The following is a 138,260-nucleotide window of genomic DNA, read 5'->3' as shown; positions in this document are numbered from 1 at the left end:
GAAAGATGTTTTGACCTAGTTCACTCTGATGTATGGACTGCTCCATGTGTGTCCAGAGAGAACCACAAATACTTTGTCACCTTCATTGATGAGAAATCCAAATACACTTGGGTGACACTGATTCCGTCTAAGGACAGGGTGTTGGATGCTTTCAAGAATTTCCAGACCTATATCTGCAACCATTTCAATGCCAAGATGAAAATTCTAAGGTCAGATAATGGTGGAGAGTATACAAGTCATGCATTTAAGCAATATCTTGCTCAACATGGGATAACTCATCAGACAAGCTGTCCTTACACTCCTCAACAGAATGGAGTTGCTGAGAGAAAGAACAGACATTTGATGGAAGTAGCAAGATCAATGATGTTCCACACCAATGTTCCAAAAAGATTCTGGAGTGATGCTGTGATGTCTGCTACTTATCTGATCAATAGAACTCCAACTAAAGTCCTCAACGACATGTCTCCTTTTGAGGTTCTAAATAAGACCAAACCATCTTTGGACCATTTGCATGTGTTTGGATGCCTCTGTTTTGTGATGATACCTGGGGAGCTGAGGAACAAGCTTGATGCTAAAAGCTCAAAAGCTATGTTCATTGGTTACTCTCCAACTCAGAAGGGGTATAAGTGTTATGATCCAGAGTCAAGAAGGGTTCTTGTCTCGAGGGATGTGAAGTTTGCAGAATCTAGAGGCTATTATGATGAAAAGAGTTGGGATGAGCTCAAAGATCTTTCTCAATCAACCTCAGATAGAGCAAATAACCTTAGGGGAGTAATGGAGAGCCTGGGAATCAGTATGCCCTCTTTACCAAGTGTGGAACCTGTCCCTGAAAATTTATCATCTACTGCAGCTGATAGTGTTGAGAGCACTCATCCTAATCATGAGGGGGGCAGTAGAAATGTTGAGCAGTCTACACAAGCTCAACCTGAAGAGAGCTCTGTAGCTCATGATCAAGATGAGATGCCATCAGAATCAGATGTTGAGACTCAAGTAGAGGCGCCAAGTGAAGGAAATGAAGCAGAACCTGAGCAGATACAACTTTTGAGAAGAAGTACAAGGATCAGGAAACCCTCACAGTGGATCAACACAGAAGTTTACTTCAATGCTGAAGCTGTAGCTCACCCAATAAGTGCAGTATGCTCCCTTGCTCAATATCCAGAAGATCATCAAGTCTTCATCAGTGAATTGGATCAGGAATACATTCCAAGAACATATGAAGAAGCTATGCAACACAAGGAGTGGAGGGAATCTGTTGGAGATGAGATGAGAGCCATGATCAAGAATGATACATGGTTTGAGACTGAACTTCCAAAAGGAAAGAAGGCAGTGACAAGCCGACTTCTCTACACTATCAAGTATGGAGCCAATGGAAAACCAGAAAGAAAGAAGACAAGACTGGTTGCAAGGGGATATACTCAAGTGTATGGTGAAGATTATCTAGACACTTTTGCACCAGTGGCCAAGCTTCACACTATAAGGATTCTCTTATCTCTTGCTGTCAATCTTGAGTGGGATTTATGGCAGATGGATGTGAAAAATGCCTTTCTTCAAGGAGAATTGGAGGATGAAGTCTACATGAGACCACCTCCTGGTCTTGAGAACATGGTGAAGTCAGGAAATGTTCTCAGATTAAAGAAGGCAATTTATGGCTTGAAGCAATCTCCAAGGGCTTGGTACCATAAGTTGAGCACCACCCTCAATGGAAGAGGCTTTGTCAAGTCTGAAGCTGATCATACCCTATTCACCCTCACTAGCCAGCAAGGAATCATTGTCATTCTCATTTATGTTGATGACATTATCATCACAGGCAGTGACAAAGAAGGGATCATCTCGACCAAAGCGTTCCTTAAGGCTTCATTTGATATCAAGGACTTGGGAGAGCTCAAATACTTCCTAGGGATCGAGATGTGTAGGTCTAAGGAAGGGTTGTTTCTATCTCAAAGGAAATACACCCTTGACTTACTAAATGAGGCTGGAGATCTTGGTGGAAGAGCTGCCAAAACACCTCTAGAGGAAGGATACAAAGTGATGCGTGAGGGGGAGATTGAAGACAAGTCATATGAAGATGTAAAGCACTATAGGAGAATGGTGGGAAAACTCATTTATCTTACCATTACCCGACCAGATGTATGCTTTGCAGTAAACCAAGTAAGCCAACACATGCAAGCTCCCAAGGTACACCACTGGAACATGGTTGAGAGGATTCTCAGGTACCTAAGAGAGGCACCAGGCCAAGGAGTATGGATGGGATGCAATAGAAGCACTGAGATTGTTGGGTACTGTGATGCGGATTGGGCAGGAGATCGAGTTGATAGGAGATCAACTACTGGATATTGTACCTTCATTGGAGGCAATTTGGTAACATGGAAGAGCAAGAAGCAGAAGGTGGTGTCTTGTTCAAGTGCTGAGACAGAATATAGAGCTATGAGGAAGCTCACAAGCGAGTTGATTTGGATCAAGGGACTTCTTAAGGACTTGGGAATTGAAGTTACAACGCCAATCACGATGCATTGTGATAACCAGGCTGCTATACACATTGCTAGCAACTCAGTCTTCCATGAAAGGACCAAACATATAGAGGTAGATTGCCACAAAGTGAGACAAGCCGTGGAGCAGAAGATCATATTGCCGTGCTACACAAGGAGTGAAGATCAGCTAGCTGATATCTTCACCAAGGCAGCAAGCACTAAGGTATGTGAGTCCATTCATCCAAAATTGGGACTCATAGACCTATCATGTCAATGATCTCTCCTTCATGAAGTGTTCTACTCTTTTTCCTTGACTTGGATTTTCTTCCAAAGGGTTTTACCTAGTTGAGGTTTTAATGAGGGAATACTTCATGGCTTCCAAGCTTGACTTGTTCCACATGGTCAAGCTTGAGGGGGAGTGTTGACATGAAGCAGAATTAAGCAGCTAGACTTGAGAATTAAGCAGCCAGACTTGAGAATTAAGCTGCCAGACTTGAGAATTAAGCTGTTAGACTTTATAAGGTTTTATAAGGCTTTATAAGGGTTTTATAAGCTCGATTTTATTGAAGAGAAGAAGAAGAGAGAAAAAGATATTTTATTATATTGTGTACTGAGGTCACTTGTTTTTAAATACTTGTACCCAGATCCACAATTAAATTAAGGAAACTATTCTCTACTTCTTTTTCTTACATCTTGAGATCTACTTTCTCTCTCTCTATGTTCTTCATGTTCTTCATTCTCCATAAATAAACTCTAAATAATTCTATCATTCTAACAAATATGTTAGAGCTGAGCTTTGGACAAACCGGTATTTACCAACACTACAAAAAAAAAGATGTGAATTGTATCACAACTGAATGATACAATTTTCAATAATTTATTTTTAAATGATACATTCATCCAACAAGTATTTGGTACTTCAACTAGGGAACACGTAATAATATGGTTTATTTGTTAATTGTACTTTTTATACTTTGATATAAGAGATTTGACGATTGTAGCGAGGAGCAAGAAAATAGTCCAGTGACAAAGTAATTTCCATGAAAATAAACATTTAATCATGAGCAAATGTTAACTTACAATAAACTGTTTTGAATTTATGTGAGATATAAAAATAGATTTATAACGACTGTAGAAAGGAATAGTGACAAATATTTTCCATGAAAAGAAACATTTACTCAAACTTAATCATGAATATATAAGGTTAATTGATTTATATATATATATATATATAATAAATTGATAAGAGATTTATAACGATTGTAGAAAGGAACAAGAAGAATAGTCCAATAACAAAATATTTTCCATGAAAATAAACATTTATTCAAGACACTAAACAAAACTTTAAAACTTAAGTTCCTTTATCTCATCAGTTTTCCATTGCTCATTGGACAACATACAGTAGTTGCAGTGAAAATCCCAACGGCCTCGCATACGTCCCCGCAACTCGTTGCATGTCTCGCAATGATTTGAACACACGATAAATGTGTCAAGCTTTTGAGTGGCAGTTTGTACGATATTTTCGGTCTCTAAACCTGACGCCTTTATGTAGTTATTGTAGTATACATTAGCAAATCCTTTACAATCTATGTATAAGCAATGTGAAAGATTTAGGTTCCCGAGGTTTTGGTGATCAGTGACAAGCGACAATAGTGCATCTATGTATAAAGCTGCACCTCGGAAGCTTAAACTCTCCAGGTTTGAGAAGTAACTCACAATTTGATAGGCTAAGTCATTGTCTAAAAGCCGGATAAGCTTTAGGCTGGTGAGGTTCTTGCAGTTCTCTCCAATGGCGCGAAAGTTAGCATTTCTAATGGGTAAACCAGGTTGAGTAATGACTAACGTTTGGAGATTCTTCCACTGGCTGAATGTAAACATTAGTGAATTCTCATTTAGATTATGATAGAGCGGCAGTGACAATTTTTTTACGTTTGGCATCCTGAAAAAAAAAACAAGAAAAAGTAAATAAACACACAAGATTGCACGATACCACGCTTATACATAAATTTTTCTATCATATAATGTGCAAATCTGTTTAAGGGATATAACTTACGTTGGAGCAATGATCGCGAGTTCCTCCTCTTGTATATAGTAACAGTTATCAAAAACTAGATTTGTCGTGACTGAGCTGTTAAATTTAGTTATCTCAGCCAATATATTTCTGAGCTCATATTGGTGTTCTTCGTCATTAGACAGAGGGTCTGCCTTATCAGGAATTTTTGAAATAATTGACTTGAGATTACTTAAGTCTATAGTCTTCCATAAAGATTTGTTGTGAGAAGCAAGGAACCAAGAGATACAGACGCGAGATGTCCCCTTGATTATATCAACAACGTTGAGCATCCCAAATATCTTGGCTAATATGTTTTTCTCCATATTTTCCCACCTTGAGATTTTTTCTAAGCTATTTGGTGTTTCCATCTTAGTGCAGCTAAAAACAATGAAAATTGCAAAGTAATAGAGTTTTCTAATGATTAAAGTTCAGAAATTTTAAAGAAAACAACAATAGATTCAACAGTATTGAATAACCGATTTGTTAGAACAATCAAAAGAGGCAAACAAAAACGTTGAGGAAATGATACAATTTATAGAGAAGTCACTGGACACATATAGGGGATTTACTTCTGGGGATTGTAAGTTTGTAACCATTTCTGAATTGTGAAACTTTGGCTACTAGATTAACTGAGCACAGATATTTTATGATGAGGCAATAATGAAATACTATTACAAAATTAATTTTTTTTAAGAAGACTTGTATGGCCTATAAGTAACCCATAATGAGATATTTTTCCAAAAAGTTATATATACACAATTTAATAAAATGGATATATTTGATATGAAATCAATTTACATAATAAAATTATTTATAAATAGTAGTATATTTCTGTAAAATTAAGTAAGATATGTAAGTAAATAGTAATTGATCTTTTTGTGAAGATATTTATGCCATTAATGATAATTAATCTTTGCATGTTCAAAGATTGAAAATAAAATCTATCTATATTATTAAGGTAGAAGAAGCATATGCGGAAATTCATTGATTCCTCTGAAGATAACAAAACCACCCCTCCCCGTCGAACACCTTACGAACCAACATGATCATTCTTACCCTAACTATTATATTTTTCAAATCCCCCATCAACAAATATTAGTATTACCAAAGGCTGTACCAAATAAAAATATACTAGTCCCTGATCCGCGCAGATATGAATTTTCAGTTTTTAATTATTTATTTTATTAAATGATGTATTTGTAATATTTGTTCATATTATATTCATTAAGTAAATATTTTTTTTGCATCTTAAACTATCTATTTTTTTACGAATGTGTGATATCATATAAAAATATAAAAAAATGAGTATAGAGTTAATTAGATAATTTTAAAAACAGAAATTTTTCTTTCGTGTGCGATATCATATAAATAATGATCCACCCAGTTAACAAAAATCATGATTATTTTATGTGTAATTTTTTTTATTTTGACCATTTCCTTAAAACTATATTTAATTTTACATATTTTAATTAGAATATTTTAAATATCTTTACCTTTTTATTTGAAATGCAACTCAATATTTTTTTAACAATTATAACAAAATATTTTAAAAATATTTTTAGAATTTGTTTGAAAAATATGAAAATTACATTTTAAATTAAAATTATCCTAAAATATGATAAGTTTTGATGTAAACGAAAACTCAAATTATGTCAAAAATAATGATATTCAATGATAATAACAATTTTAATTGATTATTTTAAAAAAATATATATATTTACAAAAATATTGTTTGAAAGAAAATTCATTTATCTTTCAAATATAAAATGAAAATATTATAATTAAATAATAAAAAATATAAATAAAAACCATAAATTTAGCAAATGACAACTGAGTTATATTATGCTAAAATTTTCTTTCTAATAATTTATCAAATGACAAATGAGTTATAAACAAATAATACCATATAATTTTTAAAAACATAGCCATTCTTAAATATTTTTTGAATAAATAATTATTTTTAAATTTAATCAACTGAAAATAATATCCGTACAATTGTGTGAGTCAAATTATAGTTTTATTGATGCATGTTATATATTAGTGCTGCATGTTTTAGGTAACATTTTAATGATGCACGTTTTTAAAAATTTCCATTATTAAAATTATGCACGTAAGGATAACTCATGAGTTTTTTTTGTTGATTAAATGACATTATGTCCAAATTTATTTAAGGATATTTCATTAAGGTAACTGAAAAAGACAAACAATAAAATAGGAAGTTTAAATTCATTTAAGCATATTTCATTAATGTAACTGAAAAGACAAGCAATAAATTAGGCAGTTTTATTCGTTTTAGGATATTTCATAAATGCAACTGAAAAAGACAAGCAAAAAAAAGAGTTTAATTAATGAAGTAAGAACATTTTCAAATGGGTACTTCTCTTTTAATAATATAGATTCATTAATGTAACTGAAAAGACAAGTAATAAATTAGGCAGTTTTATTCGTTTTAAGATATTTCATAAATGAAACTGAAAAAGACAAGAAAAAAAAAGGGAGTTTAATTAATGAAGTAAGAACATTTTCAAATGGGTACTTCTCTTTTAATAATATAGATGGTCGAGTTAATGTAACTGAAAAGACAAGTAATAAATTAGGCAGTTTTATTCGTTTTAAGAAATTTTATAAATGTAACTGAAAAAGACAAGCAAAAAAGAGAGTTTAATTAATGAAGTAAGAATATTTTCAAATGGGTACTTCTCTTTTAGTAATATAGATATAAGAATATACAATCATAGGTCATGCTCAAATATGAATAAGAGCTAATGGAAAACATATTACACGGTCTAATAAATAACATATTTCACATTCCCGAGCCTATTACAAACCATATATATGTCAATTCATGCATACATATATATATTAAGTCGTCGTTTTCAATCACAAGGGTGGTTTGTTTAAGAGTCGGAGAGCATTATAATCCTCTAGTTTGAGACTCGAAATTATGCTTAAGGGTCTTTATCTTGGCAGATAATTGCATCCAGACCATTCACCACATTAGACAACTTTCTATTTGAGCCACTGAATGAGCTAGGTTCATGCGAAAAGAAAGCCACCACAGTTACTCGTGCTGGTTGGTAACTAAGATTCGTTCAGACCTTTCTATAAGACTACATGTATGGTGTGTTGATTGTATCTTGAGGGGTCATTTCTTAAAACTCAGCTTGGACCGTTTGTGGATTCTGAGCATCCAGAGATTAAGAAAGGAGCTGTTGAAACCCGGGGACTTTTGAGGCAAACCAGGTACAAAAATCTCTTCCGATAAGCCATATTCTCTCAAGTCTCAAAGTCCTTAAACCATAAACATTCAGGTGAAGGTAGGTTGCTGCACGTTGGATGTACTTAAAGCATCTGAGTGGGGATGGGATGTCTAGAAACCCAAGTGGAGTCCCCACAGATCGCATATCCAGACTCGCAACTCATCTCCTTCGTCAGAGAAGGTATAAAACACTCTAACTTTCTCCAAAATTGAAGAGTTAAGGGGCATATATTTTCATATAAATCATATGGATGTATCCAAAGAGCTATAATATATAAAAACTACCGAAATATAACACTTTATTAATTAATTTCAGTTTATTATCATAATTCACTCATTACTAGTATCAAAAAAACATTTAACTTCATGATCCCACAGACAGATCTCACATGCAGAAGAAGTATTCATGTCGTTATCCTCGCCGTATCGATGCCAAGCACAATTATATGCTAAGAAATCACTAGTTCGACCATCACACCCGCACTTATCTGGAGCGTACGCTCTTTTGAGCTCTTTCATCACCGGTGTGCCAAGCCACCGAATGCTGCCTCCAATCTTCTCCCTCATATCCACCAGCTCCTCCAACGTTTTTGACATTAACGATTTTATTAAAGAAGACAAGATCTTGAAACCCTCTTGTTTTGTTTCGCCTCCATGCAAAACCGGTCCTGGTATATAGATAGACTCAAAACATATCAAAATTTGTTTGGCTCAAAACGCTTAAATTGCTAAACATGAAGATAAACGCAAAGATACACAACATGCATCGAGCCTATATAATAACACAAAAGATAAAAAAAAAGAGAAACTCAGTGGTTAACAATTAATATATCTTGCTTACCCTCCTCGTAGATGTCTCTGCCTCCACCACAGATTAGGATCAGTCCATAAACATAGGTTGCTTCTTTGTTTCCTTTTTTCGCAGCTTGAGACAAAAGTTTGAGTCCTTTGTGTTTCTGGTTTCTTCGAAAGTAGTTGATGATTCCTTTGCGATACAAGGCTTCAGGATTCCCGTTCCTTCGACATCTCTTGTAGAAGTTAGATAATCTTTCGGTCCTTACCTTCCTTTCAAGTTCTTTTTTTCTGTTAAGTACCTTCCTTTCATGTTCAGTCCTTACCTTCCTTTCAAGTTCAGGGTCTTGATAATGATACCAAGTCAGAAGAGTGAGTTCGTGGAGGGAAAGTCGAGAGATTACGTATTTTTCATCGCATGTTCTTTTAAACGTTTTGGAAACTAATCTGAGATTACGAACCGCTGACAAGGAAGAAGCAGCGGTACGTGAAGAAATCTCCACAAGAAGATCATCAGGCAAAGAATCGAGAGAAACTCTTCTTTTGTTAGAGTTCTTGAATAAGCAAGACGCGTGCAAAGAGGAGGATCTCATGTTACCTAAGGATACTATTTACATTCTAATTAAGTTGGTCAATTGTTGTTATATAGAGAGGCCTACATTCGTTTTCCATTTTTCAGTAGGAATAGGAAAAAAAAAACAAGTGGACGAATGAAAACACAAATTAGTTCTTTTTTCCAGATTTAAAAAGGATAAATAAGATAGAAATCAAATTAAAGAAAAAAAATGTCAAGTCTTATTGTTTTATTAGTTCATATATATCTTGTGTTAACTTTACTTTTATCCAATTTTCCATATTTGCGCTCTTATTTCTCTCGTTTGAATTTATTTATGGGGATATTACTATTTATACAGGTTTTATATGTTTAATAGATTTAGAAAAAAATCGTAGCTTTCACCGGATTCCATTGTTTCATCAGTTCCAACTTTAGTGTTGTTTTCTCTCTAATTTGTATCCAATTTCATATGTTGGGACTCTTGACTGCCTCGTTTAGAATTTGTTTGTAGAACACTCTCCACCGGTTTTTGAATTACACACCATGTATTCTCCATCAAATATTTTATAAAATTGAGAAGAAAAAAAAAAACCCATCGAGGATAATATCCTTACTAGGGAATATGTTTATTACAAACTGTTTGTCAAGCGAACAGTTGGCATTTTTTCTGGATCAAGAACTCACTTGAACCGGTTTCTTCTTTTTGGAGTTGTTAATTAGTCGGACCTTTACAAAAGCGTTTTGCAAATCCTGCAAAACAAAAAAAACAAAAAAGAAGGGTTTCGTTTGGAAACTGAACAAAGGAGCAACAACAGGAATCTATGAAGACATTAATAACCTAGCCTTTGAAGACTACTCAATCGTTTTGTCAACGGATCAATGATATCAGATGAACACATAAACAGAACAAATGCCCATTGTGAAAAGATCAACAAAGATATGATCACAAACTTTTAATAGATCCTAAATGAGATTCTCAGAATAAATGCAAACACAAGCTTATAGAGAGTTCGGAGTGTCTTTTGATAAATGCAAATAGAATCCCAAACGAGAGCAAGAGAAGCATTGTAGTGATATGGTAAAGAACTAGTAACAGGTTAGTTCAATGAATCAACTACTTGTCCTAAGCCATAGTAGACACACTTTCTAATACAATAGCTAACCTCTAATTGTTGAATGATGATGTCTAAACACAAACCCAAAGCTAAATGACCTGACTGATATTAGCAGTAAGCAATATACACTACTACTAATCTACGCCAAATCTGAGTGAGGTGAATTGTTTTTACCTTGTCTGAGTTATCATTAGCTGATGATGGTTCACCAGTCCAAAGACTCTCCAAATTGAAGTAAACCCTGGCCTTGTCATCAAGCGCATGTACTACAAACTTCCCTACACACATACGAAAATTACAGCAACAAAAAAAAAAAAAAAATCAAAACTTTGAAGTGAAAAAAAAAACACGAACCGTAGTCAATGACAATCCACTTGGTATCGTACCCTTGCACACAAGGAAGCATTACATGTTTCTCTCCTCTCTGCTTCTGCTTTGCCTGTTCAGTGAACAAATGATCAATAAAGTAGATTCTGAAGAACCGGATTCGAAGGTGAAAGGAGTTATATACATACCCTGTAGACGAGAGCCTGAGCGATGTTCTTCAAGTGCCAATCTGATCTTCCGGTGGCGATGATCGTGACATCGGCCCAGCAGGACTGGTTCTCCGTCGGGATCACAATCACGTTGTCTGCTTTCACGTCGGAGAGAATCTTCTCCACTTCGGCGACGGTTAGGACCTCTGAGATATCACGGGCGCCGCCGGCGGAAGAAGAGAAGGAGGGAGCGGAGAGACCTAGTAGCTTCCATGACTGGTCTAGAAGCGACGGCGACGGTGGCGATTTGAGAAGAAGAGAGGGGAGAGAAGAGCAGCGAGATCGGAGAGCAGCCAACATTAGGTTTTAGCGTGGTTGTGAAACGGCTACGATTGGGGGCCAAACCCTGATACCTAGGTGTTCCAGGAGGATTGAAAATTTTAAATTTTTTTAATTTTGAAATCCTATCTCCCCAAACTCGGACACCTCGACTCAGACTCTCAACCATCAACTCTAAACCCTAAACTCGCCCCTTAACTCTAACCATAATATCTAGATTAATCAACCCTAGAGCGCATAAGTGTATATTTATATCTTTTGATAAAATATTTAAGTCTATTTTGGTTATTTTTATTTTAAGGTCTATATTTATAACAAAAACTTTTATACGTCTAAAATTTTTCTCCGATTCGTATAATATTAATCATGATCACCGTATTAGCGAACGCATATTAATAGAAAAGGCAAATAGGTTCTCTCGTTCCATCCCAGATCTGCCGCAGACCGCGGTCTCTGAAATAGATGTTCAAATCCGTCCCGTTATATGTATAAGTCTTTGCGGATTGGTCCGCATGATAGATGATAATACACGTAATATGACAGAAAATAATACACGCAATAGGATGCCTCAGGCCACTCTAAAACGGTTTAAGTCACTGTAAAACATGATTCTGGTCGTCGACTGAATTGGATTCATCAGTCATTGATTTACTTATTTGTTATTCAAAACAATAGTTGTAGTTAATTTTATCACACTCCAAACATATTAACATACATGTTAAAGATAATTGGAGAAGATGTTTTTCATTAGCTTATAACTCATAAGTTCATAACTAATGTTTTAGTTTGACGAATTCAAAAATTAAATAAAATCAAACACTAAATCAAAAGCTGCCAATCCCAAAATAAATAAAAAAGAACACCAAATTAAAACACCATTAGAGTTCAATTCGTCATCGTCGGTGCTCAAATCACAATCGCGGGAGCTCGAACCGTAATCGCCGGAGCTCCTTTCATTTTCTCTGGCGAAGTCACGAATCACTTTTTTTTCTCTCTCTCTCATTTTTTTTCAGGTAAAACAAAAAATAAAGAAAAAAATGTGGGTCCTTGTACACTTGCGTGGTCCGTTTCGGCTCATCTTAAAAAAAAACAGTCCCGTAACAATCCGTCATGCGAAGTTCGTTAATTTGCAGGCATAGAAAATTCTGGTTCAATACTATTTTGCGAGAGTCTTTTACAGACCAGGCCGGCGATACAAGTCTATAATTGTCATCTCGTATTAGGCTACATGATCACATTTTAGAACACATGTTAAAATCATCTCTTATATATTAAAAGAAGAACATTGTAGTTAATGCTTTCACACCAAGTTGGACACGTGTCAATTGGAGAGACACTCTCCCAATATATTTCCTTATTCACCCTTTTTTGGCCTGATTTCGTAAAGAATTTTCGTAAAGAGTTTTCACGTGATCTTTTCACGTAACGTTGTTCTTGTAGATTTTTATTACTTTCGACTGAAGATGTAGAGATCATTTGTGTCGGCTTTCCGCGGAAGAAGAAGAGTAACAGTGTTAAGAACCAAGATTCAATATGTTACAAGAAGAAGAAGTCCCAAGAAGAGATAAGAAAAGATAAGTCGGGGAGAAACACTAACCCGAAAGTACAAACCTCTTCTATACTCTTTAATCTCTCAATATCCTAATCTTTCTCTCTGGATCGCTCAAGGAGTTCTCTGTTACTCGCAAGAACATAACAGAGATAGAATGCCCTTTTTCAAAAAAAAAAAGAACAGAACCGAAAAGATGATCACGATCTGATATCGCGAAGGCAAGTAAAGCTAATGATGACGAACGTAAAGGCAAGAGCAAGATGCAAAAGATGAACCAACTACATGTATCTATAGCTTTTTCAGGTATCTTTTGCTATGCTTCAGAGTTCTAATGCTTCGGAGTTCTCACGTAACCAACTAATGCTTCGGAGTTCTCACGTAACGTTGTTCTTGAATGTGTCAAACCATGAGCATGGTTGAACTATAAATATGTTACAAGAAGAAGAAGTCCCAAGAAGAGATAAAAAAAAGAGAAGTCCGAGAGAAACACTAACCAGAAAGTACAAACCTCTTCTATACTCTCGAATCTCTCAATCTCCTAATCTTTCTATCTGAATCGCTCAAGGAGTTCTCTGTTACTCGCAAGAACAGAACGGAGAAGATGATGACGTCTCTTCATCCTAAAGTTGTTCTTGAACGTGACTTCTTCTTCTCACATAATGTTGTTCTTCAATGTGTCAAACTATGAGCATGCTTGAACTATAAAGAGTATAGAAGAAGTTTGTACTTCCGGGGTAGTGATAAGATTTGAGAGTATAGAGAGTCCCAAGAAGAGATAAGAAAAGAGAAGATGATGATGTCCCAAGAAGAGATAAGGAGTTCTCTGTTACTCGCATGAACATAACGAAGAAGATGATGACGTCTCTTCTTTTTCTCTTATAAAGGATTTGTGACACTATAATTTATTCAACGTACCAAAGGATACAAAAAGTAGTAAACATTGGAATATTAGTCATTAATCAGGACTAGAAGAGTCTTTTTTTTTTCCTTGTGTTGTGTAGTTTCTTGTATGACTAATGGCTATGAGAGTCACATAGAAACAAAAAAAAAGTTATATTCATACGTGACTGTTATTAGTTCTGAGTTGGAACTTCTGATTTTGGGTTTACCAAAGCGAACCGGTCGGTTCCGAGTTAGAAAGTCTATTGAAATCAACGAAGATAACCAATTCGTATAACGCTTGCCAAAGCAAAAAATATATGATAATCAACGAAGATAACCATTTTATGACAATATAATTAAATCGTATTATGCTGGCCAAAACAAAAATATATGATAATCAATTCATTTTTAACGGGGAAACTAAGTTACAAGCCTTAGGGTTTTATTCTTATATAAGACACATCCCCAACCATTCTTACTCATCTCGATCACGCAAAACCTAATTACTCTTCCCTCATTCTTCTATAATGAGGATTTACATTTATTCTATTTACATTTATATTTTTGTTTTGGCTTTCAACATCTTGTTTAAGAACTATTACGATAAGTTTTATAATTATGCATCTTAATAAAAATGAGCTTTTTAGTTATAAGAGAGTTCTTCTATTGTTTAAATATGCTTTTACCATTCTTGGGGAAATGTATACGATGAAGTCGTATTTCATCAATCATACATTTTTGAAGTTTTCCTTCGTTCTTTTCTTCCTTTTTCCGACAGGGAACGATTATATAAAAGGCAATGTTGTACGTCCAGCCCATTAAACTTAATATTGGGTCTCCTTCCCTTTTAAACATAATTTTGGGTCTCCTTCCCTTTTAAACATAATTAAATTGGGCTACGTGTATTACAAGATTGAGTCTCCTTTCCTTTGTTTTATTATATTATATTTTTAGAGCCTTCAAAAATCTCAAAGTTCTTCTATACAATAAAACAAAATTAATTTAACAAAAAAAACTACATAATAGTAAAATAAAAACTAGAAAATACTTTACGTCATTTTGTATTATATCCACGTTTAATACGTTTGCAACACGTTCTAATAAATAAAGGACAAAAATTGCAAATACATACTCTATTTTTGATTTCAAACATTAAATCACCGAGTATATTCACCCCACGCAGGTCACGGATTATCACCTAGTATTCATTTAAATAATTATATTGTTTGGTTATACTTCTATTTCTAAATATGTTTTTTTTTAAATTATGTATAATTTAATATATATTGTTTTGAAAAAGTAATAAACTAAAAAGTGGTGCGTAATGAGAGTTGACAAATATAACTTGTAATGTTTTAGAAGTTCGTGTCCTATTGAGTCATGTCCGTTAAGTTATGGATAACCAATCCATTTGGACATAAAAGGTCATTTGACACATACTGTAATTTATTTAAAATATGGTCATAATCATATTTGCGTTTGGCTATTTATGCATTATCTTATGGGTTCTTATTTGAGTTTGGACCGCTAATGTGACAAAAGAAAAAAATGTTTATCTGAACGAGAATATTTAGATGTGGATAGTCCGTCCATTTGAGACTCTAAACTCATGATCATTAATAAATCATCGTTGAAACCGACTCTGATGGAAGAGTTAAATCAATGGTAAAAGTTATCCAAAGTTTTAGAATTCAGTTTTTTTTCTCTAGTTATTTTATGTTGAACAAGATCATGTTTTCCATCTTTATAAATCTATCATACATATATAACTTCGTATAATGTTTGGAAAATTAAGTCCACGCTAGTTCTTTTTGAGTAAAGCCTAAAAGGCATATTCCTTGGCAAACTTGCAAACAAAGAAGCATATTCCGGTCAACCACAAATTAGCCAATATATAAAATTAAGTTAACGTGTATCTAAATTATCTTCTCACATGGTATATTTTTGTGAATATACACTCAATTTGCTGGATTTTAAACAAGTAGCCGACTTTTTTTATTTTCTCGGGGATAAGTTATAGTACAATAAAAACTCTATAAAAGTACTAAGAAAAAATGTAATTAAATAAAGTCTTTGGAAACAGAATTTATAAGATAATTCTGGATAAATTACATTTTTCTACTTCCTTAAAAATATTAAAATAGAAGTAGAAACGTTGGTTGTTGCCGAAGCAAAAGCGAGAAAACAAACGAAAGAAATATTTTGAGGAAGAATAAGAAAAGAGAACCTGAGGATTTGAACGGTAGCTGTACGCGAGATTTTTCCACGTCTTATGGTAGAAGAGGAACCGTTGGTTGTCGTGTCTTCTTGTCGGCTTTACGTGAACGGTAGAAGTAGAACCGTTGGTTGTCGTGATTGATTTAAAGCCCTAATGAGATCCATCGATCATCGTCTAATGGAGGAATCAGCTGATACGTCTTCCTCTTCCTCTTCCCGTTATTTCTCTATTTTCACGAATTATCCTCTGATCTCCGCCGTCTTAGCTTTCACCATCGCACAACTCATCAAGTTCTTTACCACCTGGTACGTTTACGGCTTTACGTGCGCGTATCACTCATATATATTTGTTCTCCATCGTATCTTCTTGTTTAGAGATTATTTGACCAAACTACTCATAGCTTCTGAGAATGTTTTAAATAAAAGATTTATTCTAAGATTGTTGAGTTGCAAGCATCAGGTATAATTGAGCTTTGAAAGATAGTGAATTAAACAATGTTTGTAAGTTTTGTGAAGGTATAAGGAAAAGAGATGGGATCTGAAACGGCTTGTTGGGTCAGGAGGGATGCCTTCTTCACATTCAGCAACAGTTACAGCTCTAGCTATGGCTGTTGGTTTACAAGAAGGCTTTGGAGGATCTCATTTCGCTATCGCTTTCATTCTCACTTCCATTGTACCTTTTTGGTCCCTCACTTAATCACCTTCCTTGTCACATTTTGATGGTTAAATAGTGATGGGTCTTGTGTTTTGTGTTGTGTGGCAGGTGATGTATGATGCAACTGGTGTAAGATTACATGCTGGACGTCAAGCCGAGGTTTTAATCTCCTCGTTTTCATTTTGTGTTACAAGTTCTGTTTTTTTTTATATTTTTTTCATACTCATTTTGGCTCTGTTTCATTTTTCAGGTTCTCAATCAGATTGTGTATGAACTTCCAGCAGAGCATCCCCTCGCTGAAAGCATGCCATTGCGTGAACTTCTCGGTCATACCCCTCCACAGGTAAGATCAGACCAATAGGGACTTTTTTTTTTAAATGGCTTTCATGAATTGTGGTCAGTACCTGAAGCATAACTATTTGGTGTCATGTCATTAGGTCGTTGCGGGTGGAGTGCTTGGAACTGGTACTGCATGTTTTGGATACTTAGTCACCTTGATAGTCAAATAGCTATTTATGGTGCAGTAAAAGCTCGCATTTTCTATTCCAATATCGTGTGTGGGTGCCACTGGTGCATAGCTTCTGAAACAGCCATATTTGTGTTTTTGCTAGTTAGCATTTATCTTTGTCATTGACAGCATAGTATATAAGGTTTGATCATGTAAGGAAAACATGAAAATGTCATTACACAGATCGATGAAGCTGTAAAAAAGAACATGATCTATTTGGATGTAGTCACGTAGCAGAAGCCATACTTTGATAATCAGCTTTATGAAAAGTTCTATCTATCTCTCGTTCTCGTAATTGTAGAGTAGCATGCAATGCAAAACAAATCCAAGCAATGAATCCTCTCTCCCAAATCTGAGATTATCCCACCTCGAAGTTTCATCACATTTCCTTTTAACTTCCACTAGACCCTGAGCGCGGATATGAATTTTCAGTTTTTAATTATTTATTTTATTAAATGATGTATTTGTAATATTCGTTCATATTATATTCATTAAGTAAATATTTTGTTTTTGCATCTTAATCTATCTATTTTTTTACGAATGTGTGATATCATATAAAAAATATAAAAAAAATGAGTATAGAGTTAATTAGATAATTTTAAAAACAGAAATTTTTCTTTCGTGTACGATATCATATAAATAATAATCCGCCCAGTTAACAAAAATCATGATTATTTTATGTGTAATTTTTTTTTATTTTGACCATTTCCTTAAAACTATATTAAATTTTACATATTTTAATTAGAATATTTTTAATATCTTTACCTTTTTATTTGAAATGCAACTCAATATTTTTTTTAACAATTATAACAAAATATTTAAATTTTTTTTTTTAGAATTTGTTTGAAAAATATGAAAATTACATTTTAAATTAAAATTATCCTAAAATATGATAAGTTTTGATGTAAACGAAAATTCAAATTATGTCAAAAATAATGATATTCAATGATAATAACAATTTTAATTGATTATTTTTAAAAAAATACATTTACAAAAATATTATTTGAAAGAAAATTCATTTATCTTTCAAATATAAAATGGAAATATTATAATTGAATAATAGAAAATATAAATAAAAACCATAAATTTAGCAAATGACAACTGAGTTATATTATGATAAAAAAAATTTTCTAACAATTTATCAAATGACAAATGAGTTATGAGCAAATAATACCATATAATTTTTAAAAACGTAGTCATTCTTAATATTTTTTGAATAAATAATTATTTTTAAATTTAATCAACTGAAAATAATATCCGTACAATTGTGTGAGTCAAATTCTAGTTTTATTGATGCATGTTATATATTAGTGCTGCATGTTTTAGGTAAAATTTTAATGCACGTTTTTAAAAATCTCCATTATTAAAATTATGCACGTAAGGATAATTCATGAGTTTTTTTTGTTGATTAAATGACATTATCTCGAAATTTATTTAAGGATATTTCATTAAGGTAACTGAAAAAGACAAAAAATAAAATAGGAAGTTTAAATTCATTTAAGCATATTTCATTAATGTAACTGAAAAGACAAGTAATAAATTAGACAGTTTTATTCGTTTTAGGATATTTCATAAATGTAACTGAAAAATACAAGCAAAAAAAAAAAGAGTTTAATTAATGAAGTAAGAACATTTTCAAATGGGTACTTCTCTTTTAATAATATAGATGAAATGGACATAGGACATAGTTTTTTTCATGTGGAGCTAATGCTGATTTTCTCTAATTTATTTTGGCTCATTAATCACATATCTTAGCGTTACCTTATGTCTCCTATGCCACTTGGTGGATATAGATTCCTTTAATGTTGATTCAACCTCCTGAGAAGAATCCGTAGATTTATAGTATAAATAAATACGTCAAGATGGACATGGGAACATACTTGTCTTCTCCGACTAGTCGCCGCTCCGAGATCACCAGTTCAAGACTCATCATCAGGAGTATAAGAGGTTGTGACTTTAAATGGTTCTACTCATAAATTCCATGAAGCGTATATAATGTGGTGAGGATGAAGAAGGATTACAACAGAAAGGTTTAGTCTATGTCCCCATGAAAGAGATTGTGGATGAGCATTCTGGATGCAGGGGGACATTTATAGAGGAAAGAACAAACGGAAATGTCAAAGAACGGTCTTGTCGATTTGATACACCATGATCTATGCCCGGACTTTAACATTCCACTAACATCACTTCTAAAGTAATAATTTCAAAACTCAATTTGATACAGTAACTTTTAAAATTTCTCTGTAAATAAAATTCTACACAAAACTGCACAAACCATGTTTCTATCTATGATATTTCTAAGCACATGAACCAATAAAAACTGCTTTAAGTAATGTTATATTGTTCAGCATTATTTTTGTTTTCTTATACATTAATCCATCCCAATTTACATCTACTGAATACACTCTTTCATCAATAATTAGAAACTTAGCAGAAACAGAAAATGTGAGTTAAAAGAAGTACCATAATAATGAATCCATAAGAAACCAAAGACGGTCCACAAGCAGTAGAGGGGACTGTCAGGAGGACCACGTGAGTTTGTCAGTCAAACACGGACCCGCCTTTCTTCCCAGCCCGGACCGACAAAACCCATCTCTCGCCGCTCCTTCCAAGATCTCTACCCGTACACGTGCCATAGTCTTCACCAAACTGCCTTCTTTTAAAATCTTAATCAAAGATTCTAAAGTTACCGTTAAAAAGTACAAGTGTATCTTTAAAAAACACCACTCTCGGGAACTACATTAGAAGTTTTAACTTTTTTCATAAACTCTTTGCTTCATCCGAGATTCCTCCTAATTGTTTGTGATTGTTCCCATTGCATTTGCATTTGCATTTGCATTATTACCATCGCTTTATATTATTAACACTGTATTTAGTAGTATTATAATGGTGATTGTTTAGTCACTTTCTCCCCACGTACACATGATTATTAATAATACTATTTTCTAACAGTGTTCGCAGCATTTTCACGAACGACCCAGATCTGAACATTATTATAAAAACCATTACCACTATTAAATCTGAAAAGAAAACAAATAAAAACTCTGGGCCTATATGACTCTGTGTTAACTGATGTTTAAGAGACTTACAGTCAGATTAATGATACGTAGAAGAAGTATTCAAGCGATTTAAAAGAATGGTACGTAGTTGCCTAATTATGCAAATACTAGAGAAAAAAATATAAGAGATTTTTAAAGATGGATGTAACGTTTTTCAATACTGTTTTGTGATTGATACCGTTTTGGGCTAAGTGAGGTGTTCTATCTATTATTAGACAAATATTGTTTTGTGATTGATATTAAAACGACACAATCATTTTCGTTACACCAATCAAATCTACATAAATCCAAGTGATGTAATGTATGATTATCTAAAATAGAAATCAATGAGTGGCATAATAATGCGGATACGAAATCAGCAATTGAACAAAAATTGATACTCGATTATAGGAGACTAGAAGGTCTAATATCTGAAAGCAACAGAAGCTAAAATCATCTCTAACCAACCAAGTTGCTTTGTTCTAGTGGTACAGGAACTCCACCTGGAGTGCTCGCCCCTGGGTTCGAGCCTTGGCCACTGCGGAATTTACATATGGGCTGCAGCAGCCGAGACCGAAGACCGTTACACGGTGAGCCACATGGTGACGCCCTGGCAGCGTCCATGCTCACTTCGGTCTCTAGTCTTCGGTCTCTAGTCTGGACCACCTCGGTGGGGCCAGGATACTCGGTTAGCAAAAAAAAAAAAAAATCATCTCTAACCTTATTTCATTTTTTTAGTTCACACTTCACTTAAAAATATTTTTATTTACTTTTACTTTAATAATTAAATAAAAAGAAAACTATTACAAAAATAAAAACTAATCATATATATTATTTTATCTTTTGCTGATTACTATATTGTGGAGTACAAACTACAAAGTTGAATAAAAACGTAACTTTACTCTTGAAATACTTCATTTTGCCTTTTTCAAAAAAAAAAAAAACTTAATTTTATAGTAGAAAATGGTGTAGTACGTTGAAAATGCTCTATTCATATAAAAAATATCAATACCACAGCGTTATCACGAACCAGATCTGAGTATTATTACAAAACCAACATTACACTATTTTCTTAAAACAAAAACAGAGAAAACGTTGGGGCTATGTATATTAATATTTGCCATTCCAATAGAAAAAGACAGAACTAATTGGAGTTATAAAGACTATCATTCTCTATACACAACAACCCATCTGGCATTAATGGTCTCTCTCTGCTAAATCTCTCACATCATCAAGTTAGGTGTACGAGAGTGACGACTCTTTGATTGCTTCGCCACATCTTCCTCACTTCCTCAAAGTCATCTCTCTTTCTCTGTCCATAACTTTTTAAATGGATGTATAAAACCTTATAGTACTGTATTTTTATAAGAGTTTGAATATATAAGATCTCTCTGTTTTATTTTCTTTCATTTATTTATCTCGAGGAGAATGAGATCTCAAGGAGTGGAAGATAACAAAGGGTGGCTAGGACCAGCCACGCCGGAGATTTCTAACGGAAATGGGAATACCGGTTTTGAGTTTCAGAAAGGTGCAAACCGGACGCCAAACCACCACCGGTCCACCATTGGAAAACCAGCACCGTCAAAATGGGACGACGCTCAGAAATGGCTCTCCGGCGTTGGTTTAGCTCGCGGCGGTGGAGAGAAGAACCACCACAGCTCGAGGAACTGTAAACCGAGAAACTCGAACGCCGATGATCTCAGACTCATAGCTTCAGCTTCTCAGAGAGAACGCGAAGGAGAGGATCAGTACGTTGAGTACGACGAAGAAGACGGAGCGGCGGGAAGGCCCGAGGTGGAGACTAAGAACGTGGACTGCGGAGAGCCAGCAGGTGGTTCGGTTTGGAGGAAAGAGAGTATTATTAATCCGACGGCTGTGATTCGATCGGTGTGTGTGAGGGACATGGGGACTGAGATGACTCCGATCGGTAGCCAAGAGCCTTCTAGAACGGGTACGCCTGTTCGAGCCACGACGCCGGTTGGGAGAAGCCCTGTGACGTCACCGGTGAGAGCTTCTCACGGCGTCGAGGCGGTGAGGACGGCGGAGACGGTGGTGGCGGAGGGTAGAAGCGTAGCTAGTAATGATAATGAGAAGATTAGATATGGAGAAAATAATAATGATAATAAGGCGATGAATGCTATGGAAGCTCGAGCCATGGCTTGGGATGAAGCAGAACGCGCTAAGTTCATGGCTAGGTGATTAACATTGATTACGTTAATAGACGTTTTAATTAGTGTTAACGTGGCTTCACTATATAGACCAGTGTTTGAGGATTGATTTTTGTTGGAATGTGATTAGGTATAAGAGAGAGGAAGTGAAGATACAAGCTTGGGAGAATCATGAGAAGAGAAAGGCTGAGATGGAGATGAAAAAAATGGAGGTAATATTATCATCCAATGGTAAAACTACACGTGTTCAATCCGAGTTTCGGTTCTGTTTATAAAACCAAAAACATTGTTGATCGGTTTAAACACAATTCAAAATGTTTGAGAAAATGTGTGAACGTTGTGTAGGTGAAGGCGGAGAGGATGAAAGCTAGGGCGGAGGAGAAGTTGGCGAACAAGCTGGCCGCGACAAAGAGGATAGCGGAGGAGAGGAGGGCAAACGCGGAGGCGAAGTTGAACGAGAAGGCGGTGAGGACATCAGAGAGGGCTGATTATATTAGGAGAAGTGGACATTTGCCTTCTTCTTTCTCCTTTAAGATTCCATCTTTCTCTCTATGTTGGTAGGCACTAGTTTGTGTTTACTTATTGATCTCATTATTGTCTTTAGAATGTAACCGTGTATGGATTTAGTGATGCAATAACTAACGGCTTTGTTTGGGGAAGTAGATATAATGGAAGAGAAAGTTTGGAGAGATGGATAACGGTGTTAGCAAAACTAACATTTGTAGATTATTATTAGAAAGGTAGTAACAAGTCTTGTCAACTTGGAAGCTCCAACTCTTAACCCTCCAAGTGTCCCTTCTTGTGAGCCACTTAAAACTGTAGAATCCTTCTAGCTAATGCTTCTCATCCAGACCTAAAACTTTGCTAGCACATAAATTATCTTAGGTGGAAAGTTCCCTCAAGCCTTTTGTCAGTTCTAACTTTTCTTAATGAACCATAATATCCTTGGAAAACGTCTTTTAGGATAGAATACAAATGAACAGAAATAAAAACACATGCTAAGGTTTAGCTGAGCAAGTTTTGAATTTTGCGTTTTGAATTTTACAGTTAACTAAGGATTGGTCCGTAAATAAGGATTTTAAGGACGTGGCGGCTTGGCATTGGATGGGGAGAGTATTGTGTTTCGTTTGGAGAGAAAAACATTTCATTTCGATTCAACACGAGAAAAAAAAATTTGCTCTCGGCCACAAAGAGGCGATTGTGCAGTTCTTGATTTATCTTGGCGAGAAAGGCGATGAAGGCGAGAAAAAAGCTTTCCTCTCGGCGAGAAAGGCGATTGTGCTCTTGTTGATTTCTCTTGGCGACAAATCCGACAAAGGCGAGAAAAAAAAATTGTTCGTTTATACGAACTTGGAGTTTCGTTTCCTCAAATTCTATTCTTATTTGGTATAATAGTTGGTGAGAATTTGACTGGATCCTCTTCTGTGAATTAGATGTTCTTGTTTGTGTTTGCAATTCTATAAATTTTCGTGGAGTTTTGGACTTTAGTTGTATGTCTGCTGTTAAGTTTCTTCTTTTGATTGTCTAAGGAGGTTGTTTTAGATACAATTTAATCGGTTTTGTTTTAAAAGTTTTTTTTTATTGCTTCTTTAGCATATTTTTCAATGAAGCTTTTGTTTGCTAATGTTAGATATTGAATGCTGATAAGTGAATATCCTCACTAGTTTGATTTTCTGGAGAGAAAGTTTGGTTCTTTTTTCTTTTATACAGATCTACACTGTCTATGAATCATCTTGTTGCATTCCCTTTAATATGTGGTTGTTTTAGAGTCAATTTAATCGGTTTTGTGTAAACGTTTTGGTTTTCTATTTCTTCTTTAGCATAGTTTTCAATGAAGCTTGTGTTTAATGTTTGGTTTCCTAGAGAAATTTGGTTCTTTTTTTCCTTAAATCAAATTGCACTGTTTATAAAATCTTCTCGACAGTTCTCAAAGTTTGTGTCTTTAGCCCTTATCTTGACTCATTCTCTTTTGTTTTTGGCACTGCTAATCACTTTCATGTATTCCTTTTAATGTGTTTGTACTATAAAGGTGTTAGTTTCCATTCCCTGCGATGGTAGATAAAGGTCAAGTCATCAGACTCTGTCGTTCCCTGCTTCGGGCAGGGCGTCAGTTGCCTGACTACAACATCAGGGAGTACGCTAAGCGAAGGACCTTCGATGGGTTCCGCATGAACAAGAATCTCACTGATCATTCTAAGGTGGAGAAGGCTTATGCTGAAGGTAAGAAGCAGCTGGAGGTTGTAGAGAGGGTGGTGAAGGTTTACTTGGCATATCCTCCCAAGACCAAGAACATCATGGAACTCAAGCTTCACTAGTGGATATGTATGTTTGTCACTTTTAATACACTCCCAAAGCTATTTGTTATTGTTATTGGTCATGTTTCTTAGTTCTTTCCCAACTATGAGACATTTGCTTTGTGTGATTCTCATGTAATCTTTGTGGCATCAGACCTTTATTAAGTGAAGAGAATAATCTTGTATTAGAGCGAAGAGATAAAGAGTCCTTTTTGCTGATTGTTCTTAATAATAAAATCTCACACAGTTCTGCAGTTGTTTGTATTGAAATGTTTCCAGTTTTTCTGTAGTTTATGTCTATCTTTAACACTGGTGCTGTTAGATTATAAATCTCTGGATTCAAATACATTATTGATCTCTTGTCAGAATTTTTGGGAGAAGAATATTATGTAAAGAACAACATCAATATTGTTGCTTATGTTGGTTTTCCATAATAAGAACCGTTTTGAGTTTTAAGCAACAATATCACAGAAGATCAAAACAAAAGAGAGTATGTAATGAACATATATAACTCTTGTTCATATACATGAACAATTGAAAAATGATTTAATTGAAAACATTTGGAACAAATTTGGTGATAAAGATTAATAATTATTGTATCTTAATATTTAATCATGTAATAAATAAAATTTTAAATTTTACATGTTTTTTAATTTAATATTTTTTTATTGCTAAGGACTCCAAATTGGAGAACACCATTAGACATACTATTTTGATTAGAGTCCTTAACTGTTCTAAAAAAAAAATTAGTTTAATAATCATAAAGACTTCAAACAAGTCTTGTCAACTTGGAAGCTCCAACTCTTAACCCTCCAAGTGTCTCTTCTTGTGAGCCACTTAAAACTGTAGAATCCTTCTAGCTAATGCTTCTCATCCAGACCTAAAACTTTGCTAGCACATAAATTATCTTAGGTGGAAAGTTCCCTCAAGCCTTTTGTCAGTTCTAACTTTTCTTAATGAACGATAATATCCTTGGAAAACGTCTTTTAGGATAGAATACAAATGAACAGAAAAAAAACACATGCTAAGGTTTAGCTGAGCACGTTTTGAATTTTGCGTTTTGAATTTTGCACACTAAAACAAAAAGATCTACATAGATAATGATTGTTGCACAACCAACTTAGTCCAGTGGTTAACAAGCTCAGAGAAAGTTGAAGGGATTAAGATTTGTGATTTTTTTTTTTGCATATTGGTTTCAGTTGTTTTTGGTTATTAATTTTATATGTGTTCAAGCAGCTGATCTAAATATTTTCACCAATTTGGGTGTTCTTGCAGAAAGAACATATTTAATGGAGAAGAGTGCATCTCTCATTTTTCTAGGTATGGGTGTTGTGGAGAATTGCTAAAATGAAAGAGACAAAGAAAACCATTACCATTTGAAAAGAAAACCATTACCGATAATTTGAAATGATATTAAATGTTGAATTTAAAGAGGTCAAAGTTAAAGTCAAACACTGAAATATTTAACCAAGAACTCTTGGTCTAGTGGTAATAGAACTCCAGCTGGAGTGTCCGGCCACTTTCCCGCCTATAACTATACGTGCCCGGATGAAAAGCCTCGTGAGGATTTGTCTGGGCTTACCGTCTGGATCCTCCACGGATATCAAAAAAAAAAAAATCATTACCAATAATTTGAAATGATATTAAATGTTGAATTTAAAGAGGTCAAAGTTAAAGTCAAACACTGATATAAGAACCTAGACACATAATTCATTAGTATGATATGTGAAATTATATTTTTTAGGCAAAGTTGCAAACCAAACATACAATTAGTATCGTAAGAAATCTAACCATTGAGAAAGAAAATAATGTATTTAATCTTCGGTTAGCATATAATATTTAAATTAAATTATTATCAGATTTTATTTTTATATTGTATTATTTTCAGTATATAACCCATATATCTATTTATTGTTTTTTCAAAATAAATTATTACTTAGAGGCAAATTTCCATAAAACAACCTCATTAAATTTTGTTAAGGTTTTTAATATGCAAACTTTTTTGCTATCTAATTTAATAATTTAATTAATTATTTTGTTCATTTAATACACTAATTTGTTTTTTTGAAACCCGGCCTACTGTCTTTTAAAATTGTGTTAACTTTACTATTCAAACTATGCTCATTTAATTTCAAATATATTTATAATTAAAAAATGTTAAAAGTTTCTATTTTTTGTCTGTTTCGAATTTTATTATAAATTTTAGGAATTAAAAAACTAAATTGTGGATAACCGACTACAATAAAAAAATCGAGGACAATTTTCTCAAATAGTCATTTTAAAATTTTTGTGTATGACCAAAATAACTTTTTTTTTATTTTAATTTTTTTAATATTTTTTTTTAATTTTTTTAAATTTGAAACTTTATCCCAAAATTCTATCCCTTAACTCTAAACCCTAAGTTGATTAGTTAACTCTAGGGTAAAAATTTTTACCCTTTAAAAAAAAATATTTTAGTTATTTTATTCATTGAAAACTATTTTTACGAAGAAAACTTAAATTAGAGAATTTCTCAAAAATCTATCAGACATAAGAGAAACAAGGTTTAGGGGCATGTTTTAGCAATGCAAATAAAATAGAGGTGTACAATACTAAAAACTGATGCAAGAGAGCTAAAAATCGATAACTAATTTACGATCACGTCCTTAAGCTCCCGACTCGAGAGACGCCTCTTTTGTCTCCTCTCCGCCATTGCTCGTCCCCTCTCGACGGTATCCACCCGTACTACATCCTCAACCGGAGCTTTGCATCCATCTCTACTTCACATATATCTTCCCTTTTCCTCCTCTCTTCCTCGCTATCTTCTCGCTTTCAATTTCTAGGGTTTCGCGGTTCAGATCACAAGCTCTGCTTTCAATTCAAACCGATTCAATCACACGAGTGGCTGCTTCTTCCGGCGAAACCTCGAGATTCAGTCTCTGCGATTCTGAATTTGAGCGCGGTTAGTCACTTTAGCTTTGATTTCGTCGAATTGAAACTGTCTATATGACGGCTGGGAGGAATATTAGGTATCCTGATCATGAACTGAGAGGCCGCCAAGAGTCGAATTCTAGATTTTCGAGGCGTGATAGTGTTTACTCAAACGAGAGTTGTGAACGTGCGAGGAACGGTGCTGTTGATAGTGAAAAGGGACGGGTTAGTAATTTAAGACACGAGGATAGCGGTAAAGATAGAGGTATGATTAGGTCCGGAGCTGTTAACAGTAGGGAAGCTTTTGTTGATCGTGGACCTAAAAGATGTGGGCTTTCAGTTTCAGCTAGCTCTGTTGATAGGGAACCGGGTGAGCTCTCTAGTGAGAGTGGCTCTGATGAGTCTGAATCTGTGGTGAAAGGTAATGGAGATGTGAAGCAGGTGGATAATAGAGCTCAAAGCCCTGTAGAAAAGAAGAGAAAGTTTTCACCAATAGTATGGGACAGAGATGAAAAACCTTTGGAGGCCACCCCTCTTCCTCCCCCACCTCCACTTGTTAAGAGGTCAAGCCAGTCACCTAGTGTCAATACTGTTGGCAACTCTCCTTTTCCTCCTAAACAGAGTAGCATGCATGAAGATCCTAAGCAAGTTGGTCTTCTTGAGGTTTCTGCTCCTACTTTGCCATCTCCGGTAGAGATATCTTCTTCGTGTGTGGTGGAACAATCATCAAATGCTGGGAAGGATGGAAAACAAGAGGATGCAACGCACCAGGATGAGGAGGAAAACATGCCAACGAGGCATATATCATCCTCTAGGTGGGCTGCTGGTAATAGTTCTCCAACTGACGAGGGTGAAATAGTAGAATTGGAAATAGATAAAAGGAGGAAGAAACTACTTCAGGGCAGATTGCCCAATAAGTCTTTAACGCCTGAGGCTGGGGAGTCTGTGAGGGAAGGTTGTACATCATCTGATTCCGATGAAAGGAGACACCATTCTTTGCCGGGAAGCAGAGATGATTTTGAGGAAAAAACTGCTGTTAAGGGTGACTATATGGAAATAGATGAGGGGGAACGCAGAAGAGGAAATACTAGCGACAGTCTTACTGAAACAGATTCTGATGACGAATATGTTCGCCATGAGACACCTGAACCTGCTGGTCCTCCATTGAGAAGTATAAACATGCTCCAGGGTTGTCGAAGTGTTGATGAGTTTGAGAGATTAAATAAGATAGATGAAGGCACTTATGGTGTTGTTTATAGAGCGAAGGATAAGAAGACAGGTGAAATTGTGGCATTGAAGAAGGTGAAGATGGAAAAAGAAAGAGAAGGCTTTCCGTTGACTGCTCTTCGGGAAATTAACATACTTCTTTCTTTTCATCACCCATCAATAGTCGATGTTAAAGAGGTGGTTGTGGGTAGTAGTCTTGATAGCATTTTTATGGTGATGGAATATATGGAACATGATCTTAAAGCATTGATGGAGACAATGAAGCAGCGTTTCAGTCAAAGTGAAGTTAAATGCTTAATGCTTCAACTTTTAGAAGGCGTCAAGTATCTTCATGACAATTGGGTGCTTCATCGAGATTTGAAAACATCTAACCTGCTTTTAAACAATCGGGGTGAGTTGAAGATATGTGACTTTGGTTTGGCTCGGCAATACGGCAGCCCGCTGAAGCCATATACTCATCTGGTTGTTACGCTTTGGTACAGGTAAACCCCGTTTACCCTTTTCTAGTTAAACATGGAGGTTTCTTGATTTGGTAATTTAGTTCCAGTGACTTTGCCGTAAATTTTTGCCATCATTAGTATAGCCTCAAGAGAGTCTTGAGGTTGACTTAAATCTTTATGTTTCCACTTTTGAGTATAGTTTCATTATATGCTAGCCTAGCTGTTGAATGCTAATGCTTTTGCGGTATTACCTTGGACATCACATATAATGGCCCATTCATAACTAGACACATTAGGAAATATTCATCCTTCAGCTTTATTTTCTTGTTTTGTTCCTTGTGTTGACTCTCCCTTTTTTATAGAAAATAATCACTTCCTCCAGGACCGAGCTCAATGACTGCATTTATTTTCCCAGGGCACCTGAACTTCTCTTGGGAGCGAAACAATATTCTACAGCGATTGACATGTGGTCACTGGGTTGTATCATGGCAGAACTATTAGCAAAAGCGCCATTATTCAATGGTAAAACTGAATTTGATCAACTTGACAAGGTATTTCAAACACAGGCTTTGACGTGGATTTCCAGCAATCCAAGCACATTCAGCTTATAAAGAATTGCTTCTTTTAATTTACAGATTTTCAGAGTCCTGGGTACTCCCAATGAATCAATTTGGCCTGGATTCTCCAAGCTGCCTGGAGTCAAGGTCAACTTCGTCAAGCATCAGTAAGTGTTTGTAATATTCAGCTGTTATGCAAGCATACCCTTCGTATAAATTTGCTGAAACTCTCTATTGTTCTCAGGCTTTCTAGCTTTGGGTGATGTGGTCTGGCATTCTTGTTCATTAGTGATTTCTTTTGTTTTTCCGGCTTTGCATAGTTGTTATGTCGTGCTTCTTACCACTAGCTTGTTCTTTCAGGTACAACCTATTACGTAAGAAATTTCCAGCCACTTCATTTACTGGTTCACCAACTCTGTCCGACGCTGGCTTTGACTTGCTGAACAAGCTCCTGACATACGATCCTGAGAGGGTAATAAAATATATATGAAACCAATTGCATGTATGCTCATCCAATATGCACCTTGATAGTTTTTTATTTATTTTTGAATCTGTGGGGATTTTTTTTTCTATAGAGAATAACTGTTGATGACGCTCTTAAGCATGAATGGTTTAGTGAAGTCCCTCTGCCAAAATCCAAAGATTTCATGCCTACTTTCCCTGCTCAAAATTCCCAGGACAGGTGCGTAGATCTATATCTTGTTTAAACTGAAACGATCACTGGTCAACTTGACTCTAATTCTATCTTTTATTTTATGTGCCAAGGCGTGGGAGGAGGATGATAAAGAGCCCAGATCCTTTGCAAGAGCAACATAGGAAGGATCTATCACAAACCGAACTTGGGTCTGGTGGTCTGTTTGGCTGAAGTATGACTCACCCATTGATGCTCTCAGATGCTTTGGAATTACCACATTAAGGCGAGGGCTGCTGGCTTAGACGGAGGTTGGAACGTTTGTATCTCAGACTATCATTTGTACTTTCTTTACTCTTTTCGAGGGTCCATGGTGATTTGTGAAGATGATTTTCCTCCTATCGCCAGCTGGATTCCTTGCAGGTTTAATAGAGCTGCAGCTTTCTGACAGTGCTTGTTCTACAAGGTGTGAAATGACAATAAAAACTAATTCCCTACTGAAACTTATGTATGTAGCAGTGTTATTGAACCGTTTATTATTATTTTTATCGCTGTTGAGGGAGAAAACATATTCTTTTCACCTACAATCCTCGTAATCAACTCGGTGTTTCTTTTATTATGTATTATTGACATTGCGATTGCAAGAAACACTGGTGTTGCAGTTGAGGTGACAGTCTTGTCTTTGAAGAAGAAAGATGGTTGCCGATGAATCTCTACAAGGTACTACATAGTCTTTAATGTTTGTAGGGTTATAATTTGCCTTTTGATTTTGTTTCCCTCCCAAAGTGTATAAATAGTTCCTCAAGATCAGGTGGTTGCTTTGAAACTTCAGAAATGTTATTGTCTTTGAATTCCTTTTATACTTTAATCGCCTAGGAGCCCAACCCTGCAAATAAAGTAAATCCTGGGTTCTCGTAACACCGTTTAGTAAACCATCCTAAGTCCTTGAAACGCTTTGTTAGGCTCTCATTGGTAAAACTAAATTGTCATTGTTTGTTCAGCCTTTAAAAGAAGCTTTTGCTAGCAAGTTAGGCCTCTTCGTTTTGTGCATTATAATGCTACATCCAGATGGATCACCCAACTGAATTTTAAAAAACGCATCTCAAATTTTCACCCAAATGAAGGTGAGTCTTGATGGTGCATCTAGATGTAGGTGCATCTAGCTCAGTCCAAAATGAGAAATGACAAAATGACCTTTTAAAATCAAAATATTATTTTCAAACCCTAAGTTCTATTTTTTTGCATATACATTTTCCTACTATAACCAAAAAATGCATTTTCTCGCAAAAACTGAAAAACACACTTTCCCGCCAAAACCGCGAGATGCGTTTTTTACTTTCCCGCCAAAACCGCGAGATGCGTTTTTTAAAACACACATTTCCACAAAAACACATTTTTCGGCCAAACTAGTAAAACCGCACTTTTCGACCAAAACCGGAAAATCGCATTTTCCCGCCAAAACCCAAAAAACGCATTTTCCCGCCAAAACCCAAAAAACGCATTTTCCCGCCAAAACCCAAAAAACGCATTTTCCCGCCAAACTCCAAAAAGCATTTTTCGGCCAAAACCACAAAAAAAAACATTTTCTCGCCAAAACCAGAAAACACAATTTTTTCGCTAAAACCGGAAAAACGCAATTTTTCCGCCAAAACCAGAAAAATGCATTTTCTCGCCAAAACCGGAAAACACAATTTTGCCGCCAAAACCGGAAAGCGGAATTTTTCCGCCAAAACCGGAAAAACGCAATTTTTCCGCTAAAACCGGAAAAACGCATTTTCTCGCCAAAACTTGAAAACAAAATTTTCCATCCAAAACCGGAAAACAGAATTTTCCCGCCAAAACCGGAAAAATGCATTTTCCCGCCAAAACCGGAAAAATGCATTTTCCCGCCAAAACTGGAAAACACATTTTCCCGCCAAAACTGGAAAACACATTTTCTCGCCAAAATCGGAAAAAACATATTTTCCCGCCAAAATCGAAAAAATGTTTTTCCCGCCAAAATCACGAAAAAACTTTTCCCGCAAAAATCGAAAAAAAAACGCATTTTCCCGCCAAAATCGTGAAAAAAAAACTTTTCCCGTCAAAAACGTTTTTCCCGCCAAAACCGCAAAACACACTTTTCTCGTCCAAACCGCAAAACATATTTTTCCGCCGAACCCATAAAAACGTATTTTTCCTTCAAAACAACAAAAATGCACTTTTTCGCCAAAAACACATTTTCCTCAAAAACCGCAAAAATATTTTTTGCCAAAACTGTAAAAATGCTATTTTTCCGCCGAAACGTAAAAACTTATATTTTAATCATTTTATTAACAAGTCCACCTGGAATGAAAAGCAAACGAACATAATTGCATTCAGATGATTCATCTGGATGCATGGACAAAATGAAGAAACGAACAACACCCAGATGGAGCATCTGGAAGATGCATCCAGATGTACAATAGAACGGGGCCTTATTATAAGTTTTTTTTAATAAACCAGCCAGCTCTTCTTGAATCCTTGAAAGCTGTATCTTGCATTTGTACATGTGCTCATTCCACGATTTTGACATTTTACCATGATTCTAGCCGGGAATGGCAGTATTCAAGCTGTAACTCTTGCCCAGAGACATATCATGACACTTACTAATGGTGCTCCAAGCGGGTCATTTTCAAAAGAGTTAAAACCTATCCCAGATTTTGTACATATACCAATAATTTCACATGCAACTTGCTGGAGTGCTTTGGTAATCTATAGCCAAGTGTTTAAAGAAAGAACACACGAGAAGTGCATTGTGGTGGCGATCCATATTCGAGATGCTAAAAACAACAGTTTATAAGACCGTGTAACAAGGTTCCTACGAGTATGTAGTAGTGCTAAAAACCTCATAAAAAAAAAGCTTATTATACACTAGACGTAAACAAATTAAAGAGAAGCCTGTTGTGTCCAGTTTTCTTCTCATATCAATTGAAAAATTTACTATATGGCTAAAAAGGGTAAACTTGTTTTATGATACACCTATGTCATTCAGGACTGAAAACTATAGTCTTCCCAAGTACAAAGGTAACGAGAGAGAGCTCAATGAAGAATATTGTGTTTATCAAATGCCTGTCTACTGTCCACCCGAATATCGTTATCCCTCCTGGATTCATCTGCAAATACAGCACTGCAACAACATTCATCTATAATCAGCCATCATGCCTTGTTTGGATGCAAACATCGTGAAAAAGAGTCAACACAATCATCTCACCAAAAGCTTGTCTCTTGTGGTATGCGGACATGGACATGTAAGAAGGAAAGTGGTTGTTATTATTAGCAGGCATCCTCATGTAGTGATCCATTGACTCCACATCGCTCTCTGAATGTGAAATCTGAAAGGAGATGGGGGGATTCGTGGTGGCCTCCAAGTGAACTCCACTAGGAGAAGTCCTTATCTGAGTTGCATCTGTAGATGAGCAAGACATTATCGCATGCCATTTACTTGCAACTGATGCTATCGCTTGAGCTCTGTGAGATATCTTCGTTGCTGCGTGCAGACACAAAATTATCCCAACAACTTGGACCACCGCCGAGACCTGAACACATAAAACCATTCCAAGCTTTTAACCTCACCGTATAACAAGAAACCAAAGAAGAAGAAACAAAAGCTTGACTCACCGCGAAATCACCACCGTTTATATACGTGATACGTCCGCTATACGCAGTGGTCTGGAAAAGCGTGGTAAACTGACTAACCGTGACGACCAGAAACTGTAGAAGCAGAAATATGCGGAACCTGTGGCTTATCTTAGAGAGGTAATGGCGCAAACGGATGTGCTCGTAGATGAAAAGAGAGATCTCAGACTCGCCGTCCAAGAGCTTTGCGTAGTCTTCGAAGTGAATGACTTGCAAGTTGCAGACCAGATGAAACATGGCACTTGCAGCTAGAAAGATAGTGCTTAAGTAAGTCCATGACATGATCATAGACAAGAGAATCAAAACAGAGAGCCATGGCTGGTCATGAGGTACATATAACATCCGAATAATCTCTCGAACAGCTTTTAGTCCGAAACAGGGGAGTGACCAAAGTGCAAGCAGTCTCACAGAGTTCTGTAATAAAGGAAAAACATAAAAAAAAAAAGGTTTCAGCTTTCAATCCAAAACAGGGGAGAGACCAAAGTACAAGCAGCAGTCTCACAGAGTTATGTAATAAGGAAAACACACAAAAAGGTTTCAGCTTTCCGACAACCCATTATCTATCACAGAGTTCTGTAATAAGGAAACACAAAAAGAATTCTAACTTTCCGACAACACATGATCTAACACAGTGTTCTGTAATAACGAAAAACAACAAAGGTTTCAACTTTCCGACAACCCATGATCTGTCAGAATAAGGAAAACCAAAAAAAAAAGTTTAAACTTTCATGCAACCCATAGAGAATCTGAACCAAAGATAGAAAGAATCACCGAGATTTGCTGAATATACTGAGCCTTGAGCCGTCCCATGCGACCACTGAGCTGATCAACGAAGAGAAACTTTCGAATCCCATGCTTTCTCAAGTTATGAGAAACGCAAAGAAGAGAGACGCCAGCTAAACACGCCTGCGAGACGACGATGTTGAGCTCGAAGCTCTTGTACTGATACCTCTCGCAGTCTTTGCAATGCCCAAGCTCCAACACTGTCACCGGAATCACCAGCCCTACCGTTAAAAACACGATCCAAGACAAGACGAGGCTTCGCGTGGAGGATTGGTTGAAGCCAAGGAGAGTCAGAAAGGTCTCGAGCCATTGGAGGGTTTGACCGAGGTCGTCGTCTTCGTCCTCGACGACGCCGGAGAGAGGTTGTTGTTGCTCTTGATCGTGATTTGAATCGAGCAACGGCGTTTCGGGTGGTTGATCACTCGACATCAGAGAGTGAATAAGTTTGCAGAAGAAATTCACCGCAAGGGGAAACATCGGAGCTAGTTGATGGCGGTTTCGATCTCATTTAAAATCGCCTGCATGATGATCTCTCGGCTTAGATCGACGGTTGTAAATCATTCCGATTAATCTGAAATCGGGAACCGGAAAAATTAAAATTAAGAAATTGTAATAATCCAAGAATCGAGGGATTGGCATTTAGCGCTGTGGGAGGAAGTTTATAAAATTAGTTTCTCCGTTGTGTCTTTTAAGCCGTTAGATTGAAGATTAAGTTTCAACGGTCGATCATGGTGGATGAGGAACATAATTGATACAGTGAGACCAGTACCACCTGATTATTCATTTGGGATAAATTTTCCTTTCTTTATAGTATTTACTATTTGCTGATTTTCACCGGGGTTAACTCGAGATGCCCCTTTGACTCACAAAAAATGCTCAAATCTCCCATCAATAAAATATAATTTTATATTTATTTATTTTAAAATAGGAAAATAGGCTAAATACATCTATAACCCTAACAAAATTACATAATTACATGACCCAACCACTCAAACCCGGCCCACCCAAACAGAAACGGGTATAACCCTTTCCTAAATCTAAACTCCCTCCGCGTTCGCGTTTAGACAGAAAAAAAAAAAAATTGTCGTTCTCTCCTCTCTTTCTCCTCGTGTTCTTCCGAACATTCTTTCTGATTTCCAGAAACTCTCGGCTTCATCGTTTCTTCTTCTCCTTCGTCTCTTCTTCTGTTCTAATCAAGACTTCATCTTCTGAATCGACATCCTTCATTCTGGTAAGTTATTTTTTGACCTTGATTTCTTTGTATCTTGTATCTAGGTCAGATAAAATTTAGGGAAAACTTGTAAATTGTAGTCGAAAAGTTTGGTAGGATCTTAGTAAGCGAGATTGTGGTTTGAAATTGGGGAAAACATCTTGAAACTGTTGAATTGGTATAAACTGAAACAAAAAAACCAAGAGCTCGCGATTTTTATGGGTTCTTTCTTACTGGATCCAATTGGTTTTCCTGGTTTATTATTTGTGATATGAAACCGAAATCTCTTTGACTGTTAGGATAAATGTAAATTGAAATGGAGTAGGTGATTTATTGAATGAATGAAAGGTTTGAGATTAGGCAAAGTAATAATTCTAGATTATGCCTAAATGTGTGTTGTTGTGTTGTTTTTGGATGTTCAGAGGAAGTAGATAATGGCAGGTAACCGTGGGGGAAAAAAAAGACTACAAAGAAAAATGGAAAATCCACAACAGCTCCTGTTGCTGAAGAGCATGTGGAAGAGCTATCAGACGGAAACAATAGTGATGATATGTGTGGCCCCCCCTCTGAGGTATAATATTCTTTTGGTTTTAGTTGAATAAAGTGTCACTGGTTGTGTGTGTATTGGTTTTATTCTAATTAAGTGATACTGTTGTGTATTAGTTTTGAATTGAAGCTTTATTGATGTTGGTAGGAGTAACTGAGTTGTTGTGATTAACATCTTGTACAGGGAATGAAGGGCCTAAAAAGAAAGCGTCCATCTACTGGAGGTGGAGTCTCCAGTAGAACTAGAGCTAGAAAAGCGGTATCAAATGGGAATGAGCCGGTTAGAGAAGAGAGTAATCCAGTGAGAGGAACGAGTGTGGTTTCGCTCTCACTTGACCCCGAAAGTGAAGGCATGTCTGCTGTTTCCTCCAAGGTAATTTTTGCATTCATTTTAATCATTTATTTTATTATTTTACTAGTAAAAAATGACTAATACATATATATTTGATTGCAGGAAAGACAACCACCACAGCCCCTTGAAATGTACTTCAAGAACACACAGTACCTGAAGACTTGCAAGATTCAGACCAAGTGCCGCGTGAAGAACACAGTTGATGTGATTAAGGAACTTAAGGAGGAGGTCGGCTGGTTCACGAGCCATCCTCAGTTTTGTCATTTCTTCCACATGCCTGATGAAGAATTCCTGAAGCTCCAAGGAATGTGGATGTTACTGCTGCACACCATTCGTATTGAAGGAGAAGAAGCTGCATGGTTTGGGGTGAATGGTGTTCCCATCCGCTACTCTATGAGGGAGCATGCCCTCATCTCTGGCTTGGACTGCCATGAGTATCCGAGTGGACATTTGAAGCTCGGGGGTACTAAGTTTATGGATTATTACTTCGGTAATAAGAAGAAGATCACTATAGTAGATGTGAAGCAGAAGCTGCAATCTATGGGGACAGCATGTAATGATAGATTGAAGATGGCTGTCCTGTTCTTCCTTGGTCGGATTATTAGAGGAACGACGAAGGATTCTGCAGCATTAGACCCGTTCATCTTAAGGATAGTGGACGATTTGGATGTTTGCAGAACATTTCCTTGGGGTCGTCTAACATTTGATGATGCAATAAAGGAGATTAAGCATGTAATGGAGCTTCTGAAGGGTGAAGTGCACCATGCAACCGGCTTTAATGGATTCATAATTCCATTAGAGGTAAAGCACACAATTTAGCATTAAGTGAAATTTTTGTTATTTATAACCGAAAATCTGACACTATGACACTTCATTTGTGTAGGTTTTGGCTTTTGAGTGTATTCCTAAACTAGGAAAAAAATTTCGAATCTCTTCAGATGGCGCCAGTGGAGATTGTCCTAGGATGTGCAAGAGTCGGTTTACAAAGAGTAGCATGAAGGGCTATCCTTTGGAAGATATATATGCTGCTTTTGGAAACACAAAGGTATATCTTTATTTCATTTAATAGAAAATAGCAGAATATTTAAACTGATATATCTGAATGTTTGATTTTCAGGTTATTAACAGTGTGTTGGTTCCAACGGTGGATGAGGAAACTTTGCTGGCTCGTATCATTGTTCCGGAGCCAGAGTATCAGCGTGAGGGTAGCACAAGTGATAGGTGGAACTACTGGCTAAATGTGAAGCAGAAGAAGATTTGGTGGAAAGAACTTTATGAGTCAGATGTTGCTGCACGAAAGTTTACAAAGACGAAAGACAGAGAAAAGGTGACGATTGTAGAAGGTTCATCTTCTAATTCTGGTTTGGAGTCGATGTTGAAAGGTGTGGAAGAGAGGATTATGAAGGCCATGGAAGAAGGATTTTCTGGAATTAATTTAACGGTAGAGACAAAGCTGGAGGCTATGAACTTGAGGATGGGTAAACTTGAGAAGTACCGGCGAGTTTTGAAGAAAAAGGCTAAGAAAATAGAAGACAAGTTGACTTCTATTGAAAGCAAGGGAAATGAGAATGAGGAATATACACAGTGGAATGATTTTGATTATGGTAGAGATCATGGGAAGGATAGAGACATGGCTGAGGCAGAGAAGAATGAGACAGGGAAGAAAATCAATGAGGAGGGTGAGGAAGATGAGGAAAACAGTGGGAAATATGAGGAAGACGAGGAAAACAGTGAGAAGGGTGAAGAAGAGAAAGACCAAGAACCTGAAAAAGACAAAGAAAACAGTGACTCTGTTGAGAAAGGCGAAGAATACGTGGAGGAATCAGATGAAGAAAATTCTCTATTAAGGCTTCAGGAAAGAGTGAGAGTGCAAGCGGAAGAATTTTGGAGGACAATTGATGATGAGTCTGAGGCTGAGGAAGAGGTTGAGAAAGAGGGTGAGGAAGAGACTGAGAAAGAGGTTCAAGAAGAGGAAGAGGGTGAGAAAGAGGTTCAAGAAGAGGAAGAGGATGAGAAAGAGGCTGAGAAAGAGGTTCAAGAAGAGAAAGAGGGTGAGGAAGAGAGTGCAAAAGAGGCTGAGAAAGAGGCTGAGAAAGAGGTTCAAGAAGAGAAAGAGGCTGAGAAAGAAGAATCCAAGGGAACTCCTACCTCTACCGGAGTAATAGTCATTACACCACGAGGTAGAACTAAGGCAGCAGCTGCGAGGAAAGCAATCTCTATATCACCAGAGATTGTTGTGGTAACAGGGATTGCTGAGCTAGCTGAGAAAGAGGTTGAGGTAGAAGCTACTCATATAGAGCAAGAAGCTATTCAGACTGAGATTGTTGAGAAAGAGGCTGAGGTTACTGAGAAAGATGTTGAGTTAGCTGAGAAAGAGGATCAAGATGTGGATGAAGAGGAGGAAAAAGCAGAGGAAAGTGACAAGAATCCTGATGTCGATCAAGATGTGGAGGAAGAAGAGGAAAAAGCAGAGGAAAGTGACTCTTATCCTGATGTCGATCAAGATGTGGAGGAAGAGGAGGAAAAAACAGAGAAAAGTGAAGATAATCCTGTGGAGAGTCCCTCTGAAAAACATGCTGAGCTAGCTGAGAAGTCAGTTGAATCTGATGTCGATCTAGATGTGGAGGAAGAAGAGGAAAAAGCAGAGGAAATTGAAGATAATCTTGTGGAGAGTCCCGCTAAGAAACAGACTGAGCTAGCTGAGAAGTCAATTGAGGTAGAATTAAAGACTAAGCGCAAGCCTAGGGTCAAAGTCATAGCAGTGCCGTATGGCATTCCCAGAGCTGAGAGACTAGCAAAAATGAGAGCTGAAGCTGAAAAAAAGAAAGCTAGAGCTGAAAAAAAGAAAGCTAAAGCTGATGGTGCACCTAAGAAGAAAGGCAGGCCGAAGAAGACTGAGGCTACATTGAAGCCATGTACGCCACTGCCGGAGAAGAGAAAAAGTGAACCATCACGGTGGGTGCAGTCTCCTTTCACTGAGGGAAAGACTAATGAGCTAGAAGTGCCAAAGAAGAAGCTTAAAACAAAAACCTAAAATGCTTATGTTATGTATATGTATTATTCAAGTTAGGATGTTATGTTTCTGCCTAAAATGCTTCTCTTGAACTTGTTATGTTAAGTTTCTGGATGTTTTATGTTTTTAAACAGGTGTGGTAACTCAGAATTACAGGGGAAACTCTGGTCAAAATTTTGGAAAAATACTTCATAATTTTGACAAAAATTACTTTTTAAAATTTGGAAAAATACTCCATTTTATAAAATAATTAAAAACAGTTTACATGTAAAATGCAAACCACATGTAAAACGTGCATAGATAAAAAATGCACATGTAAAATGTGCAGCCGTCATATATTTTGATATTATATTTTGATTACACTTAGTAATTCTTGGTAAGCTTCAAGGATTTAGTAATACTACCTTACACATAGTAATCTTTTGGCAATTTTTAGGTTTATCTAGTAAAACCCTGAGAAAATAAGCTTTTTTGTAGTAAAACTGATGCTTTTACACTATAATAATCATTAAAAAAGACATTTTCAGGAAGAATTTGCCAGGAATACGTATTTTTTTAGATTTTCCTTACTATGGTCTAACCATTCATACAATAACAATGAAAGTTAAGAGAGTTTTTTGAAAAAATGAAAAGATTTTTCTTAAACTGCTGAAATAATCATAAAAAATAGTCTTAATATATATTTAGTAAGTAATTAGTCTACAAATTGATAATAATCATAAAATATATGTCGATTCTACATACTAAACATAAATACTCATACTAATATATATGTAGTCCAAATAACACATAGTAATCTAAAGTAGTCCTAGTAGTTCAAATAACACATACTAATTCCAGAAATACAGGTAGTTCAAATAACACATAGTAAACCTAGTATTCCTAGTAGTTCAAATAACACATAGTAATTCTAGTAATTTAGGTAGTCCAAATAACATATAGTAATTCCAGTAGTCCTAGTAGTCGGAATAACACAATGAAACAAATTTCAACAATCAAACACCTGAACCTGAACCACTTCCACATTCAAAATACGCTGCCATACCTCTTCCTCTGGCTCTGCCTGTGTCTGTGCTTGTGGCTCTCCCTCTTCCACTCCCTCTGCCTCTTTTTCCTCTTCCACGAGCTTCTCCTGCTGATGGTTTCCTTGTTTGCTGTGGTTTTCCTTTCTTGACTTCAAATTCTGGAGGAAGTACTTTCTTTGCTCTAATTTCTTCTCGTATAACCCAATCAGACATATGAGGAACAGGATATATTGTCCGGTGATAAGCCAAAGCCCATTGCTCTACCAAATAGTACTTAGAACAATACTCAGATAGATGGAGTTCCTTTCCCGCTTTCTCAGTCATGAATGTGGCAGCAGCTACTGCATGAACACATGGATATTTGTCTTTATCAAATTGCCCACAGGTGCACGTGTTCATAGCCATGTCCACGGTATAACGCTTCCCGTCACTACCATGCACACTGTACTCGAGATGGAAGCTGTTTAACTCATCAACCCGAAGAAACCCTGCATCAACACATCTTTTAGTCATTTCCTCCTCCACTATAGGCACAAGCTTCAGTGCGGGTGGCATTTCACCTGCCTCTTTCCTGTGCTTGTTAAACCATTCAGCAATTTTTCCAATGATAAAATCAAACATTGGAAGTAAGGTGAACTTTCTTGCGTCCTTAATAACACCGTTAAAAGATTCTGCTGAATTGGTGGTGTCAACATTGTACCTAACTCCTTCAAAGTAACATCTAGCCCATTTCTTCTGTTCACAACTTTTGTCAAGATACTCCGCTGCACTAGGATATTTCCTACCAAAAGCATCATAAAGGACCAAGAACTCCGCCTCTGTATAAGCGTGTGCGCACTCCATAAACTTAAATGCACATGTTTCTCTGTTGTTACGGACGTAGCCTTTAATATTTTGAGACAGATGCCATAAACAATAACCATGAGCGGCCTGACGGAACACTTGATGTACTGCCTTGATCAAGCCTTTGTTTCTGTCCGAAAGAAACACCAATCCAGGGAGATCTGATATCACTGATTTCAACTGTTCCATAAACCATAGCCAACTCTCATATTTCTCACCATCAGCAACACCAAACGCAATTGGGTAGTGGTGATGATTGGGATCCTGAGCAGTCGCAACAAATAACACTCCACCATAAACAGTCTTCAGGTGTGTTGCATCCACAACAAGGACTTTTCTCATCGCGCGGAATCCTTCTATGCTAGCTCCCAAAGCCCAAAATAGATACTTAAATTTTTTGCCCTCATCCACAACCACACGAGTTATTGTGTCAGGATTCACCTGCTCCAGCATGTGCATATAACAATATAATAAAGAATAACTCTCTTCAGGAGTTCCGCGCACTTTATTAGCAGCTAGTCTTCTTCCTCTATATGCCGTTGTGTATGATACTTCCACAGCAACTCTCTGATGAACCAAATCGATCAGAGCATTGGGACGTGGTGTGTCAAAACTTCCAGGATAATCTTGGGCCAGGATAGATGCAACGATTTGTTGTGTGCCTCTCCTTCTATTAGGCAGTGTTCTTGTGGTAACAACAGAACATCTATGCTGCTTGATGTAACTTCTAACTGACCAAAGATCTGAATTGGTTAACTTTGCAACACGCACAAACCACTTGCAGCCTTCTTTGGCTCCTCGGCATTTTATCACATATCTCTTAGTATCCGACTTAATTACCTCATACTCAAAACACTTCACATGTGACGCCGCCTGAATATGAGTTTGCGCTTCCTCCTTGGTTCTAAATTCTTGATCTAAAACCAAATCCATACCATCATCCCACTCCTTATAAACAACTGGTGTGACTTCAACTGAGGGTCCTGCTTCTCTTTCGGTGGCATTCTCATGCATCTCAATGTCTTCGTAAAGTGTAAGCACACCACCAGTACCTTCATTATCAGTTGCATCCTTCTCAGTACCTTCTTCATCACCACCCTCTGTCTCAATAGCCTCTGTATCAATAGCTTCTGTATCAGTAGCCTCTCTATCAGTAGCCCCTCTTTCAGTTGCCTCTCTATCAGTGGCCTCTCTATCAGTAGCCCCTCTTTCAGTAGCCTCTCTATCAGTGGCCTCTCTATCAGTAGCCCCTCTTTCAGTAGCCTCTCTATCCGATAGACTGCCATAGAAATCAGTGTCATCATCCCTTTTGTTGAACTCCACATGTAGAACACTTCTACAATTCTCTTGATTTACTTGCATTAGATAACAAAAAACGTCTTCATCTTCCCAGATATATGATGGCTTGTTCGAATACATTACCATTGGAAAGTAACTAATCTTCGCTTCCATCTTATAGTCATCTACATTTATCTTTCTGCAAATACGCTCAACCAAAACAGAGCGTGTGATCTCATCCACTGATTTCTTCAACACAATAGTGTGAATTTCATCTTCCCCTTCACCATCTCCCGAAATCCATTTCATTTCAACCCCATCTTTAATATAATATCCTCCATAATCAAAACAAATGATTGTACAATCCGGATTTTGCATTTTCCTGAAATAAAATGAATTATAATTAGAATTAGCATTATTAAGAAGTTTAAATTTAATTCTCACATAATATTTTACTGTTAGCATTCTTACTAATACTAATTTTTTTCAATACTATATATAGTAAAACCAGTAATACTAGTAATATTTGTAAACATAGTAATACCAGTAGTATCAGTAATACCACGTTGCCTTAGTAAAACGGGTTATCTTAGTAATACCCAGAAATTATCGTTGCACTAATTAATCAACATTTTAGTCCGATTTTGTTCGGATTTTGCATTACCCATGTTATATAATTCATATTAATGAAATTACACCGAAGAAATCATCAAAATGAGCTCAAAACGTACATAAAATATACCCTAAAACCAATAAATACAGTTTACAAAATCCTTTTAAATCTCTTAAAATTTGCATTCAACCTTTCTTTTGTTACACTAGCCGATATATACACTTATTTTTATAAGTATTCCAGCAAAAATTTCATCAAAAACGGACATAAATTAAACCCGAAATTCATATACACAGTTTTTAAATTCATTTTTTCTCTTTCAAATTTTCATCAATTCTTACTTTTTTAGGTTACCCATGGTTTACACAAACATTTAAAAGATATTTCACACAAAATTTCATGAAAAACCGACAAGAATTACCTGATGTTAAAGCTTCAAAATCGCCAATGAAGGATGGGGAAGAAGATGTCTTCACGCGGACAGAGGATAGAGGAGAGAAAACATAAAGACATGTGGGCCAAGGTAAATCTGATTGGTTAAGGTTATTTGTGGACCTCATTTGGTTGTTGTGTTTGGGTGAGTGTATTTAATTGAAAAATTAAATGAATTAATGAGGTGGAGAAGAAATATATTAAAGAAAGAAAGGTTACTATAGGAAATTCAAAGACAAAGGGGTAATGGGAAAAAAAAAGAGACAAGAAGACTGAAATTTTTTCTATAAGGGCATTTGGAGTTAGTCCCCGATTTTCACTTCGTAATAGTAAATCACCGTTTGATTTGGGTTCACAAAACAATGGTTTCTTTTTGTTAATATATGATAGTATTTCCACTATTAATGGTGTTAAATAAAAAATAAAAAGAATATTATGATTTTATAATATGACAAATATTATGATGTATGAATGTATGATCTGCAGATAATATTCCGATTCGATTTTCTGTAATATCGCCAACGTATGGTTTCTCAAGTTTTTCTTTGTTTATTTGTTAAAACTTAGAAGCAGGCCTGTTTGGGTTGTTTCAGTCTTCGAGAATCAGATCCCAGCTCGTAAACTATTCAGCGTATCAGTATTATATTTTCTTACGCCATACGAAAAAAAAAAAAAGTAAACACTATAGCGAGGAACACTAAGCCCATATAAACTTTGTCTGCTTCAGAAATTGATTTGAGATAAGATTATGCTATTAAAATACGGGTTAGGTGACATGTTCAAATTTATTGTTGGTAGTTGGAATTATAGTTCAATCTGGAATCGTTGAAAAGCTACTGCGACTACAAAGACAGCACAAGATGACAAGAATCATGCATAGTGGTTTGTGTAGACTGTTCTGGTTGTGTTTATTGATTGCAATTTGGTTTAAAGTGTCGCTAGTTTATTAAATATGATAATGATATTACCGTTCATTAATTTTTTTCACATGTATTAAAGTAGTAACAGTCATTTTCTCCTTTTCTTTTAATACATCTTGCTTTAGTTGCGGCCGGTCGTCCAGTCCTGAAACTGTATAAGAGCATGTTTATTACAGGTTTTTTAGATTGGAGTTTTTATCGTAATATAAAATACGGTCTCTTAGCTTTTAACTAAAAAAGCTAAGAGACGTCTTTTAGTTTTTTTAGTTAAAAGTTAAGAGACCGTATGTTATATTAAGCTAAGAACCTCAACCTAAGAGACCAACAATAAACATGCTACCATAATTAATCTGGGGTTCTTAGAGTGGGGTTCTTAGCGGAAGTTAAGAAATCCTAATAACTCCGGGTTAATCATGTTAAGGATGAAGCTTTTAAGTACCGTTGATAAGTTATTTATCTAATTAAAACTTTAAAAGTGCCAAGTTTTGTTTAAAATATAGTATTTTATTTGTAACACGAGTGAATCATTATCCAACCATACAAGTTCATCATCCAACCCAATATCATTATCTCCACAAATATGGGCCAGTGGGCCGGACAAAAAAGGTCCGAAGATAGAAGGAAGAAAAAGCATAACCGCTGATTCAAAAAGCGCTCTAGCTGAAATCAAGATTAACCGCTCACTTTCCTTTGACGCTAAAGCAGGTACGTATAAAACGTTCAAACCCAACATAACCAAAGTAAAAAAGAAAACAAAAAAAATATCTACAAAATTTTCACAAAATATATTTTCATCTCAATCTGCATTAGCATTCAATCCTCAAAAGATGGTATTTAATTCTCTATCTGTTCCTACTCTCTTGCCATGTTGGTTAATATTACAATGTATATACATTTTAGCAGGACCAACCAGCGAGAAGGAGGCGAAGACCTCGACCTCTTGAGACCTCTGGTGCTACAATACTCGCCACGTCTCGCGTCGTTTACACAAGAACCAAGACTTCGAAGAATCCAGCCTCTTTCCTTGTCCAGAAACTCTTCCAGCTCATTCTCTTCTTCGCGTCCATCACAAGTCCCTTCCATCGCCACCTTCTCGCCATTCTCTCCGTAGCCGACGATCACATCCTAGCGTTGCAAGAAACGGTCGAAACTTACTTTCCTTCTTCCACCTTCGCCTTCCTCAAGATCTCCGACTTGCTGATCGCATCAGAGTCTCTTCCCGAGAAACTAGACGCGGTTCTTGAGAGGCTTCCATGTTTGATGAGCAGAGCCGCGTGGCTAGACTGGATCCTGATCCACGCCATTTATTGCCTCGATTCTCTCGTGAACGTGTTGGGACGTTGGAGAGATAAGAACAAGGGGGCAAATGAGAAAGAGATCACAGTGGATAGGAGTTTCAGCAGAACAGGATCAAACTATGAAGAGGAGGAGGAAGAAGAGAAGATGAAGTTAGGGGACGATGAGGGAAAAAAAGTGACGTACAAGGAGGCGTTACAGAGAGGAAGCAGCGGAGAAGATGGTGGAGGAAGCACAGGTCGTAGCAGCAGCAGTGGCGGCGGCGATCCTATTATGGAAATGTTTGAGAACGGTTGGATCACGAAGCCCATCAAAAGAAGTAGCAGAAGCGCTGATTCGCTCACATGCTCTCGTTCTGATTCCTACGAAACCACTACATGAGATGTCCTTTTAACTCTTGTCTTTTTTTTTTCTTCTGTAGCAATATAAGGATGGTTGGTTACACAACAGCAACAACAACACAAACCAATAAACTATATTGTCCTAGTCAACTTTTGTAACTTTTTATGTTCATATCTTTGTAATTATCATATTTACCACAATCTTTGTGTGTGTTTGTATAAAACATAGAAACATAATAGGCTTGTGATTAAGGATGCTTTGAAAAGACGCTTGTGTTGTTATGTTAATATTGATGGTCCCTAAACATCATCATTAGAAGCTTCTGAGACTTCTCTCTGCCTCTAGAAGTTCCGTTCACTGAGATTGACACTAAAGATGGTATCACACCTTCTTGAAGCACCATCTGGATACAAGACTTTCTCTTCCACTGAATAGAATCAAAAGGCATGAAACAGCTTGCTCTTGCTCTGTCGTGTCACCCATGTCTAGCACAGTTGCTAGACTGCTGATCATGCCTTTTGTTAATTGTGATGATACAGTTTCTGTAGAAATAAGCGGAAGTAATAGAAAAAATAGAGAGAATAGAACAAAAACGAATCTATATATTCACTTAACTAAATTGTAAAAGATGATACAAATATACAGAAGAAGAAAATAGTTGTTAACAACTAAATGAGATATCTTCATGAAAGAGAAAGAGAAAGAAAAAGAGAATGATCCACAGTTAAGGGGATCATGGCAAAGATCAAGTAGACCAAGTTGTCCTTGAATATGACTGTACACCTTAAACTTGGTGAAAATGTCAGCAAATTGATCAGAAGTCTTAGTGTAAGTTGGAGATATGATTCAAAATTCCACCTTAACACGGATATGATGGGAGTCAATTTTACAATGTACTTTATTTGTTCATGAAAGATTTAATTCAAGGTAATCTAAATATCTAGAAACCCTTAAGAACCTATGATACATATGTAAGTTTTTGATTGAGCAATCTAAATAATTAATAAGATAATTATAACAATATTAATATTTTAACATTAAGAACCTCAAACGGGTATTAGAGCAACATTATCAAGACATTTGAACACTTCTTATGGGCGATCCTTACCCAATATTGGCCCAAAATTAAATATAAAGTCTAGTTAAATGAAGGAGACGATTTTTAGGTAAGAAGTTTTTTGACTTCGTTCTTCTGTCACGTGTCATTCTATGATACGTTTTGTGAAGCGGTAGAGGGTCTCGTCGTTTTGCCCTGGATCTATTCTCTCCGTCTCCCTCTTCTCTCTCTCTCTCTCGATCCGTAGACAGCGATTCACTGGAAGTGAAGAATCATCGGTCCACATCGATCGATCGTTTAATCTCGGCATCGAATCTGCACCAGGTTCGTATTACTCTCTCTCTCTCCGTCTCCCTCTTCTCTGTCTCTCTCTCTCGTATCGATTTTGTGGATATAATTATGGGATTATCGATTATGTGTTTCTAATATTTTGCATGCTTTGGGTTTGATCAAGGTCCGCGGAGTTTGGGTTAGGGTTTCATCGTCTCTTCCTTCTCTTGCTGTCGACGGGTACTTCCGCCGCCGTTGTCTATTCTCGTCCATCTCGCCTCTCTTCTTTCTCCGGTTGGAAACCATCTCCGCCGCCGTCACCAACAGGTTTGTCTTCTTTCTCCGTCCTCCGTTAGCTATATATCGGAATCATTTAAACAAATAGATTGGTGATTCGCCTTTTGGTTGTATATGATTGTATAGTGATCTGTTGGTTCGTGTTTCTGATGGACTTTCGTTTACCGATGAATATGATTGTATAGTGATCTGTGTTTTTGATTGTAAAGCAGAGGTTTTTTACTGAATTTTTCGTATACTTGATTGATTAGGGAACTTTAGTTAAAAAGATATGCTTGATTGATTAGTGAACTGAATTTTGAGTTCTATACTTGATTGATTAGTGAACTGAATTTTGATTGTATAGTTGATGGAGAGCCACGTTATATGTTGTGATATATACTGAATTTTGATTCTATACTTGTTGTTTTAGATACATTGGCTTCATCATTGACATGTGTTGTTTTAGTTGGTGTGTAAATTGAAGTAAGTAGATTTCGACATTTAATGAAAACGTTGTACTGACTTTTTTACTTAGTTTGGTTTCGAAGGAGTGTTACTTGGCAAAGTTTTGTAGTTAGTTTGCTTGGTTTTGTAGTTAGTTTCGAAGGAGTAATAAATATTGATTAGTTATGTGTAACGAGTATAAGTAACTAATGTGTATCATATTTACTTACTTGTTTGCTTTGATTCTTTATTTTCCGAGTAATAAATATTGATTAGACCTTGGTAGTTGATTGTTAGAGAAACATTTAAGCTCTCTGATGGTTGTTCTCTCAAATTTCTTTAAATAGCCGCAACAAGTTTAATCCTTGTTGTGGTTATCCCTTACTCTCTTCTTTCTCTCACGTATGATGGCGATTGCCATGTCTGGAAGTTTTGGGACGTCGCGGTGATGGAGGAGATGAGGGCGAGGGATAAACACATTCTGCAGTTGGAGGAAAAGGTAGATAACCTTACCTTAATGAGTAACTTTGAGTCAGAGGAAAAGGTGGTTAGGCTAGAGAACTTAGTTTCTGACTTGGCAAAGAAGTCGTTTACTTTAAAAATTGAGTTTGAAGTTTGTGTTGGTGTCATGCTCTTTGTATTAGTGGTACTTGGTCTGGTGATCGGAGGGAAGTGATGTTGGTGTTAACAGCATTACTAGGTCTGGTTTAGGAAGTTTGTGTTGGTGTCATGCTCTTTGTCTTAGTCGTACTAATGCTGTTAACCCTTATGAGACTATGTACTAATGTGTTGTATTGTTATGAACTTTATGAATTACAAATGTGTTGTATTGTAATGAATTAAATGTAAGGGTTCGTGTAATGCACTTTTTTGTTAGTTAATTGTTTATTCCTCCATAGTTAATTGTTTATGCCTCCACTCCATGTATATTGTTCGATTCAATCACTTGTATAATTAACTTATTGATATCGAATTTGTAAGTCAACTGTGCAACAACTACTTCACTCGTTCACATAAAAATAATTAAAATGTGACTTTGAAACAACAACTACTTGTCTCGTGAACCACTTTAAACAACATAATAATTCAAAGGTACAACATAATAATTCAAAGGTGTAAGAGTCACATGAGTTGTTTTTTACTTCCACAACAAAACAATATACATTCACAAGTGATACTTGTATCACGAGAACACAATATACATTCACAAGTTGTATCACGAGAAGAGCTTATTTGCCCCTATAAATATGAAAGATCATTGGCAATTTAAAGACATCCCTCCCCTTTCATCAACTCTTCATTTAAATGTAAAAAAACTCTAATGGCATCTTCTTCTCATTATCACTACCATAACGATGACGATGATGAAGATTATGTTAATGATTACGTTGAAGATTATGTTAATGATTACGTTCAAAACTCTGATGAAGAACCAAAAGAGCGGAAGCAACGTATTTATATGGAGAGGCACCGAGAAGACGGCCACCAGATGCTCTGGAATGATTACTTTTGCGAGACTCCAACTTATAATGTTCAATTATTCCGACGACGGTTTCGAATGAACAAATTATTGTTCCTGCGTATTGTGAATCGTCTCACAACCAACATACCGTATTTTCAACAAGGCAAAGATTGTACAGGACGGTCTAGTCTAACACCCATACAAAAATGTACTGCAGCAATTCGACAGTTGGCATATGGCGGTGCAGCTGATTCACTTGATGAGTATGTCCGGCTTGCTGAAACGACAGCTCGGAAATGTTTGCACAATTTTACCACCGGAATAATCAGCTTGTTTGGTGATGAATACCTCCGCCGTCCCACACACGAGGATCTGCAAAGACTTCTCTATATAGGAGAACAACGTGGATTTCCGGGGATGGTTGGCAGCATCGACTGTATGCATTGGAAGTGGAAGAATTGCCCCACTGCTTGGAAAGGAATGTATTCACGAGGAACCGAAAAACCAACAATTGTTTTGGAGGCGGTAGCTTCAAGTGACCTCTGGATATGTCACACATTTTTTGGAGCTCCAGGTACTATGAACGATCTTAATATTCTCGATCGATCACTCGTTTTTGATGACATTATTAACGGAATAGCGCCACAAGTGAACTTCTATGTTAATGGTAATCCATACCATTTGGCATATTATCTCACTGATGGTATTTATCCGAAATGGGCGACTTTTATTCAGTCTATCCGACTTCCACAAAGTGAGAAACATTCGTTATTTGCTAAAACCCAAGGAGCTGTTCGAAAAGATGTGGAGCGTGCCTTCGGAGTTCTGCAAGCTAGATTTGTCGTAGTGAAAAATCTATCTAAGTTATGGGATAAAGAAAAAATAGCAAATATTATGAAAGCATGCATCATACTCCATAATATGATTGTCGAAGATGAACGTTCAACATTCACTCAGTATAACGAGAGAGAATTTCAAGAAAGCGAAGAAGAGGATACATTCACCGTTACTCCGAATTCAAATCTCGGCACTGCAATGGATCGTCGATCGAGCGTTCGTAACAGACAAGCCCATGAACAATTAAAATTCGATTTGATTGAAAAGATTTGGGCTAAATTTGGACATTTTCCAAATAACCAATGATTTTTAAATTTCTGTGAATTGAATAAAATGTGTGTTAGCTATTATTTTAATTTTTTTTAAATGGAATGTTATAAAATGTTTGTAATTTTAATTTAATAAAATAAATTTTTTTTTTTTAATGTATTGAATATAAATGGATATATCTTAATTACTATTTATAAATAAAAATAATATTTTTAACCTAAGAACCTTCGAAAAGTTCTATTGATAATGTAGTATTTTAGTTAAGTATCTTACAAAACTTCTTAGACTAAAAAAAGTCATTAAATATTCTAAGATGTTTGCTAAGAGTTGCCATTGATAATGTTGCTCTTATACCGTTGATGTTGCTCTAAGAAAGTCGGTGAGAGGTTGATAAAAAAAAGTCGGTGATAGATGAGGTTTTGGTGCGAAATCGGGAGAAAATGTGCCCATGCTTTAAATGGACCCAATTAAACTCAGAAATGAGTTTTTGCATCAACGATGGAAAAAGAGACAACAAGTCATTAATATTGAGACTGGGAATCCAAATATTTTTTCGTTCTTTTGTTTGTCGAGGTGGTTACATATAGTTAACGATCATGAGCTAGATAAATGATAGTTATAAATAAGAGAAAAAAAGAAAACATGAAATATCTGATAACATATTGTTTGATACAGCTTTAACTTATAAAGAAATCTCTACATACCTAGAGATTATCGTCGGACTGATTTCGCAACAACATTACTTTCAATCAAATCATTATTCTTCATAACAAGTATAAGAACAGAATAGGTCTCCACCAGATGTCTTTATCATTATTTTGTAAGGACAATGCCTTCCGCAAGTTTTGCATATAGGTCGAGTTGGATAAGTGTTTGGAAGATAATGAATCATTTCCTTGTTAGATGTAACAACAGTTTGTCCGGATTTCATATGCAGATCCCTTCCCAATAGACAGTCGACGTGGAGGGTGACTTCACACTCGTTGCATGCATATAATCCTTCCTGCGGAATTACATCTTTTTCGCATATTTCGCACCAGCAAAGTTCATCATCATCTGCATATTCTTTGTACGAAAAAACGAGCAAATGCTCATCATGCTTGTAACTTAATTTATGTGGAAGAGTGGCACAACGAAAACACAGAACAAAACTGCATTCAACACAATCTAAAGGTTGTTCCTGCCATGATTGACAAATGGAACACAACATGCTTGTGTATTCACCACAAGTTATGAACAAGGGATGTGGATGAGAGTAATGATTAAACGGCTCACAAATAGAAGCACACAGCGTGTCTAGCTTCCAATCACACCCCTCGATCGGACACACATACGCGAAACCGCATGAGTTACGGTCACATTTCCTACACATGAAGCAACTTGTGGTATACGCGAGCTCTAGAATCAATGGATGAACATGTAGCATAAATTGTTTCACCCGGGGAAGATATGCACATGATTCATGTAAAATGAAATCGCATGATTGCATACAACGATACACATTACCATCACCATAGAACGGAAGCATGCACGCTTGACAATGCTTGTTTTCATCATGGAATTGTTTTTCAAGTTTTATTTGATGACAAGGATGACCCTGATGCAGTATAACTCCATCACCTTTATCTTCAAACAATTTAGTATTTTCATATGTTTCTTCAGGCTCTCCTTCAAGTTCTTTACCGTCGGACACGTCACGTCGTAGTGCACATCTAGAGTGCATTGCATAAACGCATCCTTTCACGCAAGAGTATTCTCCGTAATTTATGTCTATTTTTTCATAACAAACTCTACAATCAGCCGAAGCCTTGAAAGGACTACTAGGAGCAAAAGCAAGACGGTGATTGTGACGAGATACCTTTATGACAAATGGTAAGTCCATACAACTTTTATGAACAAAGAAATCACATAGGAGACATGCGTATAAGTGATCCGAATCCTCCACCAATGCACAAACATCGCAAGCCAAAGCAAGTCTCCTAGGAAAATAATGGAGGGTATGCTTATGCCTTTTCGGATTGTCTATAGCAAGGGGTGTTAGGTTTCTCGAGCAAGTCACATGAAGTGAAAAGTCGCAAATGAGGCAATAGTATGATAGACCACGACTGTATCTTTGACAAGAAGAACAAATGTGGTTAGGGTATTCCATAGACCAGAGAAGTTGAAGAGGATGTTTTGGATGACCAGAGAAATGGAAAATGGAAGAAGCCTCAACACATTCGTTGTGGTACTCTCGATTGCAGTGGCTGCAGAAGTAATAGGTATCTATTACGATCCGGATGCCACAAGCATCACAATATAATTCTTCATTGTCTGTTTTGCTGCAGCGAAGTAGAGAATGAAGATTATCAGACTTTTCACTGAACCTGGAACTTTTGACAATGCGATAGTTGAACTGAAAGCTTATTCCCCCCTTAATTGTTTTTGCCGGTTTGGTATGCTCTTTTTCATATCGTTCTGTTGGACACAAGAGAAGACATGAAGGAACATGGTTAAGAGGATCCATGTATAGTTATTTTGGTCTAAAGATTTATTGTTTACTTATGAGAATAACTAAATCTTCTTTATTTATAATGGGCTATAGTTTATATGTTTACAAAGACAGCATATCACGCCAAGTATTGCAATTTATGTTCATTTCAAACTTCCCCACAACAAAGCAAGAATCAGATTCTTGGACAAATGTAAGAGTTTTTAAGTATTGATTATTCTTTTTTTGAATGAAAAAGCAAGTGCTGAGGGAAACACTTTTATTTACTTATGCACGTTTATGCAACTTATATTTCAAATGTTAAGTCTTCCTTATGTTTCAAATCGTATAAAAAACTTTTCGGGTGGCAGTTACTTACAATTTAAACCCTCAGAATATTTTACAAGCATTTTAAACCACCAAAATGACACTTATATCAAAAGAAATCTTCAATATGACTTATTTATACATCAAGTCAAAACGGTAACCAACACTGTTCAAAATCGATGACGTGTCGGTTTTTTTTTAATTTGTTTTAAATTATTTATATTACTAAAATAAATATAAAAATACAGAAAATATTCATAAAAAATTGAAAACAAAACACAAAAAATCAAAAAAATCACAAAAAGTTTAAATTATTTTATTGATAAAATAAATATATAAAATAAAGAAAATATAAAATTTCATAAAATTTCATAAAATTTCAAAAAAAATCGTTAAAGTCACTAAAAAATTCACAAAAAATAAAAAAAAATACAAAAAAATTAAATTATTGTATTAACAAAATAAATAAAAATACAGAAAATATAAAATTCTTAAAAATATTCAAAATAAATCATGAAAAGTGATTAAAATTCACAAAAAAAAATTTATTAATAAAATTATTATAAAAATAAAAATACAGAAAATATAAAAATTCATTAAAATTCATAAAAAATCAAAACAAATCATAACAAGTCATAGAAATTCACAAAAATAAAAAAAATTCACAAAACAATATTTATATTATTTGCTTGATTTGGTTCATGAGAATCATTTGAAGATAATGAATTTTTTCTAATCTGAATTAGAGTAATCATAACCCAGAGACTGACTGCTATTTTGGATCTTTGTTTTATATGTTATGTTTTGTGTGTGTGTTGGTTGGATTTGGGAAAGTTCAGAATTGTTAAAGGGAAGAATAGAAACTAATGATAGCTTGAGGGTGGCTAGTTTATAGCCCTCAATGCACGCTAATCCTTAGACCATGATTATCGGTAAAACCCCAAATGGGGTCCTTAAGATTTTTTTTTTCTTTTAGTTTTCAAAAAAAAAAAAATTAAAAAATAAACCAATTGCGGGCCGTCACGTGTCGGTGGGGCCCGCAAACAATGCAAAAACTCTCCAAAGACCGATCCTTATTTGGTAATTTTGGGGACTGGTTTTTTAAATTTTTGTGGGACCCATGCGTCAGTGGGGCCCACATTTTTTCAAAAACCTCTTTTAGAAACCTGAGATACTTATGCTCTTAGTCGCTTTTATAAAACAATATATAATTTTATGCTTGATTTTTGCATTTTTTATTTTTATTAATAAGATAATATAAATATTTGTAGTGAATCTTTTTTTTTTTGTAAATTTCTATGACTTTCTATGATTTGTTTTGAATATTTTATTTATTTTTAATATTTAATATTTTTTATTTATTTATTAATAAAATATTCAAAAGGCATGAAACAGCTTGAATAGAATCAAAAGGCATGAAACATCTTGCTCTTGCTCTGTCGTGTCAGCCATGTATAGCACAGTTGCTAGACTGCTGATCATGCCAATTTACCACCTTGTTAAAAACCTTAGTATAAAAACATGTTGCATTTTGAGGTGTTTTAATTCTCCGTGCACCAGTAAAAGCCCATCATTCGTTGGTTTAGAAAAATTTGCTTTTTCTAGATAAGTATGTATTCCTATAGGAAAAAGAAAATCGGGTTTTGAGGCTGCTAAAAATATGGGTTTAAGGGTTTGTAAGTTTATTCATTCACATAATAATATGAAACTCTAAACGGGTATTTGTCTCACTACATTTTTGTTCTTTTTTGCTTTCTTCGAATTAATTCGCGTTTGTTCACAACAAAACACTTGGAGAAAAGACTATCATGGCAAACAAAAAAGAGTATCGATTCCACAGTCAAGGGGATCATGGCAAGGATCAGGTAGACCGAGTGGTCCTTGAATATGGCTGCACCACCTTAAATTTGTAGTCATGGTGAAAATGTCCGCAAGTTTATCAGAAGTCTCTTAGTGTAAATTGGAGATATGATTCAAAAGTCCACTATATCACGGATATGATGGCAGTCAATTTTACAATATACTTGACTTGTTCATGAAAGATTTAATTCGAGGTAATGTAAATATCTGCTTGATTGTCGCAATGCATGATGATAGGTGTGAGGAGTCTTGATTCCGAGATCCTGAACAAGAGTCTTAAGCCATATGAGTTCATAGTAGTGTTTGTCATGGTTTAATGGTCAGCTTCAATGCTCGACTTTGAAACAAATTTTTACTTCTTGCTCTTCCAAGTGACAAGATTCTCACCGACAAATGTGCAGCAGAAGAAATAAATTTCATGTCAACCTTATCTCTAACCTGATTAGCATCACAATAGCAGTAGTTTCAGTGTGTTCATTCTTTCTGCCTCCAATCCCTTTGAATATCCGATGATCTTCCGAAACTAACTAGAAAATTACAATTCAAAAAAAACATTAAGAAATTAACCTAAGAGCTTTAGTAGTTTTTTTTTTCAGGACGTGAAGATGATTGAGAAATTGGCAAAAATAAAGCCACTACATATAGGTACGGCCACTTCCACCGGTGAGTTGTAGTGAGACATCTAACTTACTAAAAAAATAAAAATGTATAAATCAGAAAGAAGCCCAAGTTTGATTAAGCAGTTAAAAAAAAAATAAACTAAAAACTAAAATCTCAATAATTAATAAGATAATTAAGACGGTTATGAACCAGATTGTGGATGACTCATAACCACGAGATTATGATTTGTAATCTTTTCATTTATCTATGACGGTGTAATCTCCTATATAAGGAACCTCTATGTTATGAATAAAAATAGATTTTTCCATTACTTTTATAACACGTTATTAGCACGAAACTCTAAATCCCTAAGCTAATACCCAAATCGAAAAATTCTAAACCCTAACCCTAGCCGGCGATCAGACAAACCCTAAACCCCGATCGCGTCTCTTGTTCCCGCATCTGTTCCAGCTCGCGTCCCCGATCAGCTTCAGCCCAAGGCGTTCATGATCCTACCTCAGACGTTCGCGACCCGAGAGAAGCTCCAGCACGCGACCTTTTCCTCGTTCGCGACAGCATCAGACAGCTCGCGTCCGACGATCAAGGCGTTCCCGATCAAGCAACAAAGGACGTCCGCGACCCGATAGAAGCGACTCGATCCATTCCAGCTCGCGGCTCAACTCCTTTGGTGGTCCGATTCAACAATCATCTAAGGTTAATAGGTAATTCAAAACCTAAGAACCCATAATCGAACATGGATTGATTGATAAAGAATGAAACCCTAAAACCCTAATCTTTATGAATCAAAACCATAGGGTAATAGATCAAAAATCCTAATTGAGTAAATCGAAGCTCTAAAAGTTCGATACCCCAAACCCTAAATCATGTTCCTACATGATTAAAACCCCAAATCGGTTTTTACAAGTTAAAATCCGATAAACCCTAACCCTATATCTATAAACCCTAAATAATATAAGTATCATAATTAATTATACTATAATTATCAAATCACATATTAAAACCCTAATCAAATATTTTGAAATCAAAACTGTTTTCGGTTTTGATCATTGAGGTTTTAAATCTGATTGAATATGATGCTATGTTGCTAGAATTGTTTAATCGTTAAATTGATAGATTTATTTTCTCATCCTGCTTGGTTAATTGTTCATCTGATTTAAAATTGTTTAAACCGACCAGCCTATTAAAACATTGAATGAACCCAATAGGTTGCTAGCTTGCTTTGCTTATATAATCTGATAGGTTGATAGATTGATTGAGGTTTACTTGTTTAAAATCCGAATGATCTGATTGCATGATTCTTGAGGTTTAATATCATCTTCTAGGATTGATAGTTTTGTAATCTGATTTGTTTTAAATAGAAACCCTAAATAATCCGTATGATAGGTTATATTGATCTGATTTGGATGTCTTTGAGAATTGAGAATCCGTATGCTAGGTTCATAGATTCATGATAAAATCTAATGTCTTGAGGTTTAAGATTGTATGCTAAGTTCGATTAAATTGATTGATCTGATTATATGTTTTTGAGATTTGATAAATTCGGAAACTAGATAAATTATTTATACATGGTTTATGCTAAATATCAATCAGCCTTGAAACTGATTCATTGAAATTCATGCTTGAAATCTATATTCTAGTATTGCTAAAATCAGCCTTGAAACTGATTGAGTGATTAATAAATTTTTTTACTAGTCTTGTTAAAATCCATTGATTGTTAAACCGTAATTGCATGATTAATTGAATCTGTTTTTGCTAGTCTTGATAAACCATAATATTATGAGCACATATAAATAGTATTACTGAGACTTGCTAGAAATTGACGGATTGATTAAATGCCTTTAAGATTGATAGTCTCATTGTCCTCACAAGATTGAAATCCGAATTGATTGTTTTTAAGAGTAAGGCCGCATGAAAATTATACCTAAATATTGAGTGATATATGATTTGAGATGTCGAAAATCAACATGGATTTTGCTGCCCTAAATCTCTCTGGAGATAATTATTTACGGTGTGCATTGAATACAAAGATTATCCTAAAGTCAAAAAGACTTGGTGAATGTATCATAGAAGGCAATAATGCCAATGAGAAAGATTGATACATGGCAATATTAATTATTAGCCATCATCTTATTAAGAGTCTCAAAGATCAGTATCTGACTATAGAGAATCCTCTAGACCTTTGGACAAAGTTAAAAATCGAGATATGATCACCAAAGAACAATGTTATTACCAAAGGCCCTATTTGATTGGAGGAATCCCAGAATCCAGGACTATAAGTCCGTGGATGAGTCTATTGCTAGCTGGGAAAAATAATGGATTACTGATGAGAAACAGTGAATTGAGACCTCCTGGATTAACCCCATTACCTGATACCAATAAGGCCGCAGAAGAAAAAAAAAAGGTAACCACGTCCAGAATGATATACCACACGGTCATGGCCGTGTAGGGTGGAAAGGACGTGGCCATGGCCACTATAACACATTTGGCCGTGGGAATCACTATGGCAGAGGCCGTGGGTATCAACCCAATTTGAGCCATGGTCAAGGCAGTGGCCGTGGTATATCCTTTAAACCACAAAGCTCGACCAAATCAGTGTGCCATAGATGTGGAATGGGGAACCATTGGGCTAAGATATGAAGGACTCCCAAACATTTTTGTGACCTCTATCAAAGAGAGTCCGAAAGGGAAGAATCCTGAAACCCACTTGATCTATAAAGATGGTGAAAATAATTTCGAACATGATCGAGATTATCTTATGGAATATGAGACTTATGATTCCCTAAAAGATTAAAGTTGATAATCTGATTTCGACATCAAACTTGTGTGATTGCTTTGCTTGTATGTTTTCTCTCCTTGAATTTATTTCTATTACATTGTCTGCTTAGATTAAATGAATGAATGATTTTTCTATATGAGTACACTGAAAAACGCCAATATAAGTACTAAAGCAGGTATCGCCAGTCTGAAAGAAGACTATGGCTAGGTTAATATATTATTGCCTAAGGGCATGGATCTAGAAATCAGTGATGTCTTATATTCACCCAGCTCTAAGAGCAAGAGCAGTCTATTGAGTTTTAAATATATAAGAATGAATGGTTTCCATATTGAAACAATGGGCGAAGGAAACAAAGAGTTCATTTAGATATCTGTATAAAATCGCCCAAGGCCATAATAAGTTCTAAAGACTATACATGCATTCTCTACTGACCTAGACTATGCATAGATCAGTATGATAGAGGCTAAAAGCCTGCAAAAATATACACTTTATGGTACGACCGGATTGGCCATCCTTGTCCAAACATGATGCAAAAATTGATATTCAAAAGGCACATATTAAAAGATAAGAAGAGTTATCCCAAAGAATCTCACGTGTGTAGCATGTACACAAGGAAAACTCATTAGGCCATCACCAGTAAAACGGCTACGAGCCCCTTTTTCATAAATAAAACTATATGTCTAGATAATACTGGTGAATACATGTCCCAAGCGTTTAAATGATTATGGTATGTCCGTGGGGGTAAGTGTGGACAATTCTGTGATACATGTCCATACCAAGAACGGCTTGGCCGAAATCTTTTAAAACGCAAATAGCTGATTGATAGACCATAACTTATGAGGTCAAAACTCTCATTCACAGCTTGGGCCACACGAAATTTACATGCACCTAAGTTAATACGCATCAGGCCATTTAGTGAGCATAGATATCCCCTATCACAATTATTAACGGGTCAAGAGCCAGACATACCCCATCATAAGACATTTGGATGTGATGTCTATGTACTAATTGCTCCACCACAGAAAACTAAGATGAGACCTCAAAAGGAGGATGGGGATATATGTTGGATATGATTCTCCCACAATAATAAAGTACTTTGAGCCAACTATGGGTGATTATATTTGAGGCCAGGTACACGGATTATTTTAAGACAAGGAGGAGAAAAAAAATAATAAAGCTGGTAAAAGAATGGTAAAAGAAATAGAATGGAATCAACCATCAATGTCTTGGAAAGATCCCCGGGCTAAAGAATGTGAAATAGACGTCCCAAGATTATACATTTACAAAGCTAGCTAATCAAATGCCAGACACATTTGCTGACCCGAAAAAGAATGACTAAGTCATATATAAACCAGCTTGTAAAGCACCAACGAATTTGATATCCAAGAAGAGACACAGTCAAGTTGCTACAGAGTCTAGACAACGTATGAAACTTGGTAGACCAAATAGGTTCCAAAAGATAAGAATCCTCGGAAACAAAAGAAAGGTGTAGAGAATGATAATCAAAATCCAAATCCGAGGTTACTAAGGAAACCATCCCAAACATGGAGATAAGGCCAGCCGGCTCTAAGGTACAGGTACCAAACAATGTAGCTTGGGACGCCAAGCTGCAAAATATTAAAGGTTCTGATAATAATGAATATCAATCGATTATATCATGTCTGGAACATAATGGAACTAATAAGGAATGTCGACATAAGATGATTTATTTGCATACAAGGTAGCACTTGAGTTTATGAATATAAGCGAGGATCATGAACCCACGTCAATATAAGAGTGTGCACTCGTAGAACATATTGGATTGAATGGAAACGTGGAGTTAAATAGTTTAAGGAAGAAAGGCGTATTTGGCCATATGATTAAGACGCCATATGATGTTAAAACCAGTGGATATAAATGGGTCTTGTGAGGAATTAAAATCGTGAGATATAAAGTTGATGTTGCACAAGGATTCTCACAAAGACCAGTAATAGATTATGAGGAGACATACTCTCATGTGGTGGATGCAACTACTTTTAGATTTCTCATAAGTCCGGCTATATAAGAGAGAAAATTAGACTTGCAGCAAGTTGATGTAGTGACTGCATATTTATATGGTCCACTGGATAATGAAAGTACTAAAGGGTATTGAGCTGAAAGTACAGCAAGTTCTCAAGAACAATTGATAATCATCAAAGTATATGATTTGAATATCCTAGGAACCTCTGGATACAATTTCCCAAACAGTTGAATGTCTCAAGAAAGAGTTTGAGATGAAAGATCTTGGAAAACAAAGTTTTGTTTGGGATTACAGCTTGAGTACATTAACAACGAAATCCTATAGCATCAAATAGTATATACAGAAAAGGGTACTCAAGAGATTTAATATGTACCAGTCTCACCCATTATCTAGTACATGGACGTGAGATCACTTTTTTTGGACATTGATCCATTCAATCCAAAGGTGGACGATAAAGAAGTCCATTAAGTCATGAGATGGACGATGCAGAAGTCTTGTTTTAGACACTGATCTGATTGGTCCATAAGAAGGACGATGAAGAAGCTTTTGATTTTGGTTTATTTTATACTAACCAGCCCAAAGAGGAGTTATTTGGTTTTGTTGATTTGTTTTCAGACAGGTTATGTTTTACACATGGTGGTACACGCATATCACAGCAACATCATCCAAGATTTCGTGTGTGTATATTTGAGGTCGATGACTCAATATGTTCGATCAGATTGTGGCATGGCCGATGGTAAAGAAGAACTAACTATCATGTTCGAGGACAAAGCATATTCAGCCCAAGATCTTCATCACCCATGGATTGCAGAAAATTGGAGAGGTCCAAGTGACCTTCAATAATGTCCAAATTAGGGGGAGTAATGTGTGTTGTACTATTTTTCTTTCACCGTGGTTTTGTCCCAATTGAGTTTTTCTGGTAAGGTTTTAATGAGGCAACATTAAAGCATATTACAAGCTCTAAATGGTTATGACATCCAAAGGGGAGTGTTATGAACCAGATTGTGGATGGCTCATAACCAAGAGATTATGATTTGTAATCTTTTCATTTATCTATGACTGTGTAATCTCCTATATAAGGAATTTCTATCTTATGAATAAAAATAGATTTTTCCATTACTTTTATAACAAAGACTATTAATATTTTAGCATTAAGAACCTCAAACGCGTATTATACCGTTGATGTTTCTGTAAGAAGGTCGGTGATAGGTTGATCAAAAAACAAAGAGGATCGGTGATGAATGAGGTTCTGGTGCGAAATCGGGAGAAAATGTGCCCATGCTTTAAATGGACCCAATTAAACTTACAAATGAGTTTTTGCATCAACGATGGAAAAAGAGACAACGAGTCATTAATATTGAGACTGGGAATCCAAATACTTTTTCGTTCTTTTTTTTTGTCGAGGTGGTAACTTATAGTTAACGATCATGAGCTAGATAAATGATAGTTATAAATAAGAGAAAAAGAAAACATGAACTTATTCTGGTAACATTGTTTGATACAGCTTATTAACTTATAAAGAAATCTCTAAATACCTAGAGATTATATAAGTGTTCCTGATAACAAGTATAAGAACAGAAAAGGTCTCCATTAGATGTCTTTATCTTTATTTTGTAAGGACAATGCCTTCCGCAAATTTTGCATATAGGTCTAGTTGGATGAGTGTTTGGAAGATAATGAATCGTTTCCTTGCCAAATGTAACAACAGTTTGTCCGGATTTCATATACGGATCCCTTCCCAATAGACAGTCGACGTGGAGGGTGACTTCACACTCGTTGCAGGCATATAATCCTTTCTGCGGAATTACATCTTTTTCGCATATTTCGCACAAGTAAAGTTCATCATCATCTGCATGTTCTTTGTACGAAAAAACGAGCAAATGCTCATCATGCTTGTACCTTAATTTATGTGGAAGAGTGGCACAACGAAAACACAGAACAAAACTGCATTCAACACAATTTAAAGATTGTTCCTGTCGGTATCGACAAATGAAACACCACATGCTTGTGTATTCACCACAAGTTATGAGCAAGGGATGTGGATGAGAGTAATGATTAAACGGCTCACAAATATAAGCACACAGCGTGTCTAGCTTCCAATCACACCTCTCGATCGGACACACATACGCGAAACCGCATGAGTTACGGTCACATTTCCTACACATGAAGCAACTTGTGGTATACACGAGCTCTAGAATCAATGGATGAACATGTAGCATAAATTGTTTCACCCGGGGAAGATATGCACATGATTCATGTAAAATGAAATCGCATGATTGCATACAACAATACACATTACCATCACCGTAGAACGGAAGCACGCACGCTTGACAATGCTTGTTTTCATCATGGAATTGCTTTTCAAGTTTTATTTGATGACAAGGATGACCCTGATGCAGTATAACTCCATCACCTTTATCTTCAAATATTTTAGTATTTTCATATGTTTCTTCAGGCTCTCCTTCGAGTTCTTTTCCGTCGGATACGTCACGTCGTAGTGCACATCTAGAGTGCATTGCATAAACGCATCCTTTCACACAAGAATATTCTCTGTAGTTTATGTCTATCTTTTGATAACAAACTCCACAATCGGCCGACTCCTTGAAAAGGTTACTAGGAGTAAAAGCGAGACGGTGATTATGACGAGATACCTTTATAACATATGGTAAGTCGATACACCTTTTATGAACAAAGAAATCACATAAGAGACATGTGTATAATAAGTGAGAATAATCATCATCCACCAATCCACAAACATCACAAGCCAAAGTAGATTTCCTGGGAAAGTAATGGAGGGTATGCTTGTGCCTTTTAGGATTGTCTATAGTAAGGGATGTTGGTTATCTCGAGCAAATAATATGAAGTGCAAAATCGCAAATAAGGCAATAGTATAATAGAGAAGGAAAAGGACAGAAACCTTGACAAGAAAAACATCTTGAATTAGAGTATTGCTCAGACCAGAGAAGTTGAAGAGGATTTTTTTTTTTTTTTTTGATAAAAAGAAGTTGAAGAGGATGCTTTGGATGATCAGAGGAATGGTAAATAGAAGGAGACTCAACACATTCTTTGTGATATGCACGATTACAGTAGCTGCAGAAGTAACATGTATCTGTTTCGATCTACATGTGACAATTTTCGCAAGTACCGTAAAATATTTCTTCACCCTCTTTTTTGCTGCAATGAAATAGAGAATGGAGATTATTGGAATTTTCGTTGAAACAGGAAGTTTTGACTATGCGATAGTTGAACTGAAAGCTTTGTCCGCTAATTTTTGCCGGTTTGGTATGCTCTTTTTCTTTTTCATATCGTTCTTTTGGGCACAAGAGATGACATGAACGAACTTGGTTAAGAGGATCCATGGGTTAGGTTATTATTTTGGTCTGAAGATTTAATGTTTACTTATTACAACAACTAATATGGTATATATATACACTGGAAAAATAGTTTATATGTTTACAAAAACAGCATATCACGCCAAGTATTGCAATTTTTGTTCATTTCAAACTTCCTCACATGCAACAAAGCAAGAATGGGATTCGTTTACAAATGTCAGAGTTTCAAGTTTTGATTATTCCTTTTTGAATGAAAAAGCGAGTGATGAGGGACACAAGTTATTCAATGTTCTTTTATTTGCTTAGGCACGTTTATACACAGCTATATTTCAAATGTTGGCCTTCGTAATGTTTCACGTTTATATGACACTTCATTCTGCGATGATATAACAAAATGCTAAGCAACAATAAGGCATGAATTGTTCCCCTGTTTTTTTGGTGATAAATAATTATACTTTTACTAGTTGTTTAATTTATGAAGACCATCTCCGTTGCTTAAAATTTTTAAACCAAATAATATTATTATTTTACTAAAACTTAGTTCGTTTGATAAAAATTGAGTATTTAAAAAAAAAAATCAACCTATTTATAATTTGCCGAGTATCATTTCTTATCGTTAAATAGTATTTCATAATACATCTCAAATGAAATCAGATTTTTTAAAGTCGAGCTATTGTTTTAATTTTCACTCTTCATTTCATGTTTTTATACGTGGCATTTCTTTTTCGCTTATCATCATCATCTCAATTGCATGGGGTATAAGTTGGGCCCGCTTTATTACAAATCTAATCGGTTTAGTCTCTGGTTTGATTTATGATTACATTTTATGACACAACACAAAGAAGCAAGTAAATAGATCGGTCCTAAAACCCTAGCAGTGAGAGAGAGAGAAAGCAATGAGCATCATCGCAGGCTCCTACGAGAGATTCATATGGGGTTTCAAGCTTAAACCCACAAAGCACGACGCCGACACTCAAACCCTAACCCTCTCCCCTCTCTTCTCCTACCCTTCCCACATCTCCTCCATCACCACCGTCGCTTGCTCCGGTCCCGCCGCCGCTTCCGGCGGCTCCGACGACACAATCCACCTCTACGACCTCCCTTCCGCCTCCTCCCTCGGCTCTCTCCTCGACCACAACCACACCGCTTCGATCACCGCCCTCTCCTTCTACACCCCCTCCTCCCTCTCCTTCCCTCGCAATCTCATCTCCGCCGCCGCCGATGGCTCCGTCGCGATCTTCGACACAGACCCTTTTGTCCTCCTCAAGTCCTTTCGTCCTCACAAGAAGGCCGTCAACGATCTATCGATTCACCCTTCTGGGAAGCTCGCTTTGGCTGTTTACCGTGACGAGTGCTTTGCGATGTTGAATCTTGTGAGGGGGAAGAGGAGTTTTTGCTGTAGGTTGGGGCACGAGGCGAGTCTTGTGAAGTTTGATCCGAGTGGGGAGAGGTTCTTCATGGTGGTGAATAGTAAAGTTGGTGTTCATCAGAGTGAGGATGCTAAGCTTCTTCTTGAGCTGGACAATGGTAGCCGTAAGCGTATTCTATGCGCTTCTCCTGGAGACGTGAGATTCTTTCTTTACTTATCTATCTCTTTGTCTCTATTTAGTAACTTGTCTTCCTCAACTTGTGTTTAGAGTTGTTATGGTGATGGTTTTTGATTTAGATTTTTTAAGCTAAAATGTTTGATTGATTTGCAACAGAGTGGGACTCTGTTTACAGCTGGTGAGGATCGGGCTATAACAGCTTGGGACACAAATAGCGGGAAGCTTGCTTATTCCATACAAGATGCTCACCCAGCTCGGATCAAAGGTGTCGTCACACTTACGAAGAATGACAGTGACGGTGCGTCAGAAGATCCGTATTTGGTTGCTTCTGCATCTTCTGATGGGATCATACGTGTTTGGGACATGCGAATGGCGGCTAAAGAGAATGCAAAACCATTAGCCGAGACAAACACTAAATCAAGGCTTACTTGTCTTGCCGGGTCAGCTCTTAACTGTGAGTTTACAAAGACAAAGACAATGAAATAAAACACTGTACAAGATTGTGACGTATGATTCTTTATCTTCCTCTGTTTTATTCAGCTATGAGACGGCCACAGATTGGAAATCAAAAAGCTCAGAAGCTAGAGGAAGGGCTGAACACAGAATGAGAGCTGCTTATTGACTACTAAAAGCTTTTGTGCTGACAACTATCTGATACAAGTTTTGGTAGAATCTTAAAATATGATCCAGTATGTTTTTTGTCGAATTACAATCAAACAATTTTGTTAAACCCTCAGATTTGTGAAAGAAACTCAATACTTACTACTATTTATCATTCACATGAGTTATGGCATAATGTGAACCATTCACTCCTTACTCGGCTTGTTGTGCATTACAAGTAATCACTTGTTTATTCAAACTGTATTGAACCAAAACGTTGTACAGTAAAGCTGATTCAATGTATGTTTTCAAATAAACAAAAAGAGCGTCACACCGTTTGTGAATGCATGAAGAAATGCAAATGGAAGCAACTACATGGCTCTAATACTGAGTAGTGTTGTTTGGGATCTTGCCTTGTTTCAGTTGGGAAAGAGCATATTCACCGGTACGGATGAGATCGGCAACGTTGTGTTTGGAAACCTCTTCGGAGCCAAACAAGAAGATGGTCTTAATCTCAGCTTTCTTGGCGAGTCTTGAAGCGTAACTAAGCTGCAGTTTCGGTGAGTTCACGCTCCTTAGTAACTGGCGGTACAAGGAAAGAACTTTACCTCTGTTCTTTGCAGCTTCTTCTGCCGTTAACCATAGCAGGCTCGTCATGATAAACACAAGAGTTGTCCCTGCAATAAAAGAGAGCGAAATGTTCATTGAGCAATTTCATCGAATACTTTGTCCGCAAGAATTAAACACCAAAATGATGTAATAACAAAAAGAGACGATACATCGCCCAAACAATAACATAGCTCAAAGAAGCAGACCTAAGGGAACTTCGATATTATTGACTTGCCTTTAGCTGGGAGAGATTTTCAACGGGCGGCGAGGATCCGGCGAGCGAACAGGGGAGACTAATCAAGAATCACCGAGAGAGAGAGCGAATCCCTAACTAATGGTTTTGAGCTACGTTACACGGAATCGTTTTTTTATCTATGATTCCCGCTTCGGAAGCGGAAGCGGAAACGGGTTCAGAAGCGTCCGGAATCGCTAGGAACCGTGTTGGAATCAGAATTCCAGAAGAGTTGAATATGGAAGCGCAGGGGAAGCTCCGATTCCGGTTCGGAAGCGCCTGATTGAATAAGTCGGATTCGTTCAAAGATATAAAGCACTTGACAAATACTCGCACTTGTTAATTACCGAGATGTGTATAATTTATCGTGTGAAAAGGTAGTTTCCAAGGTGAGCAATGATGGAGAAGAAGCAATTAGGGTTTTCAAGTTACACGTGTTCTTAAACTATAAATTTTATTTGAATTTTTCTATTAGCCAAAATTAAAGGAAAAATAAATATGGATATTATACTCTTCTCACCGGTCTAAATAAACAATAATATATATGCATTTTTATGAAATTAACATGAGGACAACTAACATTTGAATAATATACTGATATTTTTTTCGTTTACTTGATAAATATAATAATATTCACATGATATATAATATATATATTACAAAAAATTAACTTAAATTTCAATTTCATTTTAGATTTTGTACATTAAAATATTAACACTAAAATGATACTTATTCAGATTAATAATAAATAATAATAATAGCTATTGTTACCACTACAAGAAAACACAAATTTAACGACGGCCAAAATCGTCGTTATTTCCTCGTAAAAGAAGAGTTACGAGAAAATGGCGATAAAAGGTGTTTCGTCGTTATACGTTTGTCGTAAGAGAAGATTCATCGCCATTTCCTCGTCCATTAGCGAGGTTATATTTTCCTCGTAAAGAAGAATTAAGTTTTCCTCGTAAAGACCACGTGGGCTTTCCACGTAACGCGGTCGTTGTGCTTCCTCGTAATAAACTCGAAAAGGATTCGTCGTAAAAGACCCGCAAAAACCTCTAAATATATTCGTCGTAATAAAAACGTAATAAAGAACACGAAAATATTTCGTCGTAATTGAATCGTAAAGTATACGAAATAGAATCCACGTAAAATCCTCGTTAATAGTTCCTCGAGATTTTGTCGTTAATTTTCCTCTTTAATACATCGGGAATTAGCGACGAAATTACTTTGTTTTCTATTTACTGAATTTATAAATAAAAATAAAATAAAAATCATATTTATTTAATTTATTAATAAAATTTTAATTGAAATTAAATCGAATAGAAATTTTTTTTTTTGGCCGAATCAAAATGAAATTATATAATATATAAATAAGTTTTGAATTTTAAAATACAATAACAAAAAAAAAAACTAATGCTGCATTGCCACGTCGTAGAATTCCTCGCTCCTTCTCGAGAGATCTGCCTCGTTGACTTGCACGGATGTCTCGCCTGGAATGGGGTTTTGTTGTTTCATGGTCCTGAACATGGCCTCCCATTCCGGATTTGTGGCCGCTATGACGTCCAAGAAGTTCTCGAGACCACTCATACGAGCTGTGAACGACGTTTTTGTCGAGGCCAACTCGTTTTGTGTCGACGTCAGCTGATGTTGTGTCGTCTCCAACACGTCGCGCAGCTGAGAGACTTCATCATCCCGTCTCTGGCCATAAGAGGAAGTCGCTCTCGGAACATCGTTGACGGAACCAATCCCCAACACACGTCCCTTTTTCCTAGGAGCGACCTTAAAAAACAATAAAATATATATTAAAATTTAAATTTTAAAGTAAAATGGAATTAATAAAAAATTTATATAAAATTTACCTCCTCGTAAATTCTATCCACTTCTATTGTGGATAAGACGACGGGTGATCCGTCGGCGGACTCCTGCGCCAGCTGGGTCTCACGCTCGTCAATACGAGCTGCCACATCATTGTAGATCTTCTCAGACTTCTCATCTACAAATCCGCCCGCCTTGTTCTTGTGGGTCCGATCGAAAAGTTCCATAAGAGTCGGTAAACGTCCCAACTCCTTGGCCTAAAAACAGTTAAGAAAGTTTTTATTATATATATATATATATATATATATATATATTAAAAATCAAAAAGTTAAATATTTAAATTACGTACCATTTCCAAACGGACGCGGGCGTGTGGCTTTTGGCCCGTACTATGTTGCATCGCCCTGTGGCCGTGCTCATCTACCGAGTTACGGGAGGCGGAGCAAGACTGGACGACTCTCATGGCATCAGGATCCCTCCAATAACGGATGAGGCCATCCCACACGTCCGTGGTGATGGTTGAGGGTTTGCCCCGCTCATAGCCCTTCACGATCCAGTCACCCTTCCAGTTGGAGACCGTGTCCAACAAACGTTTCTTCGCCTTGTCGATAAACTCTTTCCGCACCTTCTCAGTGACCCCCATGGACCAATTAAATTTTTGCTGCAAAAAAAAAAATATTAATAATTAGTTTAGAAAAATAAAATTTAAAAAAATATAAATCAGGAATAAATTGTAAAAACTTACAGCGTAAATCTTGAACCACGTCCTTCTGATGTAGATCGGAGTGGATTTCCAGTTGGGATGTGCCATGGAGAAGTAACCTTTAATCGTCTCGGTTACTTCTGTTGCAAGGCAGTTATCAACCCCAAACCTGAAAAAAAAAAAAATTTAAAGTTTTAAATATTTATTAAAGTCACAAATGAATTTAAAAAAATTAATGTAACATACATACCAGAGAGTTCCGTCAGGTCGGTCGGGGTCTATGATCGGTAAGCCTTCTCTGCCTGGCAAACCGAGAATGTCCTCAACAGTGTACTGAGAGTAAGGACAACTCGGTGACACCATCAAATCAGCATGAACCTGATTGGCGGGCATCTGAGGAGGCACATGAGGAGCTGGCATCGGATGAGGAGCTATCGGAGGAGGCACATGAGGAACTGATGGCGATGCCGTAGAAGAAGGCGAGACTCTCTGAGAAGATTGAGTCTCGGGGACGGTCTCCTGCTGACCCGAAGAGCCGGGAGCTGAAGAAGAACCGGGAAGTGAAGGCGGGTCTAACCGACTACCCGGTGGACCGAACATCTGCGAGTAGTGAGCAGTACGCTGGTGCTTGCGAATAGTCTGCAAAATTTAAATTTCTAAATTAAAGTCAAGAGTAAAAAAAAAAATTATGAACAGTATTAACTACGTAATTAATAAAATTACGAAACCTAAATTTTCTAAACTAATTTCGTAAACTAAATTCCCTAAACTAACCACCTAATCTAAATTCCCTAAACTACTTAGAGAGGAATGAGAGACTTACCATGGTGAGAGGAAATAGAGAGGCTGTAGAGAGGAAATAGAGAGGAAATGAAGAGGGCCTGCTGTTTCGCCTATATATAGGATTACGGTTCGTCGAAGATTAATCGCAAAATAACGAGGAAAGACAGAGGCCCGTCTTTCGTTTCGTCGCAAGGCCCACGCAAATTAACGAGGAAATACAGAGGCCCGTGTTTTTTTGCGAGGAAATACAGAGGCCCGTCTTTTATTTTACGTCGTTCTTGCGACGATTTTTGTTTTTATCATCGATTTTACGTGCAAATGGCGAGGCTTTTTTTGCTAACCCCTAAAATCTTAAACCCCAAACCTCAAACCCTATCTTTCTTATCTCCAAACCTCAAACCCTATCTTTCTTATATTTCTTATCTTATACTTCATATATTTCTAACCCTTTAACTTCAATATATATATTTTTTTGAATTTGAAAGGTTTAATACGTTGAAAAACAATTTTACAATATCTTACGTATCAAATATGAAAGGTTTAATATGTGTTTCCAATATCTTACGAATCTCGTCATATGTGTTTCCAATATCTTTTTTTCTCTTTTTTTTTTAAGTTTATATAAAATAGAAAATAATTTTTTTTAGGGTTTGCACATTTGGGGTTTAGGGATTTGAGTTTCATTTTAGTTTAGGGTTTATATTTACCGACGAATTAACGACGAAAAGTAAAATAAAAAGCGAACCTCGCTCATTCCACGTAAGTTCACGAGGCTCTTACGACGTTTTCATCTTACGTGGAATAAGCGAGGTCCGCTTCTTTAATTATAAAGCGTCTCTTATTCCACGTAATTTCTCGAGGCTGTTACGACGATTTTTGTTTTTATCATCGACATTACGTGCAAATAGCGAGGCTTTTTTTGCTAACCCCTAAAATCTTAAACCCCAAACCTCAAACCCTATCTTTCTTATCTCCAAACCTCAAACCCTATCTTTCTTATATTTCTTATCTTATACTTCATATATTTCTAACCCTTTAACTTCAATATATATATTTTTTTGAATTTGAAAGGTTTAATACGTTGGAAAACAATTTTACAAATTTTGAATTTTACATATCACACAACAAATCAAACACACTCTACAATTAATTTTGAATTTGACGTATCTCGTCATATGTGTTTCCAATATCTTTCTTCTCTTTTTTTTTTAAGTTTATATAAAATAGAAAATAATTTTTTTTAGTTTATATGAAGTAGGATGGGGAGTTTTAGGGTTTGCACATTTGGGGTTTAGGGATTTGGGTTTCAATTTAGTTTAGGGTTTATATTTACCGACGAATTAACGACGAAAAGTAAAATAAAAAAGCGAACCTCGCTCATTCCACGTAAGTTCACGAGGCTCTTACGACGTTTTGGTCTTACGTGGAATAAGCGAGGTCCGCTTTTTTAATTATAAAGCGTCTTTTATTCCACGTAAGTTAACGAGGCTATTACGACGTTTACTGTTACCATGGAATATGCGAGGTAATGTATTATAAATCGTCGTAAAATTCCCGTGAGGTAACGTGGAAAGTACGACGACTGTCTCTAAACCCCTAAAACGAAACGCCAAACCCCAAACCACATCTTCTTTATCTTCTTTATCTTCTACTTCATATATCAAACACTTCTATCCTTTAACCTCAAGCAATTCATTCTAATCCAAACCGAAAATTATAAAAACACAATTCCTTTACTTATAATTAATGTCGATATCTTATTTATAAATAAACTCCCATTATCTTTAATTATATATAATAAATCAAACTCATACAAATATCAAATACATTAATCGGATTCATCGACATTCTCGTCATCACTTGAAACATCATCATTTTCATGAAACTCGTCTTCAACAGCTTCCTCCGTGGGATCTTCGGTAAGATCTTCATACTCGTGATTATGCGGATCAATGAGAAGGATGTCATCAATTTCTTGTTCAGGTTCATGAACTTCATTTATTTGTTCTTCTTGCAATGGTGGTTCTTCTCCTATGATGATTCGTCCTCGAGGTGTAACTTTGATCACGGCTAACCAATTTATACCCGACTCTCTCATCCGAGGGTATGGAAGGAAGCTAACTTGGTCTGCTTGTGAAGCTAAGATGAAGGGCTCGAATTTGTTGTACCTCCGGCCACCGTTGACATCTACAACACCGAATTTGTTCAACCGAACACCTCTATTGACGACGGGGTCGAACCATTCACACTTGAAGAGGACGCATTTTAGCTTCAATATCCCTGGGAATTCGACTTCAATAATCTCCGTCAAGATTCCGTAGAAATCTGTTTCTCCTTTCACACAAATTCCATAGTTACTGGTTGCCCGCTGTTTACCATACTCATATGTGTGAAAAGTATAGCCTCGTGTGAAATACATCTGTGATGTGGTGACCTTTACAAGTGGAGATTGAATTACTTCGTGTAACCACTTAGGATAATCTGCATCGTCGTCATAATCAACCTATTTAAAAATAAAAAGAACGTTGAAATACAAATCATTCATGTATGAAAATTTTAAAAGTATTTGATTAATACCTGATTCTTCAACCACTTAACAAAGTGTTGATCTTTTCTTTTGTCTACGTCACTTGTGGATATACCAGGAAATGTTTCTTCGACTTGTGAAACAAACATGCTGTAAAATCACATTTTACATGAATTAATCTCTCTCAATTATATAATGTATACTCAATTTAAGTTACCTTTCAAAATAACGCATCAATGGATCCTCGCAATTGAGTAGAATATAGGTGTGTGCACTATGAGCGTCTTCTTCACTCGACCACCAAACCTGTTTTGATTTCCCACCAAGTCGTCCAATCTGGCTAAAGATTTCTGGAACACCAACAACTGCATATGTGGGCGCAACGCCACCATCATCATATCTTCTTGGAGCTCTTCTTCGGGTACGTACTTTTGACGCAAAGTAGTACGATGTGAAGTGAGAAACTTCTTCTGTCAAACTTCCAGCAATTATAGAACCTTCAACTTTGGCGAGGTTCTTTGCTTTTCCCTTCAAATATTTCATGGCTCGCTCGTACTGATACATCCATCCGTAATGTACCGGTCCACGAAGCAATGCCTCATATGGGAGGTGGATAGCTAGATGCTCCATCACGTCAAAAAAGCCTGGAGGAAATATCTTCTCCAAGTTGCACAATAAGATAGGAATGTTCTCCTGAAGCTGTTCTACGACTTCTTCTTTAAGAGTGCGTGTGCTCAAATCCCTGAAAAATGCTCCAATGCCTATTCCAAAAACAATTAAACACATTGTTAGTCAAATACTATTATTGTAAACTAAACCAATTTAATATTATTGTCCTATTGTAAACTACCTGCAAGTGCTTCATGTACGTTTGTTGGAAGTAGCTCCGCAAATGCAAATGGCAGAAGTCGTTGCATAAAGACATGACAATCATGACTCTTCATCCCGGAGAACTTTTGACCCTTTTCAACACATCTTGAAAGATTTGAAACATACCCATCAGGGAACTTCACTTCTGATGCCACCCAATTGAACAAAACCGACTTTTTTTCTGAAGACAATCTAAAAATTGGAACGGGAACTTGGCCATTGCTTTTTATATGTAACTCACTTCTTGAGCAAATATCCGGCAAGTCCAACCTCGATTTTATGTTGTCTTTTGTCTTCCCTGGGACATTCAATATTGTATTCATGATGTTCTCAAAGAAATTCTTCTCTATATGCATCACATCAAGGTTGTGGCGCAGAAGAAGATCCTTCCAATATGGTAACTCCCAAAATATACTCTTCTTGTGCCAGTTGTGATGAACACCGTAAGAATCAGGCATATTACGAGGGACATGCCAATTACCACCCCAGCGAACTGTTTCGTTAGCTCCGTAGTAGTCGATTTGCGCTTCAATTTGTTCTCCAGTTAGATATGGAGGAGGAGTGTCTCTCACAACCTTTTTGTGCCTAAACAAATTCTTGTTTCTTCGGTACGGATGGCCAACTGGAAGAAATCGACGGTGACAATCGAACCAACTTGTCTTTCTACCATTCTTCAGTTGAAATGCATCTGTCGTTCCATTACAATATGGACAAGCTAATCTCCCATGTGTAGTCCATCCAGACAACATCCCATAGGCAGGAAAGTCACTTATGGTCCACAAAAGCATAGCTCGCATCGTAAAATTCTTCTTCGTTGAGCAGTCATACGTCCTCACCCCTGTTGACCACAAATCCTTCAACTCTTTTATCAGTGGTTGTAGGAAAACATCAAGTGACCTTTTTGGATGCTTCGGACCGGGTATTAATATGGTCAAGAATAAAAACTCCCGTTGCATGCACATCTCCGGTGGCAGGTTGTATGGCGTAAGAAAGACTGGCCACAATGAATATTGTCTCCCTGACATTCCAAATGGACTAAATCCATCTGTGCATAATCCGAGGTACACATTCCGGCTATTGCTAGCGAAATTCGGATGTACTTTGTTAAAATGTTTCCAGGCTCTTGCATCTGATGGATGAGTCATCTCACCATCCGTCTGAGTATGCTCGGCATGCCACCTCATCTTTCCAGCAGTCTGCTCCGATTGGTACAATCTTTTCAATCTATCTGTAATTGGTAGGTACCACATCCTTTGGTACGGTACCCTATTACGTCCCCTTCCTTGCGGCTTGAATCGTGGTTTCTTGCAGAATCGACATTCTTCCAACTTCTCATCATCTCCCCAGTAGATCATGCAGTTGTCGATGCAAACATCTATCATCTCCGAAGGCAACCCAAGACTATAAACCAGTTTCTGAATCTCATAATAAGAATCAGCAGACTCATTGTCTTCCGGCAAATACTCTTTAAATAAATCTGCCCATTCGTTCATGCAACTTTCAGGTAGATTGTGATCAGTTTTAATATTCATCATTCTAGCAGCCAATGACAATTTAGAGAGACCTTCTCTACAACCACTGTAAAGTGGTTGATTTGCCGCATCTAACATTTCATAAAACTTTTTTGAATCTATGTTAGGTTCTTCATCTTCATCATCATGAGCTACGAATGCATCAGTTACCATATCATGAACCCTATCATAATCTACCATTGCCTGATCCTCCTGATGGTAACTATGTGCATTATGCAATTGATGATCAACCGGTTCTTCTTGAAAGTTGCTATTACTACTACTAGCTTCATTCTGATCATAACTATAACCTTCTCCATGTTGAAACCAGATATAATAATTTGGCGTGAAACCTCTATTTACTAAATGCTTCCAAACATTTTCACGATTTGCCAACTTTGAATTGTTACATTTTCTACAAGGACAGAATATTTTACCGCTTTCTTGGGCGAGCGGTGTAGAATCTGCTTGATGCATAAAACGCTCCAACCCAGCAAGATATTCTTTCGTCACTCTCCCGTTAGCATCTCTATGCATATACATCCACCTCCGCAACTCGAAAATATTTCCCAAGCCCGACATTTTTTTCACGTTTTTTTTTCTTGTTGGTGTGCTTAAAATTATGTTCAAACCTCCATATTTATAGAAAATTTTCGAATCTGGTAGTTGAATTTTGCTACGAATTTACGACGAAATATTAGGTTGGTGGCAAAAAAAACGTGTTAAGTTGGTGGATTTCTCGTTCTTTCCTCGTAAGTTATTTCCTCGTAAAAATCATGCTAATTTTACGACGAATTTGCGACGAAACACATTTTTCTCGGAAAAACCACGTCAACTTACGACGATTTTACGAGGAAACGCATTACTCGGTATTTTACAAGGCCGTTACGAGGAAACTTTATTTCCTCGCAATTCCATCGTTAAGTCAACGTAATTTCACGAGGATTAGTTTTCATCGTTAAATTTCCTTGCTAAAACTGTGTTTTCTTGTAGTGTACTATTTTATATATATATATATATATATATATATATATATATATATATTAAAACGCTTCCAACACGTTTCCGCTTCCTAAAATTTTATAAAATGTCGATTCCGCGTTTTCAAACGCTTCCGCTTCCACGTACCCGTTTCCGATTCCATGTAACATAGGTTTTGAGTTTCTTTCACACCGTTCCGATTTTATTTTATTGGTTCTTGTAAACCAGCTCCCAATTTCTGCCTAACCGGCTCCAGTCTCTGGTTTATTTAGTCATCTCTAAACCACCGAGTTATCTGATCCAGCCAAATAAAACAGATCATAAGTTCATAACCAATAATCAACCATTGAATTAGAATATTTTGTCTCAGAATTATTTAATTAAAAAAAATGTTAACGTCTGATTAATTATGCTATTACAGCGCTGAGAAATATTACATAGACGATTCTACAGCCGTTGATTCTACCACCATATGAGAATATATGTCTGACTGCGTCACTCCGAGTCGCCCTATGAAATCCATGCTGAAGACCTCTTATAACCATTTTTCTTCATAATATGCATAATTTGCGTTTTTCTAAGATTTGAATCTTAGACTTTTTCTTGTAGAAGTATTAATGAACACTTGGTCAAACCATTGGATCAAGGGGCTTCCACAGTTTAATAAAATTTTGAAGATAAATAAAATTAAGTGAAGAAAATGGAAAGTCGTACAACATAAAAGGAAAGTTTGAAGAGGCTAGCGTTCCAAGTAAGTAAACGTGTGGAGAAACCACATGACAAAAACCAAACATATCAGGAGTTGATTTTAGATACTCTCTCACGTAAGGTCATACCCTAACAATACAAATCATTCTCTCCACTTTCGTTTCTTACAAACCCTATTTTTCAGTCGAGAACGAGAGATAAGGATGGAGAAACAAGAGTTCTTAGAACTGTTTGAGGCAGCAACTAAAGCGGCAAAGTCTGCTGTGATAGGAGACGGTAAGAGTTCTTCTCCAACGGTCTTTAGGTGCGTGGAGGCCATGATTCGTTTGAAGGAAGCTCCAGAGTCACTTGCTTGCGAGTTGGTCACCGATCGCAGATACCCTCAAACTGGAAAGAGCCACATCCTATTAATGGACGACAAAAACCCTAGAATCCAATCCGAGGCAAAGCTTCTTTACACTCTTTTGCTAAGGTATCTCTACGCCACCGGAAGGAAACAGTGCCACGTTCTGATAAAGGGAAACAGAGCCAACGTCGTGATAGAGTTCACAATCAACAGGTGGTGGTGAAGAATAAGAATAATAAGAAGAAGCTTGTGGAGGAGGAGATGATTTGGACGAAGACGGGGGATTCTAACCGGGACAAAGTGCGTGAGATTCTTCACAAGTCCTTGTCTAAAGTTGCTAACGAGGTTGTTGTTTAGATGAAGGAAGGAGTGGTTTCTTGCGATTCTTGGAGTGTGGCTGCTTCGGTTGAATCTGCCATGTTTGAGAGACTAGGTTCTTTCGAGGCTCCTCAAAAAGCAAAGTACAGATCGATTCTTTTCAACATTGGAGACAGCAGCAATCCAGATCTCAGGAGGAAAGTGCTAATTGGTGAGAGGTTGGTGACAATGGAGAAAGAAGAGATGGCTAGCAACAAGATTCAGATGCAAGTTCAAAAAATCAAAGAGAAAGCCAGAGTTAAGGAAGAGAATCGAGTGAAGAGTATGATGATGTTTCAGTCAGGCAGTGTGATCATGACTTAATAAATAGATTATCAGTTTATTGTAGTCTCTTATCTTGGTGGTCTCAATGTAAAAACAGTTTAAGTTCTGGGTTGCGAAGTTTAATTTGCAACTCTTGTCTTGTTTCATTTGTTAAAAACAAAGTACATACATATATATATATCTTCTCAGTCATTACATGATTTGATTCAGTGTTTGATTTTCATTACTATATTGGTTCCAAGCTAATGTTTCCACAAATTTACCAAACAATGTATAAAAGCTTGCTGAGACTTATTTGATTCATCATCATTCTGAATAGACGAGCTCCCAAGAAAGCGTGGCTCCTCTATAGCAATACTTTGACTCAAGACCTTTAAGATTTGTGGAAGAAAAAAAGACTAGAAAGTCCCAATCATCATCATCATCTACATCTTCGTCCTTATCACACTTTCTACTGTTCTAACCTGATCTCTCGTCCACAAGATGGATACCTTTTGATGCAATCCTAAGCGGCAGCAAATACAAAGACAAGAAGATTTGGTTTAGATCAAAAGGAACAGAAACTGTTGCACAATCAGTGGAAGTTCTTATTAATCTTATTGGGTTCATTCATGAAGTTTTAGACAAAGAAAAGCTACTGGTTTGGTTGATGGACGTATTGGTCTTCTAGAATTGGTATTTTAGCTTGAGTTTGATCAGAATATTCAGCAAGAAAAGTGAAGTATAAGCCTTCGACGAAAATTAGAAGAAGAAGCTGCAACTACCGTTGTCCCAACCACCTACATTTATTGCTTGTCTGTTTTATGTTTTCTATGCTGTTCATGCAGCAAGTCTTATGTTTTCTATGATGATCAAGCAGTAGGTCTAGAATTTTCTATTTAAGTATGTCAAGTCTGTACCAAAAGTTTCAATCATCATTTTTATAAAACTATTTCTTCTTTAATTTGATGATTCATTGTTCTTATGAACAACCTGATTGTGGAGGTGTGTAAACCCAAAGCAAATCAGCAATCTCTCCTGTTGGCTAGTGTGTCATATCCAAAACAAGAGAGTGGTTAATCTGAGGCCATTCCGCAATCTCAGTGTGACCTAACAATCCATCTATATATCCAGAAACTGCCATTCATCTATCTATCCCAAAATAAACCATCTATCATCTATCCTTGTTCGATCCAACCAAAATCAGAGTGGAATATCCTAGGGAAGGTTTCATGAAGTGGTATCAGAGCAACACTCTGAAGATAGATTTCAATTTTTGGGTTTATTTTTCAATCTTTTCTTTGTTATAAATTCTCTGTTTTCTGGGTTTTCAATTTCAATTCAGTTTCTCTTTTTTTTTTTGGTTTAATTTAGAAAATTCTCTGTTTCTCTGGGATTGATTTCAAGTTCTTTATCATTTATGGATTTGATTTTGAATTTTCTGTTGTTGGGCTTGACTACACATCCCTATGTTCATACCAAGGGTTTTTTTATGGAGGAAAATGTCATGAAACCTATCTCTCTTGGACTGCAAATGTGGAAAAATGTATCTAGCACAATCACATTCCTAAGAATGAAAGGTTATCAGTGGCTGCTAGTAGGCTCAGAGGTGAAGCTAAAAGTTGGTGGGAGAGAGAGGAGGAAAAACGTTGGTTTCATAACAGACCAGCCATCACAACTTGGGATGAGCTTGAGAACATCATGGATAAGAGGTATATACCAAAAGACTTCCATGTAGCTATCAAGGAACAATATGGCTGGAGACCAACTCCTAGGAAAGTTCTATCATCATCATCATCTCAACTCAAGCTAAGCAAAACCATGTCTGATTCAGAAGGAAAAGCTAATCCACCTGCAGTAAACATTAGTTTGTTGCAAGTGGAGGCTATGGTGTCTGAAGTCATGAGAAGATTGTGTGTTGATAGTACAAAGTTGAGAATCATGCTGCATACAAAGCTCGAACCACATAATCAACGACAAGAGTCTCAATTGCATGCGATTATAAGTGTACAGGAAGAACTTGTTGAGAAGAAAGAAGAAATGGTGCCAGAATCAACCAATCAGTGTCTGAAACCAGAGAAGGAAACACAAGTTGTATGTGTGCATGTACCTGATCAACCCAAAGGAAAAGAGGAAGTGCTTGAAGATTCATCTACTGCTGCAGAATTGGCGCTTATTTTGGTTGATCAAGGTGAAAATACTAAGACTTTGACTTCTGAAATTTTGATCAAACCTATGTCATGCATTCAGCTCAGCTTAGTTGAACATCTTAGTTGAACATAATCAATCAATCCTCAAAACCTATGTCATGCATTCAGCTCAGCTTAGTTGAACATCTGAGATTATCGTCGGACTGATTTCGCAACAACATTACTTTGAATCAAATCATTATTCTTTATAACAAGTATAAGAACAGAATAGGTCTCCACCTGATGTCTTTATCATTATTTTGTAAGGACAATGCCTTCCGCAAGTTTTGCATATAGGTCGAGTTGGATAAGTGTTTGGAAGATAATGAATCGTTTCCTTGTCAGATGTAACAACAGTTTTTCCGGATTTCATATGCGGATCCCTTCCCAATAGATAGTCGACGTGGAGGGTGACTTCACACTCGTTGCATGCATATAATCCTTGCTGTGGAATTACATCTTTTTCGCATATTTCGCACCAGCAAAGTTCATCATCATCTGCATATTCTTTGTACGAAAAAACGAGCAAATGCTCATCATGCTTGTACCTTAATTTATGTGGAAGAGTGGCACAACGAAAACACAGAACAAAACTGCATTCAACACAATCTAAAGGTTGTTCCTGTCGGTATCGACAAATATAACACGGTATGCTTGTGTATTCACCACAAGTTATGAACAAGGGATGTGGATGAGAGTAATGATTAAACGGCTCACAAATAGAAGCACACAGTGTGTCTAGCTTCCAATCACACCCCTCGATCGGACACACATACGCGAAACCGCATGAGTTACGGTCACATTTCCTACACATGAAGCAACTTGTGGTATACGCGAGCTCTAGAATCAATGGATGATCATGTAGCATAAATTGTTTCACCCGGGGAAGATATGCACATGATTCATGTAAAATGAAATCGCATGATTGCATACAACGATACACATTACCATTACCGTAGAACGGAAGCATGCACGCTTGACAATGCTTGTTTTCATCATGAAATTGTTTTTCAAGTTTTACTTGATGACAAGGATGACCCTGATGCAGTATAACTCCATCACCTTTATCTTCAAATATTTTAGTATTTTCATATGTTTCTTCAGTCTCTCCTTTTTTTTTGTCACACAAACGATTATATTAAATCTAAAACAAGTTTAAGCGATTACATCCGGAGCTATGCTCAACGGTAACAAGATAATAACCGGAGGGGTCCTCGACGGTTTGAAGAACAACATAAACACAAACACTAAACCAATGGATAACAAAGCTTACAGGAGAGTCTTGCTCGATAAATGGAGAACAGTGGGAAGCAACGGATGTGTCCCTGAATAGGCTACTACCACGAGCAAGAAATAGTCGCACGCGACGTTGATTAGACCAAACTGTCAAGTTTGGAAGGAGGTGGAACGAGCATGAACAGCTCTAACTCCGACCTCGATGTTCCCCGAATAGACTACGTGAATCTCATCAGAAACGAAGAGTAACAAGGTCCTGGATTTGGAGCTGACAAACAAATAGGCTGGACCTTGAACCCGAATAGCGCCAGTGACAAATTCAGAGCTAAAGCTAACTCTACTGACATGTGATGAATGTACGAATAATGGCGATTTTAGTTCGACATCACGGCTTTGGGCTAGGTGAACCCTTTGCAGTGAGGCGCGACGGCAGACCATGGACAGACATGATGCTTCGGAGGAGGATTGATGGCTCAAGTATATAATAATCAGCACGTTCAAGCTCCTTAAATGGTTTTGGTTCAAGCCAAAGCATGTGTCGGTTGAGTACCAGCGGCTCTCGGAGGGGATAGGAGTGACAAGGCGACGCGGCGGATGTGAGGTGATGCTCTTGACGATCAAACATGAGGAACTGCACAATGAGATCCAGCTGAGAAGGTGAACTCTGATATTACCGTATCGGGATCCATGGCTCTCATCGAGACCTGAGCTAAACCGCAATTCCATGGCAACACTTTGAAAACTCATATCAAGAGATTTGTGGGGGTTAGGGACCAAGAGTTGATACAGCGATGATGAGCGCAATGAAGGAGTGAATCTGACGGTGGAGGAGCGAATCTGACGGTGGAGGAGCTGCGGTAGTTGAAGGGGAATGCAAAACAGAGGTGAGGCGTAAGAGGGGAGAGATGGCGTGGCGGAGGTGAATAGATGCTCTTGATGATATTCCAAGATGGGACGAGAGCTGGGAACAGGCTGAGAAACTATGTTCCACTATTACCGTAGCGGAACTCGTAGCTCTCAACAAACCCTAAGCTGAGTACTCCACAACAACAATATGATTGTTCCTATCAAGAGATCTGTCGAATTGAAACCCTGAAGATTCTCGTCCAAAGGTTCAAGATTTGGAGTTGGTGGAGAGACGAGGCGTTTCGGCGGAGAGGGAACTTGTCTTGTGACCTTTACTATGACCGGCGAGGGAAAGGGGCGAAACAGAGGAGGTTTAGGCCGTGTATCGAGTGGAGACTCAGTGAGTACGAGCATATGAGCCGACCAACGAGACCACACACGAAGTGAGTAGATCTGGTGCTTCTGTTTGCCTTGAGAGGTTGGGCGGTGATGAGGAGATGAGACGGAGAGGCGGTGGCGACCAAGAGAGTAACATGGAAGACGGTAGCGATGAGAAGGTTCGGCGAGATGGCGATGGTGGAGACGACGAGAACACTGACACAAGAACTGAAGACAACGATGTAAAAAACAGAGATCGATAAGGAGTGGCTGACGGAGCAGAGGACCCGACGCCGGCGGCAAAAAGCCTCACCGGCATGGAGGGATGCTAGCGGCGGCGGCGTCTTCACTTGAGTTCGTCCTAGATAGCGTTTTTTGTTCGATACACGATCCTTTAGGCTCTCCTTCAAGTTCTTTCCCGTCGGATACATCACGTCGTAGTGCACATCTGGAGTGCATTGCATAAACGCATCCTTTCACACAAGAATATTCTCTGTAGTTTATGTCTATCTTTTGATAACAAACTCCACAATCAGCCGACTCCTTGAAAAGGTTACTAGGAGTAAAAGCGAGACGGTGATTATGACGAGATACCTTTATAACATATGGTAAGTCGATACACCTTTTATGAACAAAGAAATCACATAAGAGACATGTGTATAATAAGTGAGAATAATCATCATCCACCAATCCACAAACATCACAAGCCAAAGTAGATTTCCTGGGAAAGTAATGGAGGGTATGCTTGTGCCTTTTAGGATTGTCTATAGTAAGGGATGTTGGTTATCTCGAGCAAATAATATGAAGTGCAAAATCGCAAATAAGGCAATAGTATAATAGAGAAGGAAAAGGACAGAAACCTTGACAAGAAAAACATCTTGAATTAGAGTATTGCTCAGACCAGAGAAGTTGAAGAGGATTTTTTTTTTTTTTTTGATAAAAAGAAGTTGAAGAGGATGCTTTGGATGATCAGAGGAATGGTAAATAGAAGGAGACTCAACACATTCTTTGTGATATGCACGATTACAGTAGCTGCAGAAGTAACATGTATCTGTTTCGATCTACATGTGACAATTTTCGCAAGTACCGTAAAATATTTCTTCACCCTCTTTTTTGCTGCAATGAAATAGAGAATGGAGATTATTGGAATTTTCGTTGAAACAGGAAGTTTTGACTATGCGATAGTTGAACTGAAAGCTTTGTCCGCTAATTTTTGCCGGTTTGGTATGCTCTTTTTCTTTTTCATATCGTTCTTTTGGGCACAAGAGATGACATGAACGAACTTGGTTAAGAGGATCCATGGGTTAGGTTATTATTTTGGTCTGAAGATTTAATGTTTACTTATTACAACAACTAATATGGTATATATATACACTGGAAAAATAGTTTATATGTTTACAAAAACAGCATATCACGCCAAGTATTGCAATTTTTGTTCATTTCAAACTTCCTCACATGCAACAAAGCAAGAATGGGATTCGTTTACAAATGTCAGAGTTTCAAGTTTTGATTATTCCTTTTTGAATGAAAAAGCGAGTGATGAGGGACACAAGTTATTCAATGTTCTTTTATTTGCTTAGGCACGTTTATACACAGCTATATTTCAAATGTTGGCCTTCGTAATGTTTCACGTTTATATGACACTTCATTCTGCGATGATATAACAAAATGCTAAGCAACAATAAGGCATGAATTGTTCCCCTGTTTTTTTGGTGATAAATAATTATACTTTTACTAGTTGTTTAATTTATGAAGACCATCTCCGTTGCTTAAAATTTTTAAACCAAATAATATTATTATTTTACTAAAACTTAGTTCGTTTGATAAAAATTGAGTATTTAAAAAAAAAAATCAACCTATTTATAATTTGCCGAGTATCATTTCTTATCGTTAAATAGTATTTCATAATACATCTCAAATGAAATCAGATTTTTTAAAGTCGAGCTATTGTTTTAATTTTCACTCTTCATTTCATGTTTTTATACGTGGCATTTCTTTTTCGCTTATCATCATCATCTCAATTGCATGGGGTATAAGTTGGGCCCGCTTTATTACAAATCTAATCGGTTTAGTCTCTGGTTTGATTTATGATTACATTTTATGACACAACACAAAGAAGCAAGTAAATAGATCGGTCCTAAAACCCTAGCAGTGAGAGAGAGAGAAAGCAATGAGCATCATCGCAGGCTCCTACGAGAGATTCATATGGGGTTTCAAGCTTAAACCCACAAAGCACGACGCCGACACTCAAACCCTAACCCTCTCCCCTCTCTTCTCCTACCCTTCCCACATCTCCTCCATCACCACCGTCGCTTGCTCCGGTCCCGCCGCCGCTTCCGGCGGCTCCGACGACACAATCCACCTCTACGACCTCCCTTCCGCCTCCTCCCTCGGCTCTCTCCTCGACCACAACCACACCGCTTCGATCACCGCCCTCTCCTTCTACACCCCCTCCTCCCTCTCCTTCCCTCGCAATCTCATCTCCGCCGCCGCCGATGGCTCCGTCGCGATCTTCGACACAGACCCTTTTGTCCTCCTCAAGTCCTTTCGTCCTCACAAGAAGGCCGTCAACGATCTATCGATTCACCCTTCTGGGAAGCTCGCTTTGGCTGTTTACCGTGACGAGTGCTTTGCGATGTTGAATCTTGTGAGGGGGAAGAGGAGTTTTTGCTGTAGGTTGGGGCACGAGGCGAGTCTTGTGAAGTTTGATCCGAGTGGGGAGAGGTTCTTCATGGTGGTGAATAGTAAAGTTGGTGTTCATCAGAGTGAGGATGCTAAGCTTCTTCTTGAGCTGGACAATGGTAGCCGTAAGCGTATTCTATGCGCTTCTCCTGGAGACGTGAGATTCTTTCTTTACTTATCTATCTCTTTGTCTCTATTTAGTAACTTGTCTTCCTCAACTTGTGTTTAGAGTTGTTATGGTGATGGTTTTTGATTTAGATTTTTTAAGCTAAAATGTTTGATTGATTTGCAACAGAGTGGGACTCTGTTTACAGCTGGTGAGGATCGGGCTATAACAGCTTGGGACACAAATAGCGGGAAGCTTGCTTATTCCATACAAGATGCTCACCCAGCTCGGATCAAAGGTGTCGTCACACTTACGAAGAATGACAGTGACGGTGCGTCAGAAGATCCGTATTTGGTTGCTTCTGCATCTTCTGATGGGATCATACGTGTTTGGGACATGCGAATGGCGGCTAAAGAGAATGCAAAACCATTAGCCGAGACAAACACTAAATCAAGGCTTACTTGTCTTGCCGGGTCAGCTCTTAACTGTGAGTTTACACGTTTCCAAAGCATACAAAGAGAATGAAATAAAGCTCTGTACAAGATTGTGACATAAAAATTCTTCATCTTCCTCTGTTTTATTCAGCTATGAGACGGCCACAGATTGGAAATCAAAAATCTCAGAAGCTAGAGGAAGGGCTGAACACAGAATGAGAGCTGCTTATTGACTACTAAAAGCTTTTGTGCTGACAACTATCTGATACAAGTTTTGGTAGAATCTTAAAATATGATCCAGTATGTTTTTTGTCGAATTACAATCAAACAATTTTGTTAAACCCTCAGATTTGTGAAAGAAACCCATACTTACTATTTATCATTCACATGAGTTATCGCATTATGTGAATCATTAACTCCTACCTAACTCGGCTTGTTGTGCATTACAAGTAATCACTTGTTTATTCAAATTGTATTGAACCAAAACGTTCTACAGTAAAAGCTGATTCAATGTATGTTTTCAAAAAAACAAAAAGAGCGTCACACCGTTTGTGAATGCATGAAGAAATGCAAATGGAAGCAACTACATGGCTCAATACTGAGTAGTGTTGTTTGGGATTTTGCCTTGTTTCAACTGGGAAAGAGCATATTCACCGGTACGGATGAGATCGGCAACGTTGTGTTTGGAAACCTCTTCGGAGCCAAACAAGAAGATGGTCTTAATCTCAGCTTTCTTGGCGAGTCTTGAAGCGTAACTAAGCTGCAGTTTCGGTGAGTTCACGCTCCTTAGTAACTGGCGGTACAAGGAAAGAACTTTACCTCTGTTCTTTGCAGCTTCTTCTGCCGTTAACCATAGCAGGCTCGTCATGATAAACACAAGAGTTGTCCCTGCAATAAAAGAGAGCAAAATGTTCATTGAGCAATTTCATCGAACACTTTGTCCGCAAGAATTAAACACCAAAATGATGTAATAACAAAAAGAGACGATACATCGCCCAAGCAATAACATAGCTCAAAGAAGCAGACCTAAGGGAACTTCGATATTATTGACTTGCCTTTAGCTGGGAGAGATTTTCAACGGGCGGCGAGGATCCGGCGAGCGTAATCAAGAATCACCGAGAGAGATGGGAAAATCCCTAATTGATGGTCCGTTCCGATTTTATTTTATTGGTTTTCGTAAACCAACTCTCAGTTTCAGCCTAACCGGCTTCAATCTCTGGTTTATCTAGTCATCTCTAAACCACCAAATTATCTGATTAAACCAGATAAAATTGCGGTTCTTGTAAACCAGCTCCCAATTTCTGGTTTAGTCATTTCGAAACCACCGAGTTATCTGATTAAGCCAAATAAAATAGATCATAACCGATAATCACCATTAAATTTGGGAATTTTTTCTCAGAAGATTATAATTTTTTTTACAACAAAAATTCTTGGTCCTAGAGCCACCTCGAAGGAACTGTATCAACATAAACCATAGCATATAGCGAAGTCCTAGCACCTCGTGCCAGCTTGTCCGCCAGAGTATTTTGTGCCCTTGGGATATGTTGGATAATAAAGTTAATAAAGAATTCCTTACATCGCAGAAACTCCTCCATGTGTGTAGTGAACGCCGACCATTCGGTCGGTGTAGACATCATCTTTACCAATTGAGAACAATCAGTTGCAAACACCACCTCTGAGATTTGTAGGGTCTTCATGCACTTCATCGTCCATATCAAAGCTTCACATTCAGCATGTAAAGGTGATATACTTCTGCGAATAGACATTGCATCCATCATAGTATCAGTTGATCCATCTTTTCTGTAGACCCATCCCTGCCCTGTATAAGGATCATGTTCCTTCCATGCTCCATCTATATAACACTTGTTAACTCCGTGTGGAAAATGGTTCTCTGCAATATGTAGAGATTCACGATTTATAGACTCATATGTCTGGGCTTCAGGCCACAAAACACCTTCTATCTCCGCCGTCCGAAGAATATCTCCGCCGTCAGAAGATTATATTATTTAATAAAATTTTGAAGATAAATAAAATTAAGTGAAGAAAATGGAAAATCGTACAACGAAAAAGGAAAGTTTGAAGAGGCTTGAGTACCAAGTGAGTAAACGTGTGGAGAAACAACACAACAAAACCATACCTATCAGGAGTTGACTTTAGATACTCTCTCTTTATATACAAACACGTAAGGTCAAACTCTAACAATACAAATCATTCTCTCCACTTTCGTTGCTTCCAAACCCTATTTTTCAGTCGAGAAAGAGAGAGAACAGAGAAGGATGGAGAAGCAGGAGTTCTTGGAACTGTTTGAGGCAGCAACTAAAGCAAAAGTCTGCTGCGAGAGGAGACAGTAAGAGTTCTTCTCCAGCGGTCTCTAGGTGCGTGGAGGCCATGATTCGTTTGAGAGAAGCTCCAGAGTCACTTGCTTACGAGATGGTCATCGACATCACATACCCTCAAATTGGAAAGAGTCACATGCTTTTCACGGAGCACAAAAACCCTAGAATCCAGTCTGAGGGAAAGATTCTTTACTTTCTTTGGCTCAGATATGTCTATGCTATGGGGAGGAAACAGAGCTCACGATCTCATGATCGGCCGGTGGTGAATAAGGAGAAGAAGCTTGTGGATGAGAAGATGATTTCGATGACGACAGGGGATTCTAACCGAGACAAAGTACGTGAGATTCTTCACAAGTCCTTGTCTAAAGTCGCTAACGAGGTTGTTGTTGGGATGAAGGAAGGAGTGGTTTCTTGCGATTCTTGGAGTGTGGCTGCGTTGGTTGAATCAGCCATGTTTCAGAAACTAGGTTCTTTCGAGGGGACTCAAAAAGCAAAGTACAGATCGATTCTTTTCAACATGGGAGACAACAGCAATCCATATCTCAGGAGGAAAGTGTTAATTGGTGAGATCAGTGGAGAGAGGTTGGTGACGATGGAGAAAGAAGAGATGGCTAGCAACAAGATTCAGATGCAAGTTCAAAAAATCAAAGAGAAAGCCATAGTTAAGGAAGAGAATCGAGTAAATAGTATGATGATGTTTCAGTCAGACAGTCTGATCATGACTTAATAAATAGATTATCAGTTTATTATAGTCTCTTATCTTGGTGGTCTCAATGTAAAAACAGTTTAAGTTCTGGGTTGCCAAGTTTAATTTGATATGTCTTGTTTCATTTGTTAAAAACAAAGTACATATATATATAGTATATACATATCTTCTCCGTCTTATTACATGATTTGATTCAGTGTTTGATTTTCATTACTATGTTGGTTCCAAGCTAATGTTTCCACAAATTTACCAAACAATGTATAAAAGTTTGCTGAGACTTATTTGATTCATCATCATTCTGAATAGACGAGCTCCCAAGAAAGTGTGGTTCCTCTATAGCAATACTTTGAATATGGACTAGAAAGTCCCAATCATCATCTCCATCTTCATCTTCGTCCTTATCACACTTTCTATTGTTCTAATCTGATCTCTCGTCCACAAGATTGATACCTTTTGATGCAATCCTGAGCAGCATCAAATACAAAGACAAGAAGATTTGGTTTAGATAAAAAGGAACAAAAACTGTTGCACAATCAGTGGGAATTCTTATTAATCTTATTGGACTCATTCATAAAGATTTAGACAGAGAAAAGCTACTGATTTGGTTGAAGGACGTATTGGGCTTATAGAATTGGTATTTGAGCTTGAGTTTGATCAGAATATTGAGCAAGAAAAGTGAGGTAGAAGCCTTGGACGAAAATTAGAAGAAGAAGCTGCAACTACCATTGTCCCAACCACCTACATTTATTGCTTGTCTGTTTTATGTTTTCTATGTTTTTCATGCACCAAGTCTTATGTTTTCTATGATGATCATGCAGCATGTCTAGAATTTCTATTTAAGTATGTCAAGTCTATACCAGAAGTTTCAATCATCATTTTTTTTAAACTATTTCTTCTCTTATTTGATGATTCATTGTTCTTATAAACAACATGATTGTGGAGGTGTGTAAACCCAAAGAAAATCAGCAACCTCTCATGTTGGCTAGTGTATCATATCCAGACAAGAGAGTGGTTAATCTGAGGCCATTCTGCAACCTCAGTGTGACCTAACAATCCATCTATCTATCCAGAAATTGCCATTCATCTATCTATCCCAAAATAAACCATCTATCATCTATCCTTGTTCGATCCAACCAAAATCAGAGTGGAATATCCTAGGGAAGGTTTCATGAAGTGGTATCAGAGCACCACTCTGGAGATAGATTCAATTTTTGGGTTTATTTCTCAATATTTTCTCTGTTTTCTTGGTTTTCAATTTCAATTCAGTTTCTCTTTTTTTTTTGGGTTTAATTTAGAAAATTATCTGTTTCTCTGGGATTGATTTCAAGTTCTTTATCATTTATGGATTTGATTTTGAATTTTCTGTTGTTGGGTTTGACTACGTATCCCTATGTTCATACCAAGGGTTTTTTTATGGAGGAAAATGTCATGAAACCTATCTCTCTTGGCCTGCAAATGTGGAAAAATGTATCTAGCACAATCACATTCCTAAGAATGAAAGGTTATCAGTGGCTGCTAGTAGGCTCAGAGGTGAAGCTAAAAGTTGGTTGGAGAGAGAGGAGGAAAAACGTTGGTTTCATAACAAACCAGCCATCACAACTTGGGATGAGCTTCAGAACATCATGGATAAGAGGTATATACCAAAAGACTTCCCTGCAGCTATCAAGGAACAATATGGCTGGAGACCAACTCCTAGGAAATTTCTATCATCATCATCATCTCAACTCAAAGCTAAGCAAAACCATATCTGATTCAGAAGGAAAAACTAATCCACCTGCAGTAAACATTAGTATGTTGCAAGTGGAGGCTATGGTGTCTGAAGTCATGAGAAGATTGTGTGTTGATAGTACAAAGTTGAGGATCATGCTGCATACAAAGCTCGAACCACATAATCAACCACAAGAGTCTCAATTGCATGCGATTATAAGTGGACAGGAAAAACTTGTTAAGAAGAAAAAAGAAATGGTGCCAGAATCAACCAATCAGTGTCTGAAACCAGAGAAGGAAACACAAGTTGTATGTGTGCATGTACCTGATCAACCCAACGGAAAAGAGGAAGTGCTTGAAGATTCATCAGTAGCAGAATTGGCGCTTATTTTGGTTGATCAAGGTGAAAATACTAAGACTTTGACTTCTGAAATTTTGATCAAACCTATGTCATGCATTCAGCTCAGCTTTGTTGAGCATCTGAGAGTTGTCAAGGGCCTGCAGCAAGTTGTTTTTGAACATGGAGGAATCTGGAGTGAGTTTGGAAGAGGTAACAACATTGTGGATCTGAAAACAGCTTCATTCAAGCTCAGAGCAAATCATGGAAAGCAGGTCATGAACGAATTTGATCAGTTAGAAGGCTTCGATTTGAGGACAAATTCTTTCAAAGGAGGAGGGGATGATGCAATCATGAACATCAGCAAATACAAAGACAATAAGGTTTTGTTTAGATCAAAAGGAACAGAAATTGTTGCAGAGTCAGTGGGAGTTCTTATTAATCTTATTGGGCTCATTCATGAAGTTTTAGACAGAGGAAAACTACTAGTTTAGTTGTTGGACGTATTGGGCTTCTAGAATTGATATTTGGGCTTAAGTTTGATCAGAATATTGAGCAAGAAAAATGAAGTAGAAGCCTTGGACGAAAATTAGAAGAAGAAGCTGCAACTAGCATTGTCCCAACCACGTACATTTATTGTCTTGTCTATTTTATGCTTTTTGTGTTGTTCATGCAGCATGTCTTGTGTTTTCTATGCTGATCATGCATCAGGTTTAGAATTTTCTATTTAAATATGTCAAGTCTGTACCAGAAGTTTTAATCATCATTTTTATAAAATTATTTCGTCTCTTATTTGATGATTCATTGTACTTATGAACAACCTGATTGTGGAAGTGTGTAAACCCAAAGCAAATCAGCAACCTATCATGTTGACTGGTGTGTCATATCCAGAACAAGAGAGTGTTAATCTGAGGCCATTCCACAACCTTAGTGTGACCTAACAATTCATTTATCTATCCAGAAACTGCCATTCATTTATTTATCCCAAAATAAACCATCTATCCTTGTTCGATCCAACCAAAATCAGAGTGGAATATACTAGGGAGGGTTTCATCACCTTTGATGCAATCTTTAGTCAGATCACCAACCTTTGCTCTTAGTCATATCACATACAGGATTTGATTAAACAGACAGTCAACAAACTTTTCAGTGTCCACAAAAAAAAAAGAAGTGTCAGAAACAACAAATGATCATGCACATCCAAACTCTCAAATAAACTTAAAACATATCTGATAAGCACTCCTACTCAGTAATCAGCCTAGTTGACAGAAAATTAACTATACAATGTACATAAATAACCATAGTTCCAACCTCTGTAAAAAAAATTATGTTCAATCCTTCGAACTCTTGGCGATGCATATATGTATGAACGAACGCCACAGTGTATCAGTATTGTACAACGTATACGCGTTTATCTAATAACAAGGTGATTTATCATAAATATCACATTAGCTGTGGATTCCATTAGAGAAGGCTGTAATGAGGCTCTGGTAAGCTTAAGTAATACATGCATTAACGATACTGCGTCGTACCAGCAGTCATTAGATAGAAGTAAGGAGTACAATAAATAAGACAGACGTCCAGAAATGCAACAAATGTAATAAAAATTCTTAGTGGTATGGTTTCTTGATGGTGATAAAGAATGGACACATCAAATTATCCCAAAAATGAAAATATTTGTTGACAGAAAATTTGGAAATGCATTTTTCCATGAAATGAAGTTTTTACAAAAAAATCAAAACAGGAATACGTTTTTGAAGAAAAACATGAAAATACATTTTCAGCCAAAAATAAAAACTCTCGTTTCCCTCTAAAACACATGAAATTATGTTTTCTGCAAAATTGTAAACTTGTTTCCTGACATGAAATTCTATCTTTTTGTTAAAATTATAAGATTTTGTTTTTCAAAAAAATATATAAGATTTTGTTTTTTTCGTCAAAAATCCAAATTATAATATCTAATCCAGATATGAGATTTCGCATTTTGTATTTTTAAGAGAAAAACATAATTATTTTTGTGAGAAATTAAATTTTATGGTAGAAAAAATAAATCAATTTTGGAGTAAAAATCATATTTTATATTTATGGCGCAAAATACGGAATTGCATTTTAACAGAAAACATTATTTATGTTTTAGTGGGAAAACTATTTATGTTTATAAGTGTCTAAAAGGAAATAATGTAAAACAAACAAATCAATAATAATAACATAAATAATGTAGTGAAAGCTCCTTTAGTCAAATGGTTTTATTAAGGGTTCATTAGTATTTCTACACGAGAATGATTTCATCGAGTACCATTAAAGGTAATTTTTATAGTGCGGTTCAGATAGTGTTGTCAGACGATATGAATTTTCATAAGATATAAAATTATCAGCTGTGAAATCGTTTTTAATTTATCATTGTTTATAATAGTATATTTATCTATCATTAAAACATAAATAACGTTTGTATTCAAATGGCATCTACATCTTCTTGTCCATTCAAGAATACAGGAAAATCGCGCTGCACCCAAATCGTATATCCCCATACACAACTCATTAATTGCATCGGTTTCAAAACTCATTGCTCCCCACATAAAATCACAGTCGTGCTTTTATAAGTGTGGCATTCGGAGCCTTAACCCATTTAACATGGCACCAACCCCTCCCAAATTTAGTAAATAGGTGTGATAGATTTATTATCCATCTGAAACCATAGTAATCGGCAAGCATCGTAAAAACTTAGGTAGTATAAGAAAATATCAATAGAAATATGATAAGAATGAATATTTTAACCGACTTTGTGTTGGAAATAAAATCCCACATTGAAAACATAAAAGAGATTTAAGTAAATATAAATGATTTGAATCACTCCATTGCTATAACTTAACATGGTATCAGAGCCTTTTTAGACCATCAGTTCATAGGATCATCATCATGCCACTTTCCAGTCGGATTAATGGGTTAGGGTATCGACTCGCTCTAATACCATGTTAAATTTAGGTTTATTGTGATCTTTTAACTTAAACGAATGATATATAAATTGGCTCTAACCTTTTATATATCAATTAAGATTCTCTTAAATTTTCGATATGGGATCAAGAAGAGTAATCAGTTTATTATGTTGCTTCAATCTAAATATATTAGCATGGCAACGCACATATATTCATATAAACGATCTAGGCATACCTAAGTTTTTTTCTGCTTAAATTTGGAGGCATACCTAAGTTTAGTGAATATAAAATCTGGTCTAGCTCTGCTCCTCATAAAAGATAATATGGAGCAAAAATATCAATACATCATAATAAAGAAAATAGAAAAACAACATAAGAAAATAATAAAACTTGGGTGCAAAGCAAAGGGATTACGGTTTCTTGAGAGAAACTCATCCAAATGGTGGAATCAATGAGTGCATCACACAAAAAATAAAGATGAGTGCATTATGCTGGATTCATCATTAATAATCTTGGTGTAAAACTTATAATAGATCACTCCAAATCATCATTATACGTAGAGATCCAAATGCTCAGTTTTATAGTTTATCATTTTACATATATAGTATTTCTGATGTTCACACCGTACCGAGACGATATGTGTATGGTAGCACGTGAGGGTAGTTTGTTGGTCTATTCTACAAATCGAACTACTAGATGACAGAAACATATTTGATGTACTGTATAGTTGATACCTACAATTGCGTATACTGGTCGGGAAAGGATATTTATACCAAAAATGATAAATGACCGCATTAATTTAGTTCAATTTTGGTTCTATATATATTAGTTTGGAAGTCTTGATCTAGTTTAAATTCAAACAATAAATTAGCATATATTTGGAATTTGATTAGATTTATTACATGATTTAATCTCATTTTGCAAGTTGTCTCTCATAACTAAACCTTAAATAAGATAAGATCATAGATCCCTTGCTTTTCATTTGCTTCTAAGCATGTTTTAATGATTGTAAGGTGACATTTACAACACAGCCCAAATAATACTATAAGTTGATTATGCCAATTACTGAAAAGATCCTATTAATCTAATTTGATTACAGGAAAAAGGATTGTATGAAAACGCATTTAGTTGATCGCAAAGTTGAAATTATCAGAAAAAGTTTTTAACTCTCAAGTATAATACTAACAAAAAGTCCTTATAATATTTGAGACTTTTAAGAAACTACAAACACGTGTCAAAGACACGGGATTTGGCTCGGCGGCTACGTGAGGGACCGGAGCAGTTCCCAAGGAGCTACTTATACGATTACGTTCCGTACCTCTTTGATTTGTTCTTGATCCCAACACTTAATCCCTCTGTTAAAAATACTCGTCTTTTGTGTTTGTGAGGACCACTATGACATTTGTATTCTCTCTTTTTATAGATAAGTAAATCAATCAGTGACAGTTAATTCCACATGCCATACTTCTTTTAAACCTTTTTCAGTTGTCTGAAAGTCACAACTAATACTAACATTCAGTTAGTAGAAATTGATAAACCTTTACATGTTATGGTAGTTTTGGAAAACTGAATAACATATTTTATTTTTAAATATGAACAATCTAAACACACTACTACCAAACTTTGAATACGGATTACAAAACCACAGTAACACTAGTAGTAAGATATAAGTTTTCAACCTTAATTTTTAAATATTAATAATGTTATTGAAATTGTGATTAAATATTGATTACAATATGACAAAAAGGGTATAACTAACATAAATAAATACCCTTACACGACCAACCAGTCTCTTCCGTCACCTTCCTTCAACCATCGTCTTAACTCCACAACTCTCTCCTCTTCCCTTCACTCTCCGTTCAATTAACTTCTCAGAGTAAAGACCAAGAAAAAAAAAAGAAAAAAAACAGAAATGATCATTCTCTCTCTTCTCCTCCACCTACTCATCAACTCCTCTCCTTCCCTCTCTCTCTCCCCCGACGGCCTCGCCCTACTCTCCCTCAAATCCGCCGTCGACCAATCCTCCTCCTCCTCCGCTTTCTCCGACTGGAACGACAACGACTCCGATCCTTGCCGCTGGACCGGCATCTCCTGTATGAACATCTCCTCCTCCTCCTCCTCCTCCTCCTCCGCCCCGCGCGTCGTCGGAATCTCCCTCGCCGGGAAACACCTCCGCGGCTACATCCCCTCGGAGCTCGGGTCCCTAATCTACCTCCGCCGTCTCAACCTCCACGATAACGAGCTCTCCGGCTCGATCCCGACTCAGCTCTTCAACGCCACCGCGCTTCACAGCCTCTTCCTATACGGAAACAACCTCTCCGGCTCTCTGCCGCCGTCGATCTGCACCCTCCCGAGGCTTCAGAACCTCGATTTGTCTCGAAATTCCCTCTCCGGAGCTCTCTCTCCCGATCTCGGAGACTGTAAACAGCTCCAGAGACTGGTCCTCGCCGCTAACAAATTCTCCGGCGAAGTTCCGGGAGAAATCTGGCCGGAGTTGAAGAGTCTCGCGCAGCTCGATCTCTCTTCGAACCAATTCACCGGTTCGATCCCTAAAGAGCTCGGAGAACTCAAATCGATCTCCGGTACAGTTAATCTCTCGTTTAACCACTTAACCGGTGAGATCCCTAAATCACTAGGGAACCTACCGGTCACCGTCTCTCTCGATCTCAGGAACAATAACTTAACCGGAGAAATCCCTCAAACCGGGTCCTTCTCAAACCAAGGACCAACCGCATTCCTCAACAACCCGAAACTCTGCGGGTTCCCTCTACAAAAGTCATGTAAGAACGGTGACAAGACCTCGCCGGAGAGTCGGAAGTCCCCGGAGAATAATACGGATTCGAGAAAAGGGCTGAGCACGGGATTGATAGTGTTGATCTCTGTAGCTGATGCTGCTAGTGTAGCCCTAATAGGGCTTGTGATAGTTTACTTGTACTGGAAGAAAAAAGACTCGGAAGGAGGATGCAGCTGCACAGGTAACGAGAAACTCGGCGGCGGTTCCGAGAAAGGCAAAACTTGCTGCTGCGTCGGTGGGTTTCCGAAGGAAGACGATTCAGAAGCGGAGGATAACGAGAGGGGCGGAGAGGCTAGAGGAGAAGGAGAGCTTGTGGCGATCGATAAAGGGTTCTCATTTGAGCTAGACGAGCTTCTGAGAGCTTCTGCGTATGTTCTTGGGAAGAGTGGGTTGGGGATAGTGTACAAAGTGGTGCTCGGAAACGGAGCTCCGGTGGCGGTACGGCGGCTTGGAGAAGGAGGAGAACAGAGGTATAAGGAGTTTGTGACGGAGGTTCAAGCGATGGGGAAGGTGAAGCATCCTAATGTGGTGAAGCTGAGAGCTTATTATTGGGCTCCTGATGAGAAGCTATTGATCAGTGACTTCGTCAATAACGGCAGTTTAGCTGATGCACTTAGAGGTAAACTAAACACTACTTTAGACCATAAAAGTAAAGTTTAGGTTGACTTTGTCAACGCTTTTTTATATGTTGACGTCAGATTGAGGTTAGATGTGACATAGTTTTGCTTGTAGGGTCAACATCTGATTGAGTGGTTAAGACTTAAGATCCCATCTACAATCCTTTAAAAGCTTACACACTCGAATATTCTATTATTATTTGGTTTTGTTTTTGTCTATACAAACACTTCAATATTCTATTCAAACAATCATCAGCTTGCTGTTCTTTTTTGTTTTGTTTTAAAACTGGACCAAGATTTCTTTCTCTTTCAGGAATCTTTTGTTTTTCTTGAATAGTATATTTTGAGTCACAAGTAAAACAAACATGCCTTGTAGTTGTGGTTTAATTTACTTTGGTAGTGTAGTAAATCAGAAGTAAGTAGTAAAAATTAAAAAAAATGGGTGGGGGAGGAAAAACAATGATGAGATATTTACAATGGAGTAGGAGAGAGAGATGACTTGTAGGTTAAGAGTAATGATTCTACAAACCTACCTCGCTGGATCCTCTAGTTGACCCGTCTTTTTCTCATCGTAGTTTACTTTATTATTTTACATTTTTATTTCTTTGGTAAATAGGGAGGAATGGTCAACCATCACCTAGCCTAACATGGTCAACGCGACTAAAGATCGCAAAAGGAGCGGCACGTGGGCTAGCATACCTACACGAATGCAGCCCAAGAAAGTTGATACACGGCGACGTCAAGCCTTCCAACATCCTTCTCGACTCTTCCTTCACTCCTTACATCTCCGACTTCGGCCTCACGCGTCTCATCACCATCACCGCGCCTTCCGGGGAGCCGTCCTCCTCCTCTGGGGCCGGCGGTTTCTTAGGCGGAGCTCTCCCTTACACTTCTATCAAACCGTCAGATAGATCCAACGGCTACAAAGCTCCCGAGGCTCGTCTCCCTGGAAGCAAGCCTGCTCAGAAATGGGATGTGTACTCGTTCGGTGTTGTCCTTATGGAGCTTCTTACGGGGAAGTCGCCGGATTCGTCGCCGCTGAGCTCGTCCTCGTCGTCCACGGGGGTCGCTGAGGTGACGGATTTGGTGAAGTGGGTGAGGAAAGGGTTTGAAGAGGAGACTCCATTGTCGGATATGGTTGATCCAATGTTGCTTCAAGAAGTTCACGCTAAGCAACAGGTCTTGTCCGTATTCCATCTTGCTCTTGCTTGTACTGAAGGTGACCCTGAAGTTCGTCCACGTATGAAGAACGTCTCTGAGAACATCGACAAAATATGATCCAGTTATAACCATATTCTTTTTTGTTTTTTGTGTCCATTTTTTCTGTTTTATAAGTATATCTTCGATAATTCTTAATTACACGAGATCCTATAACTCACTCGAGAGTCTAGGGACCAGTCTTCAATCTGTGTTTATTTTCTCTTTTTGTTGAATAATTATTAATTGAAATGAAATATTCAATCAAATGGTTTATAGATATTAGAAATGTCGCAAAGTTGGCGAAATAAATACGCTGTTTCCAAAACAACACACATATTTACATATATAAAAAAAATCTACACTTTTCATGTTTGGGAGTCTTGGAACCAATCCAGTCAAGCAAGGCAATTCGTGATCACCAGCCCCAACTTGTTGAAGGATCAACGTTACACTTGTAACTAATATTAGAAGATTGCATTCTCCGCCTTGAACTTCCACGCAGTTCTCTTGTGGCGTCTTCTCAAGTTTCTACAACCACCTTGTTAATCACACAATTTCTGTAATAACATTGTCAAGTGTAAGAGGACAGTAAACACACAAGAAGTTCACTTTCTTTCTTTTTGACATAAAATAATTGCGATTACTGCCTAACCGGCTTCAATCTCTGGTTTATTTAGTCATCTCTAAACCGCCGAGTTATCTGATTAAACCAGAAAAAATAGATCATAACCAAAAATCAACATTGAATTTGAAAATTGGATCTGAGAGGATTATATTAATTTTTAATAAATTTTTGAAAAGATATATGTCGAAGAAAATGGAAAATCCTATAACGGTTAGAAACAGAAGACAAAGAAAAGGAAAGTTAGAAGAGGCTTGAGATCCAAGTAAGTAAACGTGTGGAGAAACAACACAACAAAAGCAAATCTATCAGAGGATTTGGTTTACGACACTCTCTCTCTCTCTTTATATATGTAAACACGTGAGATCACTTTCTAACAAACCAATCTCTTCTCTCTACATTCGTTGCTTACAAACCCTATTTTCTCACTCGCGCGAGAAAGAGAGAGAGAGAAGGATGGAGAAGCATGAGTTCTTAGAACTGTTTGAAGCTGCGACTAAAGCTGCAAAATCTGCTTCGAGAGGAGACGCTAAGAACTCTCCTGCGGTCTCTAGGTGCGTCGAAGCCATAAAGCATTTGGGAGGAGCTCCGGAGTCGCTTGCTTACGAGATGGTCATCGATCGCAAATACCCTCAAATTGGAAAGAGCCACGGCCTTTTCACGGAGCACCAAAACCCTAGAATCCAGTCCGAGGGAAAGATTCTTTACTCTCTTTGGCTCAGATATCTCTACGCAACGGGGAGGAAACAGGGTTCACGACCTCGTGATCGGACGGTTGTGAAGAAGGAGAAGAAGCTTGTGGAGGAGGAGATGATTTCGAGGACGACGGGGGATTCAAACCGAGACAAAGTGCGTGAGATTCTTCACAAGTCCTTGTCTAAAGTGGCTGTTGAGATGAAGGAAGGAGTGGTTTCTTGCGATTCTTGGACTGTGGCTGCGTCCGTTGAATCTGCCATGTTTGAGAAACTAGGTTCTTTCGAAGGGACTCAAAAAGCAAAGTACAGATCCATTCTTTTCAACATGGGAGACAGCAGCAACCCAGACCTGAGAAGGAAAGTGATGTTCGGTGAGATCAGTGGAGAGAGGCTGGTGACGATGGAGAAAGAAGAGATGGCTAGCCACAAGATTCAGTTGCAAGTTCAAAACATCAAAGAGAAAGCCAGAGCTAGGGAAGAGAATCGAGTAAAAAGTATGATGATGTTTCAGTCAGACAGTATGATCATGACTTGAGCACAAAATATAGATTCTCAGTTTATTAAATTGTATATTAATTAGTCTCTTGTCTTAGTGTTGTCTCAATGTATAAACACTTTTTTGAATGGTTTAGTTCGTAACTCTGCCTTGTTTGTAAAATACAAATTTAGTTTCTCAGTACCTTGCCACTACTTCTGCAAATTTTATACAAAGTTTCCGATCTTATTTTCAGCGTTGTCTCATTAGATACAACAAGACCAACTTTAACATGTTCGTTGCTAGATTTAACTTGGTCATTCGTCCTAGAGTGAAAATTGATACCGTTGCGATTGGATCGTCTGTTGGAATCATCTCGTACTGGTTAATATGCTTCACTAGGAGGAAGTTTGAAATTAGCTCCAATATTTTGAACTCTTACCACTCTCATCAGCTTCTTCTGCAAGTAGTGAACTATTGAAATTAACTCCAAAACTGCTTTGATAAGGTATGAATACATGATGTATGTGGTATCCGTGACATGATATTTAACTTTGAGCATGTAACCAAAAATACAGGAACGTGCATGGTTAGAAACTATTATGAAGACGCAAAGGCACACGTCTCTTCACAGGCTGGTCTGCGTTACCTTGTTAATAATGTCCGAAGAGTATCCCAGCTTTTGAAATTTCTCCAAATGAAAGCTAAAAAAAGAAAAGAAAGGAAAAAACTACAGACGCAAGTTAGAAGACCAGTTTTGATATAGGGCTTTTTCATATTCAGTCATGGTTGGTTTATAGAGAACATACTGTCACACTCACAGTTAAGACTACGATTACATGTTGGCAAAAATATAGCATATGAGCTGTAGCTTCTATGTTCAATCAACATAATTACCATCACAAATTAAACATAAATCAACACAATCATATGTTACAAGGAACAAACGGTGGAGGAACACCACAACAACACTAAAGCAGTTTCAAACAAAACACTCTCCACTTTATTTAAACTGTATTAAACCAGTGTATCAACTTATACAAGATACAATGCTCTCTTTGATTTGTATTCGTGGAGAAATTGTAACGACGACAATGGTATCGATAAAGCTCACATCAATCAGGCTGTGATTGTGACGCTGCATACACACGGACCAGACAGTTTTATCTCAGATGTCATCCACTGCTTGCCTGGTGCAGCATCCGGATCATACAGTAATGTGCTGCGACCAGCTTCTTCCTGAGATGAGAAAAGCAGAAGCTTCCCATTCAGCTTACCAAACTGGAACCCGGCCCTGGAGCTTCCTGAAAGCGGAAGAGCCACCACTTCCCAAGTTTCATCTTCTGCATTGAACACTGACATCTTCCTCTGGTTCTTCCAATCAATACAGAACAGCTTCTTTCCTACTTCAACATGAGCTGTCACCATCTGCATACATATTCAAATTTTAGAATCAACAACTGTAGAATCATACTCAATGATAAAAAAACTCAAAAGACTTACAGTTAAACCGTTTTTGTTGCCACACCAGGAGCCGCACTGAGGGTTATACACATCAACAAGTTTAGAGTTACCAATCGTGAAGTTGGATCTCCCACCCATCACGTAGAGCTTCCCGTTGAAGCCGCTAGCGAAACATCCCCACCTCGGACGCCTCAGAGACTCTATGAAAGTCCAGACACCAGTCTCTGGATCATACACCTCTGCACTCGACAGACTCTCACCATCAACACCGTGACCTCCCACCACATAAACAAGCCCATTCACCTCAGCGCAAGCAAATTCATAGCGTGCTTCCTTCAGGTCATCTAGTTTACTCCAGCTGATTTTATTACAAAAAAAAACAAACATATTTGAACATAAAAATCCACTCAATTAGGTATGCGGGTTCCGATAGTTTGGATAGTTCGTAATTCGGGTAGCTCATAATTGAGGTAGTTTGGTTACACCAAAGTCTAGCCGAATTAAACTGGAAAAAGTTTGGTTCGTTTTAGAAGTTTATACCGAAACTAACCGAAGTTTTGGATTTTGATTATATTTTCGGATAAAATTTTGGCTAACTTCGGATAATTTCAGTTAGTTTATTTAATTTGATTCAAATTTTGGTTTATTCGATTAGTTCCGTTTGAAATTTGGTTCACAATTTCTTTTGAAAACCCGACTAATACCAAATCGTATTCGTAACCAAACTAACCAAAAATTTTGGTTTGGTTTGGTTTGACGAGTTCGGTTCAGTTCAAAACCGCAGGCCTAGATCAAAGTTCACAAAGGATGCTGAAATCAAGAAGAAGACGAACCTGTTGAGGCAAGTATCAAACTGATAAACATCAGAAGATGCAACAAGAGAACCGTTGATCAAAGCACAACCAGCAACAACAAGGAGTTTCCCATCAACCACAACCACCTTAAACCCTGTTTTAGCAGGACCGGGAATAGGTGGAAGAGATGATAGTTTATGTCCCTGACAGTCCATCACCTCCCAGTGGCTCTCTTTCCCTCCAGCTTTCGTTGTTAAAACATAGAGCCACTCCTCAAGCATACCGGCAAGTCTTCTCACAGTAATAAACTCTTTGCTCTTCACAACATACCTCCATTTCTTACAGACACGTCCCATGGAAGGGAAGCTAGCACGCGGAACCAGCGCTAGACACATCTTTGCCACGTCATCAGACAATCCCGGGATTAAAGGGTCGTCCCCGTAATTCTCAGAACCAAGATCAAGATTGTCTTTGGAGAAACACATGCCGTTACTTACTACAACCCTTTTCTTCCCACTTACAAAAGCTTGCATATTTTTGACTAATCTTCTGAACAGAGAGATAGACAAATCTCCCAATACAATTTTTTTTTCTAACTAAAAGTAAGTTTTTTTGTGTGTATGAAAATGTTATTAAAGAATTTCGTGAAAGCCGTCACGTATATTGATTTTCAAAGATAAAGGAATGAATAATGTAGCGGAGAAGAGGACTATTGTAGAGACAACTGATGAATGATGATGATGATGTCCAGCAAAATCTAGTTCATATCCCATACCAATGGCTTCGCTTGTACAAAAGTTAGGACCTAAGATTGATGTTAAAGTAATGTTGTTTCTTCTCAGACACATCTCTGTATCTACCAACAAACAAGATTAAAGATAATGTCAACAACAAAGAAAGAGAGTTACAAGATTGCAGGTAGAAAAGAAAGAAGACATACCATTAAAAGGTCAAGCTAGAGAAGGAGATTTAGCCACCCACAACGTCCATCTTTAGAATTTGTGAATGTTCTGCAATTTTTTTTCCAGAAGTCAATTCTTGAACCAAGTCAAGAAGAACCAATAAGAAATTTGAATATCAATTATTTCCTGAAAATATGAAAAGTTCAAATTCTAACAGAAACTTGGTCAAGATCTCAAGATCAGTGCTTCCGTATATAAACATAAGAAATACCAAAATCAAAAAAAAAAATTACAGTAAAATGGAGGAATCAATGGGGATGGTGATCAGACCTGAAGCGGATGATCCATTTCCAAAGAGGAAACTTATAAAAATAGAGATCTAAAATGGCTAAGACATTTATAGAATGAAGCGGAAAGAAATAGCAGAGATAAAAAAAGGAGAAAGAAGATTGAACGTACCGACAGAATATGGGAAGCCTTGTCGTGTTTATGCGTTGAAGTTGGTGCAGAGAAGATAACATTGACAGAGAGAGAAGATGTGAGAATAATAATGGTGGGAATTAAAAGGGAACGTGAGATTATGAATTATTTAAATAAGCAAAATCACAGGAAGGAAGCAGCATGCGGTGGATCGCTCTAAGTCTAAGATAATAATGTCGACTAGTTCACCACGTCACATTCACCCCATCACTATTTACTTCTTTATGTATTTTTTTTCTTTTTGGTCAACTTTACTTCTTTATGTATTTTATATTTTTCCATATACTTTAGATTACACAAGACATGTTCTAATTCAGACACCGAAAAAAAACACGACATGTCTTGATTCAAATAAAGTATGACATTTATGTCCAGATTCCATTTTTATTTTTATACTTTGTCCTATTAAACTCCTATTATAAGTTTATAACTTTGTTTTTCTCTTGAGTACTGAAATTAAAGATTCATTTTCTCTATTTGTATTTTTTTTTAAATGTTTAAAAAAAATTATGTTCATAACTTTGAAATCTGGTTATGATCGCTGTCATAGTCTACTAATATAATAATAATAATGATCATATCAAATACCTAAATTCAATCAAGGACAACAAACGAAGAAAATCAAAGGAGCAATAATAATTAAGATGATTTTTATCACAAATCTACGATTCTTTCATTTGTTTAGTAAATTACACCTATATGAAAGAAGAAGTGATCAAAACTCTATGATGGATTAGTATGTTGCACAATAACACTGGTGGATTCATTTCAATTTAACCACACTTTAATTCAAGGAACCTGCCTTTTCTAATATATACATATATATGAGTTTATTATAGTTTAAATCACTCAGTAGTTGTATTGTACATATGATTAATTACTGGATGTAACTTTTGATGATTAATTGAAAAAAAATCCTTTTGAAAAACCTTATTTTGATAAGCCAGTCGGTTTTCAAGTTATTCAAATTAAGTAAATTCATCAGAGCTGGAGATCTTTTTTTTCTATCAACAGAGGTGGAGATCTTTTGATTCCAAATGAACATGCAATCGTATCCCTTTGACCCCTTCCCCTTTGTCTCTATCTGTGGGACCATGAGGCTCTGTTAAAGTCGTGTGCCATTGCATCTATTCACTTCCAGCTTTATCCTTCTTTCTTTGTAACCTTCCAATATGCTTGAGGAAACAAATTCATTTTAGTATTATCATAGCTTAGATTAAAAAATATTACCCGTTTAGAAATGTGTATTATTCACTGAAAAGAAAAAAAAAATTGAGTTCATCAAATCATCAAGAATGATTACTTTTGTGGTAGGGTTTTGCAATTAAATCTGATTTCAAAAATAGATGTATATAAAACAAAGCTTACCCAAGTAGGTGGTGGATTAGAAAGGTGATTTACAAAACTTGTTCTTTTAACCATCATATTTTAGTACTATCTTAGTACTGATTTGATGAGACTAATGGTTTATGTACTTTATGAGTTTTTGGTAAAAAAAGGTGGTCTATATACTTTATGAGTTTGTAAGATATACACCAGATTATTGTGAATCATTTGGACCTTTCAATTCATACATGTGAATTTCAAATTTCTGAATGAGGATTTTCCATATAAAACCTCATTTACATTCAAGAATACATTTCTGTAATATCATTTATAGGGTCGTTTGGTTTATTACTTCATAAAGTACTTTACAATCATTTGTTGATGGAACTGAATAACCATTTATTCTTTGTTTGACTACAATGTACATATGGTCATAAACGTCTTGATAATTTGTTCGCTTAAGGATTTACAAGCGACAGCCTAGATATTTTCTAAATTTTCCAAAACATGAAGAGAGAGAGAGAGAGAAAGAGAGAGAGAGAGAGAGAGATGATTATCGATTGTTAATTTTAACAGTTTACAATCCTTTTCCCACACAGTTATAATGACCTCACTCTAAGTCCAAAATAGAAGCTGCTAACCAGGAGCATATCAGGGTTGATAACTATTCAGAACTCAGAAGTTAAAACCTGGTCGAACCAATTTTATTGTTTTTAATTAAGATATGTTTTCTACTCTGATATATGTATGTTAATTGGAAAAATTAAAGTAAATAAATAGCGTTGTCACCACATCAAACCCACGTCAGTTTCCAAGGCAGAAAAGGAAAAAAAAACCAATACGATCTTATCCCGTGAATTGTTGAACAAAAAAAAAAAATCTTATCCCGTGAACTTTTATTCTTAGTTATCCTGGAATATATACATTTATCATCCATCTTTGCCTTTTCCGAAGATACATGATTAATCCCAAACCTATAAATAAGTTCAAACTAATCATTTGAAGATATGTGCAGTCTACAAATAGATCATCTTTTCGAATATGTAAATGGATCATAAGCAAACAATTTTTTTTTTTTGAAAAAATAAAATAAAAAATGTTTGCTTATGGTTCGCATTGCATGTAGCAATGTATTTAAGGTTCGCATTGCATGTAGATCAAACTCGAAAAGTATTGACATCTTAAATCCTTACCTTACTACTTAACTAAAAGGTCTCGGATCAATCTTTGTCTTATGCCAACCTTACACATAAGACGTGCGAATTATTCTATATAACGTTCTTAATTGTAAGGCTTACATGTTTATACTATCGGACCCATTCTTATATGAATTTTTTTACATTTAGAAGCATTTTATCATTTTTCAATTACATCCAAAATCACAATATATTTGTAAGATATTTTTTCATGGGACCTACAAAGAGAATATATAGATTTGTCCTTAATGAACAAAAAATTAGATCTTTTTTAGATTAGAGGAAAGATAAAATATGTTTCTTTATTATTATTTAATGTACTTCTTAATATTTTATTTTTGCTTATTTTTAAATTAAAAATATATATAACAAATTTTGTTGATATAATAAATTATGTCTTTTTATTCTCTATAATTTGATATCCAATTTGATATATTTTTTTTGTTATATTTTAAAGTATATACTTGTACATGTATTCAATGATTGTGTTATGGATGAGTAATATATGGATGTTTGAAGACCGTGGATAATTACATGTAGAATATAAGCATAGAAAGACACATGTGGGTGAGTGTGAGAAAATATGGACGGGTAAGCATGGATGGGTAAACATGGACGGCTATTTGTGGATGAGTAAAATTATGATTAAAATTCAAAATTTAGCATACTACATATCTCATGGTGGAGGATTGTGACGATCTCGAACCACCGCAGCTTCACCGAGCTCATCCACGACAATGTTGAGCTCGGAATCCATGGTGTGGCTCACCGGGAAGAGGAGCTGACTCGTTTTGACCGATGGTTTTGGAGGAGAAGCTGATTCGTTTTAACTTTTTGGTTTGTTTAGCTTTGTTTTCATCACTCAAGCTTGTTTTTTTCCTAGACATGTATGTGGTCGTAGTTGGTTTGAATTTATTAATTTGTTTATCCTTGATATTGTTGACACATTGGCATCCATATCATAGCCTTTCAAGATGTTACATTTTTTTCATCAATGTTTAGTGTTTGAGTTACTACTCTATCCACCACATCAAGCTTCAATTTCCTATCCACAAATTTAAGAGATCTCTCTTGTTATTTATTCATGGTTATGTTAGTGTCCATATCCACAACATAATCAAAATCTTCTTTCCTGTCCACAGACAAATATTGTTGTTGGGGTTGTGTCATTAAACTCAGCTATTGTGGAGTTTGTTCTGATGAAACTTCTAGAATTTTTACACTCATTTTCGTCCACGCATCACCCGTCTACACATCATCCATCCACGCATCAAATGTCTATTAAGGGCAAAGTTGTCCACAGTTTACTGCTGGTCCACAACAAAGTGTTTCACGTGTAAAAAGATAAATCAAAAAGTGGCTTTGAGAGTATTCAACTCTTAAGTTTTCATGGCATGTGGCAATCATTCATTGTGTAAACAAAACAAGATAACAATACATACATAATAGCTCGCATAAGTAGGTGGACTTCTCGGGACGAGGAAATAGAGGACGTGGAAGCAGAGGAAGAAACAGGTAGATGTGCTCAGCCTCTTGATATCGTCAACTAAAATGTTTGCACCGTATTTATGGTTCTTTTTGAATCGTCGTATTGCGGTCATAGCAAAAACTGTAATCATATTATTGAACGAAAAACAATTAAAAAGATAATTTATCATTGGGACCAAAAAGTTTTTAATTTATGTCTCATGAAACACTGAAGAAAATAAAGGAAAAATCTCAGTGACAACCATTTACACTTTAAACTAATTTAACTAAGATTTTTAATTATTAAAGTGATATTTTTATTACAAAAACTTGAAAATATTTACTGTTCACTTGTCACTGTAAAAAAAGATGATGTAAAATTATTAACAATAATTATTAATTATTTTGGTTAAAAAAATAACTAAACAAAAAATAAAATACGTAAAATAAGTAAAAACTAACAAATAAAATTCAAAATAAATTTAAATTATCGTTTTTTTGTTTTTTTTACTCAAACTTGAGCTGGCCTGGATAAACTTAAATTATCGTTGATGGTGACAGTTTTGAACTTTTGATATATCACCGGTTATGTGACGGTTTTGACATTATTAATGTTGGTTTCCGACATTTCCGGTGATGGCATGATATATCAGAAATTGTAATAGTCATTGGTGATATATGAAAAACCATCAGCCGTTATATGTCAAACTATTTATATTTACTTTAGTTATTTTTATTATTATGCTTATTTATACTTATTAAAAAAATTCACGACATAGTTGTTTTACCGACAAACTGAATAGTATTGGAGTCCATTATATTTTTGATTTGATGAACAAGTAAGTCATATTAGAAATTATTTTTGATATAAATATCATTCTAATAGTTCAAAAATGCTAATTAAGTGTTGGTGGATGTCACTTTGACGGTTTTTATGTACTTTTCTTGAAAATTAAAGACCTTTTTCATATAAATATACACATCACATTTTCAATAAGCATACACTAAACCACAGAAGAAAATGATTCGAGCATCGGATTGCCTTATTGGAATCCCACAGATTTAACAACTTACTCCATGAATCTAGACACTCCAAGACATCATCTATTCATGTCCAAGCTCTCAAGATTCAGGAAATAACCATTACTCCTAGTTTTATTATTTGGATTGATTACATCACAATCTCATTCAACAGCTATAGTCATTAGGTTTGCTTTTTTGTTTTCTTTTGTTTAACCTTTTAAAACTTTAGAATAGCAACAAAGTTTGAAATCTCTTGATCATCTTGTGAGGTTAAGTTTGGTGGATTCCAATTTTGTATCACAATGTTTATCCTCAAATATATTTTTCTAGGAATTCTCTTTGAATGATATTTTGTAAGAAAAAATTACATTCAGACATACTTTTACACTTTTCATTTATACTCAGACATACTTCTACCATGTAGAGTATTTTGTCTCATAAAAATGCCTCTTGTACCCTCCACCTAAAGCAACCAAAAACACAAGTTAACTAAATTACTTTTCATTTTATTTTTGTTACGCTTTAAAACACAGATCCAAAAATATAATTTCTCTCTAACTTTTTTTTTTCTACCGAAAATCACTTCTCTTTTAGAGACCCTAATCCGATAATTTGTCTCTTTTTTCCATCGATTATATCCTAGCGACCAATTGCAGCTGTTGAGGCGCAGACGGAAGTGGTAACGGAGATGGTGGAGAATCATTTTATGGTGGTGGAGGCCATCACTACAAGAAAACAGCGGTATTCTGACGGACATTCCGACGGAAAATGAAATCCCCGGAATTTCCCGAGGAATTTCCGAGGATATTCCGAGGAAACCCAAAATTTGGTTTCCTCGGAATATACCGACGGAATTCCGAGGAAATATCAATCCGTCAGAATATTCTTATGAAATACCGAGGAAAAATGTGTTCCTCGGAAAAAACCGATGAATTTCGAGGAAATATTATAGCCGTTGGGGGATTTTACAAAATTCCGAGGAAATTCCGACGATGATGACTCGGAAACAGACTACAATTGATTTTTTTTTTTAAAGAAATACCGAGGAAATTCCGAGGAACACTTGATATACTCGATCGATCAATGTGTTTTTGAACATATATCCATCGATCGATCCGTTTATAAAAAAACGTTCGAGATTTTGTTCATTCGATCTATTGGATATCCACATAGATCGATCGGATAATCTAATCGATCGATCACATTGTTACGCTTTGGTCCATCTTAGTGATCGATCGATGCGTTTTTGGACATATATCCATTGATCGATCCGTTTATAAAAAAACGTTCGAGATTTTGTTCATTCGATCTATTGGATATCCACATCGATCGATGGGATAATCCAATCGATCGATCACATTGTTACGCTTTGGTCCATTTTAGTGATCGATCGATCCATTTTGGCATCGATCGATCACTTTGTTACCCCAAACCCTGTTTCCTCGGAAAAGCCTCGGAATATTCCGAGGAAATTTCGAGGAACATTTGATATACTCGATCAATCGATGTGTTTTTGATAATATATCCATCGATCGATCTGTTTATAAAAAAAATGATGTTTTGAAATCCCAAACACTAGTTCCTCGGTATTTCCTCGGAATATTCTGACGGAATTCCGAGGAAGAAAAGAGTTTCCTCGGAATTTCCTCGGAATATTCCAAGAAAATTCCGAGGAAATAGGGTTTTTAAACCGAAAACAACGTTTTGCGGTTTGAATAACACCTCTATAACCCTTATTAAGTGTCTTACGTTCATTATGAAGTCAAAAATTTGTTCCTTACCCTATAATAAACATTTTTCCGATTATATGAACGAAATCCCACAACATAAGAGAAACACTTATACACTTTAATGAACGGTAGAGGGAATACTTTCAATTCGTTTTGAAATTTGTTATTTCATGGTATATGCTCATCTATACAAAGAATCCTCAATGGTATGCATTACAATTGTATAAGAAATGAAATACGGCAAAAAAAATTGATGTTTTGAAACCTCAAACACTAGTTCCTCGGTATTTCCGACGGATATTTTACTATCCGTCAGAATATTTTCATTTTACCAGGCAAATATTTCGCGAAAATAGAAATTAGAATTCCGACGGAATTCCGTCGGACCCTAGGTTTTATAACCACGAGCCGCTTCTTCTTCCCCATTTCTCTCTTCTTCCTCTGCGCGACTCCTCTCTCCTCTCCGGCGATTTCCCCCTGAATTCCGATGATATCTCCGGCGATCTCCCCCTTCTCTTACACAAATCATGTAAGGACCCTATCCACTCTCTTAGGTTCTATTTGTTAGGTTTTTCTGTAGTTTTGATAGATTTTTGTTAGGGTGATTGGTTAGGATTGTGATTTGGTTGTATAATAGGTTTAGAATTGTGATTTGGTTGAATAATTTGTATTGTTGAATTGATTTAGAATTTTTTTATTTTTTTTTGTATTTATAAAATCGAATTTATATACAAAAATCGTTTTGTAAAATACAAAAATCGATTTTATATACAAAAATCGATTTTTTGGATTTTACAAAATGTTTTTTGTATATAAATTCGATTTTTTGGATTTTACAAAACATTTTTAATATCTATAAAACTTTTTTTGTGATTAAAAACTATTATTTGGGATTTTTTTTTTTTAAATATATATATATTTATATTATATAAATTTTTTATTTATTAAAACTATTTTTTGTTTATTAGACCTATTTTTATATATTTATTAAACATTTTTAATATCTATAAATCTTTTTAGAATGATTAAAAACTATTATTTGGGATTTTTTTATAAAAAAAGGTAATTTATATATTTCTATATTTATTAAATATTTTTTTTTTAATTTACAGGCCTCATGATGATTAGACCCGGCCTCGACAGCGTCGTGGTCGTGGTGGTACAGGGTCAAACATGGTAAGGATGATCGCATATCTTTGTTGGAGACCCAGATGGCGGCTCAACAGGCGGGCTATGAGGCACAGAGGAGGGCTGAACCAGCAAATGATGGAGATGATGCAGAGGATGTACCCGAACGAGGTGTTCCCGGACGTGCCAGACCCGTAGTTTTTTTTTTCCAAAAACTTGGAATGTTTTATTTTTATTTGTGAAACTTTGAATATTAATTAATATGATTTCAATTTTAATTTTAATTTTATATTTTCGAATTTAAATTTCAAAAATTTTATTTTTTTAAAAAAATTAATATTTTTTACATTCCGAGGAAATGAAATACCGAGGAAATTCCGAGGAACACTTGATATACTCGATCGATCGATGCGTTTTTGAACATATAACCATCGATCGATCCGTTTATACCGAGGGACATGTTCCTCGGAATATTCCGAACGTTTTTTTATAAACGGATCGATCGATGGATATATGTCCAAAAACGCATCGATCGACGAAGTTCTGAGGAAATATCCCGACGACGTTCTCCCTCGGTATATTCCGAGGAGCTTTCCGACGAACTAGTGGTCCTCGGAATGTCCTCGGAAATTTGTTTCCTCGGAATTCCGTCGGAAAATTCCGAGGAAATTCCGAAGAAAGAAGAAATTCCGAGGAGTTATTTCCAAGGACTTGTTTCGTCGGTATGTCGTCGGAATAACGTTATTCCGATGATTTTTTTCCTCAGTATGTCGCTGTTTTCTTGTAGTGCATGGTTACGGAAATGGAACTGACGAAAGTGATAACACAAGGTAAAGATGTGTACGAATGTGTTGTTCAAGGTGGAGGTGGTCATGAGGAGGTGGTTTTATGGTGATGGTGCTTACGGAATCAGTGAAGAAAGAAGATCCATAAGTGGAAGTAGACCATAAACCAGATGGTATGGAGAAGGTGGCGATAGAACAAGTGGCGGCGGAAAAGCTTATGGAAATGGTTATGGAAGTGGTAGTAACAAAGGATGTGGATATTGTATACAATTATACATGATCACGCCACTCTTGACTACATGTTCTTGGACAGTGCACTTCCCCAAAGTCACCCCTCCCCCAACCACAAGCTCTCCATCCACACTTACATTAATCACACGTCACCCAACCAAAGTACAAATCCCCATCCACCACCAGACAAGTAGATGTGTACTTGCTTCAATAATAGCCGTCTGATTTCTTTTATAAACTTTTAATCTAACAGTTCTAACTCAATCCCACTGTTCAATAAACTTACCAAACTAATACACCCAAATCAAGTTAACTTTTGGTTATTTTACGTGTAGTCACCATTGAACTAGAACTTAACATTTTTCTCGTCCACATGAAGGGCAATAAAAGAAGAAAAAAAATAAAAAACAAGGCACAAAGTACATTTCATAGAAAAAGTGTGTTAACATAATAAAGACCTATGAAAAAGTACTCAATATTGTAAATTTCTCATTTTCTAAATACTTCAGAAATTCAATAAAAGAATGCACGACTGTAATGTTCTCATTGATTAATTTATTTGTAATATTTTGGATGATTTTAACTTTAAAAATTATATAGCTCATAATAGAAAATTTAGCTTTTTATTTTTTTAAAATATTTTTAATCAGCATATTAAATACTCAAATATTATGTGCACATATTTATTTCTTAACTAACCATAGGCTGCACAAAATTTAAATAGTTAACCGCTAAAAATGGATGAAAACCGTTGGTTTCTATTTATTCATTAATGGTGAAATATTTCCTTCCTAATTTTGTATAATGATTTTTAAGAAATTAATTCGTGAAAGTAATATTTTGATTAAAATGCCAACTGTAGAAAATTAATAGATTAAAAGATATTTTCCTAGTTGTTAGGTCCATTAAAGTTGAAAAGTAAGACAAAGCATATAACTTTGTGAGGTTTGACTTAAACAACCCACCATAATGAAAAGAAGGATTATAATTTATTTATGGATCTAAAAGTGGCGACCCGAAAGCGATAGCTACATAGCCTTTTTTTTTTTTTTGACCAAAAAAAGGACGGTTCATGTTGATTTACGATTAAAACTAGTATTATCAAATCCCAATTGTTAGTTAGAACTTAGAATAATCAATAATCCCAATTGTTACATGGCCGTGAGTCACCTCAGGCTATAGATAACATTCCATCCATTTTTGGATTTCATGGAGAACTTAGACGAAACGAAAGGTATACAACTATTTTGTGCACAAAAAAAAAAAAAAGAAAGGTATACAACTATTTTATTTCTGCTCAGACGTTAGCTTGATTTTTAATTTTTTAAGAAATCAATTTAGACCAGCATTATCGCAGGGTCCTTGCTGGGTTTTTAAGGGAAATGACCCATTTAAATAATTCATCAGAAAATAAATCACCAATTACCGTCTAAAGAAGGTGTTTTTGGCATCGATTATTAATTGTGGTTTTATACCACGTGTCAAGATTTGAAGGGTTGTAATTTTTGTTTTGTTTTTTTCTTTTCTTTCTTCCTCTCTTTTGTTTGGCCTCTTCGTATTCATCGAAGATGCATGCGATCGAAACGGCGATCGAAACGGCGATCGACGACCACTCTCCTCAGGGCTTCTCCTCCGGCGTCTCCTCCGGCGTCTGTCGTGCTCTCCGTTAGAAGACCGCTCGAAACCACCACAAACGACGACTGTGTCGGTGAGCTTCGTCTTGTCCGTCAGAAACCGATCGCAACCCACCACTGCCGACGACTCTCTCGGTCCTCACCGCGTCTCCTCTGAATTGAAGATTCTCTCAGGTGTGTGGTGAACGCAGCGGTGGTGAAGACCCATATCATTAAGGTAAGCCCCTTCCAAGGTCGATTCAATAATCGAAACATCTCTGCTTCTGCTTAATTAAGGTTGAGTGGATATTATTTGTATGATTTGAGAGGGCAGATCTATTAGGTTTTCTGATGAGTATAGGCGATTACGGATTTTAGTTTTAGGATATTATCTGCTTCTGCTTAGTTAAGCTTGAATGGATATTATATGTTTCTGCTCTTGGTGTTTGATTGAAATTGTAGGCTTAGCTAGTTCATAACCAAGCAACATAACTGTGATGTTTGAACTCTTGTTGTTTGATCGAAATGGCTGTGATACTCTTAACCAAGCAACATGACTGTGATGCTCTTGGTGTTTGATCGAAATTTAGTTCTTATCTGCTTCTGCTCTGTATTATAGCTTTGTATTTTAGCTTTTATCATATCACTTGTGAAGGTATAGAACGTGACTGTGATGTTTGAACTCTATGGCAGGGACTTCTCGCACCCTTTGAGCTCTCGACTGAAGCTCCTCCTCCTGAATCATCGTCAAGCAACCAGTACTTTTGATTCTCAGTGAGGTATGTCTACATTTTCATATCATTTTCTTGTAAGTTCTGAATTGCTTTTGTGTGGATGGTGCTTGTTAGAGTTATGTTAATAAATGCTTGTTAGAGTTAGGTTATGGTTAGTTAGTATGTGTGTGATCAATGCTTGCGACTGCTTGGGATGAATGGTTGTTTGATTTTAAATTAGGACTATGAGAGGTAGTAAAGGCAATTAAAAGACACATATCTGCTTCTTCTCTTGTTTAGATAAATGTCTACCCATGTTTAAACTCAAATAGTAAAGGCAATTAAATGTCTACTCTATTAAAGTCGGGGCCTTCTCCATTTTTTTTTCATCTTAGCAAGATCTTCTTCTTCTCTGTTATCGTATTTGAAAACACCCACAATCTACATTATCAATTCTCTGAAGATTTCGGCTATATGGATTCTACGAATCCATATAGTATGTCCTCCAATTTTGTTGATCTGTTGAACAGTCAACAAGATAGTGCTCTTCCTGAACCCTGTCCACAGGGTCCTTATGCGAGTTTTCCACATGTTGTGGAGCTCTCTTCAACACAACCCCCTGTCTTCAGTACTGAAACCTCAAGCTTCTGCGAAGAATCACCTAGAGGACGCAAAGAAAGAAAGAAATGGTCAGTGTCTGATGATCTCGTGCTCATCAGCGCATAGCTAAATACAAGTAAGGACCCTGTGGTCGGGAATGAGCAGAAAGCAGGTGCTTTCTGGTCACGCATTGCGGCTTACTATGCAGCAAGTCCAAAGGTGGAAAGAGGTCAACAAAGAGAGGCCATTCAGTGTAAGCAAAGGTGGCAGTAGATGAACGATCTTGTTTGCAAGTTCTGTGGCTGTTACGAGGCTGCAACAAGACAGAAAACAAGTGGTCAGAGCGAGGGTGATGTGGTTAAAATGGCACACCAGATCTTTTACAACGATCATAAGATTAAGTTTAATCTTCACCATGCTTGGGAGGAGCTAAAAAATGACCAGAAATGGATATCCGTTGCGACTGCTAAGCTTGATGGACGACAATCATCAAGCGCTAAGAAGAGAAGGTTTGAGGATGTTGGGCAAGAGGCAAGCTCGCAAGCAACCACGAATGGTGATCACCCTGCCAAACGTCATGTTGGTGTGAAGGCAGCGAAAGAAGGAGGTGGTAAGAGACCTATGGGTGATCAACTGAGTGCCTCAGAATTCCAGGGAATGTGGTCTCTCAAAGAGAAAGACTTGGCGGCTAAAGAGAGGCTTAAAAAGATGGGTCTGCTGGAGAGTCTCATTGCAAAGAAAGAGCCCTTGTCTCAGTTTGAGGAAGCACTGAGGGATAAGCTAATTACAGAGATGTTGGGTTAAATGTTTGTACTTGTGTCATGTTGAAAAAGTCGTATCTTTGGAGTCTGTTTCATGGTCTGTTTCATTTTCTGTTTGATGTTATGTTTCATGTTCTTGTAATGGTTGAACTCTATGTGAAATGCGGTTAGTTAATGTGATATCTTCAATGCTTTGTTCAATGTGAAATGCTTAGTTAATGTGAAATATGATATCTTCAATGCTTGTTTTGGTGTGTCTACTTGCAGGGGGAACAAGGAAATGGAGATGATCACGAGAAGCCAAGAACGAGCTGGAAGTCAGGAGATGGATCAGACGAGATGGAAGTCACGAGATGGAACTATGTGTGTCTGTTTGTGTCACATGTGATGTCTGTATGTATATTTGTCTGTTTGTGTCACAAGATGTATCTCTCTCGAGTTTGTAAAGTCTATATAGCTTCAAACACGTTTATGTAACAAAGTCACAAGTTTCATACAAGTTTCAAACAAGTTCCTCCTTCTTCTTACTTTTAAACAATCAAGTTTCATACAAGTTTCAAACAAGTTTCTTCCTCTTCTTTACTTCAAACAATCACGCTTCAAACAAGTTTGTTTCTCACGTTTCTCACGTCTCTTTCTCCTTGATCACAAAGCCTCATTCTCTCTCTTTTTTTCTTCTACGAAAGATCAGAAGCTCCATTATCTCTCTTTTTTTTTTATTCTACAAAAGAATCAAAATAGCAATTCTATGGCTTCTTCTTCGCATAACACTTCTGAGGGAGTCGATGATGAAAGTTTTGATCAATATTTCGATCAATATTTTGATCAATATTTTGATCAACATTTCGAAAATTTAACCATTAATTATGGTGATGAAGAAGAATGGAGAAGAAGGAAAAAACGAGTTCATATCGAACGCAATCGTGAAGAAGGCAATATACGTTTATGGAATGATTATTTCAGTGAAACTCCAACATATCCTGAAAATCTATTCCGACGACGATTTAGAATGAACAAGCCATTGTTCATGTGAATTGTTAATCGTCTCTCCAATGAAGTTGAATTCTTTCGACAAAAGAGAGATGTTCTTGGAAGGCTAAGTCTCTCTCCACTGCAAAAGTGCATAGCAGTCATTCGTGTCTTGGCATATGGTTCTATGGCTGATGCTGTTGACGAATACCTCCGACTCGGTGAAACCACTACAAGGTCATGTGTGGAACATTTTGTGGAAGGAATATTAGATTTATTCGGCGATGAGTACCTGAGAAGACCAACACCGGCTGATCTTCAACGTCTACTTTATATTGGTGAGCAACGTGGCTTTCCCGGGATGATAGGGAGCATCGATTGTATGCATTGGGAGTGGAAGAATTGTCCCACCGCTTGGAAAGGTCAATATTCACGTGGCTCGGGTAAACCGACAATAGTGTTAGAGGCGGTTGCTTCGTATGATTTATGGATATGGCATGCGTTTTTTGGACCTCTAGGTACCTTAAATGATATCAATGTACTTGGTCGCTCACCTGTTTTTGATGACATAATAAAAGGTCAAGCTCCGCAAGTTACTTTCTATGTCAATGGAAAAGAGTATAATTTGGCTTACTATCTCACCGATGGTATTTATCCGAAATGGGCAACTTTTATCCAATCTATTTCAATACCACAAGGTCAGAAAGCGACGTTGTTTGCTCAACATCAAGAAGCTGTCCGAAAAGATGTCGAGCGTACTTTTGGAGTCCTGCAAGCTCGATTTGCCATTGTTAAAAATCCAGCACTTTTTTGGGATAAAGCCAAAATTGGGAGGATTATGAGAGCATGTATCGTACTCCATAATATGATAGTAGAAAACGAACGAGAAGGATACACTCATTTTGATGTTTCAGAGCTCCAACAAGGAGAAGACACCGGAACTTCACATGTCGATCTCACGTATTCTACAGATATCCCTTCAAATATCGCCAATATGATGAGTGTTCGAACTAGAATTCGCGATAGACAAATGCATCAACAGCTCAAAGCTAATTTGGTTGAGCATTTATGGAATAAGTTTGGACGTGATGAAGACAACAACTGAGTTCGCAATGTTTCTTTCAAATTATTCTCGATTATTGTACTATGCTTTATTTTTATGTTTTTTTAAATATCAATGTTTTAAATGTTATCTTTTAATATGTTTTATTTAATAAATAAATTTATTTTTTTTTAAAATATATTTTTTTAAGAACTCCTAATTAAGAAACTCCCATTGAACCGCTAAAAATAAGAGTTTCTTAACTAGAGTTCTTAACCCCATTTAAGTATATTTAAACTATTAAATAATCATTAAGAATCTCACTTAACGATTTTGGGATAATCATGCTCTTAGTGACCAGTTTCACCATTCGAGAATAGTATCATTCGGTCAATGTTTAAAGTTTCACTATTTAGTGGTTCATAGTCCTTCAATTATTTTGGACTCAACAATTTTTTTAACTGGGATGATTTTTTTAAAATGACATAAATAACCAAATTAATTTTCTTATGTTTTAAGTTTACTCATATATATATGCATCACCATACTATATATATGGTAGAGTGGGGATTATGGATACCTTATACACGTAAACATCTCATCATCTTCACGAATGAAGAGAATTATACCCATACAATAATGCTCCAACCAACCTTGTTGCGAGATTGAAATCTTGTTTGGCGGTAGGTTGCCTAATATAGAATATTTGAAAGTCTATGGACTCATGACAATATACACAGCACGAGTACTTTTCTTTTCTTGGGCACTTGATTTAGTCAAATATGGAGACGATCGTTCGTCTAAGATAGGATTCGAGCTGCTTTACGTTGTGAGCAGGAACGTGCCTCAGTAAATAAAAAATACATTCTGTAATTGGGATAAAGAAAAACACAGAAACGCAATAAGATCGGCTTTGGTAGTCAGTACCCTTAATTTTAAGTTACTTCCACAGGTTTGCAAGTTGTGATGACTAAACTCTTAACCGCTAAGGCTAAGCTTTTTTGGAAGCTATGCAAATATACGTTGGGCTTTGGGCCCATTAAGACTCGGCCCATTCTAATATCTTCTTCTTCTTCTTGCATCATCACTCCCCTCAGCGAAGACATTCTTGGATTCTTCGAGAATATTCAAATGCAGATATCGTCTCTCTCCATCATCCGCCACTCTTCTCCTTTCCTCCTCCGTCGCGCGTCGATTCACCACGGCGGGTGCGGAGTTCGACTCGGAACCGGAATCGGAATTCGCCGCAGCTTCCATCTCCTCACACTCTCAGCGAGACGAGACAACCCCGATGTCTCCAGAAAACCCCAGCCGAGCAAAAACATGCTCAGAGCCAAGCACATCGGCAAACACCACTCCTCCTTAGCTCCCGTTCTCTCTCCCGACCACAATCCTTCGCTCTTACCCTCTCAGGCCATCGGCACCGTCGCCACCGCCCAGGCCAACTTCATGCGCGTCGTCGTCCAGGACGGAGACGGAGATGGAGACGATCGTTCTTCTTCTACGTCGTCGTCTAAGGACGGAGTTGAGCTGCTCTGCGTGGTGAGAGCAGTGCTGAAGAAGATAAGGAGGAGAGTGCTGGTTGGGGATAAGGTTCTCGTTGGGTCTATCGATTGGGTTGATCGGAGAGGGATGATTGAGAATGTGTTCCAGCGGAGGTCCGAGATTCTTGATCCTCCGGTGGCGAATGTTGATCACTTGCTTGTTCTTTTCTCGCTTGATCAGCCCAAGCTTGAGCCGTTCACGCTCACTAGGTTCTTAGTGGAAGCTGAGTCCACTGGGATTCCACTCACACTTGCCTTGAACAAATGCGAACTCATCACCGAAGAGGCAAGAACTCATTGCTAGTTTAGATACTCAAATGAAGAGCAATGAGCTTTGTTTACAATGTTCTTGTTTGCATAGCTCATCGCATGAAGGCTTTGAATAGAGCACTGTTTGTAAGGAATTGGAATCTTGGAAGGTTGTGTTGATAGCGTTTGAGTAGTTTGTTAAGTAGAAAATGTACTTCAGGGCTTGATTAGAGAGACATGATCTTTGTTTCCAATGTTCTTGTTCTTGATTAGGAAGGCATTATCTTTGTTTGCAGGAATTGGAATCTTGGAAGATGAGACTGCGTGGATGGAACTATGAACCGTTCTTTTGCAGTGTGGGAACTAAAGAGGGGCTTGATGCGATTGCGTTCGTCCTGAGGAATCAGACTTCTGTGATTGTTGGACCTAGTGGTGTTGGGAAGTCGAGTTTAATCAACATATTGAGGAGCAGCTCTGGTGGTGGTGACGTTGAAGACGAGAATTGGTTTGAGCCTGTAAGGTTCTGTTTGTGCTTATCTGAACTTTGTTTTACAATATTCTCTTGGCTTGAACTTGGTTATATATATTTCAGATAATAGGTAATAAGTGGTTTGAAGATCAGCGAGTTGGTGAAGTTTCAACTAGAAGTGGTAGAGGCAAACACACAACTCGAAATGTGTCGCTGCTGCCGATTACTGAAGGTGGTTATCTCGCTGATACTCCTGGTTTTAACCAGCCTAGTTTGCTGAAAGTAACCAAGCATTCACTTGCCTTGTGTTTCCCTGAGGTAAGCCTTTGTCTTGTTCTCATTTCGCATATATAGAGTGATTGTGAAGGATGATGCGTCTTTTAACTCTTTTATGGCTTAGATAAGGAAAATGATAGAGGAAGAGAAATGTGGATTCAAAGATTGCTTGCATATCGGAGAACCAGGATGTGTAGTGAAAGGAGGATGGGAAAGGTATCCTTACTACTTACAACTGCTTGATGAGATCAGAGTCAGGGAGGAGTTTCAACTCAGGACTTTTGGAACCAAAAGGGAAGGCGATGTTAGGTAACTGTTTTGAGAAACCAACAGGCTTTATTATTGTCACAAGCCTAAATAATGGACTAATCATAGAATCATTTGAGACAGGTACAAAGTGGGAGGGATGGGTGTGAAACAAGCTGAACCAAGGCTACAGCCGAAGAAGCATAGGAGAGAGTCGAGGAAGAAGGTTAAACAAACAATGATTAGTGAGCTAGACGAGTACGAAGATGAAGAGAGCGACTTGGACATAGAGGACGACCCAATTGTCCAAGCCATTGAGAACGAGAAAGAAAGATGATGATGTGAAGATCCACGGAATCAGTGTCTATTTTCACGAAAGTCTTGTATAAAGAACGAAAGTGCCAAGTAAATGAGAAAATCTTTAGTAAAAGCTTTGCAAAGCAAAATAGATTTTACTTTCGATTCTCATTTGTTGCACATACTAAGTACCAACACTTCATGTTCCCAACTTACTTTCTACTGAGTTAGACTTATACCAACGAAGGTCTACGCAGAGTTAAACTAAAGATCATACTGACATAACAAAAAAGAATGGTAAATAGAATGATTTAGATAGAAAGATTCTAGTAACCATGATTAATGATTCATAAGACCACCATTGAACTCTATCCATTGTCTTGAGAATATGGAGAAAAAGGAACAAAATCTCGCTCAGGAACACAAAAAAAAAAAAAGATACTGAAAATAAACGAAAGCTTTTAAGCAGTTGATTTCTTCGACTTGGCTGCCAACTGGGTCTCCGGCTACACAAACAAACAAAAACAAATTGAGAATCACTCTTGTTGAGAAATGAGATCGTGAGATTAAGACACAGTATAACTATTATTACCTCTTTCTTGACAGACTCTTCCTTCTCTGACAGAATCAACTCAATGTGGCATGGGTTGGACATGTAAGCTGCAGCCAAGAAAAGAACCAATGAGTCATTCATCACCCAAGAGAAAAACATGTTAAGACAATTACAAAATCTCAGAAAACTTACGGTTGATTCTTCCGTGAGCACGGTAAGTCCTTCTCCTCTGCTTTGCAGCCTGGTTCACTTGAATGTGCGAAATGAAGAGGGCATCAACATCCAGACCTTTCACCTCAGCATTGCTCTCAGCGTTCTTGAGCAAATCAAGAACGAACTGAGCAGACTTAGCAGGCCAACGTCCCTGACCATTGGAGTGCCTGTTCTTGGCTTGAGCAGTCCTTCCAACACCTCTGCAGAAACGGGTGAAGGGAATAGCCTGCTTGTGAGCTATCACATCCTCAAGGTACCTCTTGGCCTTGAGCAATGGTAGCTTCCTGATGGCGTGCGCTGTTTCCCGAGTGTTCTGTAAGCAAAATACAACAAACACAGATATGAACAGTAAAGTCACTAAGATCATCTCAAACAAAAGATAAAGCTGTACCATCATGTACTGAACCATTTAGTTATAAGAAAATGAAACTAAGATTCACCCAATCACGATGACCAATTCGATTTCCCTGAAGTATACGTGAGATCTGTAAATTGCTACAGACCTCTGCTTTTTCTCAATCAGGTTTTACTTAGCTAAGAACGAAGAAGCTACCATTCGCCTAATCGTAAAGGCCTAGCTACATTGGAATCAAATGAGATAAAGAGAGAGTGATTGAAGAAGATGTATACCTTGAAGTGAACCCTAAGATCGGATCCTCTAGCCTTGCAAGCTGCACAGATCAAAAGCAGATATACATCAAAAAAAATCGACAAATGATGCTGAGTAAAGTTTTGTTTTCAAGGAGCCTTACACTTGGTCTGGTTGTCAGGTTCTTGCGAGTACTTCACCTGCAAGACAGAAAAAGAGAATCAGAAAAGCGATTCTAAGAGAGAGATGATGTGAGAAGAAGCTTAAGCAAGTTACCATGGCTGCGGCTAACAGAAGAAGAGATAGAGAAATAGTTGTGAAGAGACTATATATGTGAAAACGGCATAAACCCTCAAAAAATAGCGAAACCCTACTTCATGTGGGCCTTATTTTGTCTCCAGAAAAATAACGTTTTGGGCTTTCACGAATTAGCCCATTAACATTTAATATTTGAGTAGAGAAAATTGTGAAAAGTGTTATAAAAATAACTGGAATTTTATTGTATCGCGAGAATTTAAATAAGGGCAAAATTTATATCCGTAGAATTTATAACACTGATAGAAAGAGTTTATTATAGAGAGAAAAGAAGGGTGAGGGATGATTTATAAACGATCGAATCGATCGTTTATATAAAAGTTAAAAAGTAGGATTCACTGTGCAAATAGTGCAGCGGACCCTACATCTTTTTATTTTCAACAATTGCGGTGGCTGCTTTCATAACACTCCCCCTTGGGGACCGGTGTCACTATCCATTCTCGCTTAACGTCTTTGTTGCTTCGTTAAAAACCTTTCTTGTAAAACCCAATGGGAAAAACCATAGTAAGGTAAAAAAGAGTACAACCACGTAAGCTCCCCCTCGAATAAGCAGTCATAGATCCTTCTGATGACGCATTCCAATGTTATGGATGTGTTTTCTGAATACCGAGGTAGGGAGTGATTTTGTGAAGAGGTCGGCTGCATTGTCGCATGATCGAACATATCTTACTTCAATCTCTTTATTCTTCTCGAGCTCTTGAGTGTATGAGAAGAACTTCGGAGGTATATGTTTGGTTCTATCGCTTTTGATATATCCTTCCTTCGTTTGAGCAACACATGCCGCGTTATCTTCATATAGAATAGTTGGCTCCGTATTTTCGTCAATCCCACTGCTTGAACAGATGTGTCGGCTTATTGATCTTAGCCATACACATTCTCTACTTGCTTCATGGAGTGCAATGATCTCAGCGTGATTTGAAGAAGTAGCAACAAGTGTCTGCTTCTGAGAACGCCAAGATATGGCGGTGCCTCCAATTGTAAAAACATATCATGTCTGGGATCGAGCTTTGTGTGGATCTGACAAATAACCTGCATCTGCAAAACCAATTATTTGACCTTTTGAACTTTTAGGATAAAACAAGCCTAAATCAGTTGTTCCTTGAAGGTAACGAAAGACATGTTTAATTCCATTCCAATGTCTTCGCGTAAGAGACGAACTGAATCTAGCTAAAAGATTAATGGCAAAAGATATGTCAGGTCGAGTAAAATTTGCAAGATACATAAGAGCTCCAATTGCACTTAAATATGGAGTTTCAGGACCAAGTATTTCTTCATTTTCCTCAGATGGTCGAAACGGATCATTTTCAACATTAAGTGATCTAACGACCATCGGGGTGCTAAGAGGAGTTGCTTTATCCATGTTAAAGCGTTTCAATACTTGTTTGGTATATGTAGACTGGTGTATAAATATACCCTTTTGAGAATGCTCAATTTGTAATCCTAGACAATATTTTGTCTGCCCGAGATCTTTCATCTCAAATTCTCCTTTCAGATAGTTTGATGCCTTTTGGATTTCGTTTTGAGTTCCAATAATATTAAGATCATCAACGTACACCACGATTATCACAAATCTGGATGTTGTTTTCTTTATGAAAACACAAGGGCATATAGGATCATTCGTGTATCCTTCTTTTGGTAAGTGTTCGCTGAGACGATTATACCACATTCGTCCAGATTGTTTTAACCCATATAATGATCTTTGCAATTTTATTGCACATAACTCTTTAGGTTTGGAACTTAACGTTTCTGGCATTTTAAATCCATCTGGGATTCTCATATAGATATCAGTATCTAATGATCCATATAAATATGCCGTAACGACATCCATGAGACGCATTTCTAAATTTTCATTGGCCGCTAGGCTCATCAAGAATCTAAATGTGATTGCGTCCATAACAGGAGAATAAGTTTCCTCATAATCAATTCCTGGCATTTGAGAGAAACCTTGGGCTACGAGACGAGCTTTGTATCTTGTAATCTCGTTTTTCTCATTTCTTTTCCGGACAAACACCCATTTGTACCCAACAGGTTTTATATCTTTGGGTGTGTGCACAATAGGTCCGAATACGTTTTGTTTGTTAAGCGAATCTAGTTTGACTTGAATCGCATCTTTCCATTTTATCCAGTCATGTCTCTTTTGACATTCATATACAGACTTTGGTTCTGGATCTTCGTTTTCTTCATTTATTTCCTTTGCTAAAAGGTATGAGAAAACATCATCAATATCATCCATCTCATTTCGTTTCCATATCTTTCCATTATGGATGTAATTGATAGAAATCTCGCGATTTCCTTCAGATTCATGATGCTCTATATTGTCGTTAGATTCACAATTTTCTTCGTCCAAAATATTTTCTGTTATTTTGGGAGTATCATGCTTTTCACATTCCTTACGTTTTCTAGAAAGTTTATCCTTTGAACCAATAGGTCTATCGCGCTTTAAACGTGTTCCTGATTCACGTGTGTCAACTGCCGTTCCACCGTTTTGTGGTATTTCAATACGAACAGGAGTATTTGCAGCGGGTATATGTGATTTAGTTACCATTTTGGTATCAGCAAATGCATCAGGTAGCTGATTTGCTATATTTTGTAAATGCATGATACGTCGAACTTCTAGTTCTGACTGTTTCGTAGGAGGATCAAGGTGTAATAACGATGGTACACTCCATTTGATTTCTTTTCCTATTTTCTTATTGTCTCGCCTTAGAGTTGGGAATTCTGTCTCATTGAAATGACAATCGGCAAATCGTGCCATAAACACATCACCAGTTTGTGGTTCTAGGTATCTTATTATTGATGGAGAATCATAGCCAATATATATTCTCAACCGTCTTTGCGGTCCCATCTTTGTACGTTGCGGTGGTGCTATTGGAATATAAACCGCACAACCAAAGATTTTTAGATGAGTGATATTTGGTTCTTTTCCAAATGCTAACTGTAATGAGGAATATCTATGGTATGCACTTGGTCTTATCCGAATTAGTGCTTCTGCATGCAAAATAACACGTCCCCATACAGAGGTTGGGAGTTTTGATCTCATGATCAATGGCCTTGCAATTAGTTGCAGCCGTTTAATTAATGATTCTGCCAAACCATTTTGTGTATGAACATGAGCAACAAAATGCTCTACTTCAATCTCTGATATCATACAATAATCATTAAAAGCTTGAGATGTTAATTCACCAGCGTTATCTAATCTAACTCTTTTAATTAGATAATCTGAGAACTGTGCTTTTTATTTGATTATCTGAGTTAGAAATCTCGCAAATTGCCATATTTCGAGATGATAACAAACAAACATGTGACCATCTACTCGATGCATCGATTAATACCATAAAGTAGTAGAATGGTCCACACGGTGGATGTATTGGTCCGCAAATATCACCTTGGATTCTTTCCAAAAACTTTGGTGATTCTTTGTCAATTTTGGTTGGTGATGGTCTTATGATTAATTTCCCAAGAGCACACGCATCACATGTCATTTTATTACTTTGGTATATATCTTGGGTTTTTATTGAATGACCATGTGAGCTTTCAATGATTTTTCGCATCATTGTAGTGCCTGGGTGACCAAGACGATCATGCCATAATGTAACATCTTCTGGATTTCTTTTGATCACGAGATGTGATTCTATAGCATCAATATAAGTGTGATGCAATCCAGAAGGAAGTTTTGGAAATTTTTCCAGTACAAGGCCTTTGCCTGATTTTTCAGAAGTTATATACAAATACTTCTTTCCATTCTGAGTTGCAGACTGAGTGTTATACCCTTGACGGTATATATCTTTGAAACTCAACAAATTTCTCTTAAAATTTGGAGAATATAAGACATTGTCTATGGAAAACTTTGTTCCATTAGGCAACATAAAGTCTGCATTGCCAATTCCTTCTATCAGGTCTGTAGGACCTGATATTATGTTTACAGTTAGTTTTACTGACTTTAAAGTAGAGAAATATCTCTTATCTTTCAGTATAGTGTGTGTTGTGCCACTATATGGTATGCAAACTTCTCTACCAGTTGGCTTAGTTGTTGTTCCATTTGCTTTCTTATCCATTTCTGTAACACACAGTTAATATCAATAAAGAAAATAAACTTTCATAAGTAAACATATTATGCGTCAATAACAAGTACACAATAATTATACATTAGTTATTATGAAATACAACATTATTCTGAAAGTGAAATACATAGTATTTTATGGCATCACTGGGCATTATTAAGCTTGATCAGTACAAGCACTTCAATTATTTTGATGAGTGGCCTCGTCGAAATCTCCCATAAAGTCAGAGGATTCGAGGTATGTCGATGTTGTACCCACAAGGTGTTCATTGAGATTTACTTCCTTTGCCTTGCCTTTAATAGATTCCTGGTACAATTGGCATAGATGCCGAGGAGTTCGACACACTTGAGACCAGTGTCCCTTCGATCCACATCTGTAACAGACGTTCTCATTTTTATGAGTAGGGTTTTCTTGGATTTCTTTCCCTCTTACCCGATCAGATCGATTCCATGTGTTGGATCCCCTTCCTCTTGGGTTGTTACTCCTTTCATGGTTGCGGTTAAATTGATAACCACAACCACGACCAAAACCACGATTGTGACCACGGCCACGACCATGCCCACGATAGGAATAATTCCTTTTTTCCGGATTTTTTATATCCGTTGCATTTACCTCAGGAAATGCTTTGGTTCCCATGGATCGGGCATTGTGGTTTTTAATGAGGAGTTCATTATTTCTCTCCGCTATCATAAGCGCCACAACGAGTTCAGAGAACCTCGTATACCCATAATTTATATATTGTTCTTGTAGAACATAATGATGTTTGTGGAACGTTTGATAAGTTTTCTCGAGCATTTGTGCTTCCGAGACAGGCTTACCGCAATAATCTAATTACGCCGCTATTCTCAATATAGCGGAATTGTACGTTTTCACTTTTTCAAAATCTTGAAATCGTAGATTTTTCCACTCATCGAGTGCATGGGGGAGAGTAATTTTCTTTTGGTTATCAAACCTCTCCTTTAGAGCTTTCCAAAGATCTAAGGGATCTTTGGTTCTCTCATAATCATGCGTAAGATTTTCATCTAGATGTCTTCTCAGAAATATCACGGCCTTAGCCTTTTCATGAGAGGTTGATATATTGCCGTCTTTTATTGTTCCGAGTATTTTCTCGGAATCTAGATGAAGCTCCATGTTTGTAACCCATGCCGTGTAGTTTGTCCCAGTTACTTCCAATGCCGGAAAGTGAAGTTTCTCGATTTTTGCCATTTGTATTTCTAAAGCACATAAATAAAAATTATTAGAATATTATTAATATTAAAAGGAACCGTTTACATTAATCATGCAAGCAATTACAAGGAGAAGCGATGTAAAGAAAAGTAAACCGATATTCATCTTAAATTCACCCGGAGTAAATTCTCCAACGAATAAACCATAAATAGAAACACAAATAAAAATGACACATAAAAACAAAAGTGCGCGAATCATCTTTCTTGAAATGAAAAAAATCAGAGGAGAGCGATTTGACTTTTTATTTTTTTTTTGAGAGAAGATGAAATGTGTTGGACGAAGAAATGGAGTGAAAATGAGTTGTATTTATAGATGAAAATCACTGTTCATGACCGTTGGAGAAAGGAAAAATTTTTGAAAAATTTTCTTTGTGACCGTTGGTGTTAAATCGAATGCACCAAAAATCAGTCTGAAAATATCGTATTAAACAGTCAATCAAATCTATAAAATTTCATAAAAGTAAAAAATTATGGCAATGAAATATTTATGTTATGACAACAAATCATGCGACGGCTCAACCGGTCAATGCAGAGTAATAAATAAATTATACGGCGGCTCGGCTGACCAATTAATAATAAACAGAATATAAAGCGGCTCAGCCGACCAATAAATAATAAACAGAATATAAGGAGGCTCGGCCGATCAATAAATTAGTTAAATTACTAATAAATAATATAGGCGGTATTTCGTCCATTATAACATGATATAAATAATAGTAGAGGGGGTATACCGACCATTATAGCAGGGTATAAATGATACAAATAAATTTTACCAATTTAGAGAACGATCGTGCTGATAACGTGTTATAAAAAGAACTGGAATTTTATTGTATCGCGGAAATTTAAATAAGGGCAAAATTTATACCCGTAGAATTTATAACACTGATAGAAAGAGTTTATTATATAGAGAAGAGAAGGGTGATGGATGATTTATAAACGATTGAATCCATCGTTTATATAAAAATTAAAAAGTAAAATTTACTGTGCAAATAGTGCAGCAAGTCCCACATATTTTTATTTTCAACAATTACGGTGGCTGATTTCATAACAAAAAGTAATTAGTATGGTATTATTAGTGTCGAGTTTGTTGATATGTATAATGGGTTTATTTATTGATCTTAGAATTGAGTTCGGAATTTTGTAATTTTCATACATAGCTTTAACGTTTACAAACAGTAGATCGAATTCTTCTAAAACTGGTAACTTTTGTGGTAAAATTAATCCATCATAAAGTGATTTTTAGACATGTACATATAAAAATTCTATTATACATAAAATTGAATTATATAATAAGTATTTATTTATTATATATATTTGGTCATTTATATATTACAGAGACCATTATCTGTGTAAAGTTTTATAAATTTAATCATATAAATTAATTCGTTGTTGTTAATAGAAATTTATACATAAATTTTATAATTTGAAATCTTATTAATTTGAGTATTGATGTGGAATAATACGGAGTATTAGTTTTAAAAAAATTATAGGTGGATTTAACCTTAAGTTCTGATAATATAAGATCTTACACTATTATTATCTATTAGAATAAAAATAAAATAAATAAAAAATAAACAGAGCTAGCAGCTTAAGGAAACGAAACACACGACTCAATCTCAAGCTCTGAGAGATGTGGTTCTCGACTGGGTGCTTCCTCTCAACAATACGAACAAATCTCTAAGCTAACGATGAGCTCGCCTCTCCCTTTCTAGTCTCTTTTACTTTTACGTAATAATCGACACGGCATTATCTTTTGTATCAATATCAATTCAATATTCTTACACACGAAACTATTGAGCATAACAACAAAAGAAAACAATACAAAATAACTAAGCGAAGAAACTCTTGAGATTTTTGGCTTCAACGCATCCTCGAGAGAGAAGCTTCAACATTACGCATCATCGTTGGAAAAGTGAAGAGCTCAGATTCCATGAAAAAGTTGACGTGGTCTTCAACCCTGGCGGGGTAGCGACCAGGGCGTGGCTCTTTTGAAACTTTCTCCACCTGAACAAATCTCTTGGGAAGGTCTTGTAGCTGCTTCTGGTTTTTGTCGACGTTATCAGTACTCGTGCAATCATTCGTAAACCGAATACGTGCCTCACAAGAAAACAGAGAGAACGTTATCAAGAGGAACACGACGATGAATCTGATGGTTTTAGAAACTCTTGCCATGACGAATCGAAAGAGACAGGAGATTGGTAAGGGTTTAGTTTTTTTTGTGGTGTGAGAGGAAAACTTTGGAAAATTGGTTTGCGTATGCGTTTCTTATATAAAGAGACCTTAGGTTAGTAGAAGATCGAGATAATGATTTCGTGATTTGAGTAAAAACCGACCTTATTTTTTATTTTATTTTTGTTATTAAGTGAAAGCCGACTTTATTTACAGTTTTTTCTTTCCTTTTTTCTCCTTTCTTTAGTTTATGATAATCCAACTTAAAATCCAAATCAAAGCCTGAGCAAAAATCACATCACTGTTTCATATCTCTGGTTTATTGAATTTACTTGTACAGAAAGTTACCTAACCTAATCTTTCATGACAAAACGTTGTCGGACTAGTTTTCTTTTTTCAACTTTTTCAATCCTCAAGTCTCCTTAGATTTATGTTCCAAATGAAAAAAGAAAACACACTTTGCATATAAAAGTTATTAAGATTACATCAGAAAGTTGATTTACTGATGTAGATGAGCATTAGACTCTGTTACACTGATATTCAAACTCTCCGCTGTCTCTTTATGTTGTGTAAAAAGGGTTAAAATGGTTGCTGGACTATATCAACAAAGATAAATCATCATCAAATATAGCGACCATGTTATTAGAAAAATCATAAATCTCTTATATGAATAAATCAAGAAAAACATTGAACTCTATGCCCCCATCCATGCTAAGAAGGGGTTATTATTATTCTTTTGGAGAGACTAAAAGGAGTAAGTAAAAAGAAAGCTACTGTAGGCAATGACATCAGACCATCCAGGGAAAAGACTTTACAAATGTCTAGTTTCTTCCTCAAGACGTTGATCAAGAACAGCTAAGTCTACTCTCAACAGCTAAGTCTACTCTCAATTCTTCTTCGCTATTAGCCTGCCATTATCAACCTTGGATTCAGTCCCGTTTACCTTAACTAAAGGGATATTAGAACATAAAATTTGGTGTTGTTTTCTCAATGAGTGGTTGGTAATCATTCTTCCCCATTCTCTTTGTTAAGAGTGGCAATCCTAGATAGCGAACCGGTAAGACACCCACATCCATGCTAAAACGTTCCCGAAATTCTTGCTTTGTATTATCACCAATTCCCCCATAAAAGATCATTGATTTTTCCACACTACTCATCATTAAGCCTGAGATAGTTTCAAACTTCTTGAAAACCTCCAAGTTACTCTCAATAGAATGAGAATTACCATCTGAGAACACGAGAATATCATCGCAAAGCTCAAGTGTGTAAGACTCAGGTTCTTACATTTTGGGTGATAATCCATCATGTGCTCTGCTACTGATTTATCCAACATCTTCATAAAACATTCATACTGATCACAAACAGATATGGCGAGAGTGCGCAATCCTGACAAGGCCCTGAACCCAGCCAACTCTCCATACACGTAAACTTTTATCCAAGTTTTATCTTTGATAAAAAAAAGAAATGAATTAGCCTATGGACAAATAGATTCTTCCGTAGAGAGAAAGATATAAGAAGTTCACATAAAATTATCTAATATATATTTATTTATATATCTATTTATGGTCATTTATATGACGGAGACCATTATCTGTGTAAAGTTTTTAACTTTTAATCGTATAAATTAATTTGTTGCTGTTAATAGAAATTCTTACTAATAAAAGAGACATTTTGAGGCTCTGTAGAACGTCCACATCAGCAAAAAACTTCTCCCGAAAGATGACACGTGACATAAAATATTGTTTTATATTTTAATATTACTAATTTTTGAAAATTATAAATAATATGTAAATATATAGCATAAAAAATGGAAAAACTACATTAAACATATGTAAAATTACCATTTTTCACTTAAAAAAGACGGCTTATCTCCATAATGTAACATTACCGTTTTAATTATAAAAAAAAACAAAAAACATTATATATAATTTCGAAAATAATAAATATATGTAAACATACAACATAAAAAAATGGAAATACTACATTAAACATATGTAAGATTACCATTTTACATTTTTCTTTTTAAAAAATAATATGTAAACATACAACATAAAAAATGGAAAAACTACATTAAACATATATAAGATTACCATTTTTCACTGAAAAAAAGACGACTTATCTCCATAATGTAACATTACTATTTTGTAAAAAAAAAACATTATATATAATTTCGAAAATAATAAATAATACGTAAACATACAACATAAAAAATGGAAATACTACATTAAACATATGTAAGATTACCATTTTACATTTAAAAATAACAAAAATATGTAAACATACAACATAAAAAAAATGGAAAAACTACATTAAACATATGTAAGATTACCATTTTTCACTAAAAAAAATGGTTTATCTCCATAATGTAACACTACCATTTAAAAAAAAAGAAAAAAAAAACATAAATATAGCTATTTGACTATTTTTCCAAGTTCTTCTATTAAACATTTCCGTTTTACATTAAAAATGGAAAAAAACATTAAGATTTAAACATCTATCTTAAAATATAAAATATAAATATTAACTAAATATAAAGTATAAGAAAGAGAAATACTCAATATATAGAAAAATAAATAATAAATAAATATTATAAATATATAAATATATGAATTATATATACAATAATAAGTAAATGCACAATTTTCAAAATATGGAAATAGTACATTAAATATTAAACATCTATTTTAAAATGTAAAATATAGATATTAAGTAAATAGAAAGTATAAGAAAAAGAAATACACAACTTAAAAATAACGAAAAAAGGATATTAATATTTAAACATCTATATTAAAATGTAAAATATAGATATTACACAAATAGAAAGTATAAGAAAAGGAGATACACAATTTAGAAAAATGTAAAAGTACATTAGTATTTAAACATCTATCTTAAAATGTAAATCTATCTTAAAATATAAATTATTAGTAAATAGAAAGTATAAGAAATAGAAATACACAATTTAAAGAAAAATAAATAATAAGTAAATATATAATATAAGTAAATACGCAATTTAAAAATGGAAAATTACATTAAGATTTAAAAATATATCTTAAAATTTAAAATATTGGCTCCATAGAGCGTCCACATCAGCAAAAAACTTCTCCTGAAAGATGATACATGGCATAAAATATTGTTTTACATTTTAATATTACTAATTTTCGAAAATTATAAATAATATGTAAACATACAGCATAAAAAATGGAAAAACTACATTAAACATATGTAAAATTACCATTTTTCACTTAAAAAAAGACGGCTTATCTTCATAATGTAACATTACCGTTTTATAAAAAAAAACAAAAAACATTATATATAATTTCGAAAATAATAAATATATGTAAACATACAACATAAAAAATGGAAATACTACATTGAACACATGTAAGATTACCATTTTACATTTTTATTTTTAAAAAATAATATGTAAACATACAACATAAAAAATGGAAAAACTACATTAAACATATGTAAGATTACCATTTTTCACTAAAAAAAAGACGGCTTATCTCCATAATGTAACATTACTATTTTGTAAAAAAAACATTATATATAATTTCGAAAATAATAAATAATATGTAAACATACAACATAAAAAATGGAAATACTACAATAAGCATATGTAAGATTACCATTTTACATTTAAAAATAACAAAAATATGGAAACATATAACATAAAAAAAATTGAAAAACTACATTAAACATATGTAAGATTACCATTTTTCACTAAAAAAATGGCTTATCTCCATAATGTAACACTACCATTTTATAAAAAAAGAAAAAAAAAAACATAAATATAACTATTTGACTATTTTTCCAAGTTCTTATATTAAACATTGCCGTTTTACATTAAAAATGGAAAAAAACATTAAGATTTAAACATCTATCTTAAAATATAAAATATAAATATTAACTAAATATAAAGTATAAGAAAGAGAAATACTCAATATATAGAAAAATAAATAATATATAAATATTATAAATATATAAATATATGAATTATATATACAATAATAAGTAAATGCACAATTTTTAAAATATGGAAATAGTACATTAAATATTAAACATCTATTTTAAAATGTAAAATATAGATATTAAGTAAATAGAAAGTATAAGAAAAAGAAATACACAACTTAAAAATAACAGAAAAAGTATATTAATATTTAAACATCTATATTAAAATGTAAAATATAGATATTACGCAAATAGAAAGTATAAGAAAAGGAGATACACAATTTAGAAAAATGGAAAAGTACATTAGTATTTAAACATCTATCTTAAAATGTAAATCTATCTTAAAATATAAATTATTAGTAAATAGAAAGTATAAGAAATAGCAATACACAATATAAAGAAAAATAAATAATAAGTAAATATATAATATAAGTAAATACGCAATTTAAAATATTGGCTCCATAGAGCGTCCACATCAGCAAAAAACTTCTCCTGAAAGATGATACGTGGCATAAAATATTGTTTTACATTTTAATATTACTAATTTTCGAAAATTATAAATAATATGTAAACATACAGCATAAAAAATAGAAAAACTACATTAAACATATGTAAAATTACCATTTTTCACTTAAAAAAAGACGGCTTATCTCCATAATGTAACATTACCGTTTTATAAAAAAAAACAAAAAACATTATATATAATTTCGAAAATAATAAATATATGTAAACATACAACATAAAAAATGGAAATACAACATTAAACATATGTAAGATTACCATTTTACATTTTTATTTTTAAAATAATATATGTAAACATACAACATAAAAAATGGAAAAACTACATTAAACATATGTAAGATTACTATTTTTCACTAAAAAAAGACGGCTTATCTCCATAATGTAACATTACTATTTTGTAAAAAAAAACATTATATATAATTTCGAAAATAATAAATAATATGTAAACATACAACATAAAAAATGGAAAATACTACATTAAACATATGTAAGATTACCATTTTACATTTAAAAATAACAAAAATATGGAAACATGTAACATAAAAAAAAAAGGAAAAACTACATTAAACATATGTAAGATTACTATTTTTCACTAAAAAAAATGGCTTATCTCCATAATGTAACACTACAATTTTATAAAAAAAGAAAAAAAAAACATAAATATAACTATTTTACTATTTTTTCAAGTTCTTATATTAAACATTGCCATTTTACATTAAAAATGGAAAAAAACATTAAGATTTAAACATCTATCTTAAAATATAAAATATAAATATTAACTAAATATAAAGTATAAGAAAGAGAAATACTCAATATATAGAAAAATAAATAATATATAAATATTATAAATATATAAATATATGAATTATATATACAATAATAAGTAAATGCATAATTTTTAAAATATGGAAATAGTACATTAAATATTAAACATCTATTTTAAAATGTAAAATATAGATATTAAGTATATAGATATTAAGTAAATAGAAAGTATAAGAAAAAGAAATACACAACTTAAAAATAACGGAAAAAGTATATTAATTTTTAAACATCTATAATAAAATGTAAAATATAGATATTACGCAAATAGAAAGTATAAAAAAAGGAGATACACAATTTAAAAAAATGGAAAAGTACATTAGTATTTAAACATCTATCTTAAAATGTAAATCTATGTTAAAATATAAAATTATTAGTAAATAGAAAGTATAAGAAATAGAAATACACAATATAAAGAAAAATAAATAATAAGTAAATATATAATATAAGTAAATACGCAATTTAAAAATAGAAAATTACATTAAGATTTAAAAATATATCTTAAAGTTTAAAATATTGATATTACGTAAATAGAAAGTATAACAAATAGAAATATACAATTTAAAAAAAATGGAAAATGTACATTAAGATTTAAACATCTATCTTAAATTGTAAAATAGAAATATTAAGTAAATAAAAAATACAATAAATGGAAATATATATACAGGAAAATAAATAATAAGTAAATAATGTAAATATATAATATATGAATTATATATATAATAATAAGTAAATACACAATTTTTTTAAAAAATGTAAAAAGTTCATTAAGCATTAAACATCTATCTTAAAATGTAAAATATATAATATAAGTAAAAACACAATTTAAAAAAAAAAGAAAAAGTACATTAAGATTTAAATATCTATTTTAAAATATAAAATATAAACATCTATATTAAATTGTAAAATATAGAAATTACGCAAATAGAAAGTATAAGAAAAGGAGATACACAATTTAAAAAAATGGAAAAGTACATTAGTATTTAAACATATATCTTAAAATGTAAATCTATCTTAAAATATAAAATTATTAGTAAATAGAAAGTATAAGAAATAGAAATACACAATATAAAGAAAAATAAATAATAAGTAAATATATAATATAAGTAAATACACAATTTAAAATTGGAAAATTACATTAAGATTTAAAAATATATCTTTAAATTTAAAATATTGATATTACGTAAATAGAAAGTATAACAAATAGAAATATACAATTTAAAGAAAATGTACATTAAGATTTAAACATCTATCTTAAATTGTAAAATAGAAATATTAAGTATATAAAAAGTACAATAAATGGAAATATATATATAGGAAAATAAATAATAAGTAAATAATGTAAATATATAATATATGAATTATATATATAATAATAAGTAAATACACAATTTTTTTTTAAAAAATGGAAAAAGTTCGTTAAGCATTAAACATCTATCTTAAAATGTAAAATATATAATATAAGTAAATACACAATTTAAAAAAAAGGAAAAAGTACATTAAGATTATAATATCTACTTTAAAATATAAAATATAAATATAGATATACGTAAATAAAAAATATAAGAAATGGAAATAAACATTTTTAAAAATGAAAAAAATACATTAAGATTTAAACATCTGTCTTAAAATGTACATCTATCTTAAAATAGTAGTAAATTATATAAAAAAGGAAATACCACATTAAGCAAAAATAAATAAAAATGTATAGTTTTACATCAAGAAAGTCCCTATAAAATTCATTATTCCATCAACATCAACCTTACACTATTAAGGAAAACTTCAAAGCACTCGAGCAAAAAAATGGTTTCACCATCAACTCTTGCCGTCCAAAAAACTTTTAATGACCTTGAAGAAGATTTTTTATAACAACGAACTTTTTGTTAGGTGGATTCATTGTTGGGAAACCCGCAACTTCCAAAAGCCAAACTTATTCATGAGAA

The 138,260-nt window shown here is 36.0% G+C and overlaps 22 protein-coding genes, 1 non-coding gene and 3 pseudogenes across 34 annotated transcripts; 14 read left to right on the top strand and 12 right to left on the bottom strand.

Moving 5' to 3' along the window:
- Positions 1-3,601: 3,601 nt before the first annotated feature.
- On the bottom strand, positions 3,602-5,558 carry LOC106403444 (putative F-box protein At4g11580). Its single transcript, XM_022704535.2, has 2 exons — positions 4,522-5,558; positions 3,602-4,407 (listed from the first exon to the last, which is right to left on the bottom strand). Exons 1-2 carry the CDS (start codon positions 4,887-4,889, stop codon positions 3,813-3,815), a joined length of 963 nt encoding a protein of 320 aa, XP_022560256.2. The 5' UTR covers positions 4,890-5,558; the 3' UTR covers positions 3,602-3,812.
- A 2,378-nt stretch (positions 5,559-7,936) lies between these two features.
- LOC106403443 (putative F-box protein At1g67623) lies at positions 7,937-9,193 on the bottom strand. The gene is made up of 2 exons (XM_013844271.3): positions 8,622-9,193; positions 7,937-8,448 (listed from the first exon to the last, which is right to left on the bottom strand). The coding sequence occupies exons 1-2, from the start codon at positions 9,163-9,165 to the stop codon at positions 8,111-8,113; spliced, it is 882 nt and encodes a 293-aa protein (XP_013699725.2). The 5' UTR covers positions 9,166-9,193; the 3' UTR covers positions 7,937-8,110.
- Positions 9,194-9,598: 405 nt separating this feature from the next.
- On the bottom strand, positions 9,599-11,400 carry LOC106402656 (protein Iojap-related, mitochondrial-like). The gene is made up of 4 exons (XM_013843433.3): positions 10,759-11,400; positions 10,598-10,682; positions 10,418-10,521; positions 9,599-9,878 (listed from the first exon to the last, which is right to left on the bottom strand). The coding sequence occupies exons 1-4, from the start codon at positions 11,077-11,079 to the stop codon at positions 9,801-9,803; spliced, it is 588 nt and encodes a 195-aa protein (XP_013698887.2). The 5' UTR covers positions 11,080-11,400; the 3' UTR covers positions 9,599-9,800.
- Positions 11,401-15,464: 4,064 nt separating this feature from the next.
- On the top strand, positions 15,465-17,151 carry LOC125575142 (uncharacterized membrane protein YuiD-like). The gene is made up of 5 exons (XM_048761806.1): positions 15,465-16,015; positions 16,226-16,382; positions 16,473-16,523; positions 16,615-16,707; positions 16,802-17,151. The coding sequence occupies exons 1-5, from the start codon at positions 15,864-15,866 to the stop codon at positions 16,871-16,873; spliced, it is 525 nt and encodes a 174-aa protein (XP_048617763.1). The 5' UTR covers positions 15,465-15,863; the 3' UTR covers positions 16,874-17,151.
- A 3,825-nt stretch (positions 17,152-20,976) lies between these two features.
- LOC106403111 lies at positions 20,977-22,769 on the top strand. The gene is made up of 3 exons (XM_013843963.3): positions 20,977-22,105; positions 22,209-22,290; positions 22,424-22,769. The coding sequence occupies exons 1-3, from the start codon at positions 21,339-21,341 to the stop codon at positions 22,637-22,639; spliced, it is 1,065 nt and encodes a 354-aa protein (XP_013699417.1). The 5' UTR covers positions 20,977-21,338; the 3' UTR covers positions 22,640-22,769.
- Positions 22,770-22,973: 204 nt separating this feature from the next.
- On the top strand, positions 22,974-24,591 carry LOC106405355 (LYR motif-containing protein 4-like). Its single transcript, XM_048761805.1, has one exon. It carries the CDS (start codon positions 24,130-24,132, stop codon positions 24,391-24,393), a length of 264 nt encoding a protein of 87 aa, XP_048617762.1. The 5' UTR covers positions 22,974-24,129; the 3' UTR covers positions 24,394-24,591.
- A 2,380-nt stretch (positions 24,592-26,971) lies between these two features.
- Positions 26,972-30,785, top strand: LOC106406167 (cyclin-dependent kinase G-2). The gene is made up of 6 exons (XM_013846775.3): positions 26,972-28,991; positions 29,365-29,500; positions 29,585-29,673; positions 29,867-29,978; positions 30,082-30,188; positions 30,272-30,785. The coding sequence occupies exons 1-6, from the start codon at positions 27,358-27,360 to the stop codon at positions 30,369-30,371; spliced, it is 2,178 nt and encodes a 725-aa protein (XP_013702229.2). The 5' UTR covers positions 26,972-27,357; the 3' UTR covers positions 30,372-30,785.
- Positions 30,786-33,004: 2,219 nt separating this feature from the next.
- Positions 33,005-35,220, bottom strand: BNAC06G28600D. Its single transcript, XM_013843638.3, has 4 exons — positions 34,563-35,220; positions 33,774-34,205; positions 33,367-33,691; positions 33,005-33,282 (listed from the first exon to the last, which is right to left on the bottom strand). The coding sequence occupies exons 1-4, from the start codon at positions 35,049-35,051 to the stop codon at positions 33,140-33,142; spliced, it is 1,389 nt and encodes a 462-aa protein (XP_013699092.1). The 5' UTR covers positions 35,052-35,220; the 3' UTR covers positions 33,005-33,139.
- A 10,283-nt stretch (positions 35,221-45,503) lies between these two features.
- On the top strand, positions 45,504-46,615 carry LOC106403436. Of its 2 annotated transcripts, none has more exons than XM_022704095.2 (2): positions 45,504-45,636; positions 45,710-46,615. In XM_022704095.2, the coding sequence occupies exons 1-2, from the start codon at positions 45,634-45,636 to the stop codon at positions 46,481-46,483; spliced, it is 777 nt and encodes a 258-aa protein (XP_022559816.1). In that variant the 5' UTR covers positions 45,504-45,633; the 3' UTR covers positions 46,484-46,615. The 2 variants fall into 2 exon arrangements, with proteins under 2 accessions (XP_022559816.1, XP_013699717.1); XM_013844263.3 differs by having other exon boundaries at positions 45,537-45,636; positions 45,707-46,615.
- A 4,969-nt stretch (positions 46,616-51,584) lies between these two features.
- LOC106402990 lies at positions 51,585-54,057 on the bottom strand. Its single transcript, XM_022704419.2, has one exon. It carries the CDS (start codon positions 53,567-53,569, stop codon positions 51,821-51,823), a length of 1,749 nt encoding a protein of 582 aa, XP_022560140.2. The 5' UTR covers positions 53,570-54,057; the 3' UTR covers positions 51,585-51,820.
- Positions 54,058-62,486: 8,429 nt separating this feature from the next.
- On the bottom strand, positions 62,487-64,475 carry LOC106402991 (annotated as a pseudogene).
- A 776-nt stretch (positions 64,476-65,251) lies between these two features.
- Positions 65,252-66,774, top strand: LOC125588768 (p21-activated protein kinase-interacting protein 1-like). The gene is made up of 3 exons (XM_048760536.1): positions 65,252-66,013; positions 66,152-66,449; positions 66,536-66,774. The coding sequence occupies exons 1-3, from the start codon at positions 65,345-65,347 to the stop codon at positions 66,601-66,603; spliced, it is 1,035 nt and encodes a 344-aa protein (XP_048616493.1). The 5' UTR covers positions 65,252-65,344; the 3' UTR covers positions 66,604-66,774.
- A 195-nt stretch (positions 66,775-66,969) lies between these two features.
- LOC125588769 lies at positions 66,970-68,510 on the bottom strand. 2 transcript variants are annotated; one of them, XM_048760538.1, is made up of 2 exons: positions 67,411-68,510; positions 66,970-67,272 (listed from the first exon to the last, which is right to left on the bottom strand). In XM_048760538.1, exon 2 carries the CDS (start codon positions 67,250-67,252, stop codon positions 66,977-66,979), a length of 276 nt encoding a protein of 91 aa, XP_048616495.1. In that variant the 5' UTR covers positions 67,253-67,272; positions 67,411-68,510; the 3' UTR covers positions 66,970-66,976. The 2 variants fall into 2 exon arrangements, with proteins under 2 accessions (XP_048616495.1, XP_048616494.1); XM_048760537.1 differs by having other exon boundaries at positions 67,440-68,182.
- A 9,012-nt stretch (positions 68,511-77,522) lies between these two features.
- Positions 77,523-84,828, top strand: LOC125588767 (annotated as a pseudogene).
- Positions 82,530-83,919, bottom strand: LOC125588766 (annotated as a pseudogene).
- Positions 84,829-85,027: 199 nt separating the features above from the next.
- On the top strand, positions 85,028-86,554 carry LOC106393284 (p21-activated protein kinase-interacting protein 1-like). Its single transcript, XM_048760532.1, has 3 exons — positions 85,028-85,789; positions 85,928-86,225; positions 86,324-86,554. The coding sequence occupies exons 1-3, from the start codon at positions 85,121-85,123 to the stop codon at positions 86,389-86,391; spliced, it is 1,035 nt and encodes a 344-aa protein (XP_048616489.1). The 5' UTR covers positions 85,028-85,120; the 3' UTR covers positions 86,392-86,554.
- Positions 86,555-86,615: 61 nt separating this feature from the next.
- Positions 86,616-87,365, bottom strand: LOC125588765. 2 transcript variants are annotated; one of them, XM_048760533.1, is made up of 2 exons: positions 87,228-87,365; positions 86,616-87,060 (listed from the first exon to the last, which is right to left on the bottom strand). In XM_048760533.1, exon 2 carries the CDS (start codon positions 87,038-87,040, stop codon positions 86,765-86,767), a length of 276 nt encoding a protein of 91 aa, XP_048616490.1. In that variant the 5' UTR covers positions 87,041-87,060; positions 87,228-87,365; the 3' UTR covers positions 86,616-86,764. The 2 variants fall into 2 exon arrangements, with proteins under 2 accessions (XP_048616490.1, XP_048616491.1); XM_048760534.1 differs by having other exon boundaries at positions 87,199-87,318.
- An 853-nt stretch (positions 87,366-88,218) lies between these two features.
- Positions 88,219-89,235, top strand: LOC125588528. Its single transcript, XM_048759919.1, has 2 exons — positions 88,219-88,269; positions 88,423-89,235. Exons 1-2 carry the CDS (start codon positions 88,219-88,221, stop codon positions 89,233-89,235), a joined length of 864 nt encoding a protein of 287 aa, XP_048615876.1.
- A 6,640-nt stretch (positions 89,236-95,875) lies between these two features.
- LOC106353921 (receptor protein kinase-like protein ZAR1) lies at positions 95,876-99,068 on the top strand. The gene is made up of 2 exons (XM_013793747.3): positions 95,876-97,604; positions 98,219-99,068. Exons 1-2 carry the CDS (start codon positions 96,104-96,106, stop codon positions 98,878-98,880), a joined length of 2,163 nt encoding a protein of 720 aa, XP_013649201.2. The 5' UTR covers positions 95,876-96,103; the 3' UTR covers positions 98,881-99,068.
- Positions 99,069-99,655: 587 nt separating this feature from the next.
- Positions 99,656-101,259, top strand: LOC106355902 (PHD finger protein 3-like). The gene has a single exon (XM_048760378.1). It carries the CDS (start codon positions 99,881-99,883, stop codon positions 100,652-100,654), a length of 774 nt encoding a protein of 257 aa, XP_048616335.1. The 5' UTR covers positions 99,656-99,880; the 3' UTR covers positions 100,655-101,259.
- A 214-nt stretch (positions 101,260-101,473) lies between these two features.
- Positions 101,474-104,426, bottom strand: LOC125575186 (F-box/kelch-repeat protein At1g67480-like). Of its 8 annotated transcripts, none has more exons than XM_048760370.1 (5): positions 104,214-104,426; positions 103,793-103,862; positions 102,892-103,708; positions 102,098-102,416; positions 101,474-102,022 (listed from the first exon to the last, which is right to left on the bottom strand). In XM_048760370.1, the coding sequence occupies exons 3-5, from the start codon at positions 103,383-103,385 to the stop codon at positions 101,714-101,716; spliced, it is 1,122 nt and encodes a 373-aa protein (XP_048616327.1). In that variant the 5' UTR covers positions 103,386-103,708; positions 103,793-103,862; positions 104,214-104,426; the 3' UTR covers positions 101,474-101,713. The 8 variants fall into 8 exon arrangements, with proteins under 8 accessions (XP_048616327.1, XP_048616330.1, XP_048616329.1 ...); XM_048760373.1 differs by having other exon boundaries at positions 102,892-103,702; XM_048760372.1 differs by having other exon boundaries at positions 103,793-103,889; positions 104,214-104,338.
- A 9,969-nt stretch (positions 104,427-114,395) lies between these two features.
- LOC125589264 lies at positions 114,396-118,971 on the top strand. Its single transcript, XM_048761800.1, has 3 exons — positions 114,396-114,971; positions 115,427-115,512; positions 117,075-118,971. The coding sequence occupies exon 3, from the start codon at positions 117,964-117,966 to the stop codon at positions 118,879-118,881; it is 918 nt and encodes a 305-aa protein (XP_048617757.1). The 5' UTR covers positions 114,396-114,971; positions 115,427-115,512; positions 117,075-117,963; the 3' UTR covers positions 118,882-118,971.
- On the top strand, positions 116,320-116,850 carry LOC106423730 (glutathione S-transferase T2-like). The gene has a single exon (XM_048759918.1). It carries the CDS (start codon positions 116,320-116,322, stop codon positions 116,848-116,850), a length of 531 nt encoding a protein of 176 aa, XP_048615875.1.
- A 936-nt stretch (positions 118,972-119,907) lies between the features above and the next one.
- On the top strand, positions 119,908-122,141 carry LOC106405828 (small ribosomal subunit biogenesis GTPase RsgA 1, mitochondrial). 2 transcript variants are annotated; one of them, XM_013846376.3, is made up of 5 exons: positions 119,909-120,648; positions 120,908-121,126; positions 121,204-121,398; positions 121,481-121,665; positions 121,747-122,141. In XM_013846376.3, exons 1-5 carry the CDS (start codon positions 119,950-119,952, stop codon positions 121,937-121,939), a joined length of 1,491 nt encoding a protein of 496 aa, XP_013701830.2. In that variant the 5' UTR covers positions 119,909-119,949; the 3' UTR covers positions 121,940-122,141. The 2 variants fall into 2 exon arrangements, with proteins under 2 accessions (XP_048616317.1, XP_013701830.2); XM_048760360.1 differs by lacking the exons at positions 121,481-121,665; positions 121,747-122,141 and having other exon boundaries at positions 119,908-120,648; positions 120,908-121,131; positions 121,204-121,403.
- A 53-nt stretch (positions 122,142-122,194) lies between these two features.
- LOC106405829 (60S ribosomal protein L17-2-like) lies at positions 122,195-123,616 on the bottom strand. The gene is made up of 6 exons (XM_013846377.3): positions 123,531-123,616; positions 123,418-123,454; positions 123,296-123,336; positions 122,645-122,978; positions 122,492-122,559; positions 122,195-122,405 (listed from the first exon to the last, which is right to left on the bottom strand). The coding sequence occupies exons 1-6, from the start codon at positions 123,531-123,533 to the stop codon at positions 122,361-122,363; spliced, it is 528 nt and encodes a 175-aa protein (XP_013701831.1). The 5' UTR covers positions 123,534-123,616; the 3' UTR covers positions 122,195-122,360.
- LOC125589498 lies at positions 123,049-123,180 on the bottom strand. The gene has a single exon (XR_007325683.1). It is a non-coding gene; the product is annotated as a small nucleolar RNA snoR74 (small nucleolar RNA).
- Positions 123,617-138,260: the final 14,644 nt, after the last annotated feature.

The sequence above is a fragment of the Brassica napus genome, chromosome C6 (genome assembly GCF_020379485.1).
Source record: "Brassica napus cultivar Da-Ae chromosome C6, Da-Ae, whole genome shotgun sequence".
In the NCBI taxonomy this organism is placed as follows: domain Eukaryota; kingdom Viridiplantae; phylum Streptophyta; class Magnoliopsida; order Brassicales; family Brassicaceae; genus Brassica; species Brassica napus.
The sequence above is the reverse complement of the archived record's forward strand: the minus strand, read 5'-3'. Positions and strand labels throughout refer to the sequence as shown.

Excerpts from the sequence above, each read along its gene's own strand:
- LOC106423730 (XM_048759918.1), top strand. The coding sequence starts at position 116,320 with ATGAACGATCTTGTTTGCAAGTTCTGTGGCTGTTACGAGGCTGCAACA.
- LOC125588528 (XM_048759919.1), top strand. The coding sequence starts at position 88,219 with ATGGAAAATCGTACAACGAAAAAGGAAAGTTTGAAGAGGCTTGAGTAC. Across the intron at positions 88,270-88,422 it reads TGAAGAGGCTTGAGTACCAA|TCGAGAAAGAGAGAGAACAG; the intron begins GTGAGTAAACGT and ends CCTATTTTTCAG.
- LOC106405355 (XM_048761805.1), top strand. The coding sequence starts at position 24,130 with ATGGTAGATAAAGGTCAAGTCATCAGACTCTGTCGTTCCCTGCTTCGG.
- LOC106405828 (XM_013846376.3), top strand. The coding sequence starts at position 119,950 with ATGCAGATATCGTCTCTCTCCATCATCCGCCACTCTTCTCCTTTCCTC. Across the intron at positions 120,649-120,907 it reads GCGAACTCATCACCGAAGAG|GAATTGGAATCTTGGAAGAT; the intron begins GCAAGAACTCAT and ends CTTTGTTTGCAG. Across the intron at positions 121,666-121,746 it reads AAAAGGGAAGGCGATGTTAG|GTACAAAGTGGGAGGGATGG; the intron begins GTAACTGTTTTG and ends CATTTGAGACAG.
- LOC106406167 (XM_013846775.3), top strand. The coding sequence starts at position 27,358 with ATGACGGCTGGGAGGAATATTAGGTATCCTGATCATGAACTGAGAGGC. Across the intron at positions 28,992-29,364 it reads GTTGTTACGCTTTGGTACAG|GGCACCTGAACTTCTCTTGG; the intron begins GTAAACCCCGTT and ends TTATTTTCCCAG. Across the intron at positions 29,674-29,866 it reads GTCAACTTCGTCAAGCATCA|GTACAACCTATTACGTAAGA; the intron begins GTAAGTGTTTGT and ends TTGTTCTTTCAG.
- LOC106353921 (XM_013793747.3), top strand. The coding sequence starts at position 96,104 with ATGATCATTCTCTCTCTTCTCCTCCACCTACTCATCAACTCCTCTCCT. Across the intron at positions 97,605-98,218 it reads TTTAGCTGATGCACTTAGAG|GGAGGAATGGTCAACCATCA; the intron begins GTAAACTAAACA and ends TTTGGTAAATAG.
- LOC106355902 (XM_048760378.1), top strand. The coding sequence starts at position 99,881 with ATGGAGAAGCATGAGTTCTTAGAACTGTTTGAAGCTGCGACTAAAGCT.
- LOC125588765 (XM_048760533.1), bottom strand. The coding sequence starts at position 87,040 with ATGACGAGCCTGCTATGGTTAACGGCAGAAGAAGCTGCAAAGAACAGA.
- LOC106405829 (XM_013846377.3), bottom strand. Across the intron at positions 123,337-123,417 it reads ACCTGACAACCAGACCAAGT|CTTGCAAGGCTAGAGGATCC; the intron begins GTAAGGCTCCTT and ends TGATCTGTGCAG. Across the intron at positions 122,406-122,491 it reads AAGAGTCTGTCAAGAAAGAG|CCGGAGACCCAGTTGGCAGC; the intron begins GTAATAATAGTT and ends TTGTTTGTGTAG.
- LOC125589264 (XM_048761800.1), top strand. The coding sequence starts at position 117,964 with ATGGCTGATGCTGTTGACGAATACCTCCGACTCGGTGAAACCACTACA.
- LOC125575142 (XM_048761806.1), top strand. The coding sequence starts at position 15,864 with ATGAGATCCATCGATCATCGTCTAATGGAGGAATCAGCTGATACGTCT. Across the intron at positions 16,383-16,472 it reads CTTTCATTCTCACTTCCATT|GTGATGTATGATGCAACTGG; the intron begins GTACCTTTTTGG and ends GTTGTGTGGCAG. Across the intron at positions 16,524-16,614 it reads ATGCTGGACGTCAAGCCGAG|GTTCTCAATCAGATTGTGTA; the intron begins GTTTTAATCTCC and ends TTCATTTTTCAG.
- LOC106393284 (XM_048760532.1), top strand. The coding sequence starts at position 85,121 with ATGAGCATCATCGCAGGCTCCTACGAGAGATTCATATGGGGTTTCAAG. Across the intron at positions 85,790-85,927 it reads TATGCGCTTCTCCTGGAGAC|AGTGGGACTCTGTTTACAGC; the intron begins GTGAGATTCTTT and ends GATTTGCAACAG. Across the intron at positions 86,226-86,323 it reads TGCCGGGTCAGCTCTTAACT|CTATGAGACGGCCACAGATT; the intron begins GTGAGTTTACAC and ends TGTTTTATTCAG.
- LOC125575186 (XM_048760370.1), bottom strand. The coding sequence starts at position 103,385 with ATGCAAGCTTTTGTAAGTGGGAAGAAAAGGGTTGTAGTAAGTAACGGC. Across the intron at positions 102,417-102,891 it reads TTTGATACTTGCCTCAACAG|CTGGAGTAAACTAGATGACC; the intron begins GTTCGTCTTCTT and ends TAATAAAATCAG. Across the intron at positions 102,023-102,097 it reads GCAACAAAAACGGTTTAACT|ATGGTGACAGCTCATGTTGA; the intron begins GTAAGTCTTTTG and ends ATATGTATGCAG.
- LOC125588768 (XM_048760536.1), top strand. The coding sequence starts at position 65,345 with ATGAGCATCATCGCAGGCTCCTACGAGAGATTCATATGGGGTTTCAAG. Across the intron at positions 66,014-66,151 it reads TATGCGCTTCTCCTGGAGAC|AGTGGGACTCTGTTTACAGC; the intron begins GTGAGATTCTTT and ends GATTTGCAACAG. Across the intron at positions 66,450-66,535 it reads TGCCGGGTCAGCTCTTAACT|CTATGAGACGGCCACAGATT; the intron begins GTGAGTTTACAA and ends TGTTTTATTCAG.
- LOC106402990 (XM_022704419.2), bottom strand. The coding sequence starts at position 53,569 with ATGGATCCTCTTAACCATGTTCCTTCATGTCTTCTCTTGTGTCCAACA.
- LOC125588769 (XM_048760538.1), bottom strand. The coding sequence starts at position 67,252 with ATGACGAGCCTGCTATGGTTAACGGCAGAAGAAGCTGCAAAGAACAGA.
- LOC106403444 (XM_022704535.2), bottom strand. The coding sequence starts at position 4,889 with ATGGAAACACCAAATAGCTTAGAAAAAATCTCAAGGTGGGAAAATATG. Across the intron at positions 4,408-4,521 it reads CTCGCGATCATTGCTCCAAC|GATGCCAAACGTAAAAAAAT; the intron begins GTAAGTTATATC and ends TTTTTTTTTCAG.
- LOC106403111 (XM_013843963.3), top strand. The coding sequence starts at position 21,339 with ATGAGATCTCAAGGAGTGGAAGATAACAAAGGGTGGCTAGGACCAGCC. Across the intron at positions 22,106-22,208 it reads CGCGCTAAGTTCATGGCTAG|GTATAAGAGAGAGGAAGTGA; the intron begins GTGATTAACATT and ends GAATGTGATTAG. Across the intron at positions 22,291-22,423 it reads TGGAGATGAAAAAAATGGAG|GTGAAGGCGGAGAGGATGAA; the intron begins GTAATATTATCA and ends AACGTTGTGTAG.
- BNAC06G28600D (XM_013843638.3), bottom strand. The coding sequence starts at position 35,051 with ATGTTTCCCCTTGCGGTGAATTTCTTCTGCAAACTTATTCACTCTCTG. Across the intron at positions 33,692-33,773 it reads TAAACGGTGGTGATTTCGCG|GTCTCGGCGGTGGTCCAAGT; the intron begins GTGAGTCAAGCT and ends TTATGTGTTCAG. Across the intron at positions 33,283-33,366 it reads CCACAAGAGACAAGCTTTTG|TGCTGTATTTGCAGATGAAT; the intron begins GTGAGATGATTG and ends ATGTTGTTGCAG.
- LOC106403443 (XM_013844271.3), bottom strand. The coding sequence starts at position 9,165 with ATGAGATCCTCCTCTTTGCACGCGTCTTGCTTATTCAAGAACTCTAAC. Across the intron at positions 8,449-8,621 it reads CAGAGACATCTACGAGGAGG|GACCGGTTTTGCATGGAGGC; the intron begins GTAAGCAAGATA and ends TCTATATACCAG.
- LOC106402656 (XM_013843433.3), bottom strand. The coding sequence starts at position 11,079 with ATGTTGGCTGCTCTCCGATCTCGCTGCTCTTCTCTCCCCTCTCTTCTT. Across the intron at positions 10,683-10,758 it reads CTCAGGCTCTCGTCTACAGG|GCAAAGCAGAAGCAGAGAGG; the intron begins GTATGTATATAA and ends TTCACTGAACAG. Across the intron at positions 10,522-10,597 it reads GTGGATTGTCATTGACTACG|GGAAGTTTGTAGTACATGCG; the intron begins GTTCGTGTTTTT and ends GTATGTGTGTAG.